Raw genomic sequence first — 138,936 nt, 5'->3', positions numbered from 1 at the left:
CCCCTGATGACCCACCCCCCCCACCCCCCCAGCACGGAGGCACTGTCCACGGGTTGGGTCCCCAGCCTGGTGCCTTCATGCCAGTGGGGGATCTTGGATTCCCCTCAGATTTTGTTTAAAGGAGACCGCACCTTGTAGCAGGTGGAAAGGGTCATCCGTCCTACTATTGAAGAAGCCGAGCCAGCCAGCTCTTTTGTAAGGCCTGCTGCTTACCTTGGCAGCACAGTAAGTAGGCATGCTTGCCGTGGCTAGTGAGGCCTGGGGGAACAGGCTTAAGCAAGCTTTCACCCTCCACAGACGGCTGAAATGAAATGTGTGTGGATTGTGGGTACATCGCAGGGGAGAAAGTGGGTCTGGACCGCGACATGTTAATATAGTGGGAGAAAACCTGAGTGGAAAACACTGAAAAGCCCTAGTGGCTACAGAACAAGCACCATTGGAAATTCACTCCTGTTGCAGAAGCCCGGGCTCCCGGGAGTTGATGTCCTGACTGTGGGGCAGGGCAGAGCCTGGCCAATCGCCGGCCAACTGCTTTTGAATGAAACAGCAAACAGCCGGATGATGAAAAGAATTTTTGACTAGGTGGTTCAGATATTTTCAAGACCCCCTGAGAACAGGTGGCATTTTGGTGGCTAGAGGCATCTAAGAGACCTGTCAGGATGGGTGGGGATTTTGTTCATAGTTTGGGGGAGGATTGTGGAAAGGATCTCTCTTTATTTTCTTTTTCTTTCTTTTATTTTTTAAAGACTTTATTTATCTTTAGAGGGGAAGGGAAGGAGAGGAGAGAAATATCAATGTATGGTTGCCTCTCATGTGTCCCCTGCTGGGAACTGGCCTGCAACCCAGGCATGTGCCCTGACTGGGAATCGAACTGCGATTGCGTGGTTCGCAGGCCCGCGCTCAATCCACTGAGCTACACCAGGCGCGGCTCTCTTTTTCTTGCTACCTGGTTTGTTCCATGGATTCTATTCAATCCTCTGAACATTTCCTTAGGAAAAGAGAGTTAAGGAAAACTTCCATTTTTTATCCATTTTGAGTTAGTGTCAGTTAAAAAGAATTAGTCCTTTATCTAGATGTTTGACCCACTGAAATGGAAAACGTTAGGTCTGAGCGAAGTTCGATTGTGTAGTTTCACTTTGTTGATTGGCCATAGTTCGAATCTTTAAGAGGAGAAATCAAAGAGAATTTAGAAATTTAAAAACTGGTGTGTGTACAGGTTGTTTGTGGGGCCGGCTGTGTTCTTTGGCGACGGGAGCAGGGAGGACTCATTCAGAATTCTTGAGGCTCAAGATGGGAGGAAGCCGTATTAGGTCCTAGTGTCCCAACCCACCTACCCTGGGTCCCTCACACGGTCGCTGCCAGGGTGGGGAGGACAGGTCTCCCAGGAGAGGTCTGTGTTTAAGAGCAAGAGCTTTGGAGTCAGGCGGTGACGGGGAAACTGGAAAAGTGAATTAACCTCTTTTGGCCTCAGCTTCTGTACTGTAAACTGTCCCCATTACACACTAGCTGTTATTATTTGATTTAGATACGTACCTCTCTGCCTCCCGTCTTTGGACGGTGTATTGCAGCTTGGGGCCCATGTCTGAGGGAGTAGGTAGGCTGTTTAAACCTGCTCACCTGGGCGTGCCATGAATTTGTGCGGAGCACTGATGGGCAGGCGCAGTGAGGGGGATTTGTGTGTCCGGTGCTTTGATAACCAACTGTATGCCACTGTTCTTACCGTTCTCTCCGACGACGGGCTGGGAGAGATGGGCCGCACAGATGGGAATGCTCCCGCCTGTTCCGTGGGGAAACGGGCCCCTGTTGATGCTCTGAACCCCGGGCCAGGTTCCTAGCTGAGATTTTGAAGCTTGGGGCTACTGTCAAAGGTGCATGTAGGACAGTGACGTTGGTGGGAGGAGGACCACCCTACTCCTGCAGATGAGGTAGGTCTCCTAAGAATTCTGGACGAAGGGGGACTATGGGAGTCCCTTTGATGGGGGAAGAAATGAGAGTGGTTTCCCCACTTGGTGGGAGGTAGGCATGTCTGTCTTAATGTTCTGCTCTTGGTAAGCTAACAGAGTGGGCATTCAGGAGTTGGGGGGTGCCCGGGGCTCCAGGAAGTGGCTGTGGACGTTATTCCCAGTTCCCTCGTCAGAGGGTGGAGGCAAAGCCACAGTGTCCTCACGTTCTTCCCCTGGCCCCCCCAGACTGGAAGCAGTCCCCAAGGATGGGCTCAGAACTCACCTTCATGTCCATTTGCTCTCTCCAGCCCTCCCTGCTCAAAGGGTGCGCACACTTGTGCACATACCCACAACCCCTTTCGCCATCTCGGGCCAGACCGGGAGTCTTGAACCTTCTCTACGTGGGGTGGGGGTGGGGGGCTCTAATCGGATGTGGGTTTTGGCCATTTAACAGGCTTGCGACTTTAATCATTTACTAGAAAGGGTTTTACAATTACTTCATCTGGAATGATACTTGTTTTTCTAGAGTGGCATTTGGGATTGCTTGGGGCTCATCAGCTTTCCACTAGATACTCTGAGGAGGAGAAAATGAGGGGAGACAGGAACTAAAGTGGGGGCCGTGGGGTGGAGTAAACTTGTTGAGGATGTCTATTCAGAGTTAGAAATGTTTATTCCACTCCCTCCTTCGGGTCTGGGGAGGAGAAGTCCAACTGTAATAGAGAGCAGTTGCTTTTGCTGGGATTTGGAGACAGAACCTAAATTAGAGGGCAGAGATGATGCTTCACAGACAGGCCCGTGGTGGCCGCAGCTAGTCAGAGTGTTCTGAGCAAGGGCTACACATAATTGGACGTTGGCTGCGGAGGCGGTAGGGTTCAGAGTATTTCCTTCCCTCCTGTTGAAGGGTGTCCACTCTAGCAACTTTCTATCCCGTGTATAAGAAGGAGAAATCTAGCTGACCAAAGTTATTTTATCTGGAAGAAGGCTTTCTTCCCTAGGTTGATTATCATCTGGTTCCAAGCTGCTACTGATGGCTTTTTATAGACTAGGGTTGGAGACTAGTACCTGCCCAGAAGCAGCCGGGGCAGGCAGGGGGTGGAGTAAAGCGGTCTTCACAAATTTCATGAGTAGCTTCCTACTCTTGCTCCCCACTGACCATCTTGAGTGAGTAGTTTCCTTGTGGCTTTTAACTAGAAGAAACAACGCCTGTCTAGACCCAAAGCGCCTTTGCTTTCTCCTAAACATCCCACGGTCCGCAACTTTAGCCTGGGGGTGTGTGGGGGGATGCCCTTTCTAGTCATCCATTAGCCATTTTGGGGGGGAGCTGGGGGAGTGTGATTTTTTATAATATATTTACAACTGAATTCCATGTCAGAAAATAGTCATCAAGGTAGGGTGAACTTCGGTGATAGCTTGCATATTGCTGCAAAGGCTGGTACCTCTAATCCCGTATTCATTCACACAAGCTCGCATCCATGTATCCACTTATTTTAACATTCAGAGTCTGCTGTTGTATGTGGCATGCTCTCTTCCAGGCACTGGAAATACAGCAGGGAACAAGGGAAAGACCTTGGTCTCGGGGTGGAGATAAAAGCAAATATAATTCCTCAAATAATTGTCCCAGGGGCTTTTTACATTTTCTTCTTTATCCTTGGTATTAAAAAAAAACAACAACAACTTCGAATGTGGTAACAAAACATATACAATTTACTGTTGTAATCATTTTAAGCCGTACAGTTCAGTGGTGTAAAGAACAGTCACATTGTCTGTACGGCCATGCCTCCATTCGTCTCCAGGATTCCTCCCCTTGCAAGACTGTAACTCTGTACCCACTAAACAATACCTCTTCCAACCACCCCTCCCCCCGCCGCACTGAAACCCTGGCCAGTTGGGCCTTTTCCTACACAGTCGTCCTCGCTCCATCCTATATAAAATAGGAGTCTTTGCCTGATTCCTCTTCTGTATTAAATATTAATTACTCACTGGGTTTTTATTGAGCGTTCGTGGGTCTTTTAGGGTGAAGAAGGGAGAGAGAGCTGCACAGAAGAGGTAAAAGATGAAATTCCTGTCCTCCAGCATTTTCCCTTCAGATCCAGGAAAAGCTGGGAGACAGCAGAGGCCCAGAGACTAGGAAAATGAAAGGCACACAACCTCAGGAAGTAAAGCAGAGGAGGGGGGCTGGACTGTGTTTTGGAGGGCAGGCAGGGAAAACAGGCTTGGACTGAGGAGGGAGCGATGGGAACGGACAGGGAGGGAGGGATGGCACGCAGACTCAGGTGGGGGCGGGCAGTTGTCCCTGTTGATGTGCCTTTTTGAGCATCTTCTTTACCCCAGAGCACTGTGCCAGGTGATCCTGGGCAGAGGATGAGCTGCTTCTACAATTACAGGGAGCATTCGTCGAGGATCTGCTCGGAGGCCAGCCACTGCGGCTTCAGTGGGTCCTCATAAGGCATGACCTCATTTTATAGAAGGAGAAACTAACAAGCTCTGAGTGGTTCCTGTAACCTAGCCAACCAAAGTGATACCTAGAATAAGCGGTAGTATTAGGGTTTATGCCTAGGGCTTTCTACCTCCAAGGCTGAGCTCACTTACACGGTGGGAACAGGTGATCCTGGACACTGAGAAGGTGTCCGATCGTGAGCTCTTCTCGTGGGGAGATGATAAAGTTGGTGAATAAAAACACACCCAAACATTAATTTCTCCCTGCTCTGAATCTCCTTACTTCCCAGGTGTTTCATGCTTGCTTTGCATTGTATTTTCCTCCCACTGTTGGGATTTTCCAATCTTGAGTGATTGAAGAAAACTAGATAGATAACTCTTCCTTTGTCTGGGTAGCTAAAGTGGGCGCTGGGACGGTTTTGCTCTTGGAGGGAACTAACCCAGAGAGAAGGACTTGATGGGTTACATTCAGGTGTATCAATCTCAGCCTTGCCTTTCCAGGATGTGCAAACTGGGGGTATGGGGTCAGTATCTTTTCCTGGGTCTTGTTTCATTTCAGTTGTCCAGATGCCCATAAAATGAGCTGGTTAAGTATTTTGAGTGGTATGAACCTCTACCCTTTGGCACTTCTGGTAAGCACCAGGGCTGGAGCCTTTGGGGGACTCCCCCACCCCTTTTTCTTTGGGTTCAACCCTGGGGAAAACGGGAGGTTGGAGCGGGACAGGGACTGAGATGCATCCCCTGCCATCCCCTCTCCTCCTAGCAGAAGGGGACAAAGAGTTGATCTTTGTTATATTCCTACAGAGTCGTGATTCATACGTCATGAATTGAGGGGCAACAACCTTTCTGTCTTGACAGGCAGGAGCAGGCTTCATGGTGTAGCAGTGACGCTCACTGGCCGGTGTCATCGTGGGCTGGTCACTTGACCCCTCTGAGCCTGTTTTTTTAACTGCAGAATGGAAATAAAAACATTCTTAATTCTCTGGTTGTTTAGAGCAGCGATTTTAAGTGTTTTTTCAAATGCATTTAAAAATTTTACTTATTGATTTTGAGAGAGAGAGGGGAAGGCGAGGGAGAGGAAGTCTTCGGTTGATTCTTGTGTGTGTCCTGACCAGGGATCGAGCCCACTCACTAACTGAGCTACCCCGCCAGGGCCTTCAACTGTTTTCATCTCCTGGAACAGATAAACTAATTACTAAAATTGTGTGGCACACCAAGAAATATATATTTTGCTTATCTGACCAAAAATAGGTATAAGTTTGATTCATTCACAGCAGGCGGCTGTAGTGGTGGGTATTTTTGTTGTTGTTTTGTTTTGTTTTTTTGGACAATCTAAGGGAAAAGAGTCAGTGCCCCTGAGTGAATGAATGAATAGTCAGGTGTTGCATGTTTTAAAAATTCTTGTGGTGGACAATTGCCCATTTAGAGGCCCAAATCAACCTCTTGTCATTGTCCTAAGTTCACAGTAGAGTGTGGTGCAAAGTAGTACTTTGTAAACTCTTAAGTATTGTGCAAATGTGAGTTATAAGATTATCCCTAACTGATGACACCCCAAAAGGGCAGACAAAGAAAGTGATTCTCACCCTCAGACAAATGCCCTACTCTTCGCAGGAGTGCCTTTGCTTTAAAGCTTCCCAGAACGCTCAGGGAGGAGGGTGGAGGGTCTTCTCCCTCCAGACCCGGACGGCCTCATGGTTCCGTGCCCCCAGCCCAGCCCAGCCCACGCCACTCCACTCCCCGGCCGATGTTCCTGCCTTCTCAGTGGGGGGCCTTCGGGGCCGGTCCTGCCTCCTCCCGCAGCCCAGCCGAGGTCTCTAAGGAATGCCTCCTCCCGGGCCATTTTCTCCCCTCCAAGCTTTTGCGGCCCCACTTACAGCCCCCTACCCCCAGCCGGTTCCCACTTAAATGCTTGCAGGCCTGTTTGCAGCGGGAAGCCCCCTCCCCCACAGGACCACCTCAGTCACAGCCCTGACCACGGGGAGGTCGGGTCTGGATTTACTAAAGGACCCCGGAGGGGGGAGCCTGCCCCTTGCTGGTTGCCTGGCTCGCTGATGGGGTCGGGTTTCGGCTGGTGGCTCTGAAGAGAGAGACAAAGGGCAAAGTCCTGGTCCCCACCCCCACCCCGGTGCGTGTCCCCTCCCCCTCAGGGCCCTGGGCGGGTAGCCGAGGGCCCCCTGGGCCGGGCGGGACCCGCGCAGAGCGAGTCGGGGAACGGGAGCGGATTCCGGTGGCAGAACATTCTAGACGGACCCGTGGGGACCCGCAGCAGAGCCCCCCCCCGCCCCCCCGGGCATCCTCTGCCCGCCTCCCGGAGCTCTCGCAGCTCCGCCGACCGGGGCCACCCAGCGGCTGGGGTGGGAGGGTGCGCGCTCAGCTTTCCCGGTTAGGTGAGCGGGGCTGGGGGAAGGGGCCGCCCACGTGGGGCACCGGCCGGCCGACGCCAGCCCGGCCGCTCAGCTGCTCAGCCCTTCTCAATTGCCCGTTCATGAGGGCTCCCCTCCTCCCCCCAGCTGCCGCGGCCCTCCCCCGCCTTCAGCTGCTGCCGCCCTTCCCAGGCACCTCTTTCTCCCCAGTTGCCCAGCCTGCGCCCACTTTACGCAGTGAGAGCTTGCTTGCCGCCTCTTGGTCCAGTGTCATGGTGGGGACCTTGCCCCCTGCTCCGGGCCGAGGGTGGCTGGGAGCCGTCGTGGAGGGCGCCATGCATCCCGGGGGACGGGATCCCTGGCCTGGGGAGGGGAAGATCTCCATAGATCTTTACCCTCCTGTCCCAGGCCAGGGCGGAACCGGGGGTGGCTGTCCCTGTCTGATGAAGAACAACCTCACGAGGAAGAAGCAGACCCCGGCTTCCTGAAGTTTCTGACCACCAACAGGTCTTTGGCAGCTGAAGTGGATGTGATGAGTCTCTCTCGACGTTGTTAACCTCGTGTTGGAGGGACATGAGCAGAGCTCCTTTCCACTGATAGGATACATTATTATTATTTTAAATCCTTCCTCGGGGGAGGATATGTTTATTTATTGGTTTTAGACGTAGAGGGGGCTGGGAGACATCGATCGGTTGCCTCCCATGCATGTCCTAACTGGGGACCCAGCCTGCAAACTTTGGGTGTTCTGGTGGAGGCTCCAACCAGCTCAGCCACCCCGCCAGGGCAGGGTACGTTATTATTTCAAAATGGGTGCTGGTATACAGTCTCATCCTTTCCCAGGAAACATTCGATTCCAAGAATGGCTGAATCCCAGAGTCTTTTTCTCAGTGCAGAACTGTGAACTGCAGACTGATTTCTCGTGGGGCTGGTCTAGTGCCCTTTTCCTTGCTTTTGAGAGCTTCACCCCACAGTCCTGGTCTTCGGCTGGGTTCTCCCGGCATGCTCTTCCCTCCTAGGAGAGGACCTTTTTTCCATTTTCCAGGCCTGCCCCATGCTGCCTCCTGCCGAGTGCCAGCCCCACCCTCGGCCAGGTCTTTGGGCCTCAGAGTGCCAGACCTTTTGGTTCTGAAGCTTTCTGGAGAGATGCTGACATCTCCACAAAGCTGGGGTGAGAGCTAAACCAACATGTCCGGTGAGGCTGGGGCAGGAAATGGCCTTTCTAGCTCCCCTCCACCTTTCCTTCACTTAATCAGAGCCTCTTAACCTTTCTCACCCCCAGGGAAGGTTCCAGAAACACTTTGCACTGCCAACCTAAGAAGTACTGAGCAGTGGCAACTGCTGGTAATCGAACGGTTAATGCCCTCCCCAGCCATGGCTTGCCTCAACCTGGAAGGTTGCACTGCTCACATTTGGTCACCTCTTCCATTTGTCTCCACGAGTTAGGTTTATTCTGATGGTTTTTTCTCCAACCCCCCCCCTCCCCCCCATTCTCTTTCCTCCTGCTTCACACGGAAGAGCACACATAGCCAACTTCCGCTCAGGTGGAAGAGTAAGAGTCGGGCCGAGTGAGCACAGCGCGGGGGGCGGGTGACATTGGCCTGGCAGACTTGGAATCGTCTGGAAAAAGCTCCACTGACTCGGAGCTTCTGTTTTGGCTTCCTTTGGCGCTGCCCAGATGGGCAGGGAAAAAATGTGGGTTCTCTTGTCAAACCATGCATTTCTGAGATGAGAGCATTGAGCAAAATATTCACCTTTGAGGGTTACTTGCTCTCTAACCCCAGGGTAGCACCTTCCCACCCCAGGCCACACCAGTGCCTCCTTGCCTGTCCCAAACCTAGATAAAATTTTGTAAGACAGAAGCATTCTCTTTTACCCTGCTAACAAATCTGACAGTCATCCAGCCGTGTTATAGGGTAGTTAGCTTTTCTGCAAGTTAAATCCTGTGCCCAAATTGGAGCCGCATGCAGTAAAAGCCAGTTGGCACGCACTTAGCCATAGAGAATATGGGCACTTTTCCTGCTGCTGACATTGGGGCTGTGTAGCCGCTGCTGCGCGAACACTTGTCAGAGAGCGGTGAGGTTTGGTGAGATGAGCGTAAACCGCTACTCGGTGGGGGAGAGCTGAGTTTGGCCCCCCTCGAAGGTGCCTCGTCTCTTCCTTGTTCTTGAGCTTCAGTTTCTCCACCTGTAAGCCGAGAGTGACTAGCTTACAGGTCTCCTGTCTTATTGTAGGAATGTAACTTCCTTCAACTGGAACGTAGTGCTGGGATAGTGTGTGTGTCCTTGTTCCTGTAAGGAGCCCAGTGGTCACTCCCCTTTTGTGATTTCAGGTAGACCACGAGCGAGCATATTAAATATGGTGCTTGAGCCTTCCCAAAGGGAGGGAATAAGGTGCAGGCAAGAGCCGTCTTCTGTGGTCTCGCTTTTCCTTCCTGCTGGTCCCCAGCATCAGCGCAGGAGTTGGCACACATGTGGGACGGTGCGTGTGTGCCACAGACGTTTAAAGGACATGTTCATGGGATGACAGATACATTCCAGCAGTGGCCCTGTCTTCAAGCCCCTCCTACACTCTGCCTGGTTCTGAACCTCCCAGTAGGTCACTGTTTCCCTGTCAGCCCCTGCCTTGCCATCAACCCAGCGACCCACCTGCCTACCCGCCAGCCTGCCTGCCTGGCTGCTCTGCCTCTGGATCAGCCTGGCACAGAGCCCTGGGCAGCAGGCCAGCTCCTCCTCCCCTCCCCAGCCCCGCCTTCTTTCTCAGCTATTGCCTTGCCTGGAGCGTGCCAGGTCCGCCCCCTTCAGAAGCTTCCCCGGACAATTATTTTTTTTCCCTCCACTTCTCCACGCTGTAGGGAGAAGGAGGCAGGGTGGGGAGGAAGGACTAGGTCATTGGTGATCTTATGGAAAAAGCAGAGGTTGGCACGTTAGGACTTTTTTTTACGTTTGACTTCTAGTTGGGAAAAACAACTGGGAAGGGAGCCAGCTCTTGGGAGGTTGCTTCTGCATCTGCGCCAGCCGCGTGGGACTCTTGTTGAGGAATCAGTGGGATCACCCGCTTCTGCAGGGATCCAGCGGATGACCCACCTCCACACTTCAGTTAATTTTGTCCATTCCCCTTTCCCATCCCACACCAGACTGGGGTCCCCTGCTGGACCGGAAACTCCCTGTGTCAGGAGGCATGCCTGTCTCTGATGCTCTGGGCTCTGCAGCCCGGTGCCCAGCACCATGCACAGGAAATACGAAGGGGGACACCCGTAAGTGTGTGCGTTTTCTGATAGCCACGTTAAGAAAGAAAAGGTGAACTTAAATGTAAAAGGTGAATTCAAAAATTAATTTAAAAATTAAAGGATTTATTGAACATGGGGTCAATAGAAGCAATGAGATATTTTTCTTTTGGGAGGCACTGAGTGTTAGGAATCCCAGTGTGTATATTTTTACACTGGGAACCCACCTGCATTCAGCTGCTAAGTTTTCAGTGGAAACATTTTATCTGTATTTAGATTTTATAAACTTTAAAGATGAAAAAGCTAAATTGTGTACACAGTTAAAATGAAACACAAGCAGAATTCAGTTGCTCAGTTGCGGTAGCCACATTTCAAGTGCTCAGTAGCCACGTGTGACTGGTGGCTACCGCAGTGTGGGCGGCGCAGGCCCAGTGCGAGGTAGGTGCCTGGAAAACCTGGGGTGGGTACCTCCAGCAGCTGGGTCCAGACACCGGGAGAAAAGTCCTGGTGTGGAGCTTTCCGACCAGTGATGAGAGTGAAATGAGCCAGGTGTGTTTCTGCAGGTTTGAAACATCTTCGTTTGCTCACTCATTTCCAGCTTCGAAGCAATAACTCCCAACCTCGTCTCCAGTCCAGCTTGTTTTCTGATTGCCTTGGGCTAGTCTCTTCCGACTGGCCTGCAGGCCTGCTGGAGGCTTGCTTGAAGACTGGGCCATCACTGGGGAAGAAGTAAAGTGTGTAGATCTGTGGGAGGGCATTTTAACTTTATCATGGGTAGATTCCAAAGTCTTCATTAACCCCTGACATTTTGAAATTGTGTGCAAAATGTTAGCACTTTCTTTCTCTTTTTTGGTGGAGAGAGATCCACTTACTCAGACAGTCAGGGCACAGAAAATCCCTCTAATTAAAAATGTAAGTGACAAGGATCAGGGAATGTGAGGTCTTGTGAAATTGACTAGTTCTTGTCCTTGTTTCCCAGATGTAAGAAACTGACTTCCAGAAAGTGGAAGCCTTGAATTGCCCAAGGTCATGCACGTCGTCAGCAAGGCTGAGAGAATCACAGCCTAGGGGAAGGGTGGGGCCGAAGGATCTAATCTGAAGAGCCCGGTTTAAGAGCTAGGCAGCTCTTGGTAGGGATGAAAGTCCAGATTTGACTCTCAACAGGGACCTCTGGGGACTGGGGCCTCAATTTAACAAGATTTCCAAAACCTCCTTTCCCCCTCCCCTCAGTGGTTTGCCCCACCTTGGCTTCCTTCAGGGAGGAGTGAGTTCATTTTCCGGGTGGAGGATGGCACTTTCCCCTCCTTCCCCTCCCGGGGCTGGGGTAGAAAGAGGAAGGAGCAGGTTTGCAAAGGTTTGGAGAAAAGAACAGCCCCTGGGGCAGGAAAGCTGCCCCACCCCATCCGGTTTCAGTGTGAGGAGGGTCCCCATCTGGGCATCTGCTCCCCCCACACTGGACTCCAGGCCCACACGCTTCCTGCCCCCAGCTTTCGCCTAACCAGGGCCTGGCTTCTTGGTAATAAAACACCGATAGGAAAACCTCATTAGTTTATACCCACAGATTTGGAACTTCTAATGACTTCAAATCCGGTTGAGCTAGAATAATCTTACACCCTTTCTCCTCCCCCCCAAAAAACCCTCTTATGAGAAAAAATTGTACATAAAAAAGTGGTGAAGACAATGTAATAAGTCTCATGTACCCGTCACCTAGTTTTAAAAATTACCAATTTAATCATGTCTGGAGTGCTGGCCTGTGAACCAAAGGGCTGTTGGTTCAAATCTCAGTTTGGGGTTGTAGGTCAGGTCTCCAGTGGTGGGGTATGAGAGGCAACCACACACTGGTTTCTCTCCCTCTTTCTCCCTCCCCCTGTCTAAGAAATAAAATATTCAAAGAAAAAAAAGAATAAAAATTACCTACGTATACCTAATTTGTTTTCATTTATCCTGTTCCCTGATTATTTTGAAACGAATTCTAGACATCCCATTTAATCTGTAACTATTTCATTGTGTATTTCTAAAATGTAAGAACTTTAAAAATCACTGTGGTTTATAAAAAACGTTAACAATATTATCCAATATCTAGTCAGTGTTCAGAGTTTCAGAGAGTCACTTGTCACGTAATTGGAAATACGCTGGAGAATGAAGTTATTAGCTGAAGGAATTAAGGGATGTTTTGAGTGGTACTCACATGGGCAGAGTTCACTATGTTTTGTGAACTCCCGAGTATTTTAAATTTCTCCTCAAGCCTAACACAACTATATTTTTGGCAGAGGCCTCCTGTGTTGTTGGTTTTTTGTTTTTTTTTTGAGATTTTATTTATTTATTTTTAGAGAGAGGGGAAGGGAGGGAGAACGAGAAACATCAGTGTGTGGTTGTCTCTCATGTGCGTGCCCCCCCCCCCCCGGACCTGGCCTACAAACCAGGCATGTGTCCTGACTGGGAATTGAACTGGCAAGCCTTTGGTTCGCAGACCCATGCTCAATTCACTGAGCCACACAGCCAGGGCCTCCTGTGTCCTATTTGCCATTAAACAGGTAGCAGAAGAGACAACGCAAAGAGCCTGGAAAGGAGACAGGCTGTGGGTTCACGTCCTGGCTGTGGCACTTAGCAGCTGTGTGCCTTGTCAGAGACACCTAACCTTGCGGTCTCAGGGCCCTGGTCTGTAAAACGGGGCCGTTGGTAACGAGAGGTTTGTAGGAGGCGCTGCAAGTCAGAGTCTGGCACCTGGTACACTACTCAAATGTTAGGCTCTTCCAAATGGACTTATTTTCCATCCCATTCAGTCTTTTAGTGACACTTCTCTGAAAGAGTGGAAAGGACAAGAACTTCCGGCCCAGGGAGAACTCCCAACCATACTTCCGGGTGCCTAGCTTTTGCACTTCCTGAATCTCCTAGTTTTGTACTGATTAACTCCTTATGCTGTTGCTTGGATGCTGTCTTCCTCTGGACTCTTCTGGAATCTGCCCTGGGCTTGAGAAGAATGGTCACTTGGTCCCTGTGGCCCCTGGCGCCTCTTGCAATAGAGAGCTGGGTCTCCTGTGGTTGCTCTGTATCCGGGAAGCAGCCCCAGGGCCCAGTTGCTTCCCTGCGGGTCAGGGTAGGCAGAGGTCAGCAGATTCAGGGAGTTGGCGCCCAGGGACGTAATTATACTGGGGCAATCGTTCACTTTGCCGAGGGCTGAGGGCTAGCATCTTCATTCTTTCCCTTAACAGGTTTATCGGCTGGTGGGGTCGGGGGGTGGGGTGGGGGGTGGGGTGGGTGCTGGTTTTGGAACTCCAGTTCTTTCTTGCTTTTTCTGAACAATGGGTGTTGGGGTTCAGGCTGGGCTCAGTATAGCGCCCTGTTTAGGTAGAGCGCAGGCACTGCCCAAGTCCAGTGGAAGGTCAGCAGCTGGGTGCTGGAGTGGTTCCTGTTGTTGACACGGGGAGGTGGGGGTGGGGTAGGGGGGCATTCCAGGCGGTGCGTTTTCCCACCAGTGCAGAACTCTTTATTTTACTGTCAGTCACTCCAGGCATCTCCTTGTCAGCCCTGCTTCCCTGCCTCTTCCCGTGCTTGTCTGGACACCTGCAGCTCCCGGGGCATCCCGCTTTAACTCTTTTTTTTAAAATATTCATCTTTAGAGGGGAAGGGAAGGAGAGAGGAAGAGAAACATCAATGTATGGTTGCTTCTTGTGCATCCCCTGCTGGGAACTGGCCCCTGCTGGAAACTGGCCTGCAACCCAGGCATGTGCACTGACTGGGAATCGAACCGTGATTGTCTGGGTCACAGGCCCACGCTCAATCCACTGAGCTACACCAGCCAGGGCTAACGCTTTAACTCTTAAGAAAGCCCTACCTGTCCATTTTCCACAGGAGAAAATTAAGGTACTGAGCAAAGACCTAAGCAGTCAGGACTGGCCCGGCTCCCACTGAGCCCTCAGCACACTGCCCTTGCCAGCCGCAGTGTTCGTGAGTGGGATGAGGCACCCAGGGGCCCCGGGGAAAGCCTGCAGTTCCCTACCTCGCCGCATGCTTCGGGCCTGAAATAAGCTAGGTAGCATCATACTTCATAAAAACTAGGCTCAGGGCTCAAAGTACAGGCGGACTTCGTAACCTCTGTGTCTGGCAGGGTCTTGTCAGGGTCCTGTCAGGGTCGGGGGCTTTGCTGAGAGCAGGTTTCCAGGCCCAGAGGCGCCCTGAGGACTGGGTGTGTGCCCTGAGGGCGGGCAGAGGGAGGGCTGCAGGATGTCTGTTCCTGCCTTGGTTGGGTGGCCCTGCCCTCCTCCCCCTCCCCCTGGAACATTCCAGACATTCCAGACTGCCATTGCTTTCAGGATATGGATTAACATCCCAAGCAGATATTTGATTTCACCATCGCATCCCCTCCCCTCCCCTGAAAAGAAAGCCCCTGAAACTGGGAGTTTGAAGTAGGAGGAAGGTGTTTTTGACCTTTGACCCGTGATGACACTGCAGGGCCATCCTGAAGGAGCATGATTCAAACTGAACTACTGCGTTGGGGGTGCTTCAGGCAGAGAGCCCCCCCCCCCGCGCCGCCGGCCCCCCCCCCCCCCCTTCCTCCTGAAGTGTTCCTTTGCTGTGGAGGTAGTGGGCTTGGGTGACCCCTGTCACTGGCATTAGGCTGGGAACTGTGTTCTCAGTCTTCTGATGGTGTAATAATTTCTTCCCCAGTCCTCCCAACAGTTTGCCTCGTGTTGTCAGGGGACCCGCGTTTTCTCTGTCCACCTGGTCACCAAGCGAGTCTAATGGGNCCCCCCCCCCCCCCCCCGCTTCCTCCTGAAGTGTTCCTTTGCTGTGGAGGTCGTGGGCTTGGGTGACCCCTGTCACTGGCGTTAAGCTGGGAACAGTGTTCTCAGTCTTCTGATGCTGTAATAATTTCTTCCCCAGTCCTCCCAACAGTTTGCCTCGTGTTGTCAGGGGACCCGCGTTTTCTCTGTCCACCTGGTCACCAAGCGAGTCTAATGGGAAATCCCGCAGAAGGGCAGTTGCCCGGGCTTCCCCAGGGGCCAGTGGGTGGTACAAGAAGGTGGCCTGGTGCAGGATCGGCGGACCTGGAGGGGACTTACTTGTGTTTGCTCATCCTTACCCTTTTGTCCTGCTGGGGTCTGACCTCCTTAGATCAGATCCGCGAGCAGCTGGAGGGGCAAGCGGTAGACTCAGGTTCTCTTCAACACCCAAACCCTTCTCTTCTCCTGAAGCGATGTCCCCAGAAGCAATGTCCCACACATACTTCATCGGTGACTTGCCTCCCTCAGGGCTGCAGAGCTGGAAGGGTCTTAGAGGCCCTCTCATTTCCACGTTATAGCTGAAGGCACTTCCGGTCCCCAGGGGCGCCTTAAGTGAGTCGGCCCAGGACAGAGCCAAGCTGGAAACAGTGATAGAACTTAGCACCCTTGCCTTGCCCCTCCGTGTTTCCAACACTCCTTTCTCCCAGCCTGTCGGGAACTTGGGGGTACTGAGGCCTGAAGCCCAAGTGCCATGGTCAGATGAAAACCCCGTCTGGGGCAGTTGGAGGGCTAGAACTGGACTTCCTTGCTTCCCAGTCCAGTTTTTTCTTCATACTACCGGAGTTTCATTGAACCGTGTCCCTGAACTAAGATTTTAGTGATGGGGAATAGAAAAAGGCTTGGAATGACAATTGACCCATACAGATAAGTCCATTAAAACGTTTTAAGCCCAGGGATTAGGGTATCGATTTGGGCAGTAACCAATTTCCCTGCGCGTCATCCTTGAACCTGAAGGCTTCCTCAGGGAAAAGTACCTTGTTAGGCATCTGAAAGGAGGGAGGGAGAAAGTGTAGTTAACGGGAGGAGGGACGGAGGTGGTCTGAGTGCTGGGTTCTGTGTGTGCCGATCACCCCCACCTCACTGCTCACACCTTCGTCTATTATTACTCTGTAAGTACTTACTCTAAGCCCTTCGCTAAGCTCTTTATAATATTATCTAACATTACCTTATATGCCACGCCTTCGGTGGGTATTATCCCTGTTTTACAAAGGAGGAAACAAAGCCTCAAAGGAATTAAATAATCTTTTAAAGATCAGTGCTTGCAAGTGGAGCCCAGGTCTTAGCTTCACAGCTGCACGGAGCGCGTCCCTGCCGCGCCGTCCTCCTGCCGTTGCCTGTTTGCACGTGCGTCTCCCCTAAGAAACGGCGAGCGGCTTGAGGCCCAGCAGCGGGCCCGTTTTGTTCCTGGCTGTGTCCCCAGCACCTAGAACGAAAGTCCAGCATGCGAGGTAGGCGCCAAGGACACGGGTATTGGGTGAATGAACAGTGTCTGACGTAGCTTTGTGTTTCCGGGGCCTGAAACAGGGTGGGTGGTAGTCAATGGTCACTGAGTCAGTTTCTCTAGTGAGAAGCCTAAGCCGAGAGGCACGGCGGATGGGACATGGAGGGAATTGCGTTACCCTTGCGCTTGGGGCATCTGGTTTTGGTGTTTCTGTCTGGTAGCACTGATAGAAATTTTGCTCTCTAAAACTGAGGCACTGTTCCCAAAGTTCATCCCTCTCAGACTCCTAAGGCTTTGTTGAGAAGGTGGGGAAAGAGACTTGGACAAGGATTAAAGATCGCAAGGTCACAGCCCCCTAAAGCTCTCAGAGCTGGCGCTAATCCTGTTCGCTCTAATTTCAGGAGTCGGAAAATTCAGATCCGAAATATTCCACCCCAGCTTCGATGGGAAGTAAGTGATGTGGGGGCTGCTAGTGGTGTGGCGGGGGGAGACCGGTGTGGCGTGGGTCTGCGTCAGCCTGCGTGTGGCAGAGGAGACTGGGGAGGCCCCCTGGTGGCGTGGTCGTCGGGGCCAGGCCCAGGATGCTGAGGGGAGGTTGGGTGGCTCTCTTCCTTCACCAAGTGTTAGTCCTTTGAAATTTTGTCCCTGTAGTGAAGGAGGTGGGAGGGGTGTTCCTGAGCCCCAAACTTACCGATGGCAGAAGTTGACTTAGGGACCCAGTTGTCCCAGGTCTGCCGCTAAAAAGGTGCTTAAATCCCTCCTTGAGCTTAAAATATATGTTTTGCAAAGAGACCCTGGCAGATCATCACCAGCATTAGCACCCCAGGAAGGGCAAACTGGTAACGCTGCTCCATGCCTGCTCAGGGCTCTGCCTGGGCCCCCGCGCTGTGGGATGAGGGGTGTCCAGTGGCTGGCCTTGTGATAGTTCCCGGGATGGATGCCCAGAGTAACTAACCTCCCTCCCTTTGCCATGCTCCTAGGTCCTGGACAGCCTGCTTGCCCAGTATGGGACAGTAGAGAACTGTGAACAAGGTAAGAGTGGGCAGGGTGGCCGGGTGGGGTAGTGGAGGACTTTGGGGGGTCTGCTCCCCTCACCTTCCATGAGCAGAGCTCCTTGGCGCACAGAAAGACAACAGGTAGAATGTGGTGTAGGGGGACCTACGTTGGACTGGGGCCTGGCTGCTTGTCATGGAATAGGTTTGTCCTCTCTCCAGTGAGAGACTTGAACAGAACCGGTCCCTCTCGCCACGAGGTTCCCGTGCTCCTAGGGGCCAACCCAGGCTGGGAACGGCGCTCCTAGAACTGCCAGGGTTTTAGAAAGAGTTTAAGAACGGAAATGGCACATTTACCCTGGGTGAGTGTGCGGTTCTTTTTCTCCCAAAGCATCTCGAGTCTGTTTTTTGGCTAGAACAATCTACTGGCTGTCTGTTTTTGTTACAGTCTCTGATTGTCATTCCATCTCTGGTCAGAGGAGAAAAGGAGTTTATTACTGTCCTGCACATCTGTGGGCAGGCAGAGTCTTTCAAAAGTGGGCCTGCAGAAGAAACGATACAAAACTCTAGATTATAAACAATTGGCTAGGATTTCTAAGGCTTCTCCATTGTTTAAGGTTACACCCTTTCATAGGAAATGAAGTAAAATCAATGGAGTGATTTAGGTTGGATATAAGGGGGGGAGAGAGAGAGCTTAGTCCTTAGGTAGATAAGATACAGTTTGAGTTTGTAGATCTTTGAGAAACTGAGATAATCGCCTACTCAAGATACAAATATCCATCTCCAAATTCTTTGTGGAAAGGCCAAGCCGTAAACCATAATACCATTAAAGTATTTGTCTGCCCAATGATGTAAAGTGCGGAATCCATCAAACAGGTCCTCCCCTGCTTTGACCTTACGGCTTGCCTCTCGTCATAAGTACCAGGACGCACCGATAGCCGTTGCCCAGTACTGTTCCCGGCTTAGGCTGACGACTGGGTTACTGCTGAACACACAGACTGAGCAGGGGCTTAGCCTCAATGGGAGGCCTGGCAGGAGTCAGCGCGGGTTTAAGTCGTCCAGGGCTCACCAGGGAGCTCTGACACTGGAGGCGATACCTGCTCCCTGGGGAGCAGAATGGGAAACTTTTCTTAAACAAAATTCCTTCTAATATTCTTTACACTTGGCTTATTAAACTCCCTGAAGTCAGTCATTTCATTCACTACTGTTTCCATTTAACAAGAAGATTATTCTTGCAGAATCTTCCCCACCTCTGAGGTGGGAGAGCTGCGCTGATCAAGGCCAGAGGGGTTCAGAGCGGCCCTGCTTGAGGTTTTGTGGCCAGGTGCCTTTCCCTCCGAATTGGCAGGGTGGGGTTGGAGGCTTGGTTTTGGTCCGTGTCGTCCACCCCGGGGTTGAGCAGGCCCGGGGGATCCAAAATCACAGGACAGTGCTGCGTACAGCAGGCTAATTTTATTTATTTAAAGTGAGAGGTATAGCCCTGGCTGGTGTGTCTCAGTGAATTGATTGCTGTCCTGCAAACCAAAGGGTTGCCGATTCAATTCCCAGTCAGGGGGGCGCATGCCTAGGTTGCAGGCCAGATCCCCGGTATGGAGTGTGCGAGAGGCAACCATACATTGCTGTTTCTCTCCCTCCCTTCCCTAAAAATAAATAAATAAAATCTAAAAAAGGTGAAGTATATGTGCCCGGATTGCCCCGAAATTCCGATGCCCCACCCCTTCTTCCTGCAGGAGAGAATGTGTGGTCATTAAATGAAAATCACAGGGCTGCTTATGAAGGGTTTGGTGGGGTCAACGGCCGGTGCCCTGCATGCAGGACGCCCTGAACGAGTGCATTTCCACGGCCCAGGTGTTTGGAACCCTTGGGAAATCCTTTCCCTGGAGAAGACGCAGACGTTGGGTCATAGTGCACACGAGTTTGATTGGCGTGTTCTTGAGGACAGTCAGGCCACTGAAATGGATTTGGGTTGCCCAGATCTCTTCAGCCATGTCCTGAAGGACCATTTCTCGGGATGTTTGCTTCTATGAATTGTTAATCTCGGTGTGCGTTGATTTTTAACTAGTTTAACTTTCCAAGGGTAACTGTGTCTCTCACAGCGAACTGCCCATGTGTTGACTACGTCCTTTTGTGTACCCAGCTCCCGTGGGGGCTGGGAAGGGACGTCAAAGGAAGACATAGAAAGGAAAATGCAAGGAGATGAACTTAAATTTTCTAGGAGTTCTGATAAAAGGGGCTTGAAGGGGAACCGTTTTGGCTTGTCATTCAGGTATTTCAGAAGCTCCAGGTGGTCTGCCTTACAAGATGTAAGGACGGTCATTTAGCCCTCAGGATGCACTGGTGGCATCTCTGGGTCTCTGCTCTAACCCCGGCCTCTGTCTTGCCCCCCCAGTGAACACAGAGAGTGAGACCGCCGTGGTGAATGTCACCTACTCCAACCGGGAGCAGACCAGGCAGTGAGTAGGCTGGAAAGTGGGGCTCGGAGGGTCTTTGTGGGCTGTTGCGGGGTTGGTTCAGGAATCTCACAGGTTCAGTAACGCCATCAGGATTGAGGGCAAATGGTTCGAAGGGGAGGGACCCAAAGAACTCCAGCACCCTTGGTTCCCCCGACCCAAGGTGGGACATCCTCTGTAGGAGAGAGAAGGTTGGCTCCTGGATCACTAGTGGCCTGAGAACTTCAGGGCTTTGCTGTGTTGATGGCGCCATCTAGTGATAGGGAAGAAGAACTATATTCTTTTCTAAAAGGATGAGTCAACATAGGCCGAGGTGGGGCAGACATTTTATTGCAGTGACCTCCGGGAGCCCAGTAGGTGTTTGCTGGGGTCCTGTCAGTCCCCTTACACCTCCTCTTCCTGGCTCCTGTCCCTTTGGTTGAGCAATGAACACTTCCCACCATTGGTCTTGACAAAGTAACTACATGTTACACGTTCACCCATGCATATCTCTGTAGGCCCTATTATAGGCCTTTTGCTACCTACATTTTGCTGTTGATGGCTTTCTTGCTTCATGCTGCTGCCTCTGTCCTTTCCGCTTTCTCCAACTTAGGCTCCACAGTAAAATCCCACCACCTTGTCAAAGACCATTGTATTTTAAATGTCTTCTGGGATCAAGACTTTTCTGGAGGCTGTTACGGCCCCTGGTGGCCAACCTGTGGCTTTTAGTCTGGCTTTAAAAGAGGCGTCTGTACTGGTGCACTCCCCTGCTGCCGTGGCTGCCCTGCTCACGAACTAACCAGTGACAGGTCTGGGGGTGGGCGGGGCTTGGCCCCTCCCCTCAGTGCCGCTCAGCCGCTTGGCAGAGGCCCTGGTTATGCTTAAACCCCTGCCTCCACGTGGGAAGCAAGCTGTTCTGTCTCCAGATCTTAACTTTTTTCCCATGTAGTTTCCTTAAACAAAGAAGGTGCCAGACTCAATAACCGCAAAGACAGATCTTGTGAATTCTTTTTATTTACTGTGTTTATTCATTTATCATGAGGCACATGGAATTTTCACATGACTCACAATAGGTAGTTTTGGCTAAAGTTGAAAAGCTTACCCCCACATTAGTGGAAGTAAGTAATTTGCATTTCCCTTCAACATTTTACACCGTTTAGACTGGAAGGGCTCTGGGGTGGAGGTGGGAGGGGCAGGCAGGTGGGTGAGTCCATTTCTGGAGTGTGCTCTGTGCTGTCACCGCGTAGAATGCTCGGTTCACGGAGAGCGCTTGATGTGCGTGGCATGGGTTGCAGTGACCGGTGGGTTCTCTCTCTGTTCCCAGAGCCATCATGAAGCTGAATGGCCACCAGCTGGAGAACCACGCCCTGAAGGTCTCCTATATCCCCGATGAGCAGATTGCACAGGGTCCTGAGAACGGGCGCCGTGGAGGCTTTGGCTCTCGGGGTCAGCCTCGACAGGGCTCGCCAGTGGCTGCCGGGGCCCCAGCCAAGCAGCAGCAGGTGGACATCCCGCTGCGGCTCCTGGTGCCCACGCAGTACGTGGGCGCCATCATTGGCAAGGAGGGTGCCACCATCCGCAATATCACAAAGCAGACCCAGTCCAAGTGAGTCTTGGCTGCAGGGGAATTGAGATGGGTACCAGGAAGTCATGGTTTGCACCTGGGTGGGGGGTGGGTGCCTCCTGAAAGCATCCTGAGGGGCCTCGGTGGGAAGTGTTACCTGGAGCATGTTCCTTCTTTTCCACTTAGGAGTCCCTGCTTCCCACCAGGAGGGAAGGTGGCGTAGGCGCGGGCGCACTGTGTGGTGGCAGTTGCAGGCCCTATACCGTTGTTAGTAGGAGGGCTCCAGAGTTTCCCGTCGGAAGTCCCAGCAAGCAAACTAGTCTCGGCCAGTGGGTCATCCTTTGGTGTTCTGTGGTTTCAGCACCCCTTACTGGGGTCAGTGGGGCTGGTCAGCCTGGCCGGAGTTCGAGTCCTCAGTATAATGGGCAGAAGTCTGTCCCATCTCCCCTTCTACCGCAGCCTCCCTGTTCTGTCATCTTCACAGCTGACCGGCGCACTCTGCAAATGAGCAGGGCATGTCGTGTCCTGATTCATAATCCATCCTTCGTTAGCTACTTTTAACTCGGGACAGTGTGCCTTCCCTTTGAAGTTGTTTCAAGGGGGAAACCGAGAACTCACAAATGAGAGCTGCGGGCTGTTGGTCCCTGTCCCTGCATTACCATGATAGATGCCATTGTTCCCACTGCCACCACCTGGTTAAGACAGGATCCAGAGCGACAGGCTGGTCACACGTCCCTGGCCCTTTCCTCTGCCTTCTCCAATTTTGCCTTTGATCAACCTTATTCCAAGAAGAGCAACTCCTATGCCTTTGCTCGAAGAGAGGTCGGGGGAGCCCAAGAAAGACGGGGTTCTCCCAGCAACAGCCGACCGACCGTCCTTGTCTTTCTGGTCCTCAGGATAGACGTGCACAGGAAGGAGAATGCAGGGGCTGCGGAGAAGGCCATCAGTGTTCACTCGACCCCTGAGGGCTGCTCCTCCGCCTGTAAGATGATCTTGGAGATCATGCATAAGGAGGCCAAGGACACCAAAACGTAAGGCTTTTCGCGGAATGTGGAGATCGCCACCTCCCCAAATTCGACACACTTTATTAGCAAAAGGAGACATAATCAGAATTCTACAAAAGGTTGTAAACTGAGAAAGGCAGTCCTCTTTCCCACGGCGACACCTTTTATCTCTCCAGAAACTTTGTACGCTTGGAAGCATGTATGTCCTTGTGCACGTGTGTGAGCGCATGTTTTAGCATAAACAGGGTCACAATGAACATGGCTGCTCTTTTTGTTTTCATGCACCAGCGCATACTGACTCAGCTCATTTGTTTATAGCTACAGAGAGTTCTAGTGTGGCTACTTTCAGGTGCGCAGTTGGATGGCCTTGAACGTGCACGTGCCTGTAGAACTGTCACTACAATTAAGATAATGAACATACCCGTGGCCCACAGCACTTCTGTGCACCTTGGCAGCCTGTCCCTACCACCCTGTCACTCTTTCCCGAAGCAGCCGCTAATCCGCCGATTTTAGTGCTATTCTTCTAGAACGTCATTTTGACCTGCGGTTTGTCCCGAAAGGCACCCTGGGGTGGCATGGTGGCTGAGTCTGCATGTGACCCACCATTTAAGGAGCTCTTGCCCCTCACTGCTCTCCCTGTCTCTCGAAGGGCTGACGAGGTCCCCCTGAAGATCCTGGCGCATAATAACTTTGTGGGGCGTCTCATTGGCAAGGAGGGGCGCAACCTGAAGAAGGTGGAGCAGGACACCGAGACGAAAATCACCATTTCCTCGTAAGGCACTCCAGTGTTTCCTTCTTTAGGAGTGGGGGGCCCGGGGGCCTGGGGCTGGGTCATGTTCCATTATTGAGTCTTAATCTTTGCCCCTTAAGTTGGATGCAGTTGCTTCCTATTGAAGGAGAATTAAGGACGTGATAGAGAGCATTCCTTTCCATCGGGGCCGGGGTTCTCCCATCACCCCTCCTTGTGGGCCTCTGCCCTCAGGCCTCTGCCCTTCAGGAAGAGAGCCCACAGCTCGGAGCCAGGGCTTTGGGGTTTCAAGCACCTGAATCGGGCTGTGAGAGGGGGCAGGACTAGGTCCTTTTCTGAGGACAGCACCTGTGGTGGCCTGCCGGTCTGGGAAGCACCGAGTGAAGAGGGTGGCATAGCTCCTCTGAGCTGCGTGCATCTTCCTTTCATCAGAGACTTGCTGGTAGGCACAGCTCTGCTCCTTTCCAAAGCGGCACGGAAAATGGGTGGCCTTGAACCACCGGGGAAAGGGGCGTTCTTGTTTTGTCTGTAGTGACAGACAGCCTGTGATGGACTCCTCGCACTTAAAGGGGTTTCAGTTGGGTGTTCTCTCCCCGCACTTCTCCCTGTCCTGGTTACAACTCAGAGGCCAGAGAGAGGGCTGTTTGGCCAAAGTTACACAGTTTGCCGAGATGGAGCAGAGACTGGACTTGTCTTGGCTGGGGCCGGGGCCTGTCCTGTCCTATGAAGGGAAGGGTGACGCCGCTCTGCCACCCCCAGGCTGCAGGATCTCACCCTCTATAACCCCGAGAGGACCATCACCGTGAAGGGGGCCATCGAGAACTGCTGCAGGGCTGAGCAGGAGATCATGAAGAAAGTTCGGGAGGCCTATGAGAATGATGTGGCCGCCATGAGTGTGAGTGCCAGGCACCTGCCTGCCCCTCTCCCGACCCGAGCTTCAGCAGCGTGGGCCATCCCTGGGGGTGGGTGTGCCGAACACTGTGTGGCCTCAAAGCACTTTGCTTTTGGACCTCGATTCAACAGAAGAAAAGGCTTTTAAATTTAATTTGTAGGGGTTCTTCATTTGATTCTTGGGGTGGGAGTTTTAATCTTGGGCTTTCAGGTCTGTGAGCATCCTATAATTATGTGTAAAATTTGCGTGTGCATGTGTGCACACATGTGTCCTTTAGTGGGTGGACAGTCCATCATTTACATTTGATTTTCAAAGGGGGGCAAGGATGTAGTGTAGGTAACCAAAAAGGTGAGTCCTAGAACAGAACTCCAATGGACACTTGTCTCTGCCACCCCTCACGTAGACGGGTTGCAGTACAGGGCTGTGAGTTTGTTGTCTGTCTCGAAGTGAACCAGAGAGTGGACTTCGTTGTTTTTATTTTTTAAGTTTATTTTTAGAGGGGGGGGGATTGTTTTTAGAGGAGGGAGGAAGAAGGAGAGACACATTTCTGTGAGAGAGAAATGTTTTGTTGATCAGTTGGCTCTCGTATGTTCCCTGACCAGGACTCGCACCAGCGACCTTTCACTTTGCAGGATGACACCCAACTGAGCCACACTGGTCAGGGTGGTCAGGGCCGGAGGATGGACCTTTGACAGAAGAGCCCATTGGCTCTTCGGTTGGCCTTGCTAGTTCTCAGTCCAGTGAGAACACAGTATCACTTATAATGGCGCATTCTAAGTACATGCATATGTGGAGAAAGCAGATGGCAGGAGGGTGTTGGTGTAAATGCGCGTCGTTCTGCGTTTGGCCCACCCTCTCCAAGGGGGGGCAGGGGGGGCTTGTTCTCTTGGTTCGGCCAGGGACACACACAAGGAGGGACCCTCAGGCCCTGTCAGAATGAGCTGACCCCTCCCCTTCATTCCCCAGCTGCAGTCTCATCTCATCCCTGGCCTGAACTTGGCTGCCGTGGGTCTGTTCCCAGCCTCGTCCAGTGCGGTCCCGCCTCCTCCCAGCAGTGTCACCGGAGCTGCTCCCTACAGCTCCTTCATGGTAGGTGCACACGGGCCTGGCCTCGGCCGCCCTGCCTGGGGGTTTGTAGGGAGGGGGAAGGGGTCTGAGGCTGCTCCTCTTACATTGTTCCCAGCCCTTGGTGATACCTCAGAACCTCGACTCCGTGGAGGGCAGTCTCGGATGCTGGCAGCACTCTTCCTCTTTCCTCCTCCTCTTCCTCTTGCCCAGCTTCTTCCCTTTATCCCTGCTGGGCATAGGGAGAGCTCAAGAAGATGTAGCCCAGGTTGGCCGCTGCGTGCCTGCACCCCTTTCTCCCCGAGGGTGCATGGCAGGGGTGGGGCGGGGCTCTGGGCTGTGGTGTTGGCCCCGAGGCAATGACGCGCCCTGTCTCGGCAGCAGGCTCCGGAGCAGGAGATGGTGCAGGTGTTCATCCCTGCCCAGGCGGTGGGCGCCATCATCGGCAAGAAGGGGCAGCACATCAAACAGCTCTCCCGTTTTGCCAGCGCCTCCATCAAGGTGATCTGCTCCGTGTTCTCCCAGGTCCCCGATGTGGGGGTGCTCTGCTTCCCTCACCCTCTGCCTCTGTTCCCAGGCACCCCATCTGGCTGGTGCTGGAGCCTTTGTCCTGTGGAATGGCAGAAATCCTTCCCACAGGGCAAAGCTGGGCTCTCTGCAGTGTTATAGTCTGGAGAAAGAGGTTAGCTTCTGTCACACACTGACATGGGTTCAAATCCCCGTTCCTAGGCTGTAGGTCCTGAGCCTCAGTCTCCTCATCAGTATAGCAGTTACTGTAGGGCAGCTGAAGCCCCTGGCTCAGTCAGCGCGTGGTGGTCACTGACTGCTCAGTAAATGCCGACGGCCATCTTTATTTGCCTTCCCTGGCCTGGCCTGTAGAGAGGGGAGGGAGACTGGCGCAGGGAAACAACGATGTTCAATTTCCAAGTCTAAATCCACTTGGTTTGGTGATCTTCCGGTTTTGCTGGAGCAGTCATTGCTCCCGGGGAAGTGCTGCGGCTGCCTCCCCTCATTGGTCGTCTCCTCTGTGCCCTCTGCTTGGCAGGACTCCAGTGGGACCCCCCCAGGACAGTGGGTGGGGGCCTTGCTTAGATAATGTCCTGGAAGCAAACGCACTGAGACTGTCAAATCCGTTTTGGGGCAGGGGCAACGACCTTGGGTTTTGGGTCTTTTTTCCTTCCCTCCCTTGTCCTGAGAAGCGGGTAGTGGGGGCTGGGCAGAGGGGTATGAGCCTTGGAGCGGGGTGGATGGGCGCGCCCATGACCAGCATTTGCTTTCCAGATTGCTCCTCCTGAAACTCCGGACTCCAAAGTTCGTATGGTCATTATCACTGGACCCCCAGAGGCCCAATTCAAGGTTCTGATCTTTATGGTTTGTTCTAAGCTGTGGACACACTGGAATTGACTCCGGGTGGAGGTGGGGGTGCAGACCGGTGTCTGTTTTTTTAAGCTACTCTGCAGAATAGAGGGCCGGAAGGCTGCTTTCAAACTGGCATCGAACCTCATTGCTGTTGCCCGCCACTTCCCTCATGACTTCTGGGAGGTCGGCAGGTGCGAGAGAGAAGGAAGTCTGAGGCTTCTTCCAGGCGCTCTGCCTCAGTTACTAAGGAAGGCCTTTGACGCCAAATTCCCTTCTGTCCTTTATGTCTCTACCGCATCCCTGGGTTCTCAAACTTCTCTGGTCAGGCAGCCGAAGAGCTGATGGTTAACTTAGCCCGACAGGGACGGAGAACAGGGACAGCTCTCCAGGCCATGTAGAAGGTCCGGCAGCTCGTTCTCTGAGTGGCCCACTCAGCTGCTGCTCGGACCTGAATTACTAGCCCCACTGCCTTGTTTGAATAAATGCAGCCATTCCAGACTCCCACGGGTCCGGTTTATGGCCAGTTTTCCCAAACCGAATGCATTCCTCTAGGAAGTATGTATTCCTCTAGGAAGTATGTGTTTGGTTACTCTACCGAGGTTCTCCGAACCAATAAGCCAAAGGGGCACCGATGTTGGGTCAGTGTTGTTGACCTTCCATATCACCTGGCCTAGGTGGTTGATCCACCCCGGGGCGGGGGTGGGGGTCGTGGGCCAGAACAGGATCGGTGGGGAGCTTGGGGGCTGTGCTTCATGTTTTGTCATGTAGGTATGGCCCAATGATTAACAACGACCTCCTCTTCTCAGGCTCAGGGAAGAATTTATGGAAAACTCAAGGAGGAGAATTTCTTTGGTCCCAAGGAGGAAGTGAAGCTGGAAACCCATATCCGGGTACCAGCGTCAGCAGCCGGCCGGGTTATTGGCAAAGGCGGCAAAACGGTGAGCTGTGAGGGCCGCTTTGAGAGTTTTGGGCCTTCGTGCCCAAAGCCAGGGGCTCTGCTCTGGCCTGCCCCGCCCAACCTAAGGCTTCCGGTTTGTCCATTTCCTTGATTCTGCTCCCCAACCTCAGCTTCTGACCCCAGTTTCCACCCGCTGGTCACCAGCCTCTTGCCCCCCCCTCTGAGCCCACCCACGACTTCTTAATGGCGCTCGAGCTCCCTGCCCGTCCTACCTGCAGGTGAACGAGTTGCAGAATTTGACGGCGGCCGAGGTGGTGGTGCCGAGAGACCAGACCCCCGATGAGAACGACCAGGTCATCGTTAAGATCATCGGGCATTTCTATGCCAGCCAGGTACACATGGCAGTCCCCATCACAGGAGGGGGCCCGGGAGCCCGGGAGCCCAGGGGTCAGAGCAGCAGGACGGCAGAGGCTGACAAGCCCCGGGGACACTTCCTGCCTCTGGGCCGGCTTGTTCTCCTCCAGGTCCAGGAGCTACTCCTGCCGAGATCCCCTGGGGGAACCGATGTGTTGCTGCACGGTCCTTGTTAGTGACCTTTCCTGTTGGTTAACTGTAGACCCTCCCTAACTTTTTTTTTTTTGGCACTGGATAAGAAAAGAAATGGGTAGTTTTATCACCCAGTCTTGTTCACGGACGAGAGACATTCTGGGACATTTAAGTGAATTGCATTTTGCAGTGGGTTTTCCTTGTAAAACTTTGTTCTTAGGGGAAAAGCTTTTAAGAAGGAAAGAGTCCAACTATTGACCCTTCGGCACTTGGCCCGTTCGCAGTGGTTGGTCCACGTCCAGCACTTCATCCATTCTCCCTGCGGGGGGTGGGGGGGGGCACTTACGCATGGAGCGGAGCGGAGCCGAGATTTGTGCCGAGGGCTTTCGGTGGATGAGACTTTGATCAACACATGCTCTGGGAACTCCAAGAGGTCCATTAGGGGTTTAGTAAAGTGACAACTTTGTAAAGTTTTTAAGGTGTGAATAAATTCTAGATCCTGCCCGCCCCCACCCCCATTGCGGTATCAACCAGTGAGTTTTTCGGGGTCCACTCGGAGGCAGAGAAATGTGGGTCACTCTCATACTCAGTCTTCCTCACCTTTCTTCTAAGTCCTGTGTGTCCTGTTTGCTGCTGGTGTCTGGGTCCCTAGGACCTGTCTCCCTGTATGAGGCCGTCGCCTTCCTTCCCTTCGGAGATCCCCACTCCCTTTCTCTTGCTTGCTCTTTCTGCAGATGGCTCAGCGTAAGATCCGAGACATCCTGGCCCAAGTTAAACAGCTGCACCAAAAGGGACAGAGTAACCAGGCCCAGGCTCGGAGGAAGTGACCTGCCCCTCCCCGTCACATCAACTCGAGGACGGCGGGCTGAAATCGCGAGCGCGTTCTCCCCAGCAGGCCTGAGAATGAGTGGGAATCAGGGGCACGTGGGCCGGGATGTAGATCAGGTTTGCCCACTTGTTTGAGAAAGACGTTCCAGTGAGGAACCCTGATCTCTGCCCCACACGCCCAGCGATTGGCCCGGCACTGCCCGCCCGCCCGCCCGCCCCTCAGGGTGTCACCATGGAAATTCTAGCTCAGGGTGCTTTTAAACGTGGATTGTTTTAAGTGAGTTCTTCCTGTCCCACCAAGAGGGTGGGCCAGATCCCACTGGGAAGAGAAATAAAATTTCCTTCAGGTTTTTAAAACATGCAGAGGGGTGTTTTAATCAACCTCAAAGAATGGTTTGCTCTTTAACCCGAAAATCCTTCCAGCCTTCTCCTGCTTGGTCTATTGATTAAAATACCTCCATTCTCACGCCCTGACGTAACCTCTTCCTGTATTCACACTAACTGTTCTATCGTGAGTGCTGCCAGAAAGAGTGGGAACAGATGCGTCACTTAGCTTATACGTTATTGACTCAAAAGGGAGAAGACACGTCAGCATCTGTAGTTTTAATTCCAGTCCCCCCCTCTCCAACCACCAGGAACAGCAAGGAACAAAGAAAAAATGGGGGAGAGATGGGGAGAAAGATGATTAAACTATAGTAATCCACGTTTAAAAGGAGTGCCCTCGTGGCTGATCTATTCCAGATCACCGTCTCGGAAAATTGGCACAATGCAAAGTTCCCCCCTCCGCTGGGGCTTCCTCACCGAGACCCCCTGCCCCGTCTCAACCCTCCCACTGTGTCGGTCCCACGGCCTGTCCTGGCGCACGTGGGTGGTACTGAATGCTCAGCGGGACAGGGGCCGACCACTGTGCTGTCCCTGATTCCCATCATTCTCAGGCAGATTTTATATTTTTTTAAAGTCTATTTTAATGCTTGGATGTGAGCACTGGGAAGGGGACATTTCTCCCCTTGATAAAGTCTCAGTTCCATGGAGGACTTGCGTGGCCCCAAAGGCTGCTGCCGTGCCCTCCCCCCAGCCCGCGGGCTCCCCTGAGGGCTGGTTCCCCGAGGCAGGGGTTGTGGGGCACTCCCCCCCGCCCCACGGCACTGTTCTTTCAGTGGTGGTGGGATGTGGAACGTGACCCTGAGCTCCCAATAAAGCTAAAGGTCATCATCTGGCATATATTACGAAGACTCAGTACGTTGGAGAGTATTTGCTTCTGTTTGTATCCTAGAGGCATGTTAAGCTGATGGCCCTGCCTCTGCATCATTGGCACGAAGAAAAGTGTGCCTGGAAAAAAAAAAATTCAGAATACCAGCAACATGTTATGTACCGAGGGGTAAATACACCTAATTTATTAACTTACCGGCCGCAGTAAGACCCGTTGGAAATTCAGCCCTTGTGGGAGACGGCAGCCATCAGTTCTCCGAGGTCAGGCCTCTCCTACTCGCGGTCAGTGCGGATCAGCCAGGTGGTGCACTTCAGCTACTCTGGACAATGCTATCGAGTGTGCTGGGACGGGAGGGAGGCCTGTCTGCGTGGGGGAAGGCCCACGCGTGGGGCCCCTCCTTCCGACATTGCGACGACGGTAACACCTAGACGACCTTGACGCGTGGGCGGAGTCAGGTAACGCTGTGCGCAAGTAAACTACCTCAAGGTATGAAGTTACCTCAGCAATTACTTTCCTTTTTGTTCCCCCCACCTTTTTTTTTAAATCTTTTTTTTTTGCGGCTTGCTGATATTTTATATAAAAAAGAAAAGAAACGAAAAGCAAAAGAGAAGCTGATAGTCTTGAATATTTTATTTTTTTAATGAAAAGAAAAAATGAGAAAGTTATGTTTCATAATTTCTTAATCTCTTACAACATGAGCCAGTGTAACCCCCTTCAGGAACTCCCTGGAGCGCAGGCCCTGTGGGAAAGGCAGCGGGGCTGTCTCCGTGGGGTGGGGGGGGCTGGGGCTGGCTGGGGAGGCCGAGTCAGGGGGGCCCAGGGCCAGGCTCTGGCTCCAGCCCCTCCCGGAAACCCCCAGCGACAGAGCAAGTCTCTGGTGTCCCCTCTCCTGCTTTGACTGGAGGGCATCCCAGCCAGTCTTTCCCACCAGCGGTACTGTTGAGATATTTTAGAATATTGCCTCCGTTTTATCGAGGAGAGAAATAAAAGTAAAAAAGAAAAATACTTTTAAAAACTTTATATTCCTCTGTCTAAAATACGGGAGCCAAGATTCTGTGGGTGGGAGACGAAGCCATCCTCTCCCCTCCAAGAGGTCTGCCTGGTCCGCCATCACCATGCCTTCCCTCCTTTGTTCTTGTCGCATTTCAACCCCATCTTGTCCTCCTTCTTGGTCTATCGAAATAGACCGAGGGGCAGGCAGGTTCTTGGACAAGCACTCCTCTCCGCCGCCCTGTCTGTTGATTTTGACAGCGGACCCAGCCTTAGGGGACTCCTGGCCTCGGGGTGGTGGGTGGCCAGCAGGGGTAGGGGATATGGGGACGTGATTGGGGGCAGGTCTGCGCCTCCTTCATGTTCGAACCCACTGTCTTGCTGTGACGTTTCTCTGTAGCCCCCAGAACTGCTCTCCCAAGGAGAGGGGGAAGCAGGAAAACGTTTAGGGGTCGTATCAGGCCAGTTAATCCTGACGCTTCCCACCTGCCCCAACCGCAAAAAAGGGTCTTCCAACTTCCGTCTCTGGCTCTACGTGCTTTATCCCAAAATGAAGCAGATAACTTTCAGACATTGGCCATTTAGTGATTGAAGGTGAAGTTCCAGCAGCAAGCAAGCTTTGATACCTGGTTCAAACCCCCGTCAGGAAAGAGAAAGCCCCACAGTGCCCAAAACGTGATTGTTGCAGTGCGCAGTGTGCTTGGGGTCCTGCTCCCGCTGCTCCCTCAGCCCAGGTCCTCCTCCTCGGGTGGCTCAGCTCCCGGGAGGGACCTGGAAGTGTGGCAGCGGACTGTCCGCCTTTGCTAGGATTAGGCACAGCTCCATGCATTGCTGATATTTGCCCAGCAGGAAAATCGTGAAAGTTAACACACCAGAAAGCAAAAGGAACGTGGTTTGGTGGCTAAGGTTTAGCGGGATAAAGGGCTTGTCTTGGTGGGTCCACCTTGGACCCATAGGCCAGGTCTTGGGGCAATTCTTTGCCTTCCTGCACATCACCTCCATGTCCCATCCTTGGTGAGATGACAGAGCTAATGCGAAAAGCACTTGGGATGTTTGTATGATCTGAGACAAGTGACTTCTGTGCTCTAAGATATATATGTGTGTGTGTGTGCTACATATATATTTTTAAGAAAGGACCATCTCTTTAGGATATATTTTTTAAATCTGTGGAACACATAAAAAACCAAAATGGTTTGACTCAACTGACTTGGAAGCTGCATCTGACAGTTACACCCCAATGGCTTTAATCCCCTCGAGGGTCGGTTGCCTTTTGCCGCTTTGGCTGTGGCCTCGGCTCCTGCTCCTGCGGGGGCTCTGGGTGGTGGAGAGCCACACTCTTCGGGTTGGGGCGTAGTGTAACCTTGCTCCCCTCCTCCCAGAACTTCTCGTCTCCATTTTCCCCTGAGCTCCCCCTTCTGCAGGCACTTGGGACCTGTTCTCTTAGGCCTCACTGCTGGCAGCTGGACTCATGTAAAACTCAAGAGAACGCCCGATGGGACAACTCCAGTTGGTTCTTTGTGTCCATTTTCCTCTGTGCCAAAGACAGACAGAGGCTGAGAGCGGCTGTTTCTGAATCAAAGCAGTAGCCATCTTTCGACATAGACCTGGGCTGTCTGGAAAGGGCAGGGCTCCTGGGAACAGAGCTAAAGGCGAGACCCTTCCTCTCTGAGGCTCCTGGGGATGTGGGGGCCGGATGTGCCAAGAGATAGGGAGCTGAGAAAGGGGTCTGATGGCTCCTGGTTGCACTTTGGGGGTGGAGGGGAAGTTTGGAGCTCCTCCACGTGGGACTGCTCTCTGTCCCCTGCCCCCACTGCGGAGACAGCACCTGAGTTCCCTTCAGGCCTGGCAGACTGGCGGGGAGGAGGGGCCTCAGTTAGCTCTCAAGGGTGCCTTCCCCTCCTCCCACTCCAGACGTCCCCTCTGCCAAACTGGGAACTAGCAGGTGCTAAGTAACTACCTCACAGAGCCCTAGAGGGACGGCCTGGTCACCCCCTTCCTCCCACCTCTCCTCCAGGGGTGGGGGGGAATCGCCTCCTCTCCCCACCCCCAAAGGTGCTCTGGGGAGGCCCCAGCGGCTCTGGCACCTACTGCCGTGCAGCTGTTCTGCCTGCGAGACCTGGTAGAGAGGAGAGCAGGGCCTGCCTCAGTAACTGCAGGAAGTTGGGAGAAAAAGCCTCCATACCAGGGGACATAAAGCCATTTCCCTTCCAAACCCTTGACTTAGATGCAGAACATGTTTCTTATATTCAGACTTAGAGCAACACCAGCTGAAAACTTCAGTTTCTGCCCTTTGGATGCATAAGGCTTCCCTGGGGGGCGCAGGACTGGCAGGAGGCCTGGTGACCGAAGGTGGATTTGTAGGGTGAGGGCCAGAGCCCCGCCCCCTGATGCTCTGCCCTCCTTGGGGGCAGAGTCTGCCGGCACCAGGACTGGTGACTTGGTATGGTTGAATCCGGACTGACAAGACAAAAGGAAAGAAGTTTTTTCCCGAAGTAGCAGGAAGCTCCTTGGGAGCACGTGTTCTGAGTAACCACAGGTGATGGAGGCTATGAGTGTAAGTGGATTAACTACCTCAGTCCTTACAGTAAGATTGGAACCGAGGGCAGGGCCTGGTGCGTAGGGTAGGAACCCCAGCCAAGAGGGGTGAGTTGAGGCTTGTGCCACAAAAGGTTTGTCCTCGAGGTACGGGCAGGCCTGCCGGTGTCCCCGGGCTCCCATCAGTTGGGACGAGGGGGGCTGGCCATCAGTTCTCCACTTTCTGCCTCCTTTGCCCTGGGGGTCCCACATTTTCACCGCTTTCCCTCCAGCTTATCCCTCTCACCTGCTATATCTTCGTTGGTCGGCCCAGAGGGTGCGGAGCGGGGTGGCCTCTCTCCTCTCCCACCAGAAGGGGGTGGTTGGAGGTGCAGCCTGAGGCTCAGCCTGGAACCCACCGCTAGGCCTCGAAGCTGGGAAGCCTGGGGAAGCCAGAGCTAAGGCCCCTTCAACAGGGTTTCTTTGAGATGCCCCCCCCCCACTGCACCCCCTCCTAGTCTCTGCGGAGACGGTGGGCTCTAGAAAGAAGAGAGGTGGAGCAGGAGCCTTTGTCCTGAGAGTCTGAGGGCCAGGGTCCTCTGGTCGCTCGGGCGTCTTTGTAGTCGGGGGAGTTGGCTGGGCCACGCCAGCCCCTCCCCACCCTCTAATGGACCTCCTCATAGAAGCCCCATTTCACTTTTGTTTTATCTACCTCTTAGCCAGACAATAGAGATAAGTTAGGTAGTGGCAACTCCACTTGCTTAGGTTAGAGGGGGGGAAGAAGATGTCTTTTTCCAAAGGAAAAAAAAATATTACCTTAAAAATACTTTCCAAAAAATTCTAAAAGCCAAAAAAAATTTTTTTCTAAAAAGAGAGAGACATTTTCCAGTGACTACTGGATTGTTTTAATTCCCCAGACTTTCTTTTCCCCCCTGTAAATGAGTCTCACTCTTTGGCGATGAAGATGATGCGCTCCTCTAACAGGTACCACTTCCACGGCTGGCCCCTGGCCTCCACCCCATTCCTGCTCATGAGTCCTACCTGTGCTTCTCACCTGTTCCCCCCACCTTCCCCAGCCAGGTGATTTCCGGTCACCCCCCAGCAAGAACTAAGGCTTGGTGTGTGTTGGGGTGCTTATGTCTTGATCCACCATTTCCCCCTGTAGGGGTTGGGGGGTCGCTTGTAACGCTTCTGTGTAAAGTTTTTGTTAACCCACAGCAATGCAAAGGTAAGATGAATTTCAGCATGTAATGAGTTAGCATCACAAATAAACGTGTCCCACCATCACGTGGATTCTCCCCCCATCTCCAGCATCTTGATCTTGGTCCCAGAGAAGAGCCCCCACCCCTGAGGCGAAGTGAATGGGTACCTAAGATACGCCTCTTACTCAGGACAGTAAAAAATGTATTGTGAATGTGCATCGAGGTGGGGGCTGGCTGGGGCGGGGGGGCCTCACGTCTGTGACTGTGCAACCCTGTTCTGTAAATGTGGCCGCTTTGGAAATTGTACTCTGCTGGAAAATTTCCAGCCATCACCACCCAGATTTTGATTGTACCCATTCTCCCGCCCTTGAATCTGGCCTTGACTTTGTCCGGGGGAGGTGGGGCAGCTGGCTCAGACTTTTGGAGCTTGTTCTTTTGCTGGATGAGCACTCCAGTGTCAGCCACAAACCACTTCATTCCACTGTTTCAATTTCGAAATAAAAGGAAACTTTATATTGAAAGCTTCGAGTGTCTGTGTCTCAAGAGGAGGGCTTTCTGGGTTGGGGAGCCGAGCTGCTGAGACCCTCGGGGGGAACAACCTCAGGGTGGGAGACCTGGTTTCCAGGGTCCGGAGTCACCGGGGTCCGAAGCAGGCATTCTGCTGACATTCTCTGCGGGGCGGCGGCTTCCCAGTCCATTCTGGAAACAGAACAAGGTCAGCATTTGTTGTTTCGCTGCCTTCTCCTGAGTGTTTCCTTTTTGAAGGCCGGACTGGTGGAGGGACAGCCTTGGGTGGTATGACTTGGCTCTCCTGATGCTTGGTCCATCCCTTTCCATCCTAAAGAGTGACAGCAGACTGGCCCACGCCATGCCTAAAGGGATGTTCCAGACTATCTGTTGGGTGAAGAGATGTGCGTGGTCCAGTTCCAGCGTTCTGAAGTCCGCTGTGCAAGGAACCGCCAACAGCCGCCCCTCCCTTTCTTTTAGTTGCCCTGGCTGCTGAGCGGACAGTGAAATCTTGACTTCCACAGAGGACAGCATGGAGTTTTTGCTAAATGTTACAGGAGCAGCTTGCCTTTCCCTCTTCCCACCCTCTCCTGCATCCTTTCCACCCCCCGCCCCCCGTCCCAACCCAGTCTTGTTAAAAAAAAAAGTTTAAAAGTGAATCTGGATGGGTTCAGGTCATTAGGCTAAGTTTGGTGTTGCTGGTAAATATACCTCACCAAACCCTGGCTAGTGTAGCTCAGTGGATTGAGCACAGGCCCATGAACCAAAGGGTAGCTGGTTTGATTCCCAGTAGGGAGCACATGAGAGGCAACCACACATTGATGGTTCTCTCTTCCACTTCTCTGAAAATAAATAAAATCTTAAAAACAAAATAATAAATACGCCTCACCAAACAATTGGACATACTGGTAAGTTGGGACATGATTTTTGAGTGCTGGTGGAAGCTTTGTGTAGGAGGTGAATATTTGTTCCCTGCCTTGCTTAGAAAATAATTACTATATTTTGCTGTATATATATTGCACTCCTGTGTATAAATTGTGCACCCACATTTTTGGCCTGAACTTTCAGGGGAAAAAATCTTTCATTTAAATTCAAATTTATTATTTATTTCCATTTAGAAACAAATCATTATTGTATTCCAGGGTTTACTTTGCATATGGATGTAATTATTGCTTTCTACAGTTACACTTTTTTAAAAAAGATTTTATTTATCTTTAGAGAGGAAGGGATGGAGAGAGGGACAGAAATATCAATGTACGGTTGCCTCTCGTGCATCCACTGCTGGGAACCGGCCTGCAACCCAGGTCTGTGCCCTGGCTGGGAATTGAACCAGCATTGTCTGGTTCGCAGGCCCACGCTCAATCCACTGAGCTACACCAGCCAGGGCCTAGAGTAACACTTTTAACACATAACCAAGAATAAAAGAATTAACATTTATATAGATACAGAATTAGCATTACCCATGCAGAATGCTCATCCTTATTTTTCCCTCAGAAATTTGGGCCAAAAAAGTGGGCATCATACACGGCAAAATACAATAAATGGTTTAAACCATTTAAATGAATGAAATGAAATTCATTTATTTCTAGGGATGAAACCCTGTGGAAATTTTGCTAGTCACCAGTATTTCTTGACATAAATGTGCTTCTCGCACACCTGTATGTGATTAAAGGCTTTATGTGATGGGTTATTTAGCCCTCAATAATCTGAGAATGAGCATGGCTCCCGTCTTCTAGATGAAGACACTGAAGATCAGAGAGGTGGTTACCCAAGTCCCAGACATTTCATTCCAGAACCTGTACCTTTAACAGTCCAGCTAACCAGCATCTCTGCCAGAGAGACCGTCATCGGTGCCTGTGAGACAAGGTGGAGACTCATTTCATTTCAGCTGTAGGTTTCCTGGAATACATTCTTTTTACCGTCTCTGTAAATAGTAAACTGTGCGTCTAAAAGCGACTCTTTGAATCTTCACTGGTCAGAGAAGTCAGACGTTGGCCTTGGCCTTGCCTTGTTACATATGCATGAGCTTGACAACTTTGGTGCCCAACCTTGGAACTCACAAGGTGACAGAGCCCCTAAGACTGGAGGCCGTATGGGTGAGGTTAGGGGGTAACATGCGTGCCCCAGGACCTGGTGGCACAGCCCTCACCTGAGGGGTGGATGAGAGGAGAGACATTCTACCCATGGGCTGTGTGGATGGAGGTCAGGTTAGCAGAGCGAACGCACCTGTTGGTAAACATTTGGAGGTAAAGTGGCGAGAGGTTGGATTGGTGCCTTCGGGTGTTGAAAGATAGTTTGAAGCTTGGTTTAAGAGCCACTTAAAATCTAAAGTCAGGGCAAAGCTGAGTTTGCCTGTTTTCTGAATAACAAGTTGGTTGCCAAGAATTCTCCAAAGTCAAAGACTTTTTAATTGTCTTTAAGAATTGATGAATTTTAACATAACTAAATGTGGGTCAACTCCTTTGTTGCTGTTTTTTTTTTTTTTGCTGCTTGGTCCAGAAGGAGACAGAAGCCAGTTATTTAGTAGAAATTGAATTTAACATAAAAATTATTAAGAATTGCTAAGTAGGTGTAAAGTTAGTAAGCAGATAATTCAAAGTGTAAAAGGAACTGTAGGGCAGCGATTTTCAACCTTTTTCATTTTGTGGTGCACGTACCCTCGTGAGATTGTGTGGCACACCCAACAAATATTTCCCATCTGACAAGAAAAAAAAAAGATGGGTGTGATTTTGATTCATTGACACAGGACGGCGATTGTTGTGTTGGCTGTTGTCAGTTTTTTATTGGACAATATAAGGGAGAGAGGTCGGTGCCCCTGCTAAATAGTCAGGTACTGAACGCTTTCAAAATCCTGGAGGCACAAACAGTTGAAAAGAGCTACTCAGGTATTCGGGAGTTAGAATTGTCTGAAGTAGCTACAAATAGAAGGAAGTGTCCTCTACTGGTTTTTATCTGTAGCATTGGTTACCTTTTATTTTTATCTAGAGGATTTTACTTACCTGTTTGTAGATAAGTTTACTTATTTATTTAAAAGATTTTCTATTTATTCATATTTAGAGAAAGGTGGAGAGAAGGAGAATGAGAGAAAGGATTATCAATGTATGGTTGCCTCTTGTGCGCCCTGTACCAGGGACCTGGCCTGCAACCCAGGCATGTGCCCTGACTGGGAATTGAACTGGCAACCCCTTGGTTTGCAGCCTGTGCTCAATCCACTGAGCTACACCAGCCAGGCTACTTATCTATTTTTAGAGAGGGGAAGAGAAAGGAGAGAAACATCCATTGGTTGCCTCTTGCACGCCCACAACTGGGGACCTGGTTTAAAACCCAGGCATGTGTCCTGACTGGGAATCAAACCAGTATTTCCGGTTAGCAAGAGGGTGCCCAGCCCACTGAGTCACACCAGTCAGCACCCATTGTCACCTTTTAATTATGTATTTCACTTCTTCCTCAAACTTGGAACAAGGAAGGGGTGTAGAGACTGAGCCAACAAAACAGAATGAGTGTGATTTGGGGGTTGAGGGGAATTAAAGATGCTGGGAGAAAGGGACCAGGATTTAGTCTTTAGTAGACATTTTGGACTGCTTGTATCAGGAAGAGCAGAGGTGTGGAGAGTGGAGGGGGAAATGAAACATAGAATTTGATAGAAAGACAAATGCTCCTTTTCCCTTTGTTTCTCCCTTTTTAATAAGAAATTGCATTAGCTGGTAAGTTGCTATAGGTATTACAGGCCTGGGGATCTAGTCTCGTAGTTTGTACTATCATTGGGGCCACTGATTTCTGCCAAGTCTCCGTTGTTCATGTTATTAGGGAAGGTCTGGAGAACCGGGGCTTTAAACCCTCTCCCGAAGCAATAGCTTTACCTGCCGTCTCTTTCTTTTAAACCCTTTACCAGAAGCGCTCACACGGGGAATACCATGGTCTGCGTCCCACGTTCTCCTTCCCCTTCCCGTTTGGGGGTGGAGGTGCCGTGAGAAAGAAGTGGCCCGGCTCCTCCGTGAGCACGGAGCATCGGGCTCTGGCCTCCCTGAGAACCAGCTGCATCCCTCACTCTCGGGGGCTCACTTTCCATCTGGCCTCCCTGGGGGCTTCCGTCAGAGGGCGTTGGGAGAGCGCTAGTCCCGACAGGGGTCCTGGAACCCGCAGGTCTCCTTCCTTAGGGAGGTAGTCGGTCAAGTGTCTGATTGACATTCAGCCTTCAGTGTCTGTGGGCTGTTTTCTCCCTGAGATCGTCTCCCTGGGGGTGACAGAATGCTGTATGGAAGCAGTTTGGGCAGCCGAGGATTCTGGGTGTCAACTCAGTTTGGACACAGACATGGGGGGTGGAAGGGTGATCTGGCCTCCCCCTGCTAGAGCCGTTCCTGGCCTCTTCCCTCCAGTGGCTGTGGGGGCCTGGCAGCCACGCTGTCTAAGCGATTACACTGCCTCACCTCGTGCTCACTCTGTCCCCTTAGACTCATCTGACCTTCGGGAAGGAGTTCACCGAAGCCGTGAAGCCACACAGGTGGCCCAGCCCGAAGCAGAGGCAGTGAATAGCCTCATGAGACTCAGCAAAGTATGCTTATCTCAGTTGTAACAATGACAGAGGAGGTAATACAGGAGAAGAAAGAAAACCAAATATCAGAGATTTGAGATATTCAGGTCCTTTCTCAGTCTCCCGGAACATGCTTCTTGAGAAGATTACAGATCACCAGGATATGTGTGAGGGATCTAGGTCTTTACAGAAAAACAAGATAATATAAAAGGCGAAAGATATATTCTCTTTGAAGAGAAAGCAGAGCGTAATAAGACGATAGAAAACAGCAGTGCTACAGAGTGAACTGTGTCCCCTCCAAATTCATCCATTGAAGCCCTAATCCTCCCAATGGTGGTGCCATTGGGAGAGGGAGCCTCTGGGAGGTAATCAGGTTCAGGTGAGACCCTGAGGGCGGGGCCCTCCTGCTGGAATCAGTGACCTTATTGGAGACACCGGAGCTCCTGCTCTGTCTCCACCCTGTGAGCGCACGGACGAAAGGGGGCGAATCACAAGCCATGAAGAGAGCTCTCCCCACCACCTGGCCAGGCTGCCACCCTGAGCTCAGACTTCCAGCCCCTAGAACCCTATATTTTTAGAGAGGGGAAGGGAGGGAGAAAGAGAGAGAGAGAAACATCAATGTGTGGTTGCCTCTCACATGGCCCGCCCTGGACCTGGCCTGGGAATCGAACCAATGACCCTTTAGTTCACAGGTCAGCACTGAATACACTGAGCAACACCAGCCAGGACTATTTTTTACCCTTTTCTGATAGAACTCTCATTAGATGTGTTTTGGACCTTCTCCCTTAATCTATTTTTTCTTTTTTTCTTTTCCAAGTTCTTTAACTCTCTCTGTGGCATTCTGGAGATTTTCTTTAGATCTATTTTCCAGTTTATGGAATTTCTTTTCAGCTAAGTCTAAATTATTTTTATCCACTAGTTTTCATTTTAGTGATTTTTTTCTATTCATAAACTTTCTATTGGAATCTTTTTTCAAATCTGCCTGTTGTTTTTTCCATCATATTCCATCTTTAAGGATTCAGTGTCTTCTTTATTTCCTTTGAAAAATGCAAACACACTAATTTTACAGTTTATTCCAAATTGCATTATTATTTCTACGTTGCAGTTGTTGCATTTGCTAACTATTTCTCATGGTGTTGGGTTTCCTTATACACTTTATAATTTTTATTTATGAGTTTCTCCTTGGGAAAGTCTCTTCTGGGCATTTCTTCCTGTGCAATCCTTGTTATTATCCTGGATTATGGTACATTTTATAGTTGCCTTTTTAAAAGTTATACAAGATCCACTTGTTCTGAATCCGTTTTTATATTAGTTAGTCACCTGGGAGTTTCCACAATGCAAGCTCAGTCTGTGATACCTGAAGGAAAAAGGGGGGAAGTTCAACAAATTCAAGCCCTGCCTCAGGCTTAAAGGAGACATTTTCCATTAGGAGAATTAGTGCTAACTCTTCCCCTTAGGCATTAAATGTGTCCCAACGTCCAAGTGGCCATGTCTGTCCTAGGTGTGACAGGGACTATGGAGTGCCTTCCAATATCCATTCTCTTTCTTTCTTCATAGCAGAACTTCAGTTTTATTCAGGCTGTCAATCAGTTCAGCTGAAAAAAGAGAAGAACGCCGCCCCCCCCCCCCATTTCCAGCCCATCATAAAGCTAGGATGGTCATATGACACAATCCTGGCCAATGAGATGGTAGTGGAAGTCACTGGCTTATTAAAAAGAGGTAAACTCAACTGGGAGACTCGGTTGTTTGCACTTGGTCCCCCCACCCCAGGAATACGGAGCAGCCCTCCACCTTAGTGGCCGTTCTGTAAGCACTTGGAGGAAGCCTTGTCCCAGGAGTAGCTGAGTGCAGAGCTGGAGGAATCTGGGAGGAACCCGGATGTTGTAGAGCCGCCATCCCAACCCTAGATGACTTCCTCCGGGTTTCTTGTTGTGCCGCACAAGTAAAACTTCCCATGTGTTCAAGCCACGCTTTTGATCGTCTGTTTCTTGCAGAAGATCTCAGTTCCTAAGAGATACTCAGTATAACTCCTTCCTGCTGCTTAGCATGTGGACAGCTTGGTTGGGCTCCAGGGCTTCCTTGTTAAGTTCCTGACTGTTACAGGGAGCTTAGGGTCCTGAGCATGTGTGTACGGGCTAAGACCAGGTATATACAACCCTGAATAATGGGACCGTTGAACCCTGGTTTGTAAGTATAGCAGAAGCTTTTCCTATGCTTCAATCCAAAGGCAACAGCAAAGCTCTGCACCAGCTCACCACCCCTGCTTGGTTCTTCTGCTACTCCCAGGCCTGGAACCTCACTGCACGGGCAACAGGTACCCAGTCAAACTCTGTGGTGTCGGGCAGGGGTCCCCAGCACACCCCTCCCCGGCCGCTTATCACGGTTGGGTTGGTCCGTGGCCTTCGAGGGAAGCTTGCCTGAGCTCCGCCTCCTGTGTCCACCCCCAGCCTTCCCCTCTGCCATCTGTGGGAAAAAGACGGTCCCCGGTGCAAAAATGTTGAGGAGTGCTGCGTTGGTTTCCTTAACCACCCGTATCTCTGTAAACAGTCCCTTGTTTGAACTCCATTCGGTCAAACCCTTTTGAAGGAGCCACATACTTTTGCCCGTGAAGTTGACATTCCCTGATGCATGTGATTATTTAAAGAAGTTTAAACATTAATCAGCCTTGACTGATGTGGCTCAGCGGGTTGGGCATCATCCCACAAAGTGAAAGATCTCATTTCAGTGCCTGGTCAGGGCACGTGCCTGGGTTGCTAGGCCAGGACCCCAGCTGGGGGCCCACAAGAGGCAACTCATCTTTCTCTTGCACATTGATGTTTCCCCTCTTTCTTTCTCCTTCCCTTCCCCTCTCTATAAAAAAATGAACAAGTAAAATCTTAAAAAAATATATTAATCAACGTTTCCTGGAATTTAGGATGAAAATTTACTGGTTTACCCTGACTGCATGGCTCACTTGGACGAGCATCGTCCCACTAAGCGAAAGGTCACCAGTTCACTTGCTGGTCAGGGCACAGGCCTGGGTTGCAGGCCAGTCCCTAGTTGGGGCACGTGCAAGAGGCAATCGATTGACGTTTCTCTCAGATGTCAATATCTCTCTTTTTCTCTCTCCCTGCCCCCATTTGAAAAAATAAATAAAATCTTTAAAATGTACTGGTTTGATAGTTAATAGTGGTCTTTATCATGAATAGAAATGAAAGTCTTAGTTGACTTGTGCCACAACAGTGCTATATAACTAAGCGCCCCAGCACTGCTTACAGGAAACACTTAGTCTCGAGCTCTTGGGTCCAGAGACCAACTGTGGGTAGCAGGCCTGGGCTGTGCTCCGCTGGGCGACTCTGCTACAGACTGCTGGGGAGCAAGGTTTGACCCCAGGTTGTGGGTTTGCTTTGGATCTACTTCCTGGATTTTATTCTGGAGCCGAGGCCGAAGGGGACAACAGCTATCTGGGCAGGTTCTTCAAAGGGCAGATCACTGGAACTCAGAGGCAAAAGAAAGAGTTGGCCCACACAAACGTCTTTCAGCCTCTTCTACCATCCTTTTAGCTAAAGCAAATGTTCTGGCTGAGCCCAAGTCTGCGGGGTAGGGCCCATCCTGAGGCCATGATAAATGTGACGTATCACTGTGATATAAGAGAGTGAAGTATTGGAACCAATAATTCATTCCATCACAAATAACATCTGCTACCCTGGCTGGTATAGCTCAGTGGATTGAGCGCGGGCCTGCGAACCACACGATTGTGGTTCGATTCCCAGTCAGGGCACATGCCTGGGTTGCAGGCCAGTTCCCTGCAGGGGACACATGGGAGGCAACCATACATTGCTGTTTCTCTCCTTCTCTCCTTCCCTTCCCCTCTAAAGATAAATAAATAAAGAAATCTTTAAAAAATTTAAAAAACAAACCAAAAAAACCTCAATTAACATCTGCTCACTGTTTATTTTTATTAACAGTTGTCCCCACATTTTCTACCTCTGCCCACCTGTACCCCCCTGCCTCAGGCCATCCCCACACCATTGTCCTTGTCCAAGGGTCATGCGTATAAGCTCTTTCGCTAATCCCTTCGCCTTCTTTGGCCCAGTTCCCACCGTGCTCTGATAGCCGTCAGTCTGTTCCGTGCGTCTGTGCCTCTACTTCTATTTTGTACTTCATTTTGTTCGTTAGATTCCACATAGAAGTGAGATCACGGGATATTTGTCCTTCACAGACAGCCTTATTTCACTTAGCACAATACTCTCCAGGTCCATCCATGCTGTCACAGACAGTGAGAGTTCCTTCTTTTTTACTGCTGCACCGTATTCCATTGTGTAGGCATACCACAGCTTTTTTATCCACTCATCTACTGTGAGCACTTAGGCTGCTTCCAGAGCTTGGTTACTGTACATAATGCTGCTAAGAACATAAGGGTGCATGTTGAACATAGATAGAGCTTACCTTTGTGACTCACTAAATTTGATCTTAACTTAAACCTTGGTAATCACATAGCAACTTTTCAATGCATCGGAGCTGCCCTTACATATTGCTAACACTTAACTGTAGAATATTATTTCCTAATAAGACTTTGTGTTCGAAGCACTTGAGTGCACTTTACATATATCAGTTCACTTAATTCTTTTTTTAATTCTTTTTTTTTAAAGATTTTATTTATTTGTCTTTAGAGAGGAAGGGAAGGAGAGAAGGAGAGAAATATCAAAGTATGGTTGCCTCTCGTGAGTCCCCTGCTGGGAACTGGCCTGCAACCCAGGCATATGCCCTGACTGGGAATCGAACCGCGATTGTGTGGTTCGCAGGCCCACGCTCAATCCACTGAGCTACACCAGCCAGGCCAGTTCACTTAATTCTTAAAACAACCTCACAAGATAGGTGCTGTTATCACCTGCATTCTTGTAACCAAGGATATGGAGACACAGCAGTTATTTAAGTTATTTAAGTCACATTAAATAACTTATCCACAGTCCACACAGCAGGTAAGGGGCAGAAGCAAAGTCCGGCTCTGGAGTTCATCTTTTAACCAGTACACTATGCTGCTTCTGGAAGGCATCCAGACGATTCAGAAGACAATGAAGAAGAGATGTTCAGCCTCTCAAGTTGTGCTCCTTTTGCCTTGGTCCACATCCATGATGCATTTCTTGACTGCCAGGGTCAGCCTGAAGCCAGCAGGGGGGCACCCTTGACTTCTTTCTGTCCTTGCTTCCTTGTTCCAGACTTGGCCCTGGTCCTCCCCGGCTTTCTGTCTCTTCTGTGCCTCTGCCATACCCACCAACCCGGACCCTCCCCTACACCCGAGCCGCACGCTATCCTGCCTGATACAGGGGACGTGTAGGGCTTCAGATCCAACAGACCTGGCTCCAAGCCTTCTGTGTCCTCTCACAGGTCTCGCGAGTTCCACTTTCCTCCCACGAAAATGAGACAAATGCAACATGGGTGGCTCGAGATTGTTCTGAGCACCGAGCAGTATAATAACATTCATCCATTTCTTTCTCTAGCAGATAGTTTTTGAATATCAACTAGGAGCCCGCCCCCATGCTGGAGATACAATGGAGAGCAAGGCCGAAGTGGTACAGCTTTTCAGGAAACACGTGAAACCGGCAGCAAACACACACGCGTCTTCATCTCCAATGGCCAACTCTGACCAGGACTGTGACCAGAAGACACTGGGACACCCAGAGAGGAATCTGGCCTGGTCTAAAAGAGGCCGTTTTGAGGCTAGTGACATTTAAGCAGAGACATAAAAGCCAGACAAAAGCGACACGCAGGTGTGGAAGAATCTTTCTTGGAGAAGGGACAGCATGTGAGAGCCTGAACAGCCCTCAGGGCCCTGAGACCCTCACACAATCTGCTGAGGACCTTCTTCCCTTGAAGCCCAACTCAGCATCCCCACAACTTACGTCTCATTCTTGAGCAAATGACACCACTTCCTTTTTCCTTGAGTTTCCAGTAAGCCAGGTGTCGCAAGAGGTAATCGGAGAACTGCTTGTTGACTCTGGGCTGGGCCTGGGCTCCCCACCCTGTCCTGTCCTTGGGATGTATCCCCCACCCCCACTGTTCTCACAATGGGAGCTGTTCCGAGGACACAGCGTAAAGGAAGATGTCGTGACAATCTAGACAGTACATACGACTGACCGCAGTTAACGCCTCTATGTAAACTTTAAGATTCTGGGGGGGTGAATGCAAAGAGCTACTCATTTTGTAGCCCCTGAAGACAAGCTTCTCGTGTAAGTTCCCTGGTTTATTAAACCTGCCATCTACCAGGAGAAAAGCAGTTAGTTACCTACAAGGAAGCTCCTTAAGACTATCAGCTGATTTCCCAACAGAAACTTTGCTGGCCAGAAGGGATCGGCACAAAAATATTTCAAGGGATGAAAAGCCAGGCCCTACAGCCAAGGTCACTCTACCCAGCAAAGCTATCATGTAGTATGGAAGTACAGATAGAGCTTCCAGACCAGGAAAAGCTAAAGGATTTTATCATCACCAAACCAGGATTACAAGAAATCTTAAAGGTTCTTTTTTAAGAAGGAAAAAAAAATTAATATAAATAATACAATGGTAGTAAGTACACATCTATTAACCAATACAATTACTGTACTTGTGAATAGATTAAGTGCTCTGTGTAGAGGACATATGGTGAATGAATGCATAACAAAAGAAGACCCTTACATGTGCTTTGTACAAGAGGCTCACTTCAGATAGAAAGATACATACAGACTGAAGGTGGAGGGATGGGGGAAGATGTTTCATAAAAATGGAAACAAACAAAAAAAAAAACTGGGGCAGCAATACTTGTACCAGACAAAATAGATTTTGAAACAAAGGCTCTAACGAGAAACAAAGAAGGACCAGCAATTCCACTTCTGGGTATTTACCCCAAGAAACCCAAAACCCTAACCTGAAAAGACATACGTGTCCAGCATGTTCACTGTGGCATTATTTACAGCAGCCAAGACATGGACCCAAAGGGTCCCTCAGCACATCCGTGGGTGAAGAAGAAGGCTGCATACGAACAACGAAATAGGACTCGGCTGTAAAAAAGAATGCAGTCTTGTCCCTACAACCACACGGACGGACCGAGAGGGTGCTGTGCTATGAAGTAACTCAGACAGGGACAGACATGTGCCCTGTGATTCCACTTACCCGTGGAATTTAAGAAACAAAACAAAACGACAATGAACAAACAGAACTGAAACAGACTCCAAGATACAGAGAACATTTTGACAGTTGCCAGATGGGAAGGGATTGGGGGGATGGTGAAAAAGGTAAATGGATTAAGAAGTACAAATTGGTAGTTACAGAATAGCCACGGAGATGCAAAGTGCAACATAGAGGATATAGACAATAATGTTGTAAAAACTATGTAGGGTGCCAAGTGAGCACTAGATTGATCAAGGCGATAACTTCATGTTGCATAAACGTTTAACCACTGCCCTGGCTGGTGTGGCTCAGTGGATTGAGCACCAGCCTGCAAACCAAGGGGTCGCTGGTTTGATTCCTAATCAGGGCACATGCCTGGGATGCAGGTCAGGTCCCCGATAGGGAGCACATAAGAGGCAACCACATACTGATGTTTCTCTCCCTCTCTCCTTCCCTTCCCCTTTCTCTAAAAATAAAGAAATAAAATCTTTAAAAAAAAAGCCTAATCACTATGTTGTATACCTGAAATTAATATAATATTACATGTCAACTGTAACTGATTTAAAAATTATTTAAAAAATAAATTCTGTAGCTAACTTATGAATAGCATAATAGGATTGCTGGACATTGTCATGTCTGATAGAATATTAAGATAAAGTTAACTGAAAAAACAAAAACCAAGCCCTGGCTGGTGTAGCTCAGTGGATTGAGCATGGGCCTGTGAAACAAAGAGTTGCTGGTTCAATTCCCAGTCAGGCCACATGCCTGGGTTGCAGGCCAGTTCCCAGCAGGGGACTCACAAGAAGCAACCGTACATTGATATTTCTCTCCTTCCTTTCCTCTCTAAAAATAAATAAATAAAATCTTTAAAAAAAAAAGTGAATAGAACAGCCTTGGCCGCGTGGCTCAGTTGCCTGGAGCATCCCATACACCAGACAGGTTTGGGGTTTGATCACTGACAGGGGTGCATACGGGAGGCGACCCATTGGTATTTCTCTCTCACATTGATGTTTCTCTCTCTCTCTCCCTGCCTTTCTCTCTAAAATCAATAAGCATATCCTTGGCTGTGTATTAAAAGAAAAGTGAACGGGACATGTTTGCATTCCTTTGGAGCCCAGGTGTTGCCATCACGCACCGGCACTTGAGCAGAGCATGAGAAATCACTTGGCTCCTTTCTTCCCCGAGGGTTCCTCCTCTTGGCTGAGAACATGGTTTTAATCTGACCCGGATACAAAGCTCGCGTATGTTCAGGTTATGCAGCTGAGTTCCCTCTGGGCCACCAGGAGCTTCTCCCACAAGGGACAAGTAGACAAGAGCCCGATTGTCAAGGATAAAGAATTTTTCTTCTGGTTCTGCGACATCAGTGCCAGCGGAGAGTGGCTGGGCTCTCAAGCACAGAGGAGGTTCATGTTACAGAAGAACGGACAGATTTGTCTAAGTGACAGCCAGAAATGGGTCGGGAGCCCATCCCATTCGCCCCAGGGAGAAGCAGAGGTCTTGTCCTAGTGGTAAAACAGTAACCAGCTATAGTGGAAAAGTTCGGGGTCAGCCACCGGGAGAAGCTACCCTTGGGCTGACCCCAGACAGCACCCGGGGAGTGATGTGCGCAGGTCTGGCCTCTCGAGGGGCTCCAGGCAGTCTTGAAAGGCCATTTCTTCTCTCTCACGGAGGGCTCTGTTTAGCTTGGCTCAGCATCTTGACTCTCAAGGACAAGGGAATGGCTGCCATAGAGAACCGGTGTTAGCAAATCCTCACTTTGCCAGCTTCCCCTTCCTGCCAGTCACTCTCAGGGCAGGGAGAGGAACTCACAATCACAGAGAATTCACCTTGAGACTGAAATCACAGGTTATAATTCTTCCGTAAGGCAGAAGACAAGGTCGAGTTAACCTCATCCCCACCTCCAAGTCACCAGTGTTTTCCCAGTTGGAGAGAGCTGGGGAGGCAGGTGTACCGTGGGGCCAGCACCGACGGGCCGAAGGACACAACTCCCAGGTGCAAGTCTTGGCTCCCACGCCGGCCACAACAGTTTGAACAAGTCGTGAAACCTTTCATACACTGGGTTTTCACCGCGTGAAGCGGCTCTCAGTGTCCCTTGAAGGGTTGAATGAAGGGGGATAATGTATAGAAAAACCTTTTGTAAGTACTGGGGGCATTTTATTACATGGACATGGTTAAGTACGATCCTTTGCTGACCAGTGCTGTCCAGGGAAGCATAACCTCCCTCTTAGAGCTGTTTCTAGAACCCAGTTATCTGGAGCTGCTCTTTCAAAGTCCCCCCCACCCCACCCCCACCCCACCCCCGCCCCCAGCAGGGTTTCTCTGTTTTGCCCAGAGGCTCAGGGCTGAGTCTAGGACTCTCCAGCCGCAGGGCTCTGGGTCCTCCGGGCATCTCTTTCCGCTCTCTTTCCTGACGGATTGGGTTCGATTCATTTCTCTCACTATTTACACCACCTCATATGTTATGTATCTCTGTCTTAAATTCTTCTGGGGACGAAGCAGGGTCTAATTAAGTACCTACGGTATACATACACAGAGAAACACTGCTTATTTTGCATGTCATTGTTTTGTCTACTTTAAATATATGTCATGTTTGCGACTTAGGCTGGGTCATGGTAAACTACAAGACAATCACACCTGAGATGAGCCACAGGAAAGCACCCAACATCGCACCTGGCTTGTGAAAAGGTTCCTGCCAAGGCTAATTTCACCAGACTCTTCCAGGCACAAAGGCATTAAGTGGCTGCGTGGGCCTGTTAATGGGATTCAACCCACTCCAGCTTTCCTCCCGGCGTCTTTTGCCAAAACAATTTTGGTGGAGTAAGGGGTGAAGTGAAGTGTGCAGGCAGGGCAACAGCTGAACTTGGTGAACCCAGGTAAAGGGTGGGCGTGAGGGGATGTGGTGGAGGAAGGAAGGAATGAATGAGGCGCTGAAGCTCATGGACCGTAAACACAGCTTAGCTGGGAAGGAAAGGAAGGGGCCGTGGTGGTAAGGAGACTAGAGGTGGGCACAGGGATTTTATTGTTCTTTTAAGATGGAAAGAAGAATTCCGGTTGCCCACCGACGAGAAGCCACTGGAAGCTGGGAGGTCTGGCGAACACCGCAGCAGCGGTGCGCCAGACGTGCACGGGGCAGAGGAGCGAGAGGGGAAACGGAGGCTCGGGTCCGCTAGGGGGCACGTGACCACGTCCCTGGCCGGCCCCTCCCTGTCCCAGACGGTGGAGAGGATTGGGTAAACCGCCGAATCCCTGCGCTCCGCCGCGGAGAGGTCCCCTTGTACTGACCCGGGCCTCGGACGCCGGGGAGCGGGGCGGGCGCGCGGGCTCCGCTCCCGACGGGCAGAAAGTGCTCGCCTAGTCGCGCGGGCTTCCAAGTCGCCCAGACGCGGCTGGAATCCCAGCTCCACTTACTATCTGATCGCCCCCTACTTTGTCTCAATTTCCCCGTCCTAAAAGTGGGGCTAATAGCGGTATGCGCCTCTCAGGGCTGTTGTGACCAATAAATGGCACAACCTAAATAAAGCGGTTAGCGCCGAGCCCTAATGATGTGTGTACCTAGTATCACACATCAGGGGCTGTGATCTCCATCGTCGTCTTTTCCCAGCTCTCCAGGGCTGTTCGCTGTGAGGTGTGGTTGACCCCCGACGGATGGTATAGACGTTTGGACAGACTGTCTGGCACCGAGCTGGGCTCTCCGGCGGAACCAGGAGGTGGGCGGGGTGGTGGTGACGTGGGATTTGGGGACCGACCCAAACGCTCATGCCTCCTCCACCTGCCCCGTTCCCAGAAGACTTGCCGGCGTAGTTGCCAGGACCGGACAGTCTGCGGGGTGGCTGCGGGCTCTGCCCAACCGGCCCCCCAGCTCGCCCCGCTTTGTCTGGCTGTGCAGGTCCGAGGCGGCCTGATTCAGAATGACTTTGAACAGGTGAGTGTCACCAGAGCGCAGAGAAGTGGGAGGTCAAACCTGGCCAGCCCGGAGCCATCGGAGAGTGGTCAAATGTGGGGTCTGCGAATGCCAGGGCAGGGGGAGGCGAGAGTTGGTCTCTACATTCAGTCCAACCCTTCCCCCACCCCGACCCCCGCGTAGGTGGGGACAGCGAGCAGGGGACGGCGCCTAGGGACGCTGTCGCTGTGCCCCCAGGGCACACTGGTTTTCCAGTTAAAAAATTGGACATGGAGGTGGAGGTTGCCTCTCGTTGGAACCAGGAGGCTCCGGTCCTCTTTCCTGCGGTCGAGATCCATCGCTTGGGGTACGTGGGTCCCCGCCCACCCCCGCGCGGGCTCTGGACGGTCGGGGAGCTGAGGCTGTGTCCCTTCCGTGGCTCCAGAAAACACCCTAACAGGCAGGATTTTGGAAAGTCCACTTTCAGGTCCACGCGCGTCCAGGGGGGCCGAAGAGGTTCGAAGGAGTTGGATAATAATTAACGGGAGAAAGGAGACTTGGAGGCCTGTCTACCTTAATGTTTATAAACTACTTAGACGAGTCCGAAATACAGCTCGTGACTTTTTATTCCCAAAGTTTCTCTCTTCTTTGTAGAACAATCTTTTAGTACTGGCAAGGAAGTCACCTTGTGAAAACGCGGTGAGATGATGTTTTAGGAGCATTTATGTGAGGTCTACTTTGTGCACAGGATGAGACGGAGGGCAAGGGAAGCAGTCCTTGTACCCCCACCCAAGGTCCCTGGCTAAGGCGTTCTTTCCTCCCATTTCCTTCCCCACTGTCACCCCACCCACCACACATTCCTTCCTGCACGGCCACCCTAGGAATCCTTGTGCCGTGCTAGGAACGAGTACCAATGAATTTAAAGCAGGTGAGTGCTTGCCCAATTTGGCTTTCCCTGTGCAATCGGGCAGTTAGAACCTTACACAAAGGTCTGGGTTGTAACTGATGTCTCTCTAAGATCTTAAGGTTGCTGGCTAGTGTGACCTTGGGGAAATTACAGTGCCTCTCAAGAAACTTCTTTTAAACTTTCCTTTGCTTCTAAATTTTCTTTTTCCTGTAAAAAAAAAAGTCTGCTTTTGAAATGGATACTTCTGATCTTGTCCTTCTAAGATGAGGAAACAAAATAACGGGGGACAAGGTACACTTGGGGGCCTACCTTAATTTTCATAAGCTACGAAGGGTCAGAAATACATTTTCCCCTCTTTATCCCCAAGTTTTCTTTTTTCCTTTTAATTTATTTATTTTAATTGTTGTTCAAGTTTTCTTTTCTCTGTATTTTTCAAAAGTCAGTTGGCTTTTTCAGTCATTTGACACTGACACAGAAGTCAGCTCCTGAAAATGCAAGAACGTGTTCAGGAGAAAATGGTTCATAAGCATTATGGCTTCTTAAGCCCTGGCTGGTGTAGCTCAGTGGATTGAGCTCGGGCCTGAGATCCAGGCGATCGCGGTTCGATTCCCAGTCAGGGCACATGCCTGGATCGCAGGCCAGTTCCCAGCAGGGGACGCATGAGAGGCAACCATACACTGATATTTCTCTCCCTCTCTCCTTCCCTTCCCCTCTAAAGATAAATTAGTAAAATCTTTTTAAAAAAGTACACAGTGTAGAGGGATGAGGTGCCCCAATATGCTCCACCCTACCCTGGGAAATGATTGGAAGTGATTTAGTGCTTTGCAGTAAGCTCAGTAAGTGGGGGCTGGCAAATTCGTTTGCTACCCTATGGAGCGCTTTTATGTTCTGTGTAGGGCCTGTTCTCGATTCTTCCAGCAGTGCTCATAGCAGCGCCTTTTGAAGACAGTACTCCTAACTATGTCCACTCTACAGCTGTGGAAATTGAGGGAGTTCCCCAAAGAATACACTGAAGGGAGCAGATTGGAATTCAGCTGTATTTGAGGCTAAAGCAAAATTTTTTTTTAATTGTGTGGGATGTTTTACTCATAATATTTTATTCTGTGAATATTTGCTGACACTACTATGTGAAAGCTATTGTCCTAGGTGCTGGGGACACAGCCGTCCCAACCTCCTGGAGAGGGACATCTGGAGCATAGTTGCCACCATTGGCTGCTCACTTTTAACCTCTCTCCTCTATAAAACAGAACTATTTTCTCTAATAATCAGTACTAATGGTTATTTTCTTTCTTATTCCATTTCAAGACAATTAAAATTAAGCTGCAGTTTTTAGAGATACTCAAGTTAGGTAAAATGCTTTATGTATGAGTTAAAATCTTTACATACCAAACAAAATATTATACGTGGCAGTTTATACTGTTGTTTTTTTAAATTTTAATTGTTGTTCAAGTACAGTTTTCTGCCCTTTATTCCCATCCCAGCCCACTCCCCAAATTTATACTGTTTTAATCCATAAGTAGTAAAATATGCTAATTTGAAGTTCATACATGTTATTAAAACTTAACAGTAACTGGAGCAATTGTTTAGAACTTAGATTTTTATGCTCTTGAGAGATGATGGAGGTCCCCAAAGAGCTTTTGCTTATGTGGAGTGTATCTATTCCGATTAAAACTGAGAAAATCAGAAACTATTTAGTTATTCAGTCATTAAGAATAATAATCAGCTCTTGCTGAACAGCTCAGTTGGTTGGAGTGTCGTCCACCCGCATACCAAAAGGTTTTGGGTTTCATTCTCCAGTCCGGGCGCGTAGGAGGCAACTGATAGATGTTTCTTTCTCCTGATTCCTCTCTCTCTAAAAAAATCAATACATATATCCTCAGGTGAAGATTTTTTTAAAAAAGGATAATAATCATAAACCTACCAGATGGAATAATAATGTATGTTAATGAAAAATAGCTAAAATGAGTGGAAGGCTTGATTGGGGCTGATGAATACACTTCAGTTCACTCAGGTTCTACTGGCTGCAGGCGTCAGCTCTCCGCCTGGCTCTGCACCCGCAACTCACAGCCTGGCAGCTGACCTCCCGGAGTTCTTGTCTGAGACAGAATGTGCCACCAACACAAAAGCCACAATGTCTTCTATGACCTAATTTCAGAAGTGATCTTTGCTGTTATCTGTCAAAACAGAAGAAACCTTAAGCAATAATTTCATTATTACAATTAGTTGCAGGGTTTGGATATATATATATATATATATATATATATATCCCCGGCAGGGGACACACCAGAGGCAACCATACATTGATATTTCTCTCTCTCTCTCCTTCCTTTCCCCTCTAAAGATAAGTAAATAAAATCTTTAAAAAAAAGAATAAGAATCTTGCTCTGAACTGAATATTTTACTTTTTAAAAAAATATTTTATTTATTTATCTTTTTAGAGAGGAAGGGAAGGAGAGAGAAAAGAAACATCAATGTATGGTTGCTTCTCGTGTATCCCCTGCAGGAAACTGGCCCCTGCTGGAAACTGGCCTGCAACCCAAGCATGTGCCCTGACTGGGAATCAAACTGCGTTCCTCTGGTTCGCAGGCCCGCGCTCAGTCCACTGAGCTACACCAGCCAGGGCTGAATATTTTACTTTTGAAGTATTCTTCTTTATCTGTGGTTTTGGATTTTTGTCTTAAAAGTGTACTTCATTTGATATGGGTATAGGGATAGCACCTGCATCTTGGTTACTATTGGTGTAGTTGTCTTTTTCTATCGTCAGGCTTTCTACATCCTTGTGTTTTAGCTATTTCTCTTGCAAACCACATATAACTGGGCTTCTCTCTTTCCATCGGTCCGACTAGCTTTGTGTGCTAACTGGAGCATTTAATTGATTTATATTTATGTAATTGTTGATACATTATGTGGTTGATTGTTTCAGTATAACATTTCTTTTAGTGCTATTTTTTTCTACTGAATCTATGTTCTTTCTTTCGTTTCTTGCACTTTTTTTCAGAGTAATACACATTTACTAGGGCGCAGTCTCTCTGGGTCAGCTCAGCTGGGTCCTCTGCTCATGGTCTCATGAGGCTGCAATTCTAGAAGTTGGCTGGTTTGTGTTCTCATTCTTTTTGTTTGTTCATTTCTTGCACTTTTTGATATTATTATTATTTTTTAAAGATTTTATTTATTTATCTTTAGAGGGGAAGGGAAGGAGAGAAGGAGAGAAATATCAATGTATGGTTGCCTATCGGGAGTCCCCTGCTGGGAACTGACCTGCAACCCAGGCATGTGCCCTGACTGGGAATCGAACCACGATCGTGTTGTTCGTAGGCCCGCACTCAATCCACTGAGCTACACCAGCCAGGGCTTGATATTATTTTTTATTATTCCATTATAATTTATTTATTATTTCCTGTCTATTAGCTTGAAAGTTATTCACTATTTGTACTATTTCCATAGTCATTGCATTATAGATTATAACGTACTCTTGGCCTATTGGAGTATAAAATGACTTGGTATTTTCAGGATTTCCAGCCAAGATGGAGGCGTAGGTGGAAACACTGTGCCTTCTTGCACAACCAAGTTCAAAGACAACAAAGTCTTATTAACAAAAATGCAACCAAAACGCAGAAAATGGAACTGTACGGAAGTCCAACGAACCATTCAGCCAGACTGATAAACCAGGCGAAAGAGCGAGCAGTGAGACAGACCATGCAACCCAGAGCCCCAGCGACAGGAATTAAAGCCTAAAAGCACCAATTGGAAAAACTTTTGTGCTTGAGGTGCCAGGAGAAGCTCCCAGGCTCACAGAGAGTGTGTTGGAGAGACCCACAGGGTCCTGGAGGGTGCACAGGCCCACACACCTGGGAGCCAGCACCAGAAGGGCCCAGTTTGCTTGTGGGAAGCGGCAGAAGAAACTGAAATCTGAGAGAGAACGGAACAAACACCATTGCCCCTCTATGACCCTGCCCCCACATACAGCATCACAACCCAGTGACTGGGTCACCCCACCCTGATGAACACCTAAGGCTCCGCCCCTCATACCTAAAAGGTGTGAACAGACCAAAACATTATGGCTCAAGAACAGCTCAAAGCCCCAGAGCCAATACTTGTAAGCAACCAAGAAATAGCCAACCTATTAGATGTGATCAAAATACTGGTGATCAGGATGCTCACAGAACTGGTTGATTTTAGTCACAAATTAGATGAACAAATGAAGGCTAAACTAAATGAAATGAAGGGAAATGCACAGGAAACCAATAGTGATGGAAAGGAAACTGGGACTCAAATCAATGGAATGGACCAGAAGGAAGGAAAAAATGACCAAACAGAAAAGAATGAAGAAACAACAATTCAAAAAAAATGAGGAGAGGCTTAGGAACCTCCAGGACATCTTTAAACGTTCCAACATCCAAATTATAGGGGTACCAGAAGGGGAAAAGAAACAGCCACAAGTGGAAAACTTATCTGACAAATAATACAGGAGAACTTCCCCAGTCTGGCAAAGGAAATAGACTTCCAGGAAATCCAGGAAGCTCAGAGAGTCCCAAAGAAGTTGGACCCAAGAAGGAACACACCAAGGCACATCATCATTACATTAGCCAAGATGAAAATGAAGGAGAGAATCCTAGAAGCAGCAAGAGATAAGGGGACAGTCACCTACAAAGGCATGCCCATCAGAATGTCAGCTGATTTCTCAAAAGAGACCTTCCAGGCAAGAAGGGGCTGGAAAGAAGTATTCCAAGTCATGAAATCCTAAGACCTACATCCAAGATTGCTGTATGCAGCAAAGCTTTCATTTAGAATGGAAGGGCAGATAAAGTGCTCCTCAGATAAGGTCAAGTTAAAGGAGTTATCATCACCAAGCCCTTATTATATGAAATGTTAAAGGGACTCATCTAAGAAAAAGAAGATAAAAAATACGAACAGTGAAAGGACAGCAAACTCACAGTTATTAACAACCACACCTAAAACAAAAGCAAACCAAGAGGACAGCTAGATCAGGAGCAGAGCCACAGAAATGGAGATCACATGGAGGGTTAGCAACAGGGGAGTGGGAGGAGGAGAAACGGGGAGAAGGTACAGAGAATAAGTAGCATAGACGGTAGGTAGAAAATAGACACGGGGGAGGGCAGGAATAGTATGGGAAATGCAGAATCTAAAGAACTTGTGACACATGGACATAAACTAAAGAGGGGGAATGGTGGGGGAGGGGGTGTGCAGGGTGGAGGGGAATAAAGGGGGGAAATGGGATAACTGTAATGGCATAATCAATAAAATATATTAAAAATAAATTTTTTTTAATGACTTGGTATTTTTAATCTTCTTCCTAAAAAAATGCAATGACCTTAGGACACTTTTAGTTTATTTATTGCCTTTCCTGACATGTCACTATTTTACTATTTTTATTCTATTGTATTTTAAACGAAACAAACAACATTGTTGGTTTTTTTTTTAATTAATTTTTAGAGAGCAGGGAAGGGAAGGAGAAAGAGAATAAGAAACATCAGTTGGTTGCCTCTCACATGCTCCCAACTGGGGACCTGGCTCGCAACCCAGGAATGTGCCTTGACTGGGAATCAAACTCGTGACCTTTCGGTTCACAGGCCAGCACTCAGTCCACTGATCCACACCAGCCAGGGCTATTGTTTTATGCAGTTAATAGTTGTCCAACTTTACCCACTTATTTACATTTTTTATTTCTTGTTAGGACCTGTCGTCTGGGATAATTTCCTTTTAGTTGTTACATTAGTGCAAATATGCTGGTGACAAATTCCCTCCAATGTTGTTAACCTCTATTATCCCTTGAGGTTAACCTCTTAACCTCTATTATCCCTTGAATCCTATCTGAGTAATTCACTATGTAGGCACCCATCTAGTCTCTTCAAGCAGATTTTTTTTGTGGGGGGGTCCAGCTTTTCTAGTTGTCATCAGTGGGAAAGTTGATCTGAATTGCATGGTCCACTATTACAGGAGACTGAAGTCCCTTTTGCCCCTGAGGCTCTAGGTGGAAGTTGGTAAGACTGGTTTTGGAACTTCCGCTAATCACAGTAAAGGTGGAATGTAGCCAATTTTAATTCGGTTTAAGGAAAATAAAGAAAGGTGATACTATTTATACTCTTAGTCCAGTATGAAACACTGAAACAATTCATAGTCATTATATACATATAATTTGAATGGGTTTCTATTACTTGCAGCCAAAAATTCCTGATATCCAAAAGCTGTGTGTATATATCACTTTTGTCCCCCATCACTTTTGGTTATTAATAGGCATTAAGTGCTACCTCAAAGTTATGTTTAGCCCTGGCTGGTGTGGCTCAGTGGATTGAGCACCAGCCTGAGAACCGAAAGGTTGCCGATTTGATTCCCCATCAGGGCACAGGCCTGGGCTTTGGACCAGGTCCCCAGTTGGGGGTATGTGAGAGGCAACTGATCAATGTATCTCTTGCATATCACATCAGTGTTTCTCTCTCTCTCTTTCTCCTCCCTTACCACCTCTCTAAAGGTATATCAATAAAATCTTTTAAAAAATGCATTTCATTATTTTTCTTTAGATGTTTGAATTCTCACACTAGAGTTTAGCAAGGGGATGCATGCACACTGGAAACATTATTTCTCCCAAAGAACTATAACCACATGTTCTCAGCATAAATATATGATTGAACTAATGTCAACATACATCACATTTTATCAATTACATTATAAAAACAAATTAGCAAATATCCAACTATTACATTACACAGCTCAAAAGGCATATATTAATGCCTGTTCAATTGAGGACCAGAAGCTCACTTTTTTTAAAAAAGAGAAATTGGGAAGAAAGGGAAAATAATCACACTTTAAACAAAAATAATAGTGGTAAGCCCTAACCACTGTGGCTCAGTTGATTGAGCGTTGTCCCACAAACCAGAAGGTCACGGTTTGATGCCTGGTCAGGGCACATGCCTGGGTTGCAGGTTCAGTCCATGGTTGGGGCGTGTACTGGAGGCAACCGACTGATGTTTCCTCCCACATCGATGTTTCTCTTCCTCTTTTTCTCCCTCCCTTCTCTCTCAAAACAAATAAAAATATCTTTTTAAAAAGATTTTGTTTATCTTTAGAGGGGAAGGGAAGGAGAGAGGGAGAGAAATATCATTGTGTGGTTGCCTCTCATGCGTCCCCTGCTGGGAACTGGCCTGCAACCCAGGCATGTGCCCTGACTGGGAATCGAACCGCGATCGTGTGGTTCGCAGGCCTACACTCACTCCACTGAGCTACACCAGCCAGGGCCAAATAAAAATGTCTTTAAAAAAATAATAGTGGTCACGCGGGCCTGCGAATCACACGATCGAGGTTCGATTCCCAGTCAGGGCACATGCCTGGGTTACAGGCCAGTTCCCAGCAGGGGACTCATGGGAGGCAACCATACATTGATATTTCTCTCCTTCTCTCCTTCCCTTCCCCTCTATAGATAAATAAATAAAATCTTTAAAAAAAAATAGTGGTCAGCAACTTCCAAGGTATAAAAACACTCCAAGATGTTCAAACATTTCATGATTAAATCTTGCTTTAGCTGCAGTAATAAAGCATCACTACCTTCTAAAATTATGTACTAAAGGATACATTCTACATGTTCTGCACAAGACAAAGGCAGTATTTTATTTAACTATTAATACTCTCTCTCATTCTTTCCGAGGCTCTTCTTGTTCAGTTATACTCCACATGCAAACATTCAATTAACTGTAAAGTGTTTTTTTTTGCCTGAGGTCATTAAGGACAGGTGCTTCTGTAAATGTAGATTTTCTCTTTTCTTTTGTAAAACAGATTTTCAAAATGGAGATTTTCTATCACAGCACAAAATGAGATTTCTAGAAAGACAATAATAATCACTGTAAGACTTGGTTAAAATCCAACACAAATGAATGTTTGCTCAATCTAATTATACTGGTACAAACACGGGGGATTTAACATAAAACCAGCAGACCGATAACCATACAGGCCCTACTTTCTGTGTTTGAAATGACTGAAGGGAGAAACCACGGAAGATCTAGTGTGTTCGTTGTTCCTGGGATTTTAATTCTGTGTGATACTAAAAATGCACAAGTATCGGGTTGGGTATTTTGGTACTTAATCTCTCTAAATTTCTTTTTTTTTTTGAAGATTGCATTTATTTATTTTTAGAGAGAAGGAAAGGAGGGAGAAAGAGAGGGAGAGAAACATTAATGTGTGATTGCCTCTTGCGCACCCCCTGCTGGGGACCTGGCCCACAACCCAGGCATGTGCCCTGAGTGGGAATTGAACCAGTGACCATTTGGTTCTCAAACCAGCACTCAATCTGCTGAGCCACACCCACCAAGACTAAATTTCTTGTATGTTAATAAGATTCTAGCATGGGAAGAGGTTTAAAGAAGACCTGACTTAAGACTGCATGTTTTCAAAAGAGGCCAATGATACCAATGAGGAGCACATTTTAAATGCTGAACAGCAACAGTTTTTGGCTAAGTGTCCAAATAGGACCAGGAAGAGCTACCCTCCTGGGACTCGTCGGGCTGGAGGGGGGAAGGTTACCCTTCTGGGGCTGGTGGGGGTTATCTCAACAGTCTGTCTGCCACTGAGGTCCCATGTGTTACTTAAGTTTCTGCTGCCCGAGTATTCTGTCCCTTTGCATCATTAATTTAAGTTAGCTCTCTTCCTTCATTCTATTTTGACTCATTGTTGGCTTGTAGAAAGCTGTGGAGTAGTGTGGTTTTGAGTCCTCCATCCACTGTTTACCAACTGATCAACTTTCTTTTCCTCTTTAAGCCTCAGCTAACTCATCTGTTAATTGAGCGGCATAACAGAACCTCTCTCTTTAGGTTGTTGTGAGAATTAAATGAGGCGATGTGCATGCAGCTCTTGGCAGAGGATTAGCACAGAGTGGTCATTAGATGATAACATTAATAATTATTATTAGAAATATTTATGCCCTGACCGGGTTGTCTAGCCGGTTGGAGCACCGTCCCAATGTGCCAGGGTGTGGATTGAGCGCGGGCCTGCAAACCACAGGATCGCGGTTCAATTCCCAGTCAGGGCACATGCATGGGTTGCAGGCCAGTTCCCAGTAGGGGACGCATGAGAGGCAACCATACATTGATATTTCTCTCCCTCTCTCCTTTCCTTCCCCTCTAAAGATAAATAAAATCTGTACAAAAAAATCATAGCATAAGCCAATGTGCCAGGGTTTTGGGTTAGACCGGAGCATCAGGGCACGTGCAGGAGCCAACCAATGGATGCATCGGGGGGTGGGGCAACAGATAGATATTTCTCTCTCTTTCTTTCTCTCAAATCGGGAAGTGAAAAATGTATTTATTCATAATTAGCTACCTTACTAAAATCTTACTATTTCTTTTATTTCTTTATTTTTTATTTATTTTATTTTTTAAAATTTAATTCTTGTTCAAGTACAGTTTTCTGTCTTATATTCCCACCCATGCCCACCCCCCCAAATCTTACTATTTCTAATAGTTTCTAGTTTAATACATTTTAGTTTTCCAGTATGCAATGATTTCATCTGTAAAAAAATTATGCTTGTTATTCCCTTTGTTTTTATATATCTTTTATATTTTATAAGCTAATTTTACCACATTGATTGTGCCTTCATGATCATGTTAAATAGTAACAGTGGGCATTTTTATCTTGTTCCCGACAATAAGGGAATAAGAAGCATGATTTTTTACAGATGAAATCATTGCATCCTGAAAAACTAAAATGCATTAAATGAGAAACTCTTGGACCAGAGGCAGGCACTTCTGTCTACGTAGGTCAGCTCCCGGCTGGCGCTGGGAGCCCGTTTTCCTTTGCCACCAAAGGCTGAAGACTGCGTTTCCCAGGCTGGAGTTGAAGCTGAGACACCGAAGACATCTTACAGGAGCAGAATGGGGCAGACCAGTGCAGGGCAGAGCAGGCGGGGGCATGGTACCAAGGCCACCAAGGCCACCAAGGCCACCAAGGCCACCAAGCCACAGTCCTGTTTTCACAGCCCTGCTGTGTCACAGTCGAGCTATTTGCAGTGAATAAAATTTCCTTCTTCACCAGACCCCAAATTAGGAATTACAGTCGGTGTTGAATTAATGTCGACTGACCTTGGGTGACCCATCATTGTTCTTAAGTACTTATTCTTGTTCCCCTGTTTCGTAAAAACAGTTACTGTAAAAACAGGAAAAGCTGTTTTGTAAACCAGACTGGAACTGTTTACTTTTGAAACATGAATTTGGGACTTTGTTGAAAGGGGTAGGGCGTTGCGTCGGCTTTCAACAACCTCCTCACTTTCCCCCCTGCTTTAGAGGTCCGTTTATATCATTTGTGTTTTTTTAGAAAGTTACCTCTTTCGTCTAGGTATTCGAGATCCGGGCTTCTCTCGGGTCTCACGTTCTTCTCTTTACGCTCTCTTCTCCCCTTTCTCCTCAGTTCGGGGGCCCAGGATAAGCCAATCACTATTTCTGCTTCCCAATTCCTGGGGAAAAAATTCCGGTTCATCGACCCACAGACCTTCGTCCTTAGTCAGGTCAACCATGACCAGGGCGGTGTCATGTAGTACCGACTGGGCTTGTAGGTGTCATCTTCGTGATTCAGGAGAAAAGCCTTAAAGAAGGGAGGTTACAAACTACCAGCTCTCCCCAAAGTTGTCTATTCAGTGCTTAGATTTAGTAATGATTTGAGGTTAGGTTTTTTTCTACCTTATCACTTTCTACTTGCATTGTAACTAAGCTGTTTCTACTTTTCTTAGATTGATTTTGCTGTCCTTTCTCAAACCTATTACTTGACTGCTCGATTTAATTTTTTTATTTTTGTGGCTAGACATTCGTATTTAAAGCTTCAAAATGTCCTCTTCGTATAATTTTAGCATATTCCATAGTTGTTTGTGTAGTGTCTTTATTATCTTAATATTCTCGTTCTGCTCCTGTCCTTGATTCAAGAGTTGCTGTGGAAAGTTTTTTGTTTTTTGCTTTCAAATTTCCATGTTGTTGAGGGAGGGAGTTTTTAGTAGATAACTGATTAACTGTTAATTATATGATCTGAAAAATTCTACTTTATTACAGTTTTCTTTGTGTCCAAATATGTGGCCACTTTTTGTAAATGTTCCATGGGCTCTTTCACAGAATTCTCTCATTTAATTGCTCTTATATATTTTTGAGACTTGATCTGTTAAGGACTAAGATGTTGAAATGTTAGAGGTTAGATGTGAGAATGATAGACTTGATGGCTATATTTATATTTTGAATCCTTCTTCTCTTATAACCTGTCGTTCTTGGCTTTGTGTATTTTAGTGCTGTTATTTAGACGATAAAGTTCACGACCACTACAACAGCTTTGTGGGCCATGCATTTGATAATTATACGTGATCCTTCTGGTCCTATTTAATACCTTTTTTCCTGCCTTGAGTTCAACTGTGCTCGCATTAATATTACCAGCTTTACTCATTTTTCCCCTTAGAATGTTTTGGCCTATTATTTTATTTGTGATTTTTTTCTGAGTCTCTTTGTTGCAACTTGATTTTTTTTTAATTTACCAGAAATAAATGTTGATAAATGGTATGAAGTATAAATGTAACTTACATTTCCCCCTTAAGTTACATTTTCTTTATCTACTACACCATCAATTCGTTTAATACCTAATCAGGAAAAAAATATTTTAATGGAATTTGCTGTTTTGTACCCCAACAGCTCCAGATTTCTGTGGCTCTTCAAGGTGTCCGTCTTCCTCTTAGGAGCTGGTGTGGTTTTGTTTGTGCTCAGAGGGGTGGACCTTCACGAAGAGTTAAGCCTCCACCCAGAGTTCCCTGGTCCTGCTCAGGCTGTCCGCATGCCGAAGCTTCTACCTGAGAAACATCTCAGGAACCTCTTTTCCTACGATGGAATCTGGTGAGATATCACCTGTCCTCTCTCTTCCGCCTTGGTCTGGCATCTCCCGTGCTCCTCCTAGGGTTTGCTCTGCCCTTTTGCACCCGTGGTACAGATGGTTCTCGACCTTCCTGAACCAGTGTTGGTTGCTAAAATGATTCCCAGCCGTAGGACCAGGGAAAAGCTTGGTCTCCAGGGTATGGTCTCTGTTCTCCGCAACACTCAGCAAAGTGCCTTAAAACCTTGGATTTAACTGCTGCCTTTTTGTCCTTCCAGCCTCCTCTTGGGGGTGGGGGCTGAAATTCCCCTGGCGCTCCTGTGACCCAAGTTGAAGGAAGTTTGGTGCGGAGGATAATTCAAGAGAGGGGGGCCTTCTCCCAGGCTCCCTCCTCTCTGCTCCCCCTGGCTTTGTCAGGGACCACTGCTGAGATTCCTGAGTCTCAGCCCAACTAGGACAGTGCTTCTGGGGAAGGAGAGTCTCAGGATGACACACTGGACGAGGCCTCAGGCTCCCTCTTACCCATCAACCCACCCGCCCAATAATGGTCCATTTTCTTGCTCATTTTAGGCTGTTCCCGAAAAACCAGTGCCGGTGTGAAACCCAACACCAGGGCTACCGCTTCCAGGATGGCTATGGCCAGACAGACCTCCCTGCCGCAAAGGCAAGGAGGCAGGCTGAATTTGAACACTTTCAGAGGAGGTATGGTGGACTGTGAGGGTCTCTGGGGTCCCGAGGAAGAGCGGAAGCTCTCTCCACTTTGTCCTGAGAGCGTGGGTTCAAAGAGAGAAGGAAGGAGCTCCCCTTCTGTGGGGTCCCTGGGAGGAACTATCAGAAGCAAACCCAGGAAAGAGAACTGAGGAAGTAGCCCTTAAATGAAGATTTCTAAACTTGGCTGGTATAAAACATTTCGTAATTATAAAGGAGCGAAGGAACAGCGGCGGTTGGAAATGTCCGTGGGGTGCAGTGGTGTGGCCTCCCCACACCCAGGCTCTCTGAGCAGGTGGCTTTGTCGTCTCACCAAGTTGCACTGCCTTGTTCACTGACACTCAGGACGGGCCGTCTCCCTGCTGTGCACGAGGTGCAGGATTATTGATTGAAAGGAGCAGAAATTGACTCTGGCTGGCTTCTGTCAAAAGGGAGTTTGTGGGAAGGATGTCGGGAACTTACCAAATCCGTAGGTCATCCGTAGGATGACCAGGCTGCGAAACTAAGATACAACGGAATGCATGCGGGATGGACAAGCCCTTCAAGCAGTTAATTAATTAATCAATTAATTAACAGTGATTTATGAGTTATCATAGAAGGTGTGCTATGATAAAAATAATAGCACTGTGATTAAGGACTTTAACTTTGAAACGAGCTGGATGACACGTTACTTAACCTCATAGTACTTCAGTACCTCATAAGAAAAATTATAATAGGGATATCTCCTTCAAAGCCTTATTGTAAGGTGAATGGTATCACCACGCAAAGAATTGGTAACTGGAAAAGGGCCTGACACGTAGAAGCACTGCAGAAATATTACCTACTCTTAGTATTGTGGTTTATTATTAATATCATCATCTTCCAGTTCTTCACGGGCAATACATAATACAGGAAGAAATACATAAACCACCTGTATATTAGATGGTTAGAGGTGCTCGTTAGAGATATAAATTAAAATGCTGTGGTAGGATGCTCTCTGATGGCATAGCATTTCACGGGATCACGAAGGAACGTGACTTGGAACTCTGACTTGTTTATCAAGCAGGTGTCTACCCAGGCTCCCTGAAAAAGAAACATTCCAGAGCGAAGAGTTGCCGCAGAGCCCAGAGCCAGCGTGGGCCTTTCACGGTATTGGCCTGATGAGAGCTGGCCATGGAGTCAGTGAGCCAGGGGAAGGCAGGGAATGTCAGCCTGGAGCCGGCCAGTCCGGAGGGCCGTCGTAAGCCAGGAAGAGGAGAGTACATTTTGCTTTCTGAGTGGTGCAAAGAATTGAACGGTTTAAAAAACTGACAGGTTATCTGAGAGATGTTTGTGAAGCATCATGCTGGCCTCTGTGGAGAACAGGCTGCAGGGAAGGTGTGGGGAAACCTGCGGAGTAGTCAAGCGGAAGGTGAGCGTTCCTTCGGCTGGAGTCGCTGTTGGCTGCGCCTCCTTGTGGGACAGTCCTCGGTGGGGGGACTGAGCCTCAGTTGTGAATCACAGAAGAGAAAGCGTGAATTGGGCTCTGTCCAGGTTTGATCTGGGGAATCAGCCACTAACCCCTCAAACTACATACACACAGAGGATTCTTCAGAAGAAAGATGAGAGCACCAGCAGGAAGGAGCACCGGAGTCAGAGAACTTGTGAAATGCACGGGTGGTTCCTGCAGGGATTCGAACCCTCGCCCCATCCAGCTGTGTGAGGAGCAGCAGGGCTCAGGAGTGAGCAGTGCTGCCGAGTGAGGCAGACTGGCTGCGTTCAGGTCCACATCCTCCCCGTCCCGGCTCGGGGACCCTGGGCAAGAGGCTTAACCTCCTCCGTAAGTGACGATAATAGTACTCCCTAGAATTTTTGTGAGCATGAGTTGATATGTGGAAGGGCTTAAAACTGTACCAGGTTTGTAGCCCCAATGAGGTGGTACAGTCAGATAGTAAAGATGATAAGCGAAGTATCCATGAGTCCATGAGAAAAGCTCTCACACCAAGCAGAACCTGGGTACCCTAAACCGCTTTGTCCACCTCCCATCGGGACGGTCTCCTCTGTTTGTCTGCTAGAGTCTCTGTGAGGTCCCTGGTGAGGACTTGAGGCACTTGGCACAGAGTAGGGTCCAACAAACATCTATGAAATAAGTAGATGGTGAGGGGCAACCCTTGGGCACGTTTATGTAGGGTGATGGCTCTGTCTGTCCTGGCAGTGAGAGGACCACCGAGAGAAGGAAGTCACGGCCATGTCCAGGAGGGAACGTCTTAGCTGTGCAAGGTGCCAGGCATGCATGGTGGGGAGGGAGAGCAGGAGATGGGAGAGGAGAGATAGGGAGGCGTGGGACTGTGGGGTGGAGTGCTGATCTGCAGAGAGCTGGGAAGCGGGAATTACAAGAAGGCCGTGACTCCGAACAGGGAAGGAGCTGGCCTTGTCTTTAACTGCCCCTCCCTCAGCTGTGGAAATGCCCATCTTTCGTGAAATGATACCTGACAGTTCAGGTATGAACAACAATGACGAAAAACAGAGCCCAGTACAAAAATCAGTGTGAACCAGGTCTTGTGACAGTAAGGAAGTAGCTGGACAGAGAGATACCCAGATCGCTCTCAAATCTCTCCATCAGCTGATGGAAAAACACTGCACATCTGCTCTGAGCGAGGAGGCACTGAGTTCGGTACAAAGGGAAATCTGATCTAGATCCTGCTCTCAACCAGCTTGCGGTACAATGGAGAAGATACAATCAGTGGCCCTCCTCCAGAGCTGTGTTCATTCCTACCACAGCCACTGTGCACTGTCATAGCCCAGAGTGGCCGAACCCTGTACCGAGTGAGTGCGGGCGGTCTGTGGCCCATACATTGTAGTCATCAAACTGTGTGGAACTCAGCAGGCTGGTGTAGCTCAGTGGATTGAGCGCCGGCCTGTGAACCAAATGGTTGCCAGTTCGATTCCCAGTCAGGGCACATGCCTGGGTTGCAGGCCAGGTCCCGGCGGGGGACTCATGAGAGGCAACCATACATTGACACTTCTCTCCTTCCCTTCCCCTCTAAAGATAAATAAATAAAATCTTAAAAAAAAAAAAGTAGAGGGAATACTCATGTGTGAGAGAGTGTGTGTAGGCCCATTTATACATGCTAGGGGGAGGTATGAACGGTGGTGGTAAATGTTTAGCAATGGGGTTTTGAAGCTTTTGATGGCTGCTTGCAGTGTTTGCCAGTTTCCGTGGTGTAATTGCCACACCGTGGCGGGTTTCATGCTACCGACCCGATGTCACTGAATGCACCGGCTGGGAAGGCATAGATGGCATAGTCAGCCGGTCGCCCACCTGTGATGTCTACACTGTACAAATACCTGACAGATGTTAATCACCTGTAACAGAGCAGAGATCATGAAGTAATCAAGAATTGATGTGCTCTGAGAGTTTATTACCTTTCTGGGCATTACACTGTATTTCATTTCAAGTGTATATAACTTAAATTTTATTAATGGCTGTATGTAACAACTGGCTTGCAAAATTCCTCAAAAGTCAACTGCTATTGGCTTTCTCTTGCCAGGACAAGCCAGCTCCAGGATTGGCCCATGTGGCCTGGTTATTTTGTTTCTCTTTTGCTGGTCGTGATTTTCATTTTTATTGCTGATACCATTACAGATGTCCCCCTTTACCCACCTCCACCCAGCCTGTGACTTTTATTTTTTTAAGCGCTTTGTTGTAAACTGCCTCAGTTCCCTTGTGGAATTAGAGGCTGGGAGTAAGGAGGGGGAATGGAGGGGAAAGGGGGATGGTGCCCTTTCCAGTTCTTCCCACTGACAGCACCAGGCTCTGGGCAGGGGCGCCACTTTAGGAACTAACCTGGGCCGCTGGGTGGTAGGGCAGCTGCTAACGTTTCTTCCCCGCCCCACCCCCGCCCCCGCCCCCGCAGAGAAGGGCTGCCACGCCCACCGCCCCTGCTGGCTCCGCCCAACCTCCCCTTCGGGTACCCCGTGCACGGAGTGGAGGTGATGCCGCTGCATACAGTTCCTATTCCAGGTAGGTACGTCCCCATCTCAGAGAACTGAACAAGTTTCCTACTCCTTCTTAACCAAAAGCAAGTAACAGAAGGGAACAGTCATAAATTGAGTACCTGCTGTGTACCCAACACAAGGCAAGAAGTTTGACGTGATTTCATTTCATGTTCATGTCACGCTTCCCACCACTGGAGATCACCCTTAGTATCCGTGACCTCCCGGAGGCTATGAGGTAACACAGAAGGGGACAGATATCCGTGTGCCCCAAGGCATCTTAGGACAAAATCGGCATTTGGTGTCCTACAGCATCATGGGAGCAGGCAGTGAGCTCATCGGCCAGGCAGTGGAATATTTATCTTGATTAAAAAACTCTTAGGCTTGTGCCCCGACTGGTGTGGCTCAGTGGGCTGGGAGTCCTGCGAATTGAGAGGGACGCCGGTTCAATTCCAGTCAGGGCATCATTCTGAGGAAGGCAGTGTCCGTGCTGGGCCTGCCTCTCTGGGGACCCTGCCACACTCACAGGGACCCTGACAGCCCCACCCTGCAAGAAGATCATGGAGGGGGCTCTGGCTGAGACACAGGCACCACTGTTTTCTAGGAACGAAGCATTTATTTGGTTTTTAAACAATTATAAATCTTGTCCTGAGCAGGGACTTGCTGGGGGTTGGGGGGGGGTGTGGGAGTGTTACTCTAATTCAACATCACAGCTTTGTGAGGTAAACATTATTTTGCCAATTTCGTAGATGAGTTCAGAAAGTTATCTATGGCCACAGAGGGAAGATATGTTTGAATTAGAACTTGAACTAGTCATATTATAAGAAAAGAGGTAAATGCTAAAGTAAATACATTTGGGGTTGTTAGTATGTTTGAGTAGTCATTTGAAAAGGATGCGATGTTTTGGCTGACTCATTTCTTATTGTGGAAAAGTATACATAAAAATGTACTGTTTGAACTATTTTTAAGTGTACAGCCTGTTCCATTAAGCACATCCCCATTGTTCTGCAGTTATCACCACCACCCCTCTCCAGAATGTTTTCATTTTCCCAACTGGGACTCTGCGCCTTTAACGTTAACTCCCCTCTTTCCCTGCCCCTGGCTGCCACCATCTATTTTCTGTCTTTTAAAAAGAACTTTTGCAGATATTATTGATTTATTTTTAGAGGGAGGGGAAGGAGGGAGGAAAACACCAGTGTGTGAGAGATACTGCAAAGATCAATTGCCTCTTGCAGGCCCCCACCTGGGAACCTGGCCTGCAACCCAGCTCCATGGCCTGACCAGGAGTCCAACCCGAGACCCTTTGGTTGACAGGCCGTCACCAAATCCACTGAGCCACACTAGCCAGGGCTCCTTCTTGTCTTGATGAGTTTGACTGCTCTAGGTGTCTCCTTCACCTAGAAGGTTTCCTTCCCTTCAGTAACAGAGATACCAGGAAGGGACTGAATTAATTCACAGCACCCACCCGACGTGGAGGATAGGCACCAGAGGTTTTGGAACCTCTGGAAGGACCATGGGAAACATCTATCTAACAGAACCCTGGGGAGAGGGAGTGTGTCGGCGAACACCGTGGAAAGCGGGGGACACTTAACCGGGCCCTGGAAAGATGTGGAGTCAGCCAGGAGGGTGGGAGACTCAGAGAGCCCTTGGGATCCTCTCAGATGCTGTTTTCTTTTTTGTCCTCTTGTCCGCATCCTGCAGGTCTCCAGTTTGATGGGCCCAACGCCACCATCTACCAGGCAAGAGCCCCCTTCCCAGTCTTTTTGTGCCCTTGGCATCCTGTCCTTGACTCACGGCCCGTGACCCTCCCTCAGTCTCACATTTTGACAGAGCCCCATCCAGATTAAACACCAGACACGAGTCTGAGGTGGGGGTGGGGGTAGGGGGGTGGGTGCCTGTGGAAGGCACACTTTTTTCAGCCGTAGAAGTGGCCGCAGTTCCAGGGAGGACTTCGCAGACCACGCCAAAGCCCTGAGTCCCCACAGACGCGGCTGCTGCTTCTGCAAGAAGCAGCTGCTGCCACCGCCGTGGCTCCTGTGCTGCCTCGGTCAGGATTAGGGCTTCCGAGATGGGTGCTCGTGCCCTGCCCCGCTTTCCCCACGTAACGAAGCTCCAAATTGGGGACTTCCGCAGGTACATCTGACTGATGGGACGTACATCCCGTTGAGAACCCCAGCTAAAAAGGAGCCTGGGAAACGTGGTGGCAGTTTCCTTACCTCTGCGTTTTACACAGAAGTTGGAAGGGGTGGTGAATTAGCAAAGCTACTCCACCCTGCAGGGGCCTCCTCTGCCCCCTCCCCCGGCTGAGCCCCGCCCCCTCCTTCTGTCGCTTGCTCAGTACTCTGCTACCTCCTTCACAGCACCCTCTGTGTCTGAACTACCTTGTTGTGTGTTATTTATTACATGCGTAGTGCCTTTCTTCCCCAGCAGGCTATAAGCTTCTCGAAGNTGAATTAGCAAAGCTACTCCACCCTGCAGGGGCCTCCTCTGCCCCCTCCCCCGGCTGAGCCCCGCCCCCTCCTTCTGTCGCTTGCTCAGTACTCTGCTACCTCCTTCACAGCACCCTCTGTGTCTGAACTACCTTGTTGTGTGTTATTACATGCGTAGTGCCTTTCTTCCCCAGCAGGCTATAAGCTTCTCGAAGGCAAAGGTGTCTGTCTGTCTTAGTCACAACTCTTCCCTCGTGCCTGTGGTTTGGATCTCAGGAAATATCCGTTGACTGGCTGAAGTGTTTTCAGCAGGAGTGACTTAGTCTAGTCTACTTCTCATAGACATAAGCGGCCATTGCCGAGGTCGAGAAGGCCAGAGAAGAGAGTAGCATTGGGGAGTAGGAATGGGGAGGAGGAGAAGTGGACCGACTCTGCCTGTATTTTGGAGGTAGAACTGTTAGGACTGGTGAACAGATTAGCTGCAAGTGTGAGGGAAAGGGCAGGACAGCAACGATTTTCACTGGGGGACTTGACGGTTGAATGGACGAAGGTGCCATTCCCAAAGCAGGGAGAACCAGGGAAAGGGTACAATCAGGTTTCTAGAGAAAAATCGGTAGTTCAGTTTTGAAGATAGTTGGATTTGCTTGTGAAACTTCCAAGCAGGGCAACCCACCAGGCAGTTGGATATCAGAAAGTGATGAGCTGTTGACATATATTTTGAAACCGTCAGCACATGGATGGTATTTAAAGCCTTGGGAGTGGATGAAATCTTCTAGCAAGAAGGTGTTAGAATAAAAGGGCAAAGGGCGTAGAATCAAGCCCCGAAAAACCTCCATGTGGAGGCCCGGCAGAGGAGGAGGGGTTGGCAAACGGAAGTCGGAAGGAGCAACCTGTGGGAGTGAGAAGAAACCTAGAAAAATGGTGTCCTGTAAGCCAAGAGATGAGAAGAAAGGAAACTGCTTGAATGCACCAGGCCCCAGGGCTTGCTGCTCCTCCGCTGGACCCGGAGCAGTGACACCACACGGAGCCGGACCCTAGCTTCTGGGTGTCCATGATGGTTCCCCTCTCACCCCAATGTCCGCTCTGCCTGCTGGCCATGCTGGATATGTGTCCTCCCTTGCATTTAGCCTGTTTGTACTTCACCCACCCTAGGTCACCCTGACTGCTTCTCTGGGGACATTCCACACCCTCGTCGACATCCCAGACAGTGTGGTGCAGGGCAGAGGTCAGAAGCGGCTGACCATTTCGACCAGGGACCGGAAGCTTTTGAATTTCATCCTCCAGCACGTGACCTACACCAGCACGGTGTACCAGCCCCACAAGGTGGATGTGGGTGAGAGCCTGTCCTTGGATGGCGAACAGGGAGCTGGGAACTCTGCTGGGCGCTCTCCAGGTCTCCTCCGAGAAGCCTGCCTGCCTTTCAGATGCTTCCCTTGCTCCCGTTTCTAACCCTAGACACCTAACTTCTGAATTACTGGACCCAGTATATATCCCCACATTGCCATTGACTCCATAGAAGGGACTCAAGGAAAGGACAGGTGAAATGCCCGCTCGTCTCTCTGTGAGGACAGATCTTTCACACAGTGTACCTGGACACCGTCCAATTCTTTTCCCTGTTCTCTAGTTCTTACAGCCAAAGCCTTCAGCTGTGGTAGAGGAAGGAGTCAGTCGATGCATCCGTTTATTGTCCGGGTATTAACAGGAAGAGGATGTGGGGAACAGCCCCAACCAAAGGGCAGTGGCTTTGACTCTTCCTCCCCAATCAACGCCCCCAAGCCCTGCTCTAGGAATTCCCCGGAATTCCTCGGGGGGAGCCCGGTTTCTTTGTGGATGAATTGAAGGTCACCCCTTTCTCTTTTGCCTGGCATCCCCAGGACCAGAAAGAATATATTCTTTATGAGAATATAGTCTCATAAAGAAATGAGACACGGGACAGATCACTCATGACCACACACTGAAGAGCAGGTTCTCTCTGCCTTCAGGTTCTCAAACATTTCCTTTTGCAAAATGACCGTGTGAATTAAAAGAGGGCAGGTAGTATCATCCCGGTTTTGTAGCTGGAGGAGATGGAGTAGTTTGCCCAAGGCATTTCAGATTATAATTGGCAAAGTCAAATTTAATTCACACCCTATGACTCCACCCTACCCCACCAGATTCTAACAAGGGCAAGAAATGGGAGTTGAGGAACACTCAGCAGGTTTCGGCAGGGACACACAGCAAGTCAGGAGCCAGGACGCCTTGGGACTCTACTAGGTCCTCAGTCCCATCACAGCCAGGACGCTGTCTGTTAAACCTTCATCCCCACCTTGCATGGGCGCCCCTGTGTAGAGTGACCCAGACACGGTGCTGACCTCTCTGACCCTTCTTCTGTCTGCAGTGAGCCTGGAGTCCAAGTCCTCAGTAGCCAAGTTTCCAGTGACCATCAGCCATCCTGTCCTCCCCAAGTTATATGACCCTGGACCAGGTAAGGCCCTTGTCCCTGGGGCTGCACGGTGGCGTCCCATCGCGCTGTTGGTGGAGTCCAGATCCCCTCTGAGACGGAGGCTGAGACGCCATCAAAGTAGCAGCTCAGATATGGGTCCTGACAGCAAACTTTGTGTGGCAGGAAGCAGTTGGAGGACACGCTGCTCCGATACGGCTGACTTACGCTTTTTATACGGTTGCGCTTATTTTGAGAAAGTCCTGATGAATGGCAACATTTTAATAAGGAAGAGTAATAGGAGTAAAAACAGAATGGTACTGGGCGTGAATAGATCTATCAATGGAATCAAATTTGAATTCCAGAAATAGACACACCAGAGTTTTACCTTGTGATTGATAAAGGTATCTTTTCAAATTAAAGGGGGGAACAGACAGATTATTGAAGGAACCATGTGGGGTGACTGTGGAGCTGTGTGGACATGCGCAGCTGAATCTGTCTCATAGCTCGAATCAAGATAAATTCCAAATAGATCAAATGTCTAATTTTTTTAAGTACTAGAAATAAATGTAGTTTAAAAATAATATTGGAGTATAAGGTCTTTCTAAATATAACACAAAACCCAGAAGTTATAAAGAAAAGACTAACACATAACATACACATTTTTTTTTAGCGTGTTTGTGGCAGAGACCCACCATATGCAAAGTTAAATGAAAAAAAAGTTGGGAAAAAATATCTTCAACCCACATTAACATAAAAGGTCTAATTTTACTTACAGCACCTGCAAATCAGTAACTAAAGAACACCTAATAAGCCCGTGGAAAAGGCACAAATAACAAAAAGTTAGGTTTGGCAAGTCTTTTAGCCATTAAAATATATGCTCAGGATCACACTAAGAAAAGGACAAATGAAAACTGTGTTTATATCAGAAAGTACTGGCCAAGGAATGGGAAAACAGCCATCCTTACAAACTGGGACACGTTTCTGGAGGAACTGGCACTCTTAACATTCTAAATGTGTGTAGTTTGGGCCAGAAATTCCATGTCTAGAAATGATCCTACAGACACTTACCTCTGTGTGAAATAACATTTTTTTTGCAATGAAAAAAACATTAAAAGTGAAATGTTCTGGAAGGAAGGAGGAGGAAAGCAGAAGGGTTAGGGTTTTTAAATACTGATACAAAATACTTTCCAAGATGTGAGCAAGGTACAGAAGAGAGCGATGAGTAAGCTACAATTTATGTAAAAGAAAAAAAAGGGGGGGAAAGAATATATTTACATAATTGCCTAATTATGGAAAAATAAATAAGAAGTTGCTAATATTGGTTGCCTCCTGGTAGGAAACCAAGTAGTTGGGGACAGGGGTGAGAAGAAGTTATTTCATGGTATCACTTTCTATATATTTAGAATTTTGAATTACTTGGCATTTAAAAATATATACTACCTACATATTTCAAATATAATCTATTCTCTTCAAATAATTTTATTTGAAACATAAATGATTTAAGATAGAAATAAATATTATGGACAATGATTGATAAGATTTGTTTAATATAACTATCTCAAAAATAAATAAAATAAGTGTAAGAAAATTCCCAAAAAACTTTTTAAAGGGCTTCAGGTTTGTTTTAAAGACAAAGTGTTGTAGGCCTGACGGAAGTCACCACCTCTGCCCCTCCCTGCCTCCAGCAACCATAGTCACGTGTATTTCTCCCTGCTTTTGTGCATTTAATATGTAGATTTCTATCCCCCGCCCCCCAACACACACACAATGGGTACGGTGTGAAGTTACGTATTTTTGGAACGTTTCCTAAAAGTTTTCACACTGTGTGGTGTGACGTTCTGGATTCTGACGTCCTGGATTCTGACGTCCTGTCAGCCCATGGCTTGTCTTTCGATTTTGTTTCTGGGATCTCTTGTTACATGAAATCTCTATCCTTGACTGTGGTAAAATTGATTCATTGTTTTCTTCTAGTTTTTGCTTTTTTTGAGCCGTGTTCAAGAAATTCTTCCCTACGCTAAAGCCAGAAAGCTGTTCTCCTATATTTTTTCCAAAGATGCATGTGTTTGCTTTCCCATTTAGATAGCTGAAAAATGTAGAGATTATTTTTATTTTTTTAAGATTTAATTTATTTATCTTTAGATGGGAAGGGAAAGAGAGAGGGAGAGAGATATCAATGTATGGTTGCCTCTCATGCGTCCCCTCCTGGGAACTGGCCTGCAACCCAGTCAGGTGCCCTGACTGGGAATCAAACCGCCATCCTTTGGTCCGCAGGCCCGCGCTCAATGCACCGAGCTATACCAGCCAGGGCCCATTTTTTAGGCATATGATGGAGATGTAATCTTTTGTTCTATTTACAGCAAATTGTGCCAACACCACATAATCTCTCCCTCCTCTCTGGCTTGTATCGCACTCCACCACACGCCACGGTTCATAAGCACAGGAGCCTGAATCCGGGCTTTCTTCCATTGCACTGGTCTGTTTACTGTTGGGCTAATTCCATAGTGTTTTGATACACTTTATAATAGGTTTTCTACATAGTAGGGATAAATCCTGTACTTTGGGATAACGGTACGTCATTAAAATTTTTTATTAATGTAAAGTTCTTTTTGGTCTTTTACTCTTCCATTAGAATTTTTGGGTCAGCTCATCAAGATCCTCTAAAATGCCTTGAGATCCTGATTAGAATTTTGTAGCATTTAAATATTAATTAGAGATGAATTCTCAATATTAGGAAGTTGAATATTCCCAACAATGAGTTCAGTAGACCTCTCCATATTGTAGTCTCCATGGATTCTTCGGTAATTTACTTTTTTTAAGAAAAGATTTTATTTATTTATCTTTAGAGAGGAAGGGAAAGAAAGAAGGAAAGGAGGAGAGAAATATCAATGTATGGTTGCTTCTCTTGAGTCCCCTGCTGGGAACTGGCCTGCAACCCAGGCATGGGCCCTGACTGGGAATCGAACCAGCAGTCCTTTGCTTCACAGGCCCATGCTCAATACACGGAGCTACACCAGCCAGGGCCAAAATCTCCATTTTTACAGTGTTGAATAGTAGCAGTGGTGGCAGGCAATTCTGCTTGTTCCCAATTTTAAGAATATATATGTATATATATATAATTGATTATACCATTACAGTTGTTCTATTTCCCCATCACTCCCCTCCACCTGCACACCCCTCCCCCACCATTCTCCCCCCCTTAGTTTATAACCATGTGTCTCAAGTTCTTTAGATTCTATATTTCCCCTACTATTCTTATCCTCCCCCCTGTCTATTTTCTACCTACTGTCTATGTTATTTTCTGTACCTTCTCCCCTTCTCCTGCTCCCACTCCCCTGTTGCTAACCCTCCATGTGTTCTTCATTTCTATGGTTCCACTCCTGATCTAGCTGTCCTCTTGGTTTGCTTTTGTTTTAGGTGTGGTTGTTAATAACTGTGAGTTTGCTGTCCTTTCACTGTTCATATTTTTCATCTTCTTTTTCTTATATAAGTCCCTTTAGCATTTCATATAATAAGGGCTTGGTGATGATGAACTCCTTGAACTTGACCTTATCTGAGAAGCACTTTATCTGTCCTTCCATTCTAAATGAAAGTTTTGCTGGATAAAGCAATCTTGGCTGTAGGTCTTTGGATTTCATGACTTGGAATACTTCTTTCCAGCCCCTTCTTGCCTGTAAGGTCTCTTTTGAGAAATCCGCTGACAGTCTGATGGGTACTCCTTTGTAGGTGACTGTCCCCTTATCTCTTGCTGCTTCTAGGATTCTCTCCTTCATTTTAGTCTTGGCTAATGTAATTATGATGTGCCTTGGTGTGTTCCTTCTTGGGTCCAACTTCTTTGGGACTCTCTGAGCTTCCTGGATTTCCCGGAAGTCTACTTCCTTTGCCAGACTGGGGAAGTTCTCCTTTATTATTTGTTCAAATACGTTTTCCACTCGTGGCTGTTTCTTTTCCCCTTCTGGTACCCCTATAATTTGGATGTTGGAACGTTTAAAGATGTCCTGGAGGTTCCTAATCCTCTCCTCATTTTTTTGAATTCTCATTTCTTCATTCTTTTCTGGCTGGATGTTTCGTTCTTCCTTCTGGTCCATTCCATTGATTTGAGTCCCAGTTTCCTTTCCATCACTATTGGTTTCCTGTGCATCTCCCTTCATTTCAATTAGTTTAGCTTTCATATGTTCCTCTAATTTGTGGCTATAATCAACCAGTTCTGTGAGCATCCTGATGACCAGTGTTTTGAACTGTGCATCTGAGAGGCTGGCTATTTCTTGGTCACTTAAGAGTTATCGGCTCTGGGGCTTTGAGTTCTTCTTGAGCCATCTTTTGGACTGTTTGCGCCTGTTATGTATCAGGATCGGAGCCCTAGGTGTTCACCAGAGCAGGGCAACTCAGTCGCTGGGTTGTGACCCTGTATGTCGGGGCAGGGTCAAAGAGGAGCCATAGCGATCCCGTCTGCCTCCTCCCACCGCTGCTGCCGCAGCTGCCACCCTCACCAGGGCCCTTGCGTTTCATCCCACTACACTTGAATGTGCCACCGCTGTCAGCCCTCCACCACTAGGTTCGCCCTCTGGGGCCTGCATGGTCTGTCTCACTGTGCGCGACTGTTCAACCGCGGTCAGTCTGCCCCGCACCCCGACTGGGTCCGGGCTGCCTGGGCGCCTGGGTTGGGGGAATCTTTCCTGCCCGACCCTGCTCCGCTGCTGGCTCCGCCCCTCTTACCGTTCTGGTTGCAGGGTTCGTTGTTGTCGGACTTTCGTATAGTTCAATTTTCTGTTCTTTGGCTATGTCTTTGTTTACTAAACCTTTGTTGTATTCAAACTTGGTTGTGGGAGAAGGCATGGTGTTTCCACCTATGCCTCCATCTTGGCAGAAATCCTCCAATTTTAAGAATATTTTAATGTTACCCCACTAATGGCTGCTGTGTGGGGGTGTGGTAGATGTACCAGGGTCAGAAAGTCTCCTTCTTCCCTTCTGTTTCTATTGCTGAGCATTTTTCTATTTCTCCTTTCTGTTTTCTATTTCATTGTTAAGAGTTTTTGTTATGAACAAGTATTGAATGTTATCAGGTAATTTGCCTGCCTGTTGAAATAATTTTTCCCCTTGATATGAGTTCATACAGTGATTTATATGGATTGACTTTCTGCTGCCGAAATATCCTTGCATTGCTAGAATAAACCCATCTTGATTGCAGTGCATATTTTGATTAAATGCTGAATTAAATTTATGACTATTTTATTTAGAATTTACGCGCCTGCATTCAAAACTGAGAGTGTCTTTCCCTGTAACATCCTTGCTCAGTTATCAATATTATACGTGTCTCTTAAAATGAGTTGGGTAGCTTTCCTTTTTTTAATTTTTACTATTTTCTGAAATGAATTGTAATAAAGTAGGAATTACAGGTGTCTTGAACTTTTCTTAAAATGTATTTGGTCCCTTGGTCTTTGAGGGGGTTTGAGTTCCAAGGTATATGGTTAGGGATTAAAAGTGGGAATGTGTGAGGGAAAGGGGAGAAGTTTTAAAATGTAATTCCGCGCCTTAATGATTATTAATCTATATGTACATTGAGTCAGTTTTTTTAATGTTTCCATAAAAGTATCCACTTGACATAAAATCGTCAGTTGTTGTCATAAAGTTGTTCATAGCATTCACTCTTGTGCTTTTTATAACATTTAAATACATCTGAAGTCATGCCCTGCTTTGCGTGCTTAACATGGACCTCCAGTAATTTGTAAGCAGTTTGCATATTCAGGTATTCTCATTTTATTTATACTTGTTTTTGTTTCCTATTTTCTTTTTTATATATGTGACTCTGTTACCAATTGCTTTAAAGATTTTAAACATTTTCAGTTTAAATCGTTGTCAGGTGTCCCTATTGTTCGCAGTCTCTCTGGAGTGGGTTTGTCCGCACAAAGTAGATTAGTTGGTTGTTGTTTTTCGTATTAATTTTGAGTGTTTTTGAACTTCTGCTGGTGAGCTCATCTTAAGGAGGAGACCCATGCTTGCTTGTTTTGTCCTCTCTCTTCCTCTCCTGGCTCCTTCCCATCTCACAGCTTTACAGTTGGTTCTGCCTTCAGGTTCCCCAGATTCCCAGTTCATTCCCTGACACTGGGGTCTTGGGCTCCTGCCCCAGGGTGACGCTGGAGTTCCAGAGGAGCGAGCTGCCGGGCCTGAGGGTGGGTCAGCACAGGTCCTGCTGTGAGGTGGTATCATCTCTGCCTGCAGCCAGAGAGGTGTGTGGGGCTGATAGCTGTTTGGGATTCCTTGTGCAGTAGGTAGTAGGTGGGGGACGGGGGAATGCAACCTAGTTTCAGTCCCTGGCTTGTAGCAAAGAGCCTGGCTCTGGACCCACACATCCCATGAGACACCTCTACTTCGTGACCTTTCAGAATCAGCCTCCCACCTCCTCTGTTGTGCCCTGACCCCAGAATCCAGCCTCGGCTTGGTGCTCTGTTTCTTTTCCTTGGAAGAAAAGTCATGTATTTTTCTGATCCATAGTCAGACGCAGTATCCATTGACGCAGTACCATTGGCCCCGTACTACAAAAGTCATGTGTGTTTTTTTGGTGACGAAGTCTTTTATTTTTTCTTTTAAATATATTTTATTGATTATGCCATTACAGTTGTCCCATTTCCCCCCTTTATCCCCCCTCCACCCTGCACGCCCCTCCCCCACCATTCCCCCCCTTTATTTTATGTCCATATGTCAAAAGTTCTTTAGCTTCTACATGTCCCATACTATTCTTGCCCTCCCCTGTCTATTTTCTACCTACCATTTATGCTACTTATTCTCTGTACCTTCTCCCCCCTTCTCCTCCTCCCACTTCCCTGTTGCTAACCCTCCATGTGATCTCCATTTCTATGGTTCTGCTCCTGATCTAGCTGTCCCCTTGGTTTGCTTTTGTTTTAGGTGTGGTTGTTAATAACTGTGAGTTCGCTGTCCTTTCACTGTTCATATTTTTTATCTTCTTTTTCTTAGATAAGTCCCTTTAACATTTCATATAATAAGGGCTTGGTGATGATGAACTCCTTGAATTTGATCTTATCTGAGAAGCACTTTATCTGCCCTTCCATTCTAAATGAAAGCTTTGCTGGATAGAGCAATCTTGGATGTAGGTCTTTGGATTTCATGACTTGGAATACTTCTTTCCAGCCCCTTCTTGCCTGTAAGGTCTCTTTTGAGAAATCCGCTGACAGTCTGATGGGTACTCCTTTGTAGGTGACTGTCCCCTTATCTCTTGCTGCTTCTAGGATTCTCTCCTTCATTTTAGTCTTGGCTAATGTAATTATGATGTGCCTTGGTGTGTTCCTTCTTGGGTCCAACTTCTTTTGGACTCTCTGAGCTTCCTGGATTTCCTGGAAGTCTATTTCCTTTGCCAGACTGGGGAAGTTCTCCTTTATTATTTGTTCAAATAAGTTTTCCACTTGTGGCCGTTTCTTTCCCCCTTCTGGTACCCCTATAATTTGGATGTTGGAATGTTTAAAGATATCCTGGAGGTTCCTAAGTCTCTCCTCATTTTTTGAATTATTGTTTCTTCATTCTTTTCTGTTTGGTCATTTTTTCCTTCCTTCTGGACCACTCCCTTGATTTGAGTCCCAGTTTCCTTTCCATCACTATTGCTTTCCTGTGCATTTCCCTTCATTTCAATTAGTTTAGCCTTCATTTGTTCCTCTAATTTATGAAAAGTCATGTATTTTTGTGCATGGCTGTCTCTTTATATTTCTCTCTTGTCTCATTACTGTGTGTTTGTGGGATGGGGGAGGAAAGCAGAGAGCTACACCACCAACTTGGCCAGGACTCCCTTAACCTTGACCACAGCCTAAGATAATTCACACTCCTGGTTCTCTTTAACGAGAGAACCAAACTTGTCACGTGGCCTTAGAAAAGCAAAGGGAGGATTCACTTGACCGCTCTTGAATGGGATTCACCTGACTCTTCCCACTTATACCTTTTTCCTCTCTCTCTCAGACCAGGAGAACGGATAATGGAGCAACCCCGGGGGTCGGGAGCGACTCCTGTCACTCTGAGAAAGTGGCTCTGCAGTGGGATTACAGAGCACGCACTCACAAACACTAGGTAGGGTTGTGCTAACTCCAGCTAAGCTCACCCACAGAAACCCCCCTTGCCCATGTGCTCAGTCAGCTGGCGTGGCTCCACCCTTGGTGGCTAAATTCCAAACACACACCAGCAGCTCCAGCTGTTCTAGCATGGGGTCTTTTCCTAGGAAAGCTGTCCCTTCTCCAGGCTTTTATGTAAATCACGTGCCTTAAGGTGGACAACCTGGTCCAGTTCTTCCAATCTCCAAGTAGACCCATTTTCTCGTACGTCTTCCTGAGCGTAAAGTCCCAGTAGGTTTCTCTCTAGGAGTTTCAGCCGATGGCAGGAACAGGTCTCAATTCCTATAAACCTCCTGGCTTCTTCCTGGGCCCCATGACCTTCCATATCACAGGGAAAAGCTCTGTGCATCTCAGCTCCTAGTAGTAAGTGGAAACAGAATGCAAGCAAAGTGTGACAACCAGGCATTCCATAAAGCACTCAAACAGACAGTAGAAAATGGCATAGTGGAACCAAACAGAACCAGGAAAAAAAACTTCTAAAATATAAGATAAAATTTCAACAAACTCCCTATGTTTTAAATTGATTTATTTATTTTCTAATTTTATTAATTTTTTTGAAGTGATGCTGGTTAATAAAATTATGTCGGTTCCAAGTGTACAGTTCTAATGCATCATCTCTGTATTGCACCATGTGCTCACCACCCCAAGCCAAGTCTCCTTCCGTCACCGGATAGTTGACTCCCTGTCCCTCTGGTAACCATCAGACTTTGTCTGTGTCTGCGAGTGTTTGTTTGTTTGTCTCGTTTGTTCATTTGGTTGTTTTCAGTTTCATATCCCACATATGAGTGATATCATATGGCTCTTCACTTTTTCCATCTGACTTATTTCGCTTAGCACGATACTCTTGAGATCCATCCGCGTTGTTCCAAATGGCAGTATTTCATTTTTCTTATGGTTGACTTGCGTTCAGTGTCTAGATGTACCACATCTTCTTTATCCAATCATCTCTCTAAGGGTGCCACAGTTGTTTCCTTGTCTTGGCCACCATGAATAACGCTGCAGTGAACACAGGGATACATAAATGTGTTTATTTTCCAACCCAACGAACAAGCCCTTATTAAGCACCTTCTGAGGTACGAGGCCCACAAACACGGAGAGGCTGTGACATGAAGAAACCACCAGAACAATGCACGGTAGGACAGTGAGGCTTCTTGAAAGACAGTGCTCTGACATCTGTCCTTTCTTGCCCAGAGAGGAAACTCAGAGACCTGGTAACTATTGCCACCAAAACTTTCCTCCGTCCCCACAAGCTCATGGCCATGCTCCGGAGTCTCCGTGAATATTACCCAGACTTGACTGTGATCGTGGCTGATGACAGCAAGGAACCTTTGAAAATTAATGACAACCACGTGGAGTACTACATCATGCCCTTTGGGAAGGTATGTCCCTCCCAGATGGGGAAACGCAAGAGGGCCCCAGAGTCAGGTGCCACCCTGGACGGGGCTGCTTGAGTGGCCTTCCCAAGGAAACCCGGTCCTAAGTGGGAAGGAGTAAGACTCTTCTCTGGATCCCCTTGCTGACTCCAAATTCAGAGAAATCAGGCCACTTTCATTTTTCTGCATTAACGGGGTGGCTAATCTGACTCTCCTCACACTTGGTGTGGAAGTTGACCAAGGTCCTGCTAAGTGATTTGAAGTGTCTGACGTCCCAAGGAGTCTTGACATATGGCTCCAACAGCAGAGAAACTTCCCATCCCTGATTCCGCCCCAGCTGGAGTGGCCATCTCTCTGTCTCTCTCTGCCACACACTTTCCTCCAGAGACACACAGAAGGAAGGGGGTGCTGTACATAGTATCCACTCCTTCCAACATCTTCCAGGCAACACAAGGAGACATGGAAGGAGAGCCACAGAGATTCTATCAGATGGAAAAGAGCTTCAATCCATCCATACTGGCCAAAGGGCCAAGAGAGAGCTTTCTAGTCTTTCTGTCTTTGGTCCACAAAGTCACTGTCCTTCTTCCCGTGTTTCTGAGACATGGGCTCCCTTTAACCCAGTGGCTCTGAACCGCAGTCGTATACTGGGTCCACTCCCACAAAGTCTGACTTCATTTGTCCGAGGTGCAGCCTAGCTATCGGGACTGAGAAAGCTCCGCCATGTGACTGTGCTCATGGTGACCGCTGACCGAGCCTCATTCCACCCGCAGGGCTGGTTTGCTGGTAGGAATCTGGCCATATCTCAGGTCACCACCAAATACGTTCTCTGGGTGGACGATGACTTTCTCTTCAACGACAAGACCAAGATTGAGATGCTGGTGGATGTTTTGGAGAAAACTGAGCTGGATGTGGTAAGGAAGGGTTGCCCGTTTTCCCTCAGTTGCAACCTGTAGAAACAGCCAAGAGAGGGAAGGAGAGAAGGGGAGAGAGGAAAGTATGTGAGGGGAGAGGAGAAGAAAAGAGGAGAGGAGAGGGAAGGAAGGGGAGGGGGAGGGGCCGACACAGGAGATGAAGAGCCAGCGCAGCTCTGGGGGTCACACTAGGACTCGGGAGACGTGCAAGTTCTGTTTCTGCCTCCACACTTACTTTTCCTGGAGAAAATGACAGCCCCACCCCAAACCGTCATTGTTTCATCTTTCAAATGATGTGTTTATGCGTCACTTCTAACCTCCTCCCTGGAGCAGTGTGAGATGAAAGAGCAAGCAGTGCTGCGATTCTGTCACACGCGCCTGAAAATAAGTGTAAATGGTGCAAAGCTTTAAAGGCACACTTACTCCTCAGGAGAGTTTAAGAAGAAGAAAATAATAAAAACATCAAAAATCAGCACACACGCAGAAGGGAGAAGAGAAGGCACTGGCAGGGAACGGTGCGGCACCGTATTCCAGAACGTTGGGGGAGGGTGGGTTTCATGTCTCCTCAGCACACACAGTGATACTTAGTTACAGCAACAGGTCAGTGGGCTTGACTGTGGTGACCTTTTCACAGTGTGTATATATGTCAGAACATCAAGCTGTACCCTTAAATATGTACACTTTTAACATGTTAAAGGTATCTCAACAAAAGCTGTTTTCAAAAAAAAGAAAGAAAGAAAATGGATGAGTGCTATTGTGACCACAGCCAACTCTTACCTCAGATGGACAGTCCCCAGAGCATCCAGGTGACTGCTCTGGTCTCTCCGCCACTCCTCCAGAGACCAAATCAACAGCGTAAATGAGAGAGAAGGTGTGGTTCCCGCATGTGTTGGAATCCGAGCTGGCACTTGACCCTGCCTTCGAGGTCATCGTGGACCAGCTTCCTTCTCTTGTTGCTCCATCACCTTCGGGTCCTCAGCTGCGAGGCCAGAGGAGAGGGGAGCAAGGAAGTAGAAAACCATTTTCTTCGAAAAATGTGATCTGTCTAAATCGTGGCCCATCAGCCAGGACTTGGCCACATGGTCAGACCTCGCAAAGGAAATGGGGAAATTTCTTCTTTAGCTGGATAGCGAACTAACTGTATCTTAATATAATCGCTTAAAACTCAGATGGTTCATTTATAAAAAGGAAGGAGGAAAGAACAGGTGACAGAGAAAAGCAGTAGGCTTTGCTATGCCATCTCGAACGATTATGACGGTTCAGGCATAGATGTACCCGCTTGTCCAGTTCTGCTTGGGCTCAGGTATGTAAGTGCCCGTGTGCCCCATGAGTGCATGGACAGCTGCTCAGAGAGGTGAGTGGGGAGCAGAGAACGGGAGGACACACTGCAAGAAGCTGCAAGAAGCCCAACAGGGGAGACTCCACACATGGACCACTGCACATGCGGGCTCTTGCTCCTCCAAATACTGTTCCTCCTAATGGAAGGGAGTTACCTTCTTCTGGAAGGGATGAGCTTGCTTGTAGGCCAAGCAGAGCAGCGAACTTGTCTGCCCTTTCAACCTGGTATGAGTGCTTTCTGCTCTCACCAACCAACCAGATTTTCTGGGATGAGTAGGAACGAAGGATCAAAGGACTCAGCAGTCGGTGCTGAAGGCTGTGGCTGCAATGGCGAGGAGAGAGTAACTGAGGGACAGTATGAAGGGTAGGTAGAGAAAGGGTGTGATTCTTGGTGTAACTGAGGTTCAGTCCTCGAAGAGGCAAGATGGATGTTGAGTCTGTGTTCTCTAATGTGGATTTCCCTGTCCATGGGCTAGGTAGGCGGCAGTGTGCTTGGAAACGTGTTCCAGTTTAAGCTGTTGCTGGAGCAGGGTGAGAATGGCGACTGTCTTCACCGGAGGGAAGGATCATTCCGGCCCCTGGACGGCTTCCCCACCTGCGTGGTGACCAGCGGCGTGGTCAACTTCTTCCTGGCCCACACAGACCGGCTGCTGAGAGTCGGCTTTGACCCCCGCCTGCAACGCGTGGCTCATTCAGGTGGGGAGGCTGCAGGAGGGAGGGCGGCCGCTGGGTTGTGAGCTGGCCTTGGAAGTTTGTTCTTCCCCTAGCATTGCTCCACGGATCACAGCCGCTTGCCCGGCAACCATGTTTCCTGTCCCTTTCCTCCCAAATTAAGGAGCTCGAGGCCTCTCTTGGCTCCCTCTTCACCTCCCCTTTGACTTCTTGCCCCCCTGCAGGCTATTCCTACTTATCTGAGACACCCTTCCCCTTCATCGCTCCCCCTCTCCACAGCTCTGTCCACGCCCTCTTTCCCCACTCTGTGTCCTATCCTCATTTTCCCTAAAATCCTTTCCTATTTATCTGCAACTGGTTAACTACTCCCTCCTCTTTCCCCTCTTATTCCCTCAGTCCCGGAGTCCACAGTCTGTCTGGCTGGAAAGCTAGTCTGTGTGTCTCTGCCTCTCTACCCACATCTCTGTCTGAGAAATGAGCTATTGATTTCCTTCCAAATCAGCTTGGCAGGGTGGCTCTGCAGGAGGCTGAACCTCCCCTAAGGGTATAAACTGTGTCTCCTCCCCTGGACTCTCATCCCAGACCTGGAATATGGCCCTGGTTCTCTGGCTGAAGCTCACATTTCCTTCTCCTGCTCCCCTTCTCTTGGCAGAGTTCTTTATTGACGGGCTTGGGAGCCTGCTCGTGGGGTCCTGCCCAGACGTGATTATAGGTCACCAGGCCCATGTGTCAGAGGTGGATCCGGAGCTGGCTGCCCTGGAGGAGACCTACAGCAAATACCGGACCAACACCAATGCCCAAATCCAGTTCAAGCTGGCTCTCCACTACTTCAAGAACCACCTCCAGTGCTCCACGTAAAGGAGCCCAGACATCGGAAAAGCACCAGGTCAACTGGTTGTGGGTGTCTGGAGCAGTGGGGCCAGTGGTCAGGCTACCAAACAACAGACTCCTAAAAAGATGAACATTATAACAAACCACAATCCAGTCTTTCTTACTGGAAAGACCCACTGAAGGCTAGCGGTCATTAGCCCCAGTCACTGATCAGGGCAATGGAGATCATATTAATGACGATTATTTATTTGTCCGATGCCTTACTGTTGATGAAGCATTTGCACATTCTCACATCATTTCCTTAGGTCTCACAGGAAGGAGGGTTCGTATCTTTGGTCAAAAGACAGGCTGGCTGCTGGGTCCTTGAGGGTTATTTGGTGGCAATTATGTAACAGCCAGAGCATCATCTCCAGCATCAGTGTCATCCACAAATTTTTACTTGGTTCTACCTTGAGGATTCAAATGATGGGAATAGCCCATGGTCCTTGCCTTGAGGAGGTCGTAGCCTGATTCGGTTCAGTCCACTAGCACCACTGGGCAGCCAGGGTCAGAGAATCAGAGGAGGGAGAAGTCACGTGGCCGAGGCAGCTGAGGACGGCTCTGTGGGGTGAGCTTATCGGAGCCTGGAAGATGGATGGGATTCAGGCAGTTGGAGGGCGGGTGGGGAGCCGTGGGGAGCCCGCTGTCTGCTCGAACAGAGGTTTTCCCGGCGTCAGACTTGCTACCACAAAGGCACATTCCAGAATGCCAGGGATTGAACATGGACCCCACTGTAAGGTGGCGTGATGAACAATATGAGTGTGGTGGCAAGGTACTCAGTTCCTGGGACCTGAGGCCAGTTACTGACTACTCAAGACCCATGTCACCCACAGCGTGGGGCCACCACGTGTTGTTGAGAAAGGCGCTCTGTCATCTTGGGAGTCCGTGGGCTCTACAACCGCTGACCTAGCCCCGCTTTATGGTTTCCTCTCTTTCTTTTATTTTTATTTTTATTTTTTTAAATATATTTTATTGATTATACCATTACAGTTGTTCTATTTCCCCCTTCATTCCCCTCCACCCTGCACACCCCTCCCCCACCATTCCCCCCCTTTAGTTTATGTCCACATGTCTCAAGTTCTTTAGATTCTGTATTTCCCATACTATTCTTGCCCTCCCCCTTATCTATTTTTTACCTACCATCTATGCTACATATTTTCTGTTTCTTCTCCCTCCTTCTCCTCCTCCCACTCCCCTGTTGCTAACCCTCCATGTGTTCTTCATTTCTATGGTTCTGCTCCTGATCTAGCTGTCCCCTTGGTTTGCTTTTGTTTTAGGTGTGGTTGTTAATAACTGAGTTTGCTGTCCTTTCACTGTTCATATTTTTTATCTTCTTTTTCTTAGATAAGTCCCTTTAGCATTTCATATAATAAGGGCTTGGTGATGATGAACTCCTTGAATTTGATCTTATCTGAGAAGCACTTTATCTGCCCTTCCATTCTAAATGAAAGCTTTGCTGGATAGAGCAGTCTTGGCTGTAGGTCTTAGGATTTCATGACTTGGAATACTTCTTTCCAGCCCCTTCTTGCCTGTAAGGTCTCTTTTGAGATATCAGCTGACAGTCTTAATGGGAACTCCTTTGTAGGTGACTGTCCCCTTATCTCTTGCTGCTTCTAGGATTCTCTCCTTCATTTTAATCTTGGCTAATGTAATTATGATGTGCCTTGGTGTGTTCCTACTTGAGTCCAACTTCTTTGGGACTCTCTGAGCTGCCTGGATTTCCTGGAAGTCTATTTCCTTTGCCAGACTGGGGAAGTTCTCCTGTATTATTTGTTCAGATAAGTTTTCCACTTGTGGCTGTTTCTTTTCCCCTTCTGGTACCCCTATAATTCGGATGTTGGAACGTTTAAAGATGTTCTGGAGGTTCCTAAGTCTCTCCTCATTTTTTTGAATTCTTGTAACTTCACTTTTTCCTGTTTGGGCATTTCTTTCTTCCTTCTGGTCCATCCCCTTGATTTGAGTTCCTGTTTCCTTTCCATCACTATTGGTTTCCTGTGTACTTCCCTTCATTTCAATTAGTTTTGCCTTCATATGTTCCTCTAGTTTGTGGCTAAAATCAACCAGTTCTGTGAGCATCCTGATGACCAGTGTCTTGAATTGCGCATCTGAGAGGTTCGCTATTTCCTGGTCACTTAGAGTTATTGGTTCTGGGGCTTTGAGTTCTTCTTGAGCCATATTTTGGACTATTCGTGCCTGTTATGTATGAGGAGCAGAGCCCTAGGTGTTCACCAGGGCTGGGTGACCCAGTCGCTGGGTTGTGATGCTGTATGTGGGGGCGGGGCCAAAGGAAAGCAATGGCGGGCACCCTTTGCTTCCTCCCACCGCCACCGCGGGCTGCGCGATTTGTCCCTGTGTGCAGGAATGGGCCTGCTTGGTTTGTTGCTGGGGGCTGTGTGGTCCGTCTCACTTCTCACTCCTGCCGCCTGGAGCCCTCACTGGGTCCGCCCGACGCTACCCCGGATGCCTGGGCTCCTGGGGTCGGGGGATCTTTCCTGCCCGACCCTGCTCCGCTGCTGGCTCCGCCCCTCTTACCGGTCCGGTTGAATGGTTCGTTGTTGTTGGACTTCCGTGTAGTTCAATTTTCTGTTCTTTGGCTGCGTCTTTGTTCTCCAAACCTTTGTTGTATTCAAACTTGGTTGTGGGAGAAGGCACAGTGTTTCCACCTATGCCTCCATCTTGGCGGAAGTCCTCCTCTCTTTCTTATGGATGATGGCCGAGGGTAGTTCAGGATCTCTGGAGACATGTCGGAAAGCCATTAATAAAACTTTGTGAAAAGTATTTCAAGCCCTGGCTGGTGTAGCTCAGTGGATTGAGCACAAGCCTGCGAATCAGAGGATCGCGGTTTGATTCCCAGTCAGGGCATATGCCTGGGTTGCAGACCAGTTCCCTGCAGGCCATTTCCCAGCAGGGGACGCACAAAAGGCAACCATACATTGATATTTCTCTCCCTCTCTCCTTCCCCTCTAAAGATAAATAAATTTTTAAAAAAAGTATTTCATGCCCTGGCTGGGCAGCTCAGTTGGCTAGAGTGTCGTCCTCACACACCAAGGTGGTGGGTTGGATTTCAGGTTGTGACATATATAGGAAACAATCAGTGAGTGTGTAAATAAATAAATCGATACAACAAATCGATACACACACACATATGCATATATCAATGGTCAAATAAATTTCAAAAAAATTGCAATTCACATTAGCATAGTAAAGGCTCTGAGAAGTTCTGCAGTAAAGAAATTGATTTAACTTTAATTCAGCATTTCTCAGATATGGATATAGACTGGCCATCATTTTCCCCCCAAATTGGAATTGAACACTTAGACCTCTTTCCATTGTTGTCATAGATTCTATTGTGCCCTGGCTCGTGTGGCTCAGTGGATTGAGCACAGGCCTGCAAACCAAAGGGTCACTGATTCGATTCCCAGTCTGGGCACATGCCTGGGTTGCAGGCCAGGTCCCTGATGGAGGGGTGCATGAAAGGCAACCACACATTGATGTTTCTCTCCCTCCCTTCCCCTCTCTAGAAATAAACAAATAAAACCTTTTTTTAAAAAAAGATTCTATTGCAAAAGCTTTTCTAGCCTTAACTAACATGCACAATCACTTCATGTAATAATAGCACATGCATTTTACGGGCAGTAGTGTTCCACGGGACAAGGCTCTCAAGGTCCAGGCAGTTCTTACTAAATGCCATTCTTGCTAAATGTTATATAAAATGCAGCACAGTATCTGGCAGGTGCAGCTGTAGTCAGAGGAGCTTCACCCAAACCCAACCAGATAAGTTTAGCCAACTGCGAAGAAGAAATCAACACTGATATTAACGAGTAGTATATATAAGCGGTGGCTCAGCCTCCTTTCTGGGAGACAGAGCTTTGGGTGTGAATCCCGCCTCCAAAGCTACCTAGTAACAACCATGCCTCTTTCTTGAACAGGACACCCCAGGGGCGAACCCCTTGAGTTGGGGAACATTCACAAGCCTGGGGGTGGTCGCAGGAGTTTTAAGCTTACCAGTTAGTATCAGATTTTGAAAGAAACTGAATTGTCCACAAGACCTCAAAAGCTTACAGGTTTTCTGTTCCTTCCAGTCAATTCCAGACATCTGATCTAGACATAATCTCTGAGAGTGGGAAATCCATTCTGGTAACCACAGGCCTCTATGCCTTGCCTATTCCTTGCCACTCAGTTAAGTGGCCTCTGCCCTCAGGCTATTCGAAAACTGCATCGAGGTACAGAGAGACCATTTATAATCTCTTTCTTGCTGCTACATTTTTCCTCATTGTGGGCAGTAAATGTTGAAAGCTTTGCAAGGCAGTAGGCTGGTCTTTTTGCTCAAACTGGTCTTCAGCTGTCTCTTCTCTCTGCCGGTGCTTTCTCTTGGGGAAGAGGATTCAACTTTTCCAGCCCTGCAAGGCTCCAAATTATAGGGCTTTCAGTAAACTTGGACTGCAAACTATTCTCAGCAAGAGCATATTACACCTGCTTTTAAAACAGGGTGTCTCAGCCCAAATCTCGTCTCTCCCCTAGGACCATCCTGAAGACCGCATGAAGTCACTGACATGCACCAACATCCTCATCTTGTTCCGACCACTTTCTATTCTTGAGATTCTACTGTCTTGGGAAACAGTGTGTGTTCCAGACACCAGCAACGGTTTCGGGATCACCAGCTTCCCAGAACGGCCCTGCTCGGGCCCAGCCCTTCTGCACAACGCTGCGCCTACTCGCCCTCACAGAGGATTCGCATCTGCATATGGTTCTTTTTCTTACTCTTTTGCTGGGATGCTCCAACTGCCTTTATACCCTTCAGTCTTCCTGCTCCAGCTTCGAACAAGTCTTCTATATAAAATCTGCATCTCTCATCCTCCTTTAAAGTTTACCAGGAGCTTGCCAAGGTTTTCATTATGTAACTGAGTAATCTGCATAACTGCACCTGTCTATTTCCTCTCCCATATACTTGGAGAAAGACCCCTGCTCCTGCATATAAGGACTCAGAAGGGGTTACTCACAAAAGGGAAAAAAAGGGATACATTTGACATGATCAAAATGAAAAGCTTCTGCTAATCAAAAGGCACAATTACAAAAGTGAAAAAATAAGCCACAGACTAAAAGAAAATATGATACAAATATTTGGTAAAAGAGCCATATTATGTATATATAAACAATTCCTATAAGTTAATAAGATGATGATTTTTTTAAAGAGTTTATTTATTTTTACACAGGGAAAGGGAGGGAGAGAGTTAGAGAAACATCAATGTGTGGTTGCCTCCTACATGGCCCCCACTGGGGACCTGGCCTGCAACCCAGGCATGTGCCCCGACTGGGAATCGAACTGGTGATCCTCTGGTTTGCAGCCCACACTCAATCCACTGGGCTACACCAGCCAGGGCAGATGATAATCTTTTTAAGTGGGCAAAATACTTGAAGAAACACTTAGAAAAGAATATAACCAAATGGCTAATAAGCATATTTAAAAAAAAAGATGTTCAACTTTGTGAATCAACAGGAAACTGCAAATTCAAGCCACAAGGAGAGATTATTATACACCCACTAGAACGGCTGAATTTAAAGGACTAATAGCTAAGATGCAGAGCTCTCATACACTGCCGGTGGGAGTGTGAAATTGTACAGCCACTTTGGCAAGCTGTTTGATAGTTCCTGATAAACAAAAATGTACTCCTAGCCTGTGACCCAGCAATTCCATTCCTGGTTATATACCCCAAACCAAATGTTAGCACGAGCATGGTCATAGCAGCTTTATTTATATTAGATCCAAGGTGGAAAAAACCCAAATGTCCATCAACTAGAGAAGGGACCAAGAAATTGTGGTGTGTTCATACAGTGGATCCTACTTAGCAATAAAAACATGCTGTTGATACATAAAGTGCAATGGATGACTCTTCAAAAACATTGTTAACTGCAAAACGGTATCATTTGTCTGGCTTCTTTTTGTACATATAAACTTTAAAGTAGGCAAAACTATTTTTTGGTGATAGAAACCAAAGTAGTGCTTTCAGCCCTGGCTAGTGAGGCTCAGTGGATTGAATGCCAGCCTGCAAACTCAAAGATCGCTGGTTCAATTCCTGGTCAGAGCACATGCCTGGGTTGTGGGCCAGGTCCCCAGTTGCGGGTGTGTGAGAGGCAACTGATTGATGTTTTCCTTCCCCCCTTCCCCTCTCTCTAAAAGTAAATAACTAAGAAAATCCTAAAAAACATAAAAGATTGATAATACCAAGCATTTAAAAGACAAACGAAACTGAAGTAGTGAATTCAGGGGAGCAGGGTAAGTGATCACTAAAAAAGAGCACCAGAGAATTTTCTGCGGTGACAAAAACTCTTTATAGCTTTAAATTTGTGTATAAAAATTTTTATTTCTCAATTGCAGTTTACATTCAATATTATTTTGTATTAGTTTGGGTGTATAGTACAGTGGTCACACAGTCATGCATTTTACAAAGTGTTCCCCTGATATTCCCAGGGCCCACCTGGCACCACACACAGCCACTACAAGAAAATGCTCTGTATCTTAATGTAGGTGATGGTCACACAGGTGTGTGCGCTTGTCAAATGGTGATTTCAGTTCAGAGTTGTGCATTTTACTTTATATAAATAATATCTCAATAAAATACCATTTAACAAGAATGAGATCTGTTTTACATATACTGTTAGGAAACGGCCCTCAAGATAATGGAAGCTAAGTAAATAGAACAAGGTGCAGAACACTTTTGATTTTTTAAAGAGAAGGAATATGCATATACATGGATATATTTTTTTAATTTTAATTTTTTTACTATTTATCTTTAGAGAGGAAGGGAAGGAGAGAAGGAGAGACATATCAATGTATGGTTGCCTCTCTTGAGTCCCCTGCTGGGAACTGGCCTGCAACCCTGGGAACTAGCCTACAACCCAGGCATGTGCCCTGACTGGGAATCAAACCGCGATCGTGTGGTTCGCAGGCCGGTGCTCAATCCACTGAGCTACACCAGCCAGGGCCTACATGGACATTTTTATAAGAATAAAATAGCTCTAGAAGGAGAGTATCAGAAGTTGCCTCTAAGTAAGAACAGGAAAGTTTCATCAGGAAGTTTTATTCAGCTACATATTTCCTTTTACGCCCTTTGAATTTTGTATCATGCTCATGTGTTACCCATTTAAATATTTTTAAATTTTTTAAGGAAAGAGAAAGCAAGAAGGCTTTGTAGTATCAAGTTATTATGTTAAGTGCCAAAACAGAACAAAATTTACATATATATGTGCACACACACACACACACCCAATACAGCGAGACTGACTATGTAAACGTGCATTTTGAAAAAAAGGAAATGATCCCTGGTCAATGTGGCTCAGTGGAGTGAGCACCATCAGCCTGCGAACCAAAGGGTCACTGGTTTGATTCCTGGTCGGGGCACGTGCCTGGGTTCCAGGCCAGGATCCCGGTGGGAGAGTCTGAGTGGCAACTGATGGGTGTTTCTCTTGCACATCGGTATTTCTCTCTCACTTTCTCCCTTCCTTCCCCCCCTCTCTAAAAATAAATTTAAAAAATTTTAAAAAGTCTTTAAAAAAAGGAAATGAAACACATCAACTGTTAAAAGTGCTCTTTGGGACTGTGGTTGGTTTTAAATCTTTCTACTTTACTGCCTTTTCTACATTTTTCATCATAAATGTTTTACTTTTACAATCTGAAAAAATAAAATAATTATTTTAAAAGAGAAAGTGAAAACACTACAGGAAAAAAAATGAAATGTGGATGCTGCTTTGTTCAAAATTAGTATGTGGCCAGATTTCCCCATCAGAGTTTCCTGAGGAATGCCAGGCCCGGAGCAAGGGGCTGGGTGTAGGAGTTAGGTGGGGCCAGCTGGGAGGCTCAGGGCATCGCCTGTCACCCAGCACAAGGAAGTGCTGATGGATTGCCTGGCATAGTCAGAGCTCCCGAGGCAAAGTGGAGGATTTGCAGCAGGTAACACCTAACCCGGGTGGTGAGGACACAGAGCAAGGCAGATGCTATCCCAGCTCACTGCGAGTGGCCTCAGCAAGGATAAAGGAAAGCAATGAACCTTGATAATGAACATGAATACTTTTCACTTTAACTACTCACAGCATCACTGCATCTATTATCCTATCCATTTATTATCTGTTTATACAGGCTCACAAGAAACTTGGGAGAATATCTTAAAAGTCCCTTTTCCTGGACTTGAGCCCTCTTCTCTCAAACCCTGGCTTCACTGTACTTTCTGAGGTGCACTCTGCCCAAATTCAGCCTTTAGACTGAACCCCACCTGGGATAGAGCCTTGACTCCCCCATGTTTAAGGGGCCATCTAAGTGGAGGGCTAAAGTCTGTTCTCTAAGATGGCAAAGACGTCTTTGGGATGTCATGCCCTGTGGATTTATGTTAAAAGAAACTAGTCATGCTGGGACAAGGAGATGACATATTCTCTCTGTTTTCATCTGTCCCTGAGCATGGAATTGGAAGTTGTTTCTTCTCCTAAGTTCTCCTAGGCCCTCTAAAGGGGTTCAGTGAAGTGTTTGGTAAGGCATTAGACACATTCAAAGATTAGCAAGTCCTGGGCCCTGTCCCCAACGGAATTCACAACCCAGCCAAGGAGGGGAGAGAGGAAAGATGGGGGAGACTGAACCACAGACACAGTTACCTATACTTCCAGTGAGTCATGACAAAAGCTGTGAGGGAGACAATCCTTCTGTGCTGCTTAAGGAATGCGTGAAGAGTAGCGTTTCAGCCAGGGTCTCAAGTGAGCTGGTAAGATTTTTCTCAAGCTGAGGAAGAAGGAGGTGGGAACCGCAAAAGAAGTGGGAGGAGGAAGTCACCCCTTCACCCTTATCCTGGACAGAAGGGACTATCTCCACCCCTTCAAAGGCCACAATCATCACCCCTTAGGGTTTCTACAGTAGTTTCTGAAAATTAATTGCAATACACTTTCACAGCACCCTTGTAAGAAGGAAACGGATGGGAAAGCTGAAGCCCAGGGATGCTAAAGCCATCTGACATCAAATTGATTCGATATGAAGTCACTCCAGCCTTAATAGAGGGACACCTTGACCTCAGCAAAGGAGCTCCAGGGGAGTTTGGTTTGGTCCTCAAAATGGAGATTTGCTCATTTCTTTTGGCAACATATGAGTTATACATTTTTTTCAAGCAATACAGTAAAATAGACCCTCATCAATTCGCTCCCCAGAGATAATTGTCAAGACCTTCCTCAATTTGGGCTAAAAATGTTCTTAACTGTATGGAACAGAAATGGACTTTGAGTGCCTTAACCAGAAAAGGGACTTGTTGGAAGGAGGCCCGACAGCTCAGAGCACCAGTGGGAAAGCAGAGTGGGGAAAACGGGCAAGAATGAGGGGGAGCGAGGCAACCAGGAACCAAGCCAAGGTCAGGATCCTGGGCGGTCTGGTTAGGATGCCACTTCTGCTGCCAGTGGACATGGATGATGGCTGCTGCCATCACTGTTCCTGTGACCCTGGGGTCACAGCCACAGCAGAACAAGTTCTAACACATCCCTGCTTCTGGGATGTTTTAGAATCTTAGAATTGCATTCTAAGTCCAATTGGCCAAGCTGAGGACACACAATTTCACCCTGGCTCCCAGAAGCCTGGAGAATATGTCTATCGTGGAGACAGCCCTGCCACTCAGACCCACAGCGCTGGATGCCTCAAGAAAGGGGAGCAGATGTCACAGAGCAAATAAACGGCAACTGTTTATTACGTAGGCACATCGCTTTTCTGTATACATGGGGTTTTATTATACATACTAATTGGTAAGTAGATTTTTGTTTTTGTTTAGGCCTGTATCTCTTTTTCATGTTAATACAGTAACTCATCCCTTAAATTCCTGCACAGTATTTTTGGTATAGATAGTCACTATTTGTTTAATCAGTTTTCACTTAATGGGCATTTAGTGTCTATTCTTTACTGTTATAAGTAACACAGCCGAGACCACCCCGAACATTTGCACTGGTCCCAGTCGTTCTTTAGACGAAGTTCCAAAAGTGAAATGGCCGCGTCAAACGGCATATAAAATTTTATCTGTCTCCTGATATACGTGAAGGAACATTATCCATTTATACGTTTACCAAAACTAATGAGAAAAATCCAAAAGGGACTCTGTTTCATCTGATTGTAACATACCTGTTAAACGGAACCACGCACCGAGTAGCTTTGAGAGTGGAACACGGAACTGGAAGTGAAACCTTCTGTGCAGAACTCCGCTGCTTCCAGCCACGTGAGACTCCAGGAATCCGGTGGGGCGCTCTCCCTAGCCAGGAACTCGTGCCTGGCGCGCTGGGGTTTTGAACCCCGGTCCCCTCACGTGCCAGTCCGCTTTTCTCCCTACTCGGCTAAACTACCCCCTTCCGAGCGCCGGTTTGTAAATAAATAAATAAACAAACAAGTACGAAGCCCAGGATGCGGGCGCCGAACTTCCTGCCGGGGGGCTGGGAACTGGAAGCGGCCTCGGCCTCCAGCGCGGCCGGGCATCGCTGGCCGCGGCTACCTAAGGGCGCCCCCGCCAGCTTGCGGTCCTCCCGGCTTCCCGGGACGCGCGGGCCGTGACCTCGGGAGGACAGCAGGAAGACGGGAAGCAAACGACATCCCGGCACCAGAGAGACGCGGGACTCTGAAGCCCGCGTTTTTCGCTTCCGCCCGCCCGTGCTTCCTCGGGCCCAGCGCCCAGGTCGGGTGAACCCCACATTGACCACCACTTTGTAAAGATAAGTCGGCCCTCTGATTATATGATTTGAGAAGAAGCCCGGCCGCCTAAAGCAGCCAGCAGGTCCCATGGTGTAATGGTTAGCACTCTGGACTTTGAATCCAGCGATCCGAGTTCAAATCTCGGTGGGACCTCTCCAAATGTTTTTGGTTCTGCAAATTCTGTTTTCGGGATAAATGGCGGCAACAAACACTTCGAGCCGTGCCGTTGCCCCTGCGACCTGCTGGACTGCGGTTTAGGGTCCCTCCCCTTCTCTCGAGCTGCTTTCATTTCAAGGCCGGCCCATAGGTCTCAGTGCGCATGCGTCAGGGTCGGGGCGGAAAAAAGTGAGTCGGTGGGAGACTTTGCTGGAGGGGACAGCCGGGAGAACCAGAAAGATCCCGGGGATCCTGCTTCGGGCGCGCAGCAGCGGCAGAGTGCGACACACTTCTGTTGTATCGACCGAGACGAACTGACCCCGCCGAGCCAGGCGGAGCGCGCAGGAATGACAGGCTGGGGAGGAGGGTGTGGTTTGGGGTCAGTCAAGGTGTGAGTCCCTCTGATACTGAAGTGTGTGGAGGTCTGTTTTGGTTGTACGGTATTCAAGCAGTAGGCAGTAATTTCTGTGTCTTTTTCTTCTCTTACAGATTCTTTAAAATTTTTTAATGGAAAATTTACATTCCATATTAATTTTGTATTAGCTTCAGGTACGCTGCATAGTGTCCTATACATTATGTTCCCCCTGACATTTCCAGTACTCAGCTGGCACCATACATAGTTATTACAATATTATTGACTACTATGCTGTACAATGTCTTTCCTTTTTAATTTTTAAAATTGATTTGGGAGAGAGAAACATCAATTTGTTGTTCCACTTATTTAGGGATTCATTGGTTGCTTCTTGTATGTGTCCTGACCGGTGACTGAACCCGAAACCTTGGTGTATCTGGATGACGCTCTAACAACGGAGTCTTTCTTAAAGACTTAAAGGACCCAAAATCTTTATTTAAAAAAAATTTTTTTTTAATCGATTCCAGAGAGAGGGAAAGGGAGGGAGGGAAGCATGGATGTGAGAAACATGGATCGGTTGCCTCTTGCACACGCTCCAAATGGGAACCGAACCCACAGCCCAGGCATATTGCCCCCACCTGGGATGGAACCGCCAACACTGGCCTGAGCCATTCTGTGCCTTTCAATGGGGGGTTGGAGCGGGGAGCGGGGTATCCTCAGTTAAGCTGATCCATTCCTCAGTCTGTCTCAGTGGGTCAGGTTATCTCTCCCGTCAGTTTCTCATCATATGAACGCATTATTTCTCCTGAGCAGAGGGTAGGGATCTCTACGTGGTTCACCAACGGAGATTCGCTCATGAGCGAATCTCTATACTGGCAAATCTGTCTTGAATCCGCGTTTTGGGTGCTGCCCAAGCCCACGTGATTTGCAGGAAAGGGTGTACCTTTGGAAGAGCAGGCAAAAGACGTCCAGGGAGTGCTGTCTTCTTTGATTGGCATCCAGGTTTTGAGAGCTATATGTCCCTCTGGGGTAAGTGACAGGGATCCCGCTGACGCATTTGTGATCTCCCCACGGGGTGACCGGCAGGCACTGTGGTTATAGTTCCCGCCCCTTGGGAAGATGCCCTGGTAACAGAGAGGCTCCTCCCATTGCTCTGAATCTCTCCCCGGGGCGCTCCCCTCTTCTCTCCATCCCACCCCGCGCACTCCTTAAAGGTTTGAATGGATTCACGCATATGAGCCATTCCAGCCTCAAGAGTACCTAGGCATGAGAGGTGGGTGGACTTGCTCTATCAGATATTAAAGCCTATTGTCAACCATAAACTATAGAAATTGGTAGTGTGGTACTGGTGTGGGGATACTGTGCAAACACACCCATAGAGCAGAACGGAAAGCCCGGATGCAGCCCTGCACGTACTTGGACAAGTGATTTATGACAAGGGTAACACAACGGGGCAGTAGACAAAGGGCCTATTTTTCAATAAATTATTCTGGGACAATGGATGTCATATGGAAAAATATGAGGTCAACTTATACTGAGCAGGGCAATAAATTCCATGTGAACTGTAGACCTTTGAAAGGAAAAAGCAATAAAGCTTTTGGAAGACAACATAGGAAAATATTTTCATCACCTCAGAGTAGGGAAAGTCTTAACCAAGACACAGAATGTTCTAAGAGTTTCATCTATGCCATCATATTAATATGACATTCTATGTTCTTCTTATCAAAGATCTCAATAAGAAAGGGAAAAGGGCCCTGGCTGATGTGGCTCAGTGGACTGAACGCTGGCCTATGAACCAAATGTTGCTGGTTCAATGCCCAGTCAAGGCACATGCCTGGGTTGCAGGCCAGGTCCCCAGTGGGAGGCACATGAGAGGCAACCGCAGATTGATGTCTCTCTCCCTCTCTTTCTCCTTCCCTTCCTCTCTGCCCAAAAGTCAATAAGAGAAAAGAAAAAGAACCTAATGGGAAAACAGCAAACGACTTGACATGACACTTTACAAGAAAATTCAATAACCATGTACACACCATTAGTCATCAGAAAAGTGCCCATTGAAAGTGAGCTGCCACTGCACGCTCACAAGAATGACAACGCCGAATGCTGCCCACAGAGAGGGACTCAGACCAGCATAACGCACTTTATGCGAGAGTCTCACACAAAGACACTGATGAATTTCCTCCTGTGATCGTACTTAACCCACATTTAGTAAAACACTTAGGAGCTCACCGCCTTCCCTGCTGTCCCTCCCCCTCCCAGCTCCAGCGACTCTGAAACCCCCTTAAATTTCCTCCTCTTTCCAACCCTAGTAACTCAGGGTCCCTCTTCCTCCCTAACAGCCTGTCCAATGGTTTTATGGTTTCATGGTTTTATTCTCTTGAAGGGCCCGGGAGAACAGCATTTTCCAGAAGATGGCGCCTGCAGCCTATTGTTCCTGGCCAGAGTCGCCAGCAGAGGGCAGAGTGCCAGGACCTCTCAGGAAGCCAGGCCTTAAGCTAGATTCCCTGGGTAGTCCATGATCTTCTTCGTTTATTCTTTATACATCACATAATGTATACAACATTTATCACGATGCCTCCCACACAGTAAGCCCGCAAGTGATATAAACAGGCAGCGCCGTTTAACACCCATTTGTTGAGCACCTACCATGTTCTAGGAGCTGGAAACACAAAAATTGAAGACTTGACCCATGCCCTCAAAGGGCTTGAACTCTTGACCAGTGAATCAGAGACTAAAGTCCAGTGTGTAAAATGAAAAGTAATAGACTCAGGAGCATTTGTGGACACAAAGGAAAGTAAAATCCAACTAGGTATGATTTTTAAAAATCCAACAAAAGCTCAGAATGGCATGAAAGTGCTACCATTTGTGTAAAAAGGAGGAGAACGTTTATATGTATTGGCTTGTACCTGAGAGCCCTGGCTGGTATGGCTCGGTGCACTGAGTGCCGGCCTGCGAACCAAAGGGTGGCCGGTTGACTCCCTGTCGGGGCGCATGCCTGGGTTGTGGGTCAGGTCCCCAGTAGACAGGACTTCAGACAAGCCCTGCAGACAAGATCTCATCCCTCCAGACTGCAGGGGTGAGATCCAGGAGGCACTATGGGTGAGAGGTGGGGAGGGCTGGACTGTCTGATTGACTAGGAAGGATTTCAGCTTCTACCAGATTCAGAAGCTGAGCCTTGAATTTACCAGTCAGCTCTGCCCCTCTGCCCCTCTGCCCCTCTCCTCTTTCTAAGGCCTGGGAACCCCACCCTGGGGGACTTCCCTGAATGTGTGGAAGAAAGACGATAACAGAACTTGAACCCTGAGAGCTACTCCAATTGATGTAGGTTGACCAGGGAATCAGGAGTGTTCCACCTCTCTTCCTCCCTCTTCCCGGCTTGACAACGTCATTTCACTAATCAGGTTGATCAGAATTTCAATCATCCAGTCCCTGCTGGTGGCCTCACCTCTCTGACCCTCCCTTCTCCGCCCTTTTCATGGCCCTCCTTCCTCCACTGCAGCCCTAGTTGCTGATGTTCTCCAAGCTCTATTTTTAGCCTCTTCTCACTTGGATCCAAGCAGCCTTCTTGAGCGGTGTCTCCTATTTTTGTACCTATCCTCTTAGCGATTCCCAACAGGCCTCAAGGGAAGGGAGGAGAAGCCTGGGGGAGTCATTTAGAGTCACCTGGTGGAGTGGCACAACTATTCACCGAGTCATCCCAGAAAGGAACTTGACATTCCCTGGCCATCCTCCACATTCAATCTCTAAACCCTGAAAAATTTCTTTCCCAATTATCTCTCCAATCATCACCTTCTCTCTGTCCTGAATCCACTTTCCTGATTCAGTTCCTAATCACACCTGAGTGCCTGGGTCCCAGTGATTCCACTCTCTCTGGGAGCGGCCCTTCTTGGAGGGAACCGAGAGTCGAGAGTCGTCAGGGCCAGGAATTCCTTCCTCTCTGACTCCTGGGAAGTGAATGAGGTTCCGGTCAGATGGTCGGGTCTTAGAGAACAATTGAAAGACTGAAGACAGGGATATCTGTGGGTCTGGTCTCCTTAGGGAGAGCTCAGAGACTGAAAAATATTCAAGTGATACGAACAGGTTTACCAGAAGCCTTTCTGTACAAGAGGCTGTTTAGAACCACACTGGGGCCCTGGCTGGCGTGGCTCAGTGGACTGAGTGCCAGTGTGAGAACCCAAAGGTCACTGGCTCAATTCCCAGCCAAGGCACATGCCTGGATTGTGGGCTGGGTCCCAAGTTGGGGGCCTGTGAGAGGCAACCGATCCGTGTATCTCTCCCACGTTGATGTTTCTCTCTCTCTTCTCCCTCCCTGCCTCTCTCTCTAAAAATAAATAAGATCTTGAAAGGAAAAACAAAAATAGAACCCCACCGGGTTGGCTGGGGCTCATGAAATAAAGCAGCCAGAGAGGCAATGATAGGGGACTTAAGAGTTAGAAAGTTTTAGTTAAGTAACAGCTAATAAGCTTAGTGATCAATGCACGTAAAAGCTTTTGTTCCAGGAACTGAAGGTATGACCCACCCTGACACCTGGAGACTGCGGCAATCCCACCTGTGTGCCTCAGGAGGATTGTGAGCAATTCAAGGTGATATCTGAGCCATTGTACTCTAGGGTGAGATGACCCCCGCCCAGAACACAGTTAAAGACCACCACCCTGGGTGGGGCACAGTATAAGACCACCACCCAGGACAAGAATGCTGGAGTTGTTTTTTTTTTAATCCAATTAACTTCTCCCAGAATTTCAAAACCCCTCACCACACCTGGTTTATTCTCTGCTATAAAAACTTTGGCCTGGTCCTGGCTGGTGTAGCTCAGTGGATTGAGCGCAGTCCTGCGAAGCAGAGGATCGCAGTTCAATTCCCAGTCAGGACCCATGCCTGGGCTGCAGGCCATTTCCCAGCAGGGGATGCATGAGAAGCAACCATACATTGGTATTTCTCTCCCTTCCTCCTTCCCTTCCCTTCTAAAGAAAAATAAATAAAATCTTAAAAAAAACACAAAAAACTTTGGCCTGGAAAGAAAAGATAAGATGGCCTGTTGGGTATGAGCCCGCCATCTTCTCAGATCACTGGCCATCTGAATAAAGTGCCCATAAAGACTCAATCCCTGACTCTGCTTATTGGGTTTGGTGGTGACGGGCAGCCCGAACGCCGGTGTCTCTGCCGGTTTCAGCAGGTTTAGGGCTTGCACATGAGTGGACACACCTGGGCTTTCCTTCCCCAAGGCCAGCTCAACTCTACAGCGGGCCAGCAGTGGTGACAACCCTGAGCACCAGCCAGTTCCCTGGTGGCCGGTCAGTGTCCCTGGAACAGGCGCTCATTCAGGAATGGGGTTTCTGTCCCTTGCCTGTTGTGTGATTATAGACCCATGCAGTGTCTTCTAGGGGCCCGGGTGTGCTAGACCCTCCTTTCTCCTGGACGCTTTTTCCAGCAGAAGTAAGACAGGCGCTGAATGTGAAGTGGATCCTGGAACAGGAAAATGACCCTAGTGGGAAAACGAAGGAAACTCAAACAAAGTCCGGAGCTTCGTTAATAGTATTGCGCCAATGTTAATTTTTTAGTTGTAATAAAAGTGTCCAGGTTGTGTAAGATATTGACACTAGAGGAAGCTGGGGGAAGGGCACGTGGGGGTTCTGCACTTGGTTTGCAACTCTCTGTAAATCTGAAATTATTTCAACATGAAACTACTGAATTTTCAAAAAGAAGTAAGGCAAGGGGCTCGTGTCAACAGGATCTGCTGATCTCGGTGTGTGTCCATCCCTTGGAAGCTGGTGGCTTTACAGAATGGTGGCCTGGCCTGGTAACCCCCGAGTTTGGTGCCAGCTAGGAGACGTCACTTAGCCGAGAGATGCGGTGCTGTCAGGAGGCGGCCGAGTGTGCTCTGAGCTGAACCAGTAACAGCAGACAGTGCTTTTCTTCCCAGGCTAAAAAACTCAAAGGTGGGGGTAGAACGGGGACCGATGGCTTAGACTGCACAATGAGCAGCTCTCACAGCGGTCATTCTCGTCTTGTCAGCTTGCTCCTGTGAGGTCCGAACGGGCAAGGGTGGAATGCTGCCCCCAGGGCGCAGCATCATAACTCTTTGGAAGTGGAAGCTGAGATTGCCCTCAGCTATTTGAAGCTCCTCCTGGAACCAGGACAACAAACAGAAAAGGAGTGTTGGGCCCTGCTGTGGCCAGGAGGTGTTTGGGAGGGGCCAGGAGAACACCTGGGGCACCATGCTCTAAGTAAAGGTGTGATTTTTTTAAGTCTAATGTTTTTTTGTTTGTTTGTTTCTTTTTAATTATTTATTTAAGATTTTATTTATTTATCTTTAGAGGGGAAGGGAAGGAGAGAGGGAGAGAAATATCAATGTATGGTTGCTTCTTGTGCATTCCCTGCTGGGAACTGGCCTGCAACCCAGGCATGTGCCCTGACTGGGAATCGAACCTCAGTTGTTTGGTTCGCAGGCCTGCACTTAATCCACTGAGTTACACCAGCCAGGGCTAAAGTTGTTGGTTTTTTTTAAAGATTTTATTTATTTATTTATTTTTAGACAGAGGGGAATTGGAGAGAGAGCTGAGAGAGAGAAACACCAATGTGTGGTTGCCTTTTGTATGCCCTCAACTAGGGACCGGGAATCGAACCACCGACCTTTTGGTTCACAGGCCAGCCGGCACTCAATCCACTGAGCCACACCATCCAGGGCTTAAGGTACCATTCTTCCCAGAGCCCCACCAAGGGTTCAAACTCCTCAGGAATAATAAAGGTTGGATTCATCCCCTGGACCTTGCACTTCAATCAGTGAGATTGTGCCTGAAGGCAGAAGACGAGGACTGGGGGGTGGAAGAAGGAAGCCATAGCCACACGGTCCACAGCCCCATGACTGTAGCCCCAGCTGGCTTTCCTTTCTTACTGCTGGAGCCACAGGGCATATTTACCTTTCCCCATTTAAAAAAATTAACTATTGTTATATTTCATTGTGCCCTGGCCGGTGTGGCTCAGTGGATTGAGTGCCAGCCTGTGAATCAAGGGGTCGCCAATTTCCTTCCTATTCAGGCACATGCGTGGGTGGCAGGCCAGGTCCCCAGCAGGAGGCGCGTGAGAGGCAACTACACATTGATGTTTCTCCCCCTCTCTTTCTCCTTCCCTTCTCCTCTCTATAAAATAAATAAATAAAATCTTTAAAAAGAATAAGTAAATGTTTCTCTCTCTCATTCCTCATCTTTCCCTTCTCCTTGGGAGACCCCTGATTCTGCTCGGTGGCCTATGACCTCAGCAGGAGCAGGGCGTGCCCTTGGGCTGTGGCCCTCTGGGAGGAGAGGCTGAGTGAGTTTGCCGCTCTGTGGTATCACTGTATGAGCTTAAATTTGTTTTCAGATACTTGCTTTCAATCCTATCTAGGAATCTCCCAAGCCAGAAACTTGGCTTCATCCTTGACAACTCCCTCCCTTTCACCCTTCACTCAACAAGATGTGGAGACCTGAAAACTTCATTTTCCAAAGAACTCTTCACCCCATCTCCTTATCGAGATTTATGGCTGCTGCCCTAATTCACATCTCCCCTAATCTAATAATCATCTCCAAGTCCCTGTACTTCTACTTTCCCTTTTCAATCTTTTTAAAAAATATTTTATTTATTTATTTTTAAAGAAAGGGGAAGGGAGGGAGAAAGAAAAGGAGAGAAACATCGATGCATAGTTGCCTCTCATGTGTCCCCTACTGGGAACCTGGCCTGCAACCCAGGCACGTGCCCTGACTAGGAATGGAACAAGTGACCCTTTAGTTTACAGGCTGGCACTCAATCCACTGAGCCACACCAGCCAGGGCTCACTTTTCAGTCTTATCAAAATGCGAGCACTAACAAATTACTCCCAGCAGGCAAGGTTGTTTAGTAAAGCAAACAGGACCCCTTGGGTCGCCCCCAAGCCCAACAGCAAGTCCTGGGACCTAGGCCTATCTCTTGACATTCCAACAGCTCCAGTCTGATGCGTTTGGATTCAATACGCGCCCCCACACTCTCTCGTGCACGGGCGCGCACGCACACACACACACATTTATGCCTCTGATTCTACTATACCTTCAACCCGACTTGCCATCCATCCACAACTTAACTGTTTAGCACTCCGCTCAGGACATCACCTTCTACTAGAAGCCTTCCCTGTCAGTCCTCCCAGGATGCAACACACTCATTCAGTGGGATCAGGTGGCCCTCTTATGGGTTCCCATCACAACCCAACTGACCGTGCTGCACTGTGAGTGCATGTCTGAGGCTTCTCTAGACAGTCATCGCTCTCTCTCCTTCATCAGATCCCCAGCCCTGAGTGGGGTCCAGCCACCCTTCTGCTCAGCAAAGCCTGTCTCTCCACTACTTAACTATCATCCTAGGCTTTGCATTGCCCTAAGGGTGGAGAGAAAGTTCTTACCTAATCTCTTGGCCTGGTTCTCCAACACTTGACCCAGTCTCCCTCTCCAACCTCAGTTTAACCACTTCCTGTTGTCTGCCTGCCGCCCCGCCCCCGCCCCCACACTGGCCTGTCACAGTTCAGGTCACCTGAGTATTGCTCTGGACGTCTGGCTGGCTGCTTTGTATGTCTACGCCACCCTTGACTTTCCTTTCCCCATGGCAACACTCAATGATTTAATTGTAAATGCTACTTTTTAAAAATTGTCACCCGAGAATATGCTTTGTTGATTCTTCAGAGAGAGAGGAAGGGGAAAGAGAAAGAGAAAGATCAGTCGGTTGCCTTCCGTCTGTGTCTCCCAAGGGGGATCAAACTTGCAAACCAATCACGTGCCCAAACCGGGGATGGAGCCGTCAACCTTTTGGTACGTGGGATGACACTCCAGCCAACAGAGCCACCCGTCCAGGGCCTAATTGTAAACTCTTTGTTCCGTGCCTTCTCTGCTCAATCCTGTGAAGAGGGGAGCCACGTTCGTCTTGCCTGCTCTACTATTCCCCTGAGGCCCGGGGCCGAATAGAGCCCCCCAATCATATTAAATAAATCATGAAATCATAGTCTCTTGGTTAGCAGGCCACCTGGGACAGTCTAAACGACTAGGAAGAGGGCCACAAGACTGGACATGAGATGGGGAAAAAGGACCTCCCATTTCCAGTCTTCCATTCAAACTACTCTGCAGAGAATGCTAGATCCTAGGCAGAGGGTGGAGGGGAAAATGGGAGCGGTCCTCAGGCAGAGGAAATGTCTTCTCAGGCCTGACCCCTGGGGTATCAGGATATCATGGGCTCTTCAGACCCCACCACTCAAGGGGTCAATTGCTGAACTAGGGAAGAGCAGAGTGTTTCCAAGTGGGGTCGACAGGGATTCAGCAGAGAGAGGAAATAATGGCAGAAAAGACTTGAAAATGGGGTTGGGAAATGGATCCATAACACATGCAGCCAGATAGCTTTACTCATCCCATGACTAAGAGAAGGAGGAAATTCACTGATTCGCTGGGTGTCCTGGGACAGATGGCTCTGAGCGAGGAGTGTGGCCGGGAAGGGCCAGTTAGGGTGAGGGGCTCAGGCGCCATCAGCTTATCCTACAAGCGCCTTTCTCCTTGAAGGGGTTCTTGTCTTCAGGGATGCCTTTGAGAAGAGGGTCGTTTCCTGCTCGGGCCTCCACATAAGCCTTGATTTCCTTTCCTGTCTTGGAAATCTGCAAGAAAGCAAAGCAAGCTTTCAACCCTTGTTTATTGCTCAGGATCCATGACTTGGTCAGTTCCAAGGAAATAGGTTTCTGGACAGGGTGGAGACTGTGGCCAGAGAGGAGGAAGATGAAACGGACAGGCAGGTGGGGAGAGGGATGTCAGTTCCTTGGGCAGAACTGCCAAGCCTGACTTGCTTGCAAGGGATGCTGGGCCAGGTCCAGTCCAGAGACTGGGAGGGACAGGCTCAGAGGCTCTCTCCTGCGCTGCTCCGTGGGGTCAAACCCCAGGCTCCTTCCACCTCCTACCGCATCCCAGAGGCACCTCCTGCCCCTTCTACTGCCCTGGAGACGTCCCATCACCCCATTGTCCATCGCTTCCTCCTTCAAGTCCCGGCTTCACGAGATGCAGAAAGGGGTGGAAAAGAGGGGGAAGGGAAGAGGAGGCTCACCGGAGCTCTTGAGTTCCTCACTTCCTTCTTCAGCTGCTCCACCTCCATCCTTAATAGCTCCTTCTCACTGAGCTCCTGGGCCATCCCACCCTGGAGAGACTGGTCCTGGAAAGGATGTCATGGCCCAAATTGCAAATCGCCCCCCGGCTCCCGCAGCTCCTCCTCTGCACTCTTTACACCTCAACTTACTTCTACCTCTTCCCTGCCATGCCCTTCGGCTCAGGCCCCTCATTGTTCACTGCATTGTTCCTACCTGACCTTCACCTTGAGTCTGGTCTCAGGAGGTGAGAAGGCTCCCGATCTGATGGGGGAGACACAATCTCTGCCCTCAAATAAGGACCTGTCTATGGAGGAAACAGGAATCAAATACATGGAAGGGAGAGCAAAAGGGTTTCTTTCAGTGAGGCAGATTTTGGAAGCAAAGTTGTTGTTGCACGTATTACACAGGTGGACGTTTTAAGGAAGCTCCGGGTCCCGTCCCGGGAGAGGGAACCCCAGTGGTTCAGAGAAGGGCCCTGGGGCCTGTCCGACTCCAACTTTGACCCCAGCTCTGCTGCTTCCAGGCTGTGAGGCCCTAGGCAAGTCACTCAGTCTCCCTGAGTCTTAGTTTCCCCATCTGTAAAATGGGCACAGTAATAGTATCTACCTTATAGAAATATTGGGAGAACTAAAAAAATAATGCATCTAAAATATTTTAATTCACCACCTGGCACTTAATGAACACAATACACTTATTATTATTACTATTCTTATCATCATCAACATCCTCACTACACAATTATCTGGAAGGCCTGTCCAGTACCTAACCTCCATAATTCTCAGACTGGATCCCAGCCCAGTACCACCCCAGGCCCTCTCACCTGCCAGGAAAGAGCGTTCACTTCAAGTCACTCCTGCCCAGCCCAGACAAGCTGGTGTTTGAGCCTCCCAGCTCCCGCTCAGCCGACAGTCTCTGGATGAAGCAGATGGTCTGGACGTCCAAATCTCTGACGCCTAAGCTGATCACGGGCTCAAGGTTCTAAGCCCATCCATCCGCCGGAGCTTCCAAGCTCTCACTGCCGCCGGGGTGGACCCCCTGCCCCCTGGGTGAGCTCCACCCCTCTAGCGACCCCTCTGTGTAGAGCCTATTTCCCCAGTTCTCACCCTCCGGCCCTGCATGCTCCCCTCCCGGGGCTTTCTCTCCCAAGCCCTCCCCTTCCCTCCCTCTGGCACTGCACTTTCTCCCCAGTGACCGAAGCCCTAGATCAGCTCCGAACTTCCCTCACCCAAGAAGCCTTTGTGTGCTAGATTGGAGCCCCCGATTTCACTGTATAGGGTTCCCCCAGCTCCCTCTTTGTTCACTCATTCAATCAGAATGTGCTCACACAGGATGCTATGTCAGTTAGCACTTGGGGCCATGGCCGCCCTGAACACCCATATCCACGCTTCTTGGCCTCCATGCCCCCCTCTGAGCCCTGGGCATGCGTCTCCCCCAGCACAGGGCACTTGCCCTGATCTTTCTCTTGGGATTCCCCCCAGGACCACCCCAAATGACAGACACTGAACTCCTGTCCAATGACAAGGGGACCCTCTCGAGGAGCAGATGTTAAGGGACCAATATGGCCAGTGAGGGATCCTCTTTTTCTCCTGCCTTCAGGATGACAGGCTGGGTGCTGGGAGGGGTGGGAGCGGGCCAGGGACCCATCCTCACAGGCTCAGGATCTCCCAGAATCTGAGCTAGGACAGGGCCCTGGAGGCCATTCAGTCTAACTCCTGGCTGATGCAAGAGATAGTAGAGCACCTACCTCCTGAAGCCGGGTCAGTGCTCTGTCCACCGTGGCTTCCTGAACCGGACCGGCTCCTCTGGAACTTGAACCTGGTCCTTCTCAAAGCCAAGTCCTTTCTGTTGTCTAATCTGGGTCCCTCACCCTACACTTGGTCCGTTTCACCTCATCCTGCCTCCATCGGGCGGAGCCTGTACACCAGGCCTTCATCGCTTGTAGCCCTGCAGAGCCTCGGTCACACACTTCAGGGGACCGCTGGCTGTGTCTTCCTGGTGTCCAGCCTGACTCCCGTTGCTGTTGCATTGTCTGTCTTCCATTGTTGCTGCTCTGCCACCCTGCAGGCCCCCCTGGCAAGCCCGGTCTCCATATCCTCTCCGCCCTCCGCTCTCCTGTCTCTTGGTGACTCATCCCGGGGCTTCCCTAGGAAGCGTCCACCCTCTGTCCTTTCCTCCCCTTCCATGAGTGGAAAACCCATCTCCACCCCCTGCCCCAGAGCAAGCCAACCCCCTTCCTCCACAATCTACACCCCTCCTCCTCAACAGTTTCCTCTCTGGGCCCAGGGAGCAATCACAGACCTTGGCTTCCTCTGCTGGGGGGGATTGGGGTGCTGGGCCCCCCAAGGAGCCACTGGCTTCCCCCTTCCTCTGGGCAGGGGACAGAAAGGCGCAGTCCCAGGGAGCAGGGACTGACTTCCTCTTGTCCTGGAATGAGCATGCCTGACCTTTGCAAGCAGGTTTGGGTCTGTCTCGAAGAGGAAACCAAAAGCAGTGAGAGAGGGAAGGCAGAGCAGCCAATCAAGGGCAGGGTGAGCACAAAACCAGCAGCTCCCCCGGGAGCCCGTCAGAGGCCGGGGCCATGGCCGAGCTGCAGCAGCTGCAGGAGTTCGACATCCCCACGGGCCGGGAGGCTCTGCGGGGCAACCACAGCGCCCTGCTGCGCGTCGCCGACTACTGCGAGGACAACTACGTGAAGGTAGGCAGAGCGGGCCGGGCCCCGCCACCCTCGCCTCCAGAGGGGCCCTGGGCAAGGCACCCTCCGCCCCCCGGGGCCAGGCCATGGGGGCCGTCCTGACAGGTGCCTGTTCCGGTGCCTCAGCTTCAACCCAGTGCCCCAAACTTTAACTGGGACCCCATGCTACCCCAGCCTCCGCTGTGCTCCTTTTCTCTCCCAAGCCTCGGATGTCCAGGCACTGCTGGTGCACCCTGTTACCAGACCTGACCTCAGGTTCCTCTCCTCCCAGCCTCTCACTCCAATCCGAAGGCCCAGAGACTTGTCCTCACAGGGATGCTGGAGCCATCGCTCCGTTTTCGGGCTGGGGTTTAGAGCAGTTTTCTGAATCACATGGTTCTCCCAGGACCGAGCCCGTGGGTTCCTGGGTCAAGGGAAGAGGACCGAGAAAAACTTAGCAACGACTGAGCACCTCTGCCCTTAATCATTAATCCTGACAACCACCTTGTGAGACAACGCTATTATTCCCGTTCCACAGATGAGGAAACAGCAGCACAGGGAGGCAGGGGGACTGGATTCGGGTCACACAGCTTAGAAACAGTAGAGCCGGGCATCAGCCTCCTGGCTCCTGAAGCTGAGCTCTCCACCTTCCTGTCTGCCTGACGCGCTGTATGACTTTAAGGCAATGTATTTGTACTCCTTATCCACGGTTTCCTCGGCTCCTTATGGGCTACAGGCGAATCCTGTCACCCCTTGGGCAAAACTTCACTTCTCTAACCTGTTCTAGCCAGACTGTGAGATGAGAGACACAGGGACCTCCCAGATTAATACGAGTATGGAAAAAATAACAATGAAAGGAGCAAGTGCTCCTGGGAAAATGGCAGCTTAAAGAGAGGCAATGATAACAGTTAAAACGCTTTGCCCCCTTACTTTAAGCAATTGGGTTGCCTCCTTTAGTCCTCACCCCAGTCCTGTGAGGCGAGGACCACTCCCGCTTCGCGAACAGGAGGCTGAGATCCAGAAAGGTTAACGCACTTCCCAAGGTGTTCAGGCGAGGTTCTGGATTCACACCCATCGCTCCGACTGCGGAGCGCACCCAACAAACCTTTTGCTGCGAACACTCCCCGGGGCGTAACTTCTGCCTGCCTAGGGGTTGCAGGCCAGTAAACCGGCTCCATTCTTGTGGCACCGGCGGGCACGTGCCTCCTCCGACAAGGATGGAAGTGGCCCTTTCCATCCCTTCAATAACGTCTGCACACCTCAAAGCACTGCAGGTGGTTTCTCGAGCGCACACAGCATTTGAGGGTGCGAAGACCTGAGTCCAGCTTCCAATGCTGCCGGCCGGCTACCGACTGCAGGACCTGGGGCCAGGTGCCCCTCTGGCTGTCCCCGTGGGCTAAATGTGATAACTTGCTGAAGCCTTTAGCCCAGTGCCTGCCCCTTAAGAAGGCCAGGCCGTAACTGTGATCATCGTCGTCCGATTCATCAGAAGAATGAGAGACACAAAAGTTGGGTCTAGCACGATGGAGTAGACCTTGCAAAATACCCAGGGCACAGGAAGCTCTGACCCAGGGGGAGACCCCTGGACTCCTGCTTCCTTCGTGCAGGGCACTACCTATGAGACCACACGACCAGTGGCCTTTTCTGGCTGCGCTGAGGAGTTTTGTCTGAAGGGCAAACGCCCGGGCAGGGTCTGGATGACTTCTCAGAACTGCTGTTTAGCAAGGCCTGGTTGCCGGGGGCCTTGGCCCTCCCCCCTTTCTTTCACCCCAACCAGGTGTCAGGAAACCCGTGGGGAATGGGGGAGGGCAGGCTACTGTCAACTTCAGAGTTCTCAGTCAGGGTTTGTGGAGTTTACAGGCAGGGTAATTTGCATGATAAATAAGCAGTCCGTTATGAAGATAGATCCCAAACCCTTGATCTCCAGACCGAATTTGGTCTAAGACAAAAGCCAGGGGTTAGTAGGCGTCCAGGCTCAGCTTCCCAGAGATGGGCCCAAGCAGTCATTTTCCCTATTTAGGCTGATAGAAAAAATCCAGTGACGAATTCCACACGCCGGTCCCAGGAGGGAACGGCCCCTGAGGGCTGGGGCCGGAGGGCTGGGTAGAGCCCACAGGAGTGGTCCCTGTTCCAGTGGGTCTTTGTGTCCTCACCTATTAAAGGAAGATTTTTTCCCAAGATTTACTTTTAGAGAGGGGGAAGGTAGGAGAAAGAGAGGGAGAGAAACATCAGTGTGTGGTCCCCATCACTGGGGACCTGGCCTGAAACCCAGGCAGGTGCCCTGACTGGGAATCGAACTGGTGACCCTATGGTTTGCAGGCTGGCACTCAATCCACTGAGCCACACCAGCCAGGGCTAAAGGAAGGTGTTGAACAAGACCTGCTATCCTTTCTAATTGTAATATCCTGGGTCGACAGCTTTGCTTTTTCAAGGCACATGTTTACATATGCTGATAAGATGTAAATTGCACGCAACTGAGCATCTCCTCACTGGTGTTGGAACAGAAAGGGAGAGACTCCGGAGAGGAATGCCCCAGGAGGGGAGCTCAGAAGGGCCTGGGTCTGCCCTTTGGCTCCAGCCCAAGCACCCGCATCTCTCCCGGCACTCTGCTCTGATAGGTTCCAGTCTGTTCTCCACTGACTGGCCTTGAGGAGCCCCTGAGTGCTGAGACCCACTGGTGCAGCCTTGCCTGCCCTGGACTTACCCTCCGTGCTCCCACAAAAGTTCAGGCTAGAGAGCAGCAGCCCCAGAGATAAGGAAGCTGCCTGAGGAATCCAATGCCCAGCCCCCAACGTCTGATGTGGAACTGAACAAACTCTGTCTCTGTCCTGAGCTATTCCCTGCCCATCCCTTCACCACTGACGGGCAGTGGGACCCGGCCCAGCCCCTGGCACAGTGCCTGGCATGCTGCGGGAAGATGCCCAGCAAGTATTTGGGTTTACAGTGAATCCGTTAATAAACTCACAATTTATTGCCGTCTGTGTGGGGAACACTATGTGGGAGAGAGAATAAAACAGATGACCTCCCTGCCCTCAGTGTGCTAATTTAGTGTGTGTGTGTGTGTGTGTGGGGGGGAGACAATTAAGTAAATGGATAAATAATTGTTGATAGTGCTTTGAAGAAAAGAGAACAGGGTAAATATGTTAGAGAGTCGATACGAAAGTGGGCCAGGGAAAACCATAAGGTGGTGGGGGAAGGTGTCTCTGAGGAGCTAAGACCTCATAATAAGAAGGATTCTAGAAAGAAGTACAAGTGCAAAGGCCCTGAGGTAGAAACTGTCTTATCTTGATTGGGAACAGAAGTCCAATGGCCCGTGTGGCTGGAGGGGAGAGTAAGTGAGAGAGGGAGTGGAAGGGAATGAGGGCGAAGAGGAAACAGGACCCAGCTGCGAGGGTCCTACACAGGCCACGGCTATTAGTTTGGATTTCACTCCTCCGGTACTGGGAAGCTATTGGAGGAACTGAGTGGCTGAGGTCACTGTCTTCAGGCTTCAGTTTCCTTATCTACAAAAAGGACCAAATCACTGTTCCCCAAATAACCCACCTGCAGAATGGAGTTAAACACAGAGCCCATGAGTCACCCGGGGAGCTTTTAAAGGCACAGACTCATCAGCCTCACTCCCAGGGGTTCCTGGCTAGAAGGGATGAGGTCCTGACGTTGCTAGGTTGGTTTTAAGTCTGACATCTCCTCCAGTCAGTATTTGCCTCCTCTCTCCTTTCTACTATTCACCCTTTACCCCTTAAGAGGTCTTCAAGAAGGTAATAGGGTTAATCCTTAATGTGATTTTTTGAGGAGTAACTTTCGCTTCCCTTGCCCCCATTCCACAGGGCTAGGTTTGCTTTTCTGCTGTCCCCCGAGTGCCTCTTACTGTACCATCCTTATGGAAACCACTTCAAACATTGAAGAGTCGTTGTTTTGCCCAGTTCAACCCCCACCTTCCCCATACCTTCTCCAACCCATTTTCCCAGCAAAGGATCCATGCAAGGTACTGGCCTCTGACCCAGAGTGTGTGTATTTCAGTCCACGGACAAGCGGAAGGCGCTGGAGGAGACCATGGCCTTTACCACCCAGGCCCTGGCCAGTGTGGCTTACCAGGTGGGCAACCTGGCTGGGCACACTTTGCGCATGCTGGACCTGCAGGCAGTGGCTCTGCGACAGGTGGAGGCCCGTGTGAGCACGCTGGGCCAGGTAAGGAAGGTGGGAAGGCTTCCTGCATCCGCCCCGGGCTCTTGAGCCCCACGTGGGCATTTTCTCCAGTAAAACTTCTCTCCTGCCTTTTTCCACATCCAAGTGCCTGACTCAGCCACATAAGCGTTGCAGTTCCCCAGTGATTCGAAGCCCCTTATCTTTGTGCCAAGTCTCGGGCCTGGGCCTTGCTACCCCGTCAGACTAGTTTCTCCCTGAAGGCGGAGCTCTTTCTTCTCCGAATTCTGTCCTGCTCGGTAGAAAGCAGGCTCTACCAATCATGGCGGCTGCACAGTCCAGAAAAGAGGCAAAATAGACTTTGTTCCCACCTAAGCACAGGTGATGACTTAATAAATGTCTCAGACCCAGAGTGCTTGCTTGGCAAGGTCATCTTCGGCCCTGGAAGCACTGCCACCGCCACACAGTGTCCCCCAACCCTCTGTGACACACACCCTCCTCCTTCCTTCCTGGATCCTTGGCTGAGGAATTAATTGCCTGTAAACCACACGCACAGCCCCAGTTACACATTGGCTCGGCCTGTGCAGGACCCTGTGTTCGGTGTGGGTGTGTCTCTTTCTCTCATCCCTACCCGTGGAAGTTCCAGCCTTCTCAGTGGAAGTTCCAGACTTCTCAGTGCCGTAGATTTCTCTGCAGAACATCCCGGGGGGCGGGGGGGTAGTGAATTCACTTATTTGCCCCTCAGAAGGGAGAGCTGATCCTGCCACAATTCTCATCCACACCACCCTTTCCCTCCCCGCTCCCAAGCCAGCCCAGTGCTTCAGGGTTGCTGTTTTCTCTTTTCCTCTGGCGCCTGCTCCGCTAATAATAACCCAGATTCCCTTCCACCAGGAAGTCGCTCCAAAGTGGCTCCATCCTCCCCTGGCAACACCTCCCAAGTGCCTTTGGCCGGCCTTGGGGACAAAACTCACTCTTTCTCTGGACCTCACTGCCTCCCTCGGTCCCTGCCCCCACCCCAAATTCTAGCTTCCTGCCCCCTTAAGGGAAAGGGCTCTGCGTAGAGCCCACCCCCACTGTGACCTCAAATCCCGTCACGCAGATGGTGAACATGCATATGGAGAAGGTGGCCCGCAGGGAGATAGGCACCTTAGCCGCTGTCCAGAGGCTGCCCCCCAGCCAGAAGGTCGTCGCCCCCGAGAGCCTGCCTGCCCTCCCGCCCTACTGCAGGAGACCCGTCAACTTCAGCTGCCTGGATGACGTTGGCCATGGGGTCAAGGTGAAGACAGGGGTGCCTCCTCTTTCTCCACAACCCCCTCCTTATCTGCTTCACAGCTCCCCTCTTTCCAGACCCCTGCTCCTTAAAATCCCTTCATGACTGCCCCCCCCCCACCAGAACAGGCCTCTACCCTGTGCTCAGATGACCTGCTGAGAGTGACATTTGAGCTGTGGGTGCTGGGTGCATGTGTGAAGGGCAAGAGGAAGGGCGGTTGTCAGGGTGTGCATGAGAATGGCGACTTCCTCTGTCTGGAGGTTTGAGGTCACCGAACTGAGAAGTCACCCCAGAGCGGCTGTTGGGTGAGAAGGGGCAGGGAGGCAGCCAGTGGGAGGGGACATGGTGAAGACAGGGGAGCCTGACTCTACCATTTTCTTCTGGGCCCATCTTCTTCTGAGGGGCGAGAGACCTGTCCCATTTTTTCAACTCCTGTCCCCACACTCTAACATTCCAGAGTAGATTAAAGCTCCCCCTTACCGAAATGACCCCCTCCCCCAATATCCTTAACATACCTTCTCCCCCAAAAGGGGAAACTAAAAACTCCCTCCTCCTGTCACCGAGCTTCCCACCACTAAGTCCTTCCTAGTGGCCCACTTCCACGCTCTATGAGTCAGTTCAAGTCCCTCTGTTTTGTCCCTAGTGACGGACACCAGAGGGGTCATTCCCCAGGTACCTACTCTTGGGGAAACCCTATCCTGACACAGGCGCCCGTGGGTTTGCACCCTGCCATTGGTGCGCCCTGAGCTGCCCAAGCCAGTTCCACAGGCCCGCGAGGGTGGGACATTTGTAAGCACGACGGGCGTCCTTTCCCCACGCCTTCCTCTGTCAGAGCCAGGGACTGGCTTGCTGGGCCCTGAGGTGCTGTGAGGCAGGCAGGGGTGAGGTGGAGGGCCGCTCAGCCGCTGAGGCCATGCAGAGGAAGTGGCCTGCAGCCTGTGTCTGTGCTCTGAGGTTTCCGTGGGGCGCGAGGCCGACTCGGTGCCCAGGCGATGAGCAAGAGCGGGTGGGGTGGGAGAGGGGGCTGGGAAGTGGAAGTGGGAACTTGCTGTGCCCGCACTCTCCCTCCCAGTTCTTGTCCGCCCCTCCCCCATTTCCTCTGTGGGATGCGGGGGCTACTGGGGGTTACCCATCAACGTCAGCCCAGCCCCCTGCTCCCCCGCAGGATGCGAGCACGCAGCTGTCGAGGACCGGGACCCTGTCTCGAAAGAGCATCAAGGCGCCTGCCACGCCCGCCTCTGCGACGCTGGGGTGAGGCCTCGCCGAGACCCACACCAGCCGCACAGGATCCTGAAACCGTTCCCCCACCCTCACCTCCGCGCCAGCGCCAAGCTTCCTCCTCCGCCGGCTGCCCCCTCCTCCCCGCACCTGCCCCCTGCGCTCTGGAAGCCTTCCTACACCGTAACGACACCCTCCCCTCGCTCCACCTGTAGGAGACCGCCCCGGATCCCCGAGCCGGTGCAGCTCCCGGTGGTGCCCGACGGCAAACTCTCCGCCGCCTCCTCTGCCTCTTCCCTGGCCTCCTCCGGGTGAGCCTCGGAAGTTCAAGCTGGGAGTAGCCGTGGGGCGGGGCAGGGGGGCTCTTGAGAGGGGTCTCCCGCCAGTTCTTATGGTGACTGAGTCCAGCTGGGGCTGAGGACTCAGGATCACAGGGGCGGGCCAGTTGGGGGACGCTGAGTCGGGGAAGGCGTACCCCGGAGTAGCCGAGCCTTGCTTTCTCTGATCTCCAGCAGCGCCGAAGGTGTTGGTGGAATCTCCACTTCCAGGGGGCAGGCACCACCCCGAGCCCCTCCTCTCCCCAGCTCCATGGCCCCACCTCCTCCACCAGCCTCCGACGTCTGCCTGCTGCCCCCTCCCCCGGAGGAACTGTCTCTGCCCCCACCTGGTACGGATCTCTGCTGCTCAACTGTGGGGTCCTTCTCTGGCCTCCTGGTCCCCCTTCCTACCCCTCTCAGGTCTAATCCAGCTCACCTTAGTGAGGGCTTTGTCCAGGTAACAGGACAGAAAGGAGGCAGAGAAAGTGAACTAACATCGCTTAGCGCCTGCTTATACCAGGCCTTGGATTCACTTCTTGTCCATGTTCTCACTTAAATTTAACCCTAAGAGGACCTTCACATTCCAGTTTAACAGACGAAGCCGAGTACCCTGCACTGTCCAAAGGTTCAGTATTTACCAAACATCTACTCTGCACTGGGAGCATTGTGGGAGGCCCTTGCGGGGCAAGGGCTGGAGGAAGGTTACATAAAATGGTTAGATCCTGAGTTCTGCTCCTGAACATGTTTCCTGGTGCCACACTGGCAGCCGTTCTACTTTCTCTCCCAGCGCTGGACCTGCCCCCTCCTCCCGTCCTGGACATGGATGAGTTGGAACTGCCACCTCCACCTCCACCAGGCTTCCGGCCGGAAGAGCCTAGCTGGGTCCCTGCTTCTTACTTGGAGAAAGGTACCTGACCAGATCCCACCGCCAGGGTTCCTCCCACTCTTACGCCACTCTGCATCCATTGTCCTGCTCCCAACCCACCCATTTCCCAGAGCCTAGCTGGGAAGAGAGCAGCTGGCCTGGTGGTGTTATTGGCTGAGCTGGGGAAGGCACCCAGGGGCCCGGAAGGCACCTCTGGACCCGATACTTGCAGCCTTCTCCTCTGAGTTACATGAGCCCTGCATTCCCAAGGCTGGGCAGGAGGCACACCTCACAGTACCCTCTCCTCTTGCCTTGCAGTGGTGACACTGTACCCGTACACTGGCCAGAAGGACAATGAACTCTCCTTCTCTGAGGGCACTGTCATCTGCATCACCCGCCGCTACTCCGATGGCTGGTGTGAGGGTGTCAGCTCCGAGGGGACTGGATTCTTCCCAGGTAACTATGTGGAGCCGAGCTGCTGACAGCCAGCCGGGACGTCTCTCTGGACTGCTGACCACAGGCTTCTCCCTGAGTGAACCTTGAGCCCCAGGCCAAAGCCAGGCTCCAAGATCAAGCAAGGATAGGCCTGGCTTGTCCACCTCTTCAGCTGTGAGCTGTGTCTGCACCTGCCCCCAATGCAGTGAGAAGGGATCTCTGGGAGAAAGCAGAGGTGCCCCAGGGCCTGCTGCAGACAGGAAAGAATTGGAAGCCAAGGAGTTTGGTGATCGTGTCCACAGAGGACCCCTATTCCACGGAGGGTGGGGGTCTCCCACTGCCAAGTGCCAGCTTTGAATAAAACTCTGATGAACTCCTGATCGATTGCCCTGCAGGGCTGGGGGGCCAGAGAGGGACTGAATGGCGTTTCACTTCTAAGGCTCCTGCTAATCAGTGAGCCCCCTCTGGTTGCTCTCCGCAGCAGTATCTCTCCCATCCCCTCCATCCTCATTGCACGCCCTCTCTGTACTGGACTTCCGATGCCCTCTGCAGTGACGGGCCAAACATCGTGTGTCCAGGCTCGGTTTCTCAAGCTGGGCACTCCGCCAGAGTAGGAACCAACTCCCTCACATAAGGAGGGCTCCCTGAGAGCAGAGACCACCTCACCCTCACCCCTCAGATTGCGGCGCCAGAGATCTCAGTCACTTCTTCCCCCTTCACCTGCTTTATAGCTCTAAAATACGAAAGAGTGAGGAGAGGCTTGGGTTTCGCTGGCTCAGCGTTAAAACATCATGGCTTCCTGTTCCATACGAGAGGAGGGGGGCGCAGAGGGCCCAGACCGCGAGGGTGCCTTTGGTTAATTCCTGGTCTTGCTGCATAGACGAGGCTGGGGTGCAAGGAGCCACCGTGGGGCGCTGAGAGATACCGCGCTGGCCCAACCGGAGCGGGACAGTGCGCTACCTCGTTCCACCACCAGGAGGCGACTGTTCCTTCTGGCTTTTTTTTCCTTTGGGGATGCTGCTGGCAGGGTGGATGGTGGGGAGTGGGGAAGGGAGACAAGACAAGGGATGTAGTGTGAGCTCCCGGTGGGTAAAGCAAGATCTAGGCCTGGGGCTGTCGGAAGAACGGGAGAGCGTCACCTTTCCGCGGGGACTCTGGCGCGGGAGGATTTCGGGACCTGAGTCTCCTTGACCTAAGACTGAGGGAGGGGAGGTTATGCAGCCCGTGCAGCAGTTCAAGTTCTCTCCCCTTCAAGGGAACCTCTTCCTCCCAGTTCGGAGGACGAGGTTTTTGGAACCGCGGCTGCGTTCCTAGGTACGCGCAACACTGGGGTTGTGCCAGACTCCAGAATTTAACTGTTTGCAGTGGATCTGAGGGAGGCAGCCCATCTGGTTTAACTGCATAGATAAGGACGGCTCCGAACTCCCACCCTCAGTCCCAGAAAGCAGGAGCCTGCAATTCTAGAAATTCCCGGAGGGACGGTACCAAAGCGAAAGGGAAGAGGGAGTTACAAAACCAGGCTCTTTCCCAGTCTCCCCCTACCGCCGTCCCTCCTCGTCCGGGCGCCCCCTACAGGCAGCCATCTCAGCTCGGCTTCAGCACCTGCTGCAGGTGGAGGCGGACTTCGGTGGCCGACTCCCAGGGCACCACGCTGGCGCGAAATGAGCTGGGCTCGGCCTTCTGCGCCTCCTGGATAAGGCGGTGCATGGGATAGCCGCGGCGCGGGAAGGCCACGTCGCCGCTGGCCAGCAGCCCCATGGGGCAGAAGTCGTTGGCGCCGTCGCCCACGTAGAAAAGGCGCTCAAAATGCACGCCGTCTTGGGCCCGCTCGTGCAGGTAGTCGCTGAGCACCTTGTGCTTGCACATGTTGGCGGGGCAACGAGGGCAGCTGTGCGTGTGGAAGGGCCGCAGCGTCAGCAGCCCGTGTGCGTCGGGCCCCGACGGGTTGCTGAGGATGCGGCGGAACAGGCCGAGATGGCCCGCGGCGCGCAGCGAGCTCTCCACACCGAAGGTGTTGGCATCCGAGATAAGAATCACTTCGAAGCAGGTCCCCTGCTTGGCCACAAACTGCAACAGGTCGCCCATGCCCGGCGACAGGGGGATGGCCTCGTAGACAGCGCGCAGGTCCCGGGGCCGCACGCCCTGCTCGCCCAGGTACTTGAAGACGCGCTGCATGTACTCGTTGTAGAAGCCCTCGCGGTAGGTGGCACGCAGGCTCTCCGGCAGCCTCTGGCCTGGCGCGGCGCGCACTATCGAGTCGTCGCTGTTCTCGTCCACGATAGTCTCGTCAAAGTCGAAGGTCAGGAGGAAGCGCGGCGCGCCCTGCACCGCCATCCCGCTGTCCTGGGAGCAGGGAGGAGAACAGCAGGAGGAGGAAGAGGGAGCAAGCGAGAGCGGGCGCGGCGGGCGCGCACCCGGGAGAGGCTGGTTAGCAGGCCTCGGCCAGAGGTGCTGGCACATCCAAGACCTGAGGAGGACCCAAAACTGGTTAAGCCGGGGGGAGCACCCAGCGCCGCGGACCCCACCCGCAGCTCCCTGCCCACCCCCTTGGCACCTCTTAATGAACTGCGCTGGGGTTATCCTCAGAAGACCGTCCTCCTCTAGAGCCCAGAGGGGCTTCCTTGGCACCTGTTTCTCCTACTATCATTCGGGGCCATTGGGGCTTAACAGGTGAGCTTAAAGCATGTACCGTGAGTGCCAGGCCCAGGCCTGGAAAATAGGTGCCTGGGCCTCTGCCTGGCCAGAGAACTGGAGTTTAGCTCTGGGAATGACTAAGTAGGCAGATTGACTGCACGAGACCCAGGAAGGCTCTTTGGGAGCTGCCTCTAGCCAGATGGTTCTGGGCAGGGGTCCATGGATGGGACTCGCTTTTCCAGGGAGTTTTAGGGCCCTGTGCTGACAGCTCATCACTAGTCACTTGCCAATTCCCCGGGAGGAACGTGTCATCGGGTGGGGTTCCTGCCAGAGTCCGAAGCAAACGGGCAGCAGAAGCAGTGGGGCTTGGGGAGGTGGACGCCTCCCATGCCAGGCCACGACATACCTGGGAGACAGGTAAGGGAGAGGAGAGAGAGCAGCAGTGGCTGAAAAGGTGGAGGCGAAGATAGTGGGGACATGGGCAGGGGTGGTAGGAGGCAGCAATGGGGAGGGGGGTGGCCAGGAGTAAGTAGTGATGGGAGAGCGTGAAGACAGACGGGACAGAAGCCAGAGTCGGGGTGAGGGGCTCCAGGAAGTGGAGACCTCGGGCCAGAGTCATGTAGATGGGGGACCTGGGAGGCACTGGAGACAACAGGGCAAGTGTGAGGGCTCAGAGAAAGACATGCCAATGCAGACAGAAGCCCTCGGCAGCTGCCGGCAGCGGTAAGGAAGGGGGGCAGAGCCAGCAGATCATGCACAGCTTCAGAATATCCACTACACTGCTCTCCTCCCTCCCCACCCCCGGAGACTTCCACCCCGGTCAGCCCAGACAAAGCCACTCCTTCTGGTGTCTTCCTAACTCCCAAAGTTCCTGTGATGTTTATGGGCTGGATGGAACCCTCATAAAACAGAAGTCCAGGCTCCTCATTCAGAGCAGAACTTTGAACCTGGCCATCCGCCTCCCTAAGAGAACTGTCCTTTAGACCTCATCCTAGTCTCCCACTGGTCTCAGCAACATCCACCTGGGGGTCTCGGTGGCCCAGGGTCTCAGGAATTGAGGATGTCAAACATGGGAATGGAAGCTTCTAGGGGTTAGCAGAAGCCCAGTAGAGGTGAGAGCAAGCCTGAAAGGGGCTGAATAGGTTCCTCCCATCCTGTGATGGAGACATGGAGGCTGAAGCCTCATCCTAAGAAACCCCTAGAGGGACCCACTTACCCTAGACAGGCACCGGAGGCCGGCAACTGGGAAACAGCCGCTCATTGTTGGTGTGTCGCCCTGAACACTGCCTGCAAGGACTCTGTTGGTCTTTAGCCGTCGTCCAGAGCTCCTGACAACCACACAAGGTCTGTTTAGGGGTGCAGTCAGGTGGCTTCGTTTCCACCACTAATGCCACCCAACCAGGAACCACTCCCAGGGGCTCAGTAAGAACAGCCCTTCCGACGGGAAGGGCTTGCAGACCACAAAGCCCTTGCTCGGCATCCTCTCAGCAATCCACTATGATGCCGGAGAGGTTATAGGTGATCTAGTTGGACCCCGAGAGAGGTTGAGTGATGCGCTCAAAGGTAAACGGCACTGTAAAGGGCAGAGACAGGGCTCAAAACCAGATCTGGCTCTGAGACCAGTGCTTTTTTCTCTGGTGCGGTCCTTGCCCCTTTCTGGCATCTGGTACAAGGTAGTTCACAAATCACTTTCACTCATATTCTCTCACTGCTCATCACTGTTTCATGAATTCAGCAGACGAGAAGGGCTTAGAGAGGTTTAAAGAACTGGTCTGCAGCCACTGTTTCCATGGGGCAGAGCCTGGATCCTGGTTACCTGGCCACAGCCTTGCCTGCCCTCTGTCCCCACAAGGGCAGGGGAAGATGATGGGGCTCAATGTACCACAGCTGGGGTCCCACACCCCTGGGCACCACTGGCTTCCCAGGGCTTCCAGGCAGGTTCAGCAGTCAGGTTGAAATTTCTGCTGGACTTTGCTATGTGGCTTTGGAGACAAGGTTTCTTTGTGGGGCCTTTGCCAATGCAACTGCCAAGGGCACCACCTACAGCCCCCAGTGCCCCACTCCGCCTCCGACCCCCTCCAGCCTGGAATAAGAGACCAGAGACAGCTGGGACAGGTCTGGAAAAGTATTCAGAGCCAGACTACACAAGGAAAAGCGCACAGATCTGGCTGACTGCTGCCCTCTGGTGGTGATAATGGGTGACACTGGAAACACCTCTGACTTTGTCAAGGTGACACTCTCCCCAGACCATCCCAGGATAGTAGGGAGAAACTATTGCCCCCTAAGACAGAGACTGGAGCATCCAGGAGCCCAGAACAGGTCAGAAGGAGGGGCTCTATCACCTTCCATCTTGAGGCACCACATCCCTCCCACTTCAACCACATATGTATTAAACTCTTTGGGTCAGGATGGGATGTGGGTCTCAGCATTTTCCTTAAGAACTTTTAATCTCAGAATCAGGAGATGTGGTCCAAATTAATGGGGCAGTGGGCAAAAGAGGGAACTTTGGGACAATAGACACGATCAAGGGGATGATGGGATAGGAAGGCAGGCGCAGGGACTGGCAGGTTTTACAAGGGAGCGGCAGGGTTTGGAGGGTGGGAGAGCTGTCTCTAGGCCTTATCTGGAGGGAGTTTCAGCCTTCCAGGATCCTGGCTGATAACACACATCCCTCCGGGTGCCATTTCCATTGTGAAAGCAAACAGGAACAGACCCCTGCTCAAACATGCCACACACGTGGAGCGGCCAGGGGTTAGATACAGGAAGATAACGGAAAGCCTCCAGAAGCCATCCAGAGACCAACTTTTATCCCAGAGAGAAGGGTCTCCTTTGCCTTTGTTTCTTTTTCTAATTTGGTGGGATACTCTACTGATTTTTTAAGCATCCTCAAAACTTCTCATTTCTCGTAGCAAAAGACAGAGTTACTTTTCTATATACTAATAATAGCATTTCGGGAACTTGGTTAACACTTTTATCGTTTGGTAAGCTCTCCTTGTTTCTTTTGCTCCCCATAACAGAAAGCCAGGCATCCTAGGATTCTCCCCCTAGAAATGGGGAAAGCCATGTGGTGACTCCTCACCTCCACCCAGTCCCGCAGGGGGACCCCGCCCCCACTAAACTCTGTCTCCCATGACTTTCAAAGAAGTTACTCACCTCCAGCAGTTTTGTCCTGAAAGATCAAATCATTTTGAGTCATCTAAAAAAAGTTCCTCAAATAAAAGGACAGGATGCTGGAGCAGAGAGAGGAGGGAAGGGTTTTTCCGGGGGACAGGGAGCCCAGTTAGTCCCAGGCAAAAGCAGTGCCTGCCTCCCCGATTCCACGCCTGGTCGCCAGATTCTGCCCTACTCCCCCCTTCTTTTTTATGTACATGCTCTTTGGTGACACCTATGGGAATGGGTGGGAGGGTCCCCCAAGGATTGGGGAGGAAAACCAGCCCCTTTTTGGTATAGCTCCTAAGTTTGCAATTCCAAACTTAATGGGTGGATGGAGCCCACAGGACAGTTCGGGGAAAGGTAACCACAGGAAATGTGTGGGAAGGGTACGGGGGAGGGCAAGGACCCCAGAGGTCCCTCAGTAACAAGACCAGTACCAGTCGTTAGAAATCTGATTCAGCCGCTAAATTGGAACTCTCTTCCTCCCCCAGAGAGCACGCCCAACCTCACCACTGCTGCAAATAGGAAAAACAGAGGCCAAAAGAGGTCGAGCTGCTACCCTGGGGCCACACAGTCTCAGAATCAGGATTAGAACTCAAGGATTCTGGTGCTTTCTGGAAAAATTGCAGCCAGAGCTCCCCTTATTGCCCTGGAGACCCCTTAGGCTAAGAACTTCCCGTCCCGACTAGTAGAAGGTGATGACCTGGAGCCCTGGTGCCAGTGAGGAAGCTGGGACCTGGAATCACCTCTGGGCTTGCCCTGCTGGGAGGGGATCCTCATTGGGCAGGGAGGTGGCAGCTGCCGGGTGGAACTGGTTGGGGGGGGGGGAGAGATATTTTTAGAGGTGGCTGAAGGCAGGAACTCTGGCACACCCCCAGCTGGCGGGTGCTTCTCTCCAATGCGGGGAGGGGGGTGCGCAGTTTAGGGAGCCGGGGGCACCAGTGGGTGGTGGGGAGCAAGGGGGCACCGATTCTTTCGCTTTGGCATAGTCGGGAACGGGCGATACACCTGGCCACCACGTTCCTGGGGCAGGAGAAAGCGGACTCATTCCTCTGCTCCCAGGGACTCCCCCACTGACACACGCGTGAAGGAGCGCCCTCAAACTCCGCACAGCCCCCATTCCACACTCGGACCCCAGCCCGCCCCTACCTCGGGGAGCCCAGGACTCACGTGGGGAGCGACGGTGGCAGAAGTCTGTCCCGGCTGAGTTTGGAGTGTAAAGGAGTAAGGAGAGGGGCTAGCTGAGATATTTGGGCGCAGGATGGAGCCAGAGGTGCTTACTGGAATTGGAGGGGACGTGGTGCCTTATCCACCCCCGGACTTCTGGGCTCTGGCTCACGAGTCCCTCTGGTCCCGAGGGGTCGTGGATGATGTGCGTCTAGGCCGTCCCTCCAACGGCCCTCCATCCCCCACCCCCGGGCTGCTGCCGCGTCCCCTTTAAATGCCCGGGAGCCAGAGCCCAAGCCAGGGCTGGCGCTGCGGCAGCCGCAGCACCCTGGCCCACCGCAGTCCCCATACGTCACAAGCGACTGTCCAATCACAGCGGCGCCGGCGCACATCAAAGGGGCGGGCCACGCCTCCCGGCTGCCCTGGAGGCTCCGGGAGTGCCAGCGTAGGTGGGATCGGGTGCCGCGGGCAAGGGTAGGGGTGGAGAGGGAGTCTAGCCCCTTGGAGGAACGTGGGTGGGAGCACCCTCATTGGAGTGAATGTCGGGGTTCTGCGTTAGTCCCCGCCCATATACCCTGGAGTGCCAGAGCTGTGGGTTTTCAACTGCAGCTTCCAGGGCTCTGATCCCTGAGAAGGGGAAAGACGCACCCCAACTTCCAGCTCTCATTCGGTCCTTGCGTCCTGAGCCCGGTGATTGGCCCCGGTTGGCCCAGCTCAGGGAAAGCAGTCCTTCTGTTTCTCTCCCACGTGCGCAGAGCTAGGTGCCCTCTCTACTGCAGGCGGCGTCACAGCTCCCCATCCTGGCCTTGGGGATCTTTCCTGGGTTACAGGTTACAGGGGATTGCCAGGAAAGACTCCCTAACTCCCCTACCCTGTAAACGCTGAGTTGGGGACCGAACAGTGGGCCCGTTTGCGAGTGGTATTGTAGTTTAAATACCCACCTCTGCCTCCTAAGAGTCTGTTTTCAGCCACACTCCCCCACCCGCCTTCTGCCCTCCCAGCCTGGTGCTGAGAAGAAGATTCTATTCGGAGAGGAGAGCAGTGACGCTGGTAGTTACTGAGGACACACTGTGAACGGGCTGCTGGGCTCGGTCACTGCACTCGTGGTTGAATGTTCGCAACATTCCAAGGAGATTTTTGCTTGAGGTCAAGCCCAGGCACACCTGACTCAAGGGATCGCAGAGGGGCTGTGTGGGTGGTGCTCCCAGGCCGGGTTCTGCCTCCAGTCCTCCCTGATCCTCCCTCGCTCTGCTCCTTGAAGAGAGCCAGCACATTTCAAGACCCTGAGTGACCTCAAAGCCAGCGGGGCTGGAAACCAGAGGAAGTGAGGGTGGGCAAGGAGAATGAACAGGGGCTGTTCATTCTACCCTAACCTCCCAGAGGGGCTGGGGGTGCAGTAATGAACAGGACACACGGGTACAAGCAGAAAAGACGCTTTAAAGCTGCCGACCTGATCCTTAAATCCCTTGACAGAAATTCCCAGTGGCCCCGCTCATGAAACTGGCAGGCTGTTTCATCTCATCCTTTTTCCTTGCCAGCCTTCCAGTTCGCTCTGCTCTCCGCCTGTCCCTGTTGCTGGTCCAGCTCAGCCTCCACATCATCTCTTCCCCGGCTACCCATCCCCACCGCTGCGTTTAGTACACTGATCACATGGGTGCTGCCAGAGCACATAGTAGGTGCTGTCCATAATTTCCCGTGTATCAATTCCTGTAATCCTCACCATCCCATGGCCTGGGTGTATGGCTCATTTTACTGTTGGGAAATCAAGGCGCAGAGGGAGTTGAGTGGGCAACGTGAAGGCAGAGGTCATGTTTTATTTATGAATGTCCCCCTCATTCCCAGCACATAGACCCTGGCACACAGTAGGCCTTGGATGTTTGTTATTGAGGTAAAAAATCTCCTCCCCCCACCCCACCGCATTCCATCTGTGTTACCTCACTGGCCTTCACACTAATGAACCAGTCACCACAGTACTGTCCTCATCTTACAACAGGGAAACTGGGACTGAAAGAGATCAAATGACTGGCCCAAGGTCAAATGCCCCTGGCGCTAGGTTCAAAAGCTGCCCCTTTGATGCAATCAGCAGCCCTTTTCAGCCTGGTTTCCAAACTCACTGGTGGGGCTGGGGAAGGGGTAGGCTGATCGCGTTACTGCCCAGCCTTGCCTTCCAGCGATGGGAACACCAAAGTCATCAGGAGCTGTGGGCAAGGAGCCTTCCTGGGGGAAATGTAGAAACTTCTAGTTCTTCCTGCACTAAAATTTTCAGGACCCAACCCTGTCTCTTCAAACTGTCCCCTCTCACGGTGCCAGTGAGTAAGTAAGCTGGGTGATCAGCCATGTGCCTAAAGGTGAGGACAGAGATGGAGTGTGGATCCCACCCCCCAGCCCCTCCCCAGCCCACAGGGGTGGGATCCACCTTCCATTTCTGTCCCCACTCAGGCTGCAGGACTTTCTCTCCTGTGGGGTTCACTCTAGGACCCTGGTCAGTCCTCCTGGCAGACAGCTTGCAGACACAGGAGTCATCTTGAGGTGACGGGGCCAAAAGTCCCTGCTGACCCCTGACTCAGGCAGCCAGGGATGGCGTTCTGCAGCTGGTCTGCCCAGAGGGCACGGCTCTTGCCCAAGGTTTGTGTGTTAGAGCCAGGGAGGCCATGCATCCAGGAATGTGGCCTCCTGCTCTGCAATCAGTCTGGAGGGCCAAGGGTGAGACTGAGGGGCAGATCTGCCCTAGTCTGTCCACCCGGGGAAGGGCTGGCTGGGTGTCGGGCACCTAATCCTCTCAGCAACCCTCGCAGATGGGTTTGGGTATTCTTGGTTTGCCAAACAAGAAAGCAGAAGCTCGGTAACGTGAAGAAAGCACCTTGCCCAAGGACGCTGTGTGGCAAGGGGTGTTCATCCCAGACGTTGGAGTCTGCCCTTTGCTGTCTGCAGAACCCAGAGGGCATTGCGGGTCTGGTGGCCAATGTGGGTAGGCTTAGTGGAAAAGGCCGCTGGGAGCGTCCAGGGGTTCAGGCACTTCTGCAAGAACGGCTGTAGGGTGTTCTGGGTGTAATTGTCCTGGGGGTGTGGGACCAAGACTGAGCAACCCCCCTGCCCAGGTCTCTGATCCCCTTCCTCAACAGCAATCGGCAATTAGTGATTCCTATGAAGTAGGAAGTGCTCTGCACCAGGCACTTCTCCTTGTGTTTTCTCTTCTCTTCTGGAGAGGAATGAAGGAGATACTTAGCAAGAGGCATGTTGCCATGGGCAGGTCGTCACCCCTGGAAAGGCAAAGTGTCTGGGTTTTGAGGTGCCCTTCTATGCTGTCCCACCCGTCCTTGGTCCTTGGATCTGATGATAACATAGGTCAGGGCTCAGCTTTGCCCAGCTGAGCATCAGCAGATACAGGCAGCCTCCTGCTCACCAAGTCAGCTCTACAATACAGTTCTCATAGGTTTGTGCTTTCATTCATCAGACAAGTCTTAATAATGGATGGCATCAGGCACTGGGAGACATGATTTTGAACAAGACACAGACCTTGCTCTCGAGGAGCTTACAGTCTAGAAAGGGGCCCAGACAAGCAAACAGGCCTTCCCAAGAGAGAGCCAGGCAAGAAAAACAGGCAGATCTGTTCTGCCGGGAACCACCGGGGCAATTCTGTCTTGTCCTGCTTTGAGGCAGCTGGGACTGCAGCGCCTCCGGCCTGAAGAGCAGGCTCCTAATCACCTGCAGGTGCCTCATCCTGACCCTCCCTTCCCACCCCAACTCCTGTTCTTGGCTTCAGGGCTGTCCCTGTCCCTTTCCTCCCCACCTTTCTCTCCTGTGCAGCTTGGAGACAACTCTTATTTGCTCTTTCCCTCCCTTCGTGCCTTCTTCCCACACGACAGACTCACCTGGTCACAGTTGTTAAAGAGAGAAAACCTCAGGCCCCCAAATGCCTCATACCTGACCTCACGGCAGTTTCAGCCTCTCCCAGAAATGTAATCTTAATCAACCAGCCAGTGATTTTCTGGTCAAGCACCAGTAAGGTCCTCTGTCTCGTGGGCCCTCTCCATCCCCCTTAGAAAGAACAGACAATCCGTATGGTAAAAACCCTTCACTTTCTCCCCCCCACAAAAAAAAGATGTCCCAACCCCCAAGCAATCCTTTCTCTTCTTTTGTTAAAAGCTCTCTTGCCCCACCCTTCTTATAAACCTTCCATTTGTACAACTCCTGGGAGGGCCCTTCTAGTTGCTAGGTGGGAAGCTGCCTGATTCATGGATTGCTTCATAAAGCCAATTAGATGTTCAAATGTACTTGGATGAATTTTGTTTTTGAACAGAGCTGAGCTGTCCACTGCATCAGGATGGGGAGTAATAGGCAGAGGGGACAGAACACAGAAGGGAACGGGCAAACAAGCCAGCCCCTTTTGGCAGACTTGAGTGAAGCAGAGGAGGCGAGCCCCCAGCCTGCCTCAGTCCTTCCCATCTGACTCAAACCCCACTTACTGGGGTATTCTCTCCCATTGGCTTCTGAGTGGCCAGAGAACCCGAAAAGAGCCTGGACATTTTGTTCCAAAGGAGAAAGGAAAGCTGAGTTCTTATGGTAAAAAAAACAACACACCCCACATTCTTCAGAAGGCTCAGTCTTCTAGATGACCAGCTGTTGGGATAATGGGTGTCAGGTGGTCTGGGTACCTGGACATTCTTTCCTTAGTCCTTCAGGCAGGTAACCAGAAGGTTATCTGGGGACATGAGGTGAATCCAGGCATTGACACAGGACTGGAAAGTTAAAAATTTAAGTGTCCAGTTAAAACAAGGATAGAAATATTTCCTCACGCTTCAACCTATTTGATTCTAGTAATTTAGCAGCTTGACTGGAGGGATTCCGTTTTATTTCTTCGCTCCGTTCCTCATGAGGCTCCCTCCTTCCGTGTGACAGCTATTCAGAGACTTGAAATCTGCCACTCCAGTGCCTACGTCCCTGCAAATGTCACACGACAGAGAGCAAGACGACGCGGTCGCTGCCTGCCACGTGTCCCTGCTTACTTCTCTAGTCACATCTCACATCCCTCTCCTCCTCACTCTGCTCCGAGTGCTCTCACCGCGCCAGCCTTCCTTCAGATTTTCAGCGGTGCTACCACAGGCCCTTTGCACTTGCTGTGTGGCAGAAATGGTGCCACACTCTGCCCAGAGTACTCCCTGCCCCATCCACAGCCTCTCATTGGGCTCAGGGTTCAGCTCATATGTCACTTCTAAAAGGAACTTTGGCCCTGGATAGTGTGACTTTGTGGATTGAGCACCGGCCTGTGGACCAAAGGATTGCTGGTTCGGTTCCTGGTCAGGGGATGTTCTTGGGTTGCAGGCGGGGGCTTCAGTTGGGGGCGTGTGAGAGGCGACTAATCAATGTTTCTCTCTCACATCAGTGTTTCTCTCCCTCTCTTTCTCCCTTCTTTTCCCTCTCTCTAAAAATAAATAAAATATAAAATGTAAAATAAAATATATTTTAAAAATATAAAATAAAAGGAAATATGTCCTGCCTTCCCTCTTGCTGCCCCCACCGAGATCAGAGTCTCCCCTTAGACATCTGCGGTGCATCTGCATTTCTGGGTGATTGATAACAGGTGATTGTTATCAATCACCCCATTTCTGGGTGATTGATACCAGCTGCTTCCCATCAGACTGTCAGCTCCGAAGAGGAGAGGGACCTTAGCAGGTCCCCTGCACCTAGCACAGATCTTGACCAGGAGTAGCTGCTCACTAAATATTTGTTGCCTGAATAATTGCAGAATTCTTAGTCTAGTTTACTGGTGTAGGGTGTGGCCTTAGGCCTGGAATGAGCCCAGAGGAAGCCTTCCCAGCTTTAGCTGTGCGGTAGCTTGGCCAGCTGACTGTGGGTGTGCTAACTAAGGACAGCCCAAGAAGCTCAGCTTGTTTTTTTTTTTTTTTTTGCCTTTGAGCAACCTACCCCACCCAGGAATCTTCCCACCCTTAAGGCAGGTCTGTGCCAATGGAGGCCCTTGAGGGCAGATGCATATGATAATTCCGTTCCGGATGCACCCACCAGAATAAGAGTCTAACCCAAATAGGAGTACTTCATGATCTTCGTAGGCTTTGTGGCTTACGGAACACACTCTGTGATGCGTATCATTTCCTGATGCAGCCAGTGGAGTTGCAAGAGGCTGGGTGTCATGTCCAAGGTCATACAGTTCGTAAGGCAGCTTAGGCAAAGCTCGAATGCAGGTCTCTTGAAGCCAGCCAGTTTTCTGGAGGCGATTATGCGGGTGGACAAGATGTACTGCTCACCAGCAAAACTCCAAGATTCTAGTCTCCTTGGCAGTTGTTCGATTCTTTTTTTTTTTAATGTGTTCCTCCATGCACGCATTCATTGATTTGTTCAGGAAGCCCAAGCTCTGTCCATTGCCTCTAAGGGTGCTGGAGCTCAGTGTGAGCATTTGGAAGCTGTGGCCCATGGGGAATGTCCTGAGCTTATTATACACACTTGGGGTGTGTGTGTGTGTTTATGTACAAATTTGCATTTGTCACATAAACTTTCAAAAGGTTCCCGGACGCTCCAGTGCCCCTCCCCTCCCAACCCTGCAAAAAGTGTAAGAACCGCTGGGGCACCTTGTGAAAGGACAGCAGCCCGGTGTCCCTTGTCTCTCCTGCCTGTTTGGGTGACAGGGGCCCCCTCAGGGGACTATCTCTGGCCCAAGCGATAAACCTGCTGTCTGGACCACATGATCAGCCTTGGACAGCTCCTCTCGGCGACTGCTCTCAGAATATCAAACCTATGGAGACACACACACACACACACACATTCACACCAACACCCACACAGTACTGCCCGTGGTGGCTGCACTCATGTGTGTCAGACACTGTGACGCTCACACCTTCATTTCTTTAATCCCCACAACAGTCCTGTGAGCCTGGGAACTTGCCCAAGTTCACCCAGCTAGAAAGAGGGGGGCGCTGCATTATAAGAGGGCATCGTGGGGGCAGGGTGGCGGTGTTGGGGAACGCTGTCCAGCTGTAACACGGAGTTGGATCTCCAGGGACGGGGCAGTGGTCAGGGCTCTTAGCTCCCCATGAGGACTGAAGCCCACACTGGACATTCTGCCGAAATCGCCCTGCTTTCCTTCGACAGCTTTTTCTTGATCATCTTTTGTGCGCCGGGGACAGTCATAGCCAGCCTGCAAGATAGCCTCGGCGTCCACACCTGGTGTGTGGTCCCCTCCCCCAGTGTGGGTGCGTGTGAAGGTGGCATTGTGCAGAAGCCAAGGTACATCTCTTCCGATGTAGGGAATAAAAGCGGCTTCTGTCCTGGGCCCTCTCTCACCCTCTTGCTGTCCGTTTCGGATCACTTGCTCTTCGGGAAGCAAGCCGTCACACAGTAGACAGCCCTCTAGCGAGGCCCACGAGGCACGGAACTGAAGCCTCCAGCCAGCAGCCTGCAGACCTGAGGACTGCCCCCAGCTAGTGAGTGAGTGAGCCTGGAGGCAGACCCTCCAATCAGGCCTTCAGATGACCAGAACCTCAGGACGAGGATTCCTGGCTTGCAGACACGGTGGGAGGTAATACATGCTTGCTCTAAGCTAGCTGCTAAATTTGTTGGGTAATCTCTTACACAGTAATAGAGAACTCAACCAGCGTTCTGCCTGCAAACACAATTGCCATGTTCTTTTTATGGAAAGGAAGCACAGAGCGGAAGGAGGGAAGGAAGGAAAGAAGGAGGGAAGGAAGGAAGGAGGGAGGGAAGGCACCAACTGTATCAGGCAGCAGTAAGAGCTGTGGAGAAAAATCATGCAGGGCATGGGGAGAGAGTGAGGGAGGTTCAATTTAAATAGGGGAGCCAGGGAAAGTCTGCCTGAAAGGGGGCCAGTTTAAACAAAGACCCGAGGAAGTAAGCCCATAGAAATCTGAGGGGGAACAGCATCCGGGCAGAGGGAACAGCAAGTGCAAAGGCCTGGAAGTGAGAGTATGCCTGGACGACCCCGAGAGTGCCTTTTGCACGTTTTGCCCCTAGATTGGTTGCCCTCGCTAGGCCTGGCTTTGGCCCCACGTGACTTGACCTCCAGGAGCAGTCAGGCGGGTGCTGGGCCCCTACTGCTCTTGTTCTCCCCTTAAAAGGCCTGGACCCTAGACCTTGGCTTCATGGCCGAATTCCTGGGAGTGGGTGTCACATTCTCGGGAGGTGGAAACAAATGCAGTGGCCGTATTTTTCCAGCCTCCAGGTGACCTGGGACAAAGTCAACTGAAACTGCAGGATGAGGGAAACGATGAAGGAAACGCAATTTGGTGGCAGGGAGACTCCCATTTCAGAGGCTCTCCAACATTTACAGGGGCAACAGGCAGAATCATCGCACTCCGGCCGCGTCACAGCTGTAGCTGTTGTTTGCAGTTTCCTCGTTGGAGGCAGCAAGACACACAGAGTGTCTGTGCAGCACAGCAGAAAGTGCCAAAATAACCTGACAGCCCGCCGGGCATGTACATCCGCCTCCTTCCTGGTGACAGATTTGCCGCTCGTGAGTGACTCATGGCCTGAGGACTCCCGCTTTCTGTGCCCGCCTCCCTCTCAGCCAGAGATGCCTTGCTGTCCTACAGTGCAACCTCGGGGCCCCTGGGCGCTCCCCACCAGCAGGTCCACGGCCACGGCAGCCATGTTTTCCAGATCAGATGGACAGACAGTGCGGCAAACCTCAAGTTACGCTTGGAAGACAAAGGGACAGAACACTGAAGCAGAGGCTCTCTGGGAAAATGAAGGGCACAAAGTAGCCAATAGCCCCCAAGAATCCACTCATCCTGAAGGCTCAGGGGAGTCACTCATTTATCCACTCGTGTGTTCTTTCAGTGAGTTTTCCTTGCACACCTACTACATACCAGGACTGGGCAATGTGCTGGAAAAACAAGGTGCGCAGACAGAGCTCCTGTCCTCGAGTGTTTAAGGTCAGCTAGGGAGACAGACAGGTGCATGGGCGCTGGCTTGTGCTTCTGGTGAACTTGGCGGGGACACTCATCCCAGTTTAAGGGGAGGACCAGGGAGAATGTGTACGTGTGGTGGCGTCAGGGGAGGGATCCATGAGAAGTGACTTCTAAGCCAGGACCCGCAGGATGGATAGGAGTTAGGTGAAGAGGACAGCTGTGTCCAGGCACAGGGAAAGCTTGTGCAAGGGTCCTGAGGTGAGAGAAACAGTAGAAAGGGCAGAGGAGGAGGGTCTTGTGAGCTTCATCCCTCAGGGCCCCGGGGAGCCACTGAAGGTTTCCAGCAAGAGAAACAACACAGCCTCGTTTATATTTTAGAAACATCACTTTTGCTGCTGTTACTGACCCTCCCTCTCCCACCCCCATTTTCGTGGCCTTGTGGCTGAGCACACCTAGCTGAGGCAGGGCCTTCAGGAAGACTGTGGCCCGGGCTGACCCAGTCCCCAGCGTGCTGGGGAGGGAATGACAGGCTCTCCTCTTTTCTGCGCCCCACCCCACCGCAGCGGGCTTCAGGGTCAGGCTGTGAGGGCTGCTATATTGGGCTTTCATGGGTGAGGGCTTCATCTGGCCTCTGCCCACATCGGGCTGGCTTCCCCCAGGTCTGAGGAGTCGTTTGTATCTCCAGGGTGGCAAGGCCTCCTCCCCAGAGCCCAGGAGCCCAAGATAATAGGGCAGCCTGGGAGCTGTTTATGAAAAGGCAGCCTGGGGCGGGGCGGTGAGGGGGTGGGCAGGGCCCTCAGGACTGGTGACTGCTGCCACCGATAGCAACTGGGGCGGGGAAGGCTGTCTGAATTACAGCTCCCGGAATAGAGGGGCCAGAGGGCGTGGCGGGGCATCCTACCAAGGAGGCGTTGGCAGCCTGCCAGGCACGTCCAGGCTCCAGTCCCTGCCACAGGCAGGGGCGGGTGGCCACACACCAGTGGGGCTGTGGGGGACGCCATTCATCCTTAGCCAAGCAGCTGGTAGCTGTGAGGTGGGGTCAGGCCGTGGCAGGGAAGCTCCCGGGGGGCTGAGAGAGAACCAGCCCAGTGCGACCTTCTGGAAGGGGCGAGGGTGGTGAGGGGAGGGAAGGACTGAGAAGAGGCAGGGGTAGCTTGCCTGACCCGGGAGAAGGCGCGGCATCACAGGTCCCTGTGGGTATTCTGCATAAGGAGTGGGGGACACTATAAAAGGGACAAGAATGACAGGCGTACTAACAGCAGCTACCTGTCAGGCACTGCCCTAAGCAACAACATATGCCACTTCAGTTCACCCCCATAGCTCCCCATTATTGCCCCCATTTTACAGGTGAGGAAACTGAGTCCCATAGAGACCCAGTGCATGCCACGCAGGGATAGTGGGTGGTAAAGCTAGGACGAGAGTACAGGTCTGTCTGACCCCCAAACCCAGGTCCAAGTCAAGGAGCTGATTTGGAGGCTTCACCTCACTGGCTTCCTCATCTACCCCCCAGATTCGAGCTGTCGTCGGGGCCACATGGACGCAGCGTGAGGTGCCCGGAAGAGCTGCAAACCCGAGGCCCGGCTGAGCTGTGCGATGTACCCACCCCAGGCCTCTGTTTGCTCATCTGCAGCGTGGGGGTCATTACAGGCACCCCATAGGGTCCTCTGGGAATCCGATGACAATATGTGTTCATCAGAAAGTGCCACATGTCAAATGATTAATGTGTGGAAGCTGAATATTTATAAAGGCAATGATTTCCAACTGATTAGAGGCGCTCACGTATGCATGGTGTGCCCGAGGAGCAGCACTACTGAAATGAGGAATAAGCCCTGGCTGGGTGGCTCAGTGGATGGAGCACTGGCAACCGAAAGGCCACTGGTTCGATTCCCAGTCAGGGTGATAGGGGACTTGAGAGTCGGAAAATATTAGTTTAAGGTAAAAAGTTATAAGCCTAGCAAGTACTGTATATGTTAAAGCTTTTGTTTCAGAAACTACAGACGGATAAGGCCCATCCTGGCCCCTGGGAAAACAGCCGACCTCCTGGAGCGCTGCTAGAGATTACCACCTGGGGACAGGTGGAGGCATCCGGGCCACCGTGCTCCAGGGAGAGACAGAAGATCACCCACCCCTGGGAGCAGCTAACTGCCCAGGACAGGAATGCTGCAGCTTCTTTCACCCGATCCTCCTCGAACTTCAAAACCCCTCACCGCACCTGGTTTATTCCCTGCTATAAAAACCTTGGTCTGGAAAGAAAAGGGAAGATGGTCTGTTAGGGTACAAACCCACCATCTTCCCGGATCGCCCGCCACCTGAATAAAGCTCCCATAAATACTCAAAGGCTGTTATTGCTTATTGGGTTTGGTGGTGACAGGCAGCCTGAACGCTGGTGTCTTTTCTCGTTTTGAGGGCACACGGCTGGGTTGCAGGCCAGGTCCCAGGTTGGGGGCTGTGAGAGGCTAGTGACTGATGTCTCTCTCCCTCCCTTTCCCTCTCTCTAAAAATAAAGAAATAAAATCTTTAAAATGAGGAATAAGTCCTGGCTGGGTGGGTCAGTTGGGTAGTGTCACCCCGATGTGCCAAGCTTGCAGGTTTGATCAGGCTTGATTCCCAGTCAGGGCGCATACAAGAAACAGTCAATGACTGCATGGGTAGACGGAACAACAAACTGACGTTTCTCCCCCATGCCCCCATCTCAAATCCACTACAAAAATAAAGTGAGGAATGTACCCTTGGTGAATATTTGGTGTTCCTATAAAGAGCGACTTAAGGCAAGGCACCCCTGCATTCACTTTCTGTGAGGGTTTGCTGCCTTGAACTATTTCTTCAACTGCTTGAAGTGTTGATTCAGTACCTGAACTGTCGATTTTCAGCTCAGGCTGGGGACCCCCCTCCCCCAGGTTCCTGGCACCCACTGTCTCCTGGGCCGGGGTCTCCCTGCAGAGACCCAGGCCCTGGATGACCCTTGCCTCAGGCTGCTGCTGCCTGTCTGAGCCTCTGGCCCTCCCAGGTGTGTTACTTAATGTCATGCAAGAGCCTCTAGCCTGTCCCAGGGGAAGTGCTGCAATAAACCCCAGAGGCTGCAACTCGCTGATTCATCTGAGGAGCCAAGGGCAGGTTAAGGGCACTGGGGCCAAGGGGGTGGGGATGGGGGTGGGGAAGACGCTTGGCCAGCAGCCTCACTGACACACCCACCATGCACGACTGCCTCCCCCTTCTCCTGGTCCTTGGCTTGGTGTCTGTGGTGACACAGCTTCTGCCTGCTCCTCCCAGGCCCTGTGGTGGTCTCTTTCCAAGGCCCCGTCTTCAGCTCTCTCCCTCGGGTCCTCGTCACCCACCATGCGGAGCTGGTTCAACTTGGCACCTGCACCGTCTGGTGAGATTTGTAACGATGCTGTTAAGACAGCCCGTGGAAGAGAAACACACACACACAAACAAACAGGAAAAAAGACCGCGGTGGCCCAGTGAAGTTGCACCCCCTCCATCCTAAGGGGGCACCCGCGCAGGGGGGTCTGTTAGGAGGGAGTCACTCCCGCACTCGCTCATTCGACAAGTGCTTTCGCGTGCTGCTCCGGGCCTGGTGCTATTCCAGGTCCCAGAGGCCCAGGCGACTTGGCCCTCACGGATCTCACATCCAAGGGGAGAGGTGGCCAGGTGAACGTACAGAATGCCGGAGAGTGGTCCGTGCCACGGAGAAGGGAGAGCAGGGAGGGCGGAGAGGGGGGCGGGGTGAATCAAGGGCAGGTGGAGGAAGCCCCGCTGAGAGGGCGTGGGCACAGTGGAGGACCCAGCTCTGTGCATGTCTGGGGGACACAGGGCAGGGGGAGCAGGCAACGGAGGCCAGAGTGTGGACGGAGTGCAGTGAGCTGGGGGCCAAGGGAGGGATGGAATGGGTGGATGGAATTGAGATTTATGGAGAAGCAGGTCTGAAGGACGGAAGTTTTTCGCTGGGGAGACCCTCCTAAACTCTAACTCAAGTCCTTCAAGTTCAGAGGAGGCCACCTCTCCTCTTGGGGACACATGGGCTCCAAGCAGCCTTCTCCGTACAACTGCCCTGCTTGGGGTTCGGGGAGAACTGGAGTCTGGGAGCCCCGGGGAAGAGATCCGGGGCTCACCTACAGCGAGCTGAGCAGGAACTTCTGGTTCCCTCCTCCCACCTTGGATTTGACCGCCTGAATACCTAATTCCTGTCACCTCCAGGATGTCACCTAAGGTGAGATGGTAGTCCCTCAACCCCAGGGTTCCAAGGAGGGAGGCCCCAGGGGTTCCCTCTGCCACACCCCCACTTCGACAGGAGGAGGGGCTCTGCTTTCATGTCACATGTGTTTACAGTGTGATTTCAAAAACGGATTTGTTTCTAAGGACACACGCGCACACACGCACACAGTCTGCAAGACCTGGTGTAGCCGAAAGTGTTGAGAGCTCTGGTTCCCGACTTGGCACTGTTCAACCAGGGCTGGCCTCAGTCTCCCCATCTGGAAATAGGGTTGTATGGAAAACCCCTTCCACTCACAGGCTGAAAGCTGTACGGTTCTGTGAAGAAGCAGCGTTCTGCAGCTTTAATGTTTGCGACATGGGGAGCAGACCCTTGACTCAGGGTGGGGGGTGCCTCTAGGCCACGACTTGATAAATGCTGCTTTTTAAAAATTCCTAACACCGAAGATTTGATTCCTGAAAGGCTATGTAAGGAACCAGTAAGAGCGCTTTTCTCTGGGAAGGGCATCGGGAGGCTTGAGGGCTCGTGAGGCAAAGACTTACCTTTCACTGTATTCTCTTTTACTCCCTTTGAATTTTGTGCACACGTGTGTGCATTTTAACCATATACACATACACAGAGATATACACTTATTTGATAAAATAAATTTGAA

General features: G+C 50.2%; 5 protein-coding genes and 1 non-coding gene across 15 annotated transcripts; 4 read left to right on the top strand and 2 right to left on the bottom strand.

The window, feature by feature from the left end:
• Nucleotides 1-20,639: 20,639 nt before the first annotated feature.
• IGF2BP1 (insulin like growth factor 2 mRNA binding protein 1) lies at nucleotides 20,640-28,872 on the top strand. Its single transcript, XM_037033352.1, has 11 exons — nucleotides 20,640-20,729; nucleotides 20,936-21,217; nucleotides 22,072-22,206; nucleotides 22,829-22,951; nucleotides 23,687-23,822; nucleotides 24,786-24,908; nucleotides 25,266-25,385; nucleotides 26,166-26,240; nucleotides 27,050-27,181; nucleotides 27,420-27,533; nucleotides 28,422-28,872. Exons 2-11 carry the CDS (start codon nucleotides 20,943-20,945, stop codon nucleotides 28,512-28,514), a joined length of 1,326 nt encoding a protein of 441 aa, XP_036889247.1. The 5' UTR covers nucleotides 20,640-20,729; nucleotides 20,936-20,942; the 3' UTR covers nucleotides 28,515-28,872.
• A 21,480-nt stretch (nucleotides 28,873-50,352) lies between these two features.
• B4GALNT2 (beta-1,4-N-acetyl-galactosaminyltransferase 2 (SID blood group)) lies at nucleotides 50,353-86,965 on the top strand. Of its 3 annotated transcripts, none has more exons than XM_037033378.1 (12): nucleotides 50,353-50,513; nucleotides 50,730-50,838; nucleotides 63,045-63,242; nucleotides 63,790-63,921; nucleotides 67,803-67,909; nucleotides 69,583-69,620; nucleotides 71,463-71,643; nucleotides 72,688-72,774; nucleotides 82,032-82,219; nucleotides 82,984-83,124; nucleotides 84,939-85,158; nucleotides 85,787-86,965. In XM_037033378.1, exons 2-12 carry the CDS (start codon nucleotides 50,762-50,764, stop codon nucleotides 85,990-85,992), a joined length of 1,575 nt encoding a protein of 524 aa, XP_036889273.1. In that variant the 5' UTR covers nucleotides 50,353-50,513; nucleotides 50,730-50,761; the 3' UTR covers nucleotides 85,993-86,965. The 3 variants fall into 3 exon arrangements, with proteins under 3 accessions (XP_036889273.1, XP_036889275.1, XP_036889274.1); XM_037033379.1 differs by lacking the exon at nucleotides 50,353-50,513 and having other exon boundaries at nucleotides 50,747-50,767; nucleotides 50,798-50,838; nucleotides 85,787-86,964; XM_037033380.1 differs by lacking the exon at nucleotides 50,730-50,838 and having other exon boundaries at nucleotides 50,354-50,513; nucleotides 85,787-86,964.
• A 9,816-nt stretch (nucleotides 86,966-96,781) lies between these two features.
• On the top strand, nucleotides 96,782-96,853 carry TRNAQ-UUG (transfer RNA glutamine (anticodon UUG)). The gene has a single exon. It is a non-coding gene; the product is annotated as a tRNA-Gln (tRNA).
• A 9,722-nt stretch (nucleotides 96,854-106,575) lies between these two features.
• On the bottom strand, nucleotides 106,576-109,509 carry GNGT2 (G protein subunit gamma transducin 2). 2 transcript variants are annotated; one of them, XM_037033314.1, is made up of 4 exons: nucleotides 108,140-109,509; nucleotides 107,538-107,623; nucleotides 107,280-107,384; nucleotides 106,576-106,839 (listed from the first exon to the last, which is right to left on the bottom strand). In XM_037033314.1, exons 3-4 carry the CDS (start codon nucleotides 107,361-107,363, stop codon nucleotides 106,714-106,716), a joined length of 210 nt encoding a protein of 69 aa, XP_036889209.1. In that variant the 5' UTR covers nucleotides 107,364-107,384; nucleotides 107,538-107,623; nucleotides 108,140-109,509; the 3' UTR covers nucleotides 106,576-106,713. The 2 variants fall into 2 exon arrangements, with proteins under 2 accessions (XP_036889209.1, XP_036889207.1); XM_037033312.1 differs by lacking the exon at nucleotides 107,538-107,623 and having other exon boundaries at nucleotides 108,140-108,459.
• A 96-nt stretch (nucleotides 109,510-109,605) lies between these two features.
• ABI3 (ABI family member 3) lies at nucleotides 109,606-118,618 on the top strand. 2 transcript variants are annotated; one of them, XM_037033304.1, is made up of 8 exons: nucleotides 109,606-110,014; nucleotides 114,011-114,178; nucleotides 115,233-115,409; nucleotides 116,569-116,654; nucleotides 116,837-116,932; nucleotides 117,134-117,288; nucleotides 117,705-117,845; nucleotides 118,122-118,618. In XM_037033304.1, exons 1-8 carry the CDS (start codon nucleotides 109,898-109,900, stop codon nucleotides 118,283-118,285), a joined length of 1,104 nt encoding a protein of 367 aa, XP_036889199.1. In that variant the 5' UTR covers nucleotides 109,606-109,897; the 3' UTR covers nucleotides 118,286-118,618. The 2 variants fall into 2 exon arrangements, with proteins under 2 accessions (XP_036889199.1, XP_036889200.1); XM_037033305.1 differs by having other exon boundaries at nucleotides 109,607-110,014; nucleotides 117,726-117,845.
• A 385-nt stretch (nucleotides 118,619-119,003) lies between these two features.
• On the bottom strand, nucleotides 119,004-125,531 carry PHOSPHO1 (phosphoethanolamine/phosphocholine phosphatase 1). Of its 6 annotated transcripts, XM_037033311.1 has the most exons (5): nucleotides 125,196-125,531; nucleotides 124,026-124,102; nucleotides 122,089-122,200; nucleotides 121,160-121,278; nucleotides 119,004-120,705 (listed from the first exon to the last, which is right to left on the bottom strand). In XM_037033311.1, exons 3-5 carry the CDS (start codon nucleotides 122,131-122,133, stop codon nucleotides 119,823-119,825), a joined length of 1,047 nt encoding a protein of 348 aa, XP_036889206.1. In that variant the 5' UTR covers nucleotides 122,134-122,200; nucleotides 124,026-124,102; nucleotides 125,196-125,531; the 3' UTR covers nucleotides 119,004-119,822. The 6 variants fall into 6 exon arrangements, with proteins under 6 accessions (XP_036889206.1, XP_036889203.1, XP_036889202.1 ...); XM_037033308.1 differs by lacking the exon at nucleotides 121,160-121,278 and having other exon boundaries at nucleotides 119,004-120,581; nucleotides 125,175-125,530; XM_037033307.1 differs by lacking the exon at nucleotides 121,160-121,278 and having other exon boundaries at nucleotides 119,004-120,581; nucleotides 125,196-125,530.
• Nucleotides 125,532-138,936: the final 13,405 nt, after the last annotated feature.

Source organism: Sturnira hondurensis, unplaced genomic scaffold, assembly GCF_014824575.4.
Source record: "Sturnira hondurensis isolate 20B ecotype Veracruz unplaced genomic scaffold, ASM1482457v3 Scaffold0021632, whole genome shotgun sequence".
NCBI classification, from domain to species: Eukaryota; Metazoa; Chordata; class Mammalia; order Chiroptera; family Phyllostomidae; genus Sturnira; species Sturnira hondurensis.
This window is presented reverse-complemented; position numbering and strand designations above follow the sequence as displayed.

Bases quoted from the DNA above. Each gene is read 5' to 3' on its own strand.
- IGF2BP1 (XM_037033352.1), top strand. From the start codon at position 20,943: ATGAAGCTGAATGGCCACCAGCTGGAGAACCACGCCCTGAAGGTCTCC. The intron at 22,952-23,686 runs GTAAGGCACTCC...TGCCACCCCCAG, and splicing joins ACGAAAATCACCATTTCCTC to GCTGCAGGATCTCACCCTCT. The intron at 27,534-28,421 runs GTACACATGGCA...CTCTTTCTGCAG, and splicing joins GGCATTTCTATGCCAGCCAG to ATGGCTCAGCGTAAGATCCG.
- B4GALNT2 (XM_037033378.1), top strand. From the start codon at position 50,762: ATGGAGGTGGAGGTTGCCTCTCGTTGGAACCAGGAGGCTCCGGTCCTC. The intron at 50,839-63,044 runs GTACGTGGGTCC...GTACCCCAACAG, and splicing joins GTCGAGATCCATCGCTTGGG to CTCCAGATTTCTGTGGCTCT. The intron at 82,220-82,983 runs GTATGTCCCTCC...TTCCACCCGCAG, and splicing joins ACATCATGCCCTTTGGGAAG to GGCTGGTTTGCTGGTAGGAA.
- GNGT2 (XM_037033314.1), bottom strand. From the start codon at position 107,363: ATGGCCCAGGAGCTCAGTGAGAAGGAGCTATTAAGGATGGAGGTGGAG. The intron at 106,840-107,279 runs GTGAGCCTCCTC...GCTTTCTTGCAG, and splicing joins TGAGGAACTCAAGAGCTCCG to ATTTCCAAGACAGGAAAGGA.
- ABI3 (XM_037033304.1), top strand. From the start codon at position 109,898: ATGGCCGAGCTGCAGCAGCTGCAGGAGTTCGACATCCCCACGGGCCGG. The intron at 116,655-116,836 runs GTGAGGCCTCGC...CTCCACCTGTAG, and splicing joins CCCGCCTCTGCGACGCTGGG to GAGACCGCCCCGGATCCCCG. The intron at 117,289-117,704 runs GTACGGATCTCT...CCACACTGGCAG, and splicing joins ACTGTCTCTGCCCCCACCTG to CCGTTCTACTTTCTCTCCCA.
- PHOSPHO1 (XM_037033311.1), bottom strand. From the start codon at position 122,133: ATGAGCGGCTGTTTCCCAGTTGCCGGCCTCCGGTGCCTGTCTAGG. The intron at 121,279-122,088 runs GTAAGTGGGTCC...CCTGTCTCCCAG, and splicing joins GCCTCCGGTGCCTGTCTAGG to GTATGTCGTGGCCTGGCATG. The intron at 120,706-121,159 runs GCAAGTGACTAG...GGTCCTCCTCAG, and splicing joins ACGTTCCTCCCGGGGAATTG to GTCTTGGATGTGCCAGCACC.